This window comes from Tachypleus tridentatus, chromosome 6 (assembly GCF_004210375.1).
Source record: "Tachypleus tridentatus isolate NWPU-2018 chromosome 6, ASM421037v1, whole genome shotgun sequence".
NCBI lineage: Eukaryota > Metazoa > Arthropoda > Merostomata > Xiphosura > Limulidae > Tachypleus > Tachypleus tridentatus.
The window spans coordinates 164213055-164318264 of NC_134830.1; the positions used below are offsets into that span (position 1 = coordinate 164213055).

Below are 105210 nucleotides of genomic sequence, written 5' to 3' on the forward strand. Positions count from 1 at the left end.
CAATTAACCGTTTCCTTGAGGTATGATTTGATAATTTGTTTTGGCTTGTTTAATTGAAATTACCGAATGTAATGAAATTCCATATCTAGGTTACAAACGAAAAAGACATTACATTAGGTAGAAAATCTAAATCATTGTTCATAAATTAAAATAAAAATTATTCAAAGAATGAGGGTAAAATGTAACATTTTATTGCAACATATATAATCACTCCATACAGCATATGCTTCTTAGATTTCCATTTTCATTAGCTTATCAAAGTTTAAAAGAATCACCCTTAATATGAATGCCTTTTAAGAATTTCTACATCAATTCAGCTGATCTCGGAAGCTAACATAGTTATTACAAATAAATTTTTCACTTACCAACTAAACAATATATGACTAATTTTAAAATGTAGGTGGCTACATAATTGTGCTTTATAGCGTTTCTAAAATATTCTAATGATTAAGTATTTAAATTAACTCTTGTTTTCACACAAATTATCTTTATTATTGACAGTTTGTTTAATTAAACCACTTCTAGCTCATAACAACGCCCTCACATGGGTAGCTTTATAAAATCACACTCTAAACAAAATTTCTACAAAACATGAAATATAATAATCCAGTAAAACATACCTTGGAATTAAAATTAACCTATGCCAACCAATGTTTCCAACAACAACCAGCAATAACATGTTTTTCGTTACCACCTTAAATTACACAAGTTTATAAAACAAGCCTAATCACATATACTGTGCATGAACATTCAAGTTCTAGTACTAATTTTACATTTTCAAAAACTTTCAAAATAATTTCTTGGATGAAAATGTAAACTTCAGTACATTATTTTCCATACAACAATCACTACTGTGGAAAGAAATTTAATTATCATCTGGAATATAAGAATCCTTGAATCAATATCAGGAATCACACTTAAGGTCTTGTTTCCATACAAAAGTCACTACTGTGGAAAGAAATTTAATTATCATCTGGAATATAAGAATCCTTGAATCAATATCAGGAATCACACTTAAGGTCTTGTTTCCAAACAACAGTCACTACTGTGGAAAGAAATTTAATTATCATCTGGAATATAAGAATCCTTGAATCAATATCAGGAATCACACTTAAGGTCCTGTTTCCATGAAAACTTGAGTATAGTTCCCATAACCAGAGAAGCTTAAACTTATCAATCAGATATTATAGCTGTGATCAATGTTTTATTGAAAATCTTCATTATAATTTCTAACAACAACAACAAAAATTTTGTTCCACTACTTGTTCCCTGGAGCCAACCAACAGTGAAACATGACTTCCACCTCTAAGAAAAGAAACCATGACAACAAATGACTATAATGTTTTAGGTAAAAAAATTGATGACAAATTAATCTAAAAGTTAAAGGTAAAGAAAACATTTCAATAAACCTTTACATTGTTGTAGGTTAAGAAATAATCCTAACATAATAACTTAACAAAATTTAAATGAAAAAAAAAATACTATACATTTTACCACATGTAGAATCCACAGTAGTTGGTTCTTCTGTAGCATTCAAGGTAACAAATACAAATCAGAAGCTCCTAAACAGTATTCTATATAAAAACTATGGGAACTTTGTATTACGACATACTAGGCAAAGAAATTAAGGTAATTAGTTCGTTTTCACAGTTCATATTAGAGACATAATCAGAACTGTTTATATCGTTATAGCAGAGAAACTATGATAATAAACCCTTTTACAGTGTTCTAGTACATAAAACATGGTTAACACAATGCTTTTGCTATGGTCTAATTGACCTTGGTAGTTTTAGATTTCTCATAAGTCTTTGTTAGATCTTGAAACAGGTATGCTTCTTAGAGCAAAATTCTTAAGTAAAAGAAAAATTACTAAATTAGTTATTCATTAGGTTTTGAAAATATTTTTTTACCTCTTGAAAAAATATTCAAACACAAGTTTCTACTCGCTTTATATCTACAATGAGGACATTTTTATGAATTAACACAAATGGAATGTTTAGTATAAAACATTTGTTCAACTGAAACAAATGTTTTGTTAGAGACAATACTAAAAGTAATTTTTACACTACCTTTTAACTGAAAAGGGTAGAGTGGTAAAGAAAAAATAAAAAGATAAACATTATGATGCATTTTGGAACTTTCCTTTTAAAGAAGTTAATGACGTTTTTGAAAGCTTAGCAAAAACATTTCAAAACTATTCGATTAAAACTGCTTAACTTTAACATTTTCATCACTGTTACTTGCAGTTAAAATTTAACATTATAAAAATCAATCAAAGAACTGAAAGAAACAATAATATGCACTTGGTAATGGTAAGAATGTGCTGGTGCAAACTGAACTTGGTTCGGGTTCTAATCCAAGCACAGTTCGTAACATTCCAATTAACTACAATTTAAAATCTAACTTAAGAGGCATTAATCAGAGGCGTTAAAGATTTTAATCACCCACCACCTTCTGTTGTTGAGAATCCTTTCACGAAAATTACGTCTTTTTTGCTCCAAGCGTTTGCACAGCATTCAACTTCATCCACACACACACATACACACAAACTTACATCCAATACACACAGGAAGAACATTAAGTAAACAGTAAACAGACTGAGACGCACAGAATTACAAAATGAAGAAGTCTTGCCACAAATATTCAATACGCTTCATGAGAGCTTGCTAATCTACACAGTTACGAGTAAATAATATTACAAGAAAGGATATTCTTATGAATTGTAGTGAAACACTAAGATTTTTAAACAGAAAAAAAATATCAACACACAGATTTGGATATGTTATTCAGCTCACCTTGCAAGTTCACAAGTCCCTTACAACATGACTAAGGTACGAGAATGGTCAACCTAGTTGTACATGGTATTGCAATATCACTAAGAGTAGTGGAAGATGTAGAGAATCACTACAGAGTGCTTATCACAATCTACCTATTCGTCGTAACAAAGCAAAGCTCTACAACAGAAGTGAAACCAATGTCTAAAGGTGCCATTAAGTAGCGTACAATAAATATCTTTCTTAAGAAATACATTTATATTTTCTAACAGTTATAAAGATTTGATCAAAAGAGATGATCTAAAACTCATTATGGCACTTTCTATTACATAATTCATTATTTAATTAACAAAAATTATTTTCTCAATCAATTATATATTTGCAGTAATAGAGGAAAATAACGTAGCTTGATGTAAAGCAAGTAATAAAATAGACAAAGTAATGCATTTAGAATATTCTTTTTCTGAATGATATACTTCTAGTTTAAAGGTATCATTATTACGCAGCAATTGTAGGTGGTGTCTCAACAAGAGGGGGAACAGAAGAAGAAACCAGAGTTAGAATGACATATTTGAGTCATCCCACTCAAGCTCTCGCTCCTTAACTTTCTCAGTTTCTTCCTCAGAACTCTCCCCATCATGATAGTTACTACCGTCATCAGAATCGCTGTCATCATCTTCTTGAACGGGTCGAGTTTCTTTCTGCTCTAGAACTTGCTGAAAAAAACAAAAAATTAAAAATTATCCTTCCAAACGAAAGGGAATAGAAGGAAAAACCTTCATATTATGCTATGAATTTCTCTTGAAATGCATTCTTCTCAACTTTAAACCATCAGATAAGGTTATGATAAGGCTTGAGATGATAGGTTTGTAATAAAGTTTATTTAGGCAACTTTATATGATAAACAAATCAGTATCTTAATGATTTATGAAATATCTACTAACAAAACTATTGCAAATAACCACAGAGTCACTGTACTTACATGCATGGAATTAATAGCGAGTACAAATTCACTGTGTTAGTGTATAATATAACATCAAAGAAGAAAAAGAGGTCTTTTGGTCCATCTTATCCTATTCCACAAAAGAACTCATCCAATCCTTACTATTTAAATGTTCCTTATGCTTTCTCTTAAACTCCCTTAAATTAACTTCACCTTCAACACATGAAAACAGCCCTTATCAAAGGCCAACTACCCTTTTAGAGAAATTAAGCTGTCTTAGCTGAAGATGACTCCTACTCAGCAAGGATTTATATTTTTGTCCCCTTGTGTTAGCCATTCTCAAAATCAAATATGTAAAAACTTATGCATCAACACTAACAATTTCCTTAGAAGTCTTAAACGACCTCAATAAAATCCCCTCAGTAACATTAGTTAACTTCCAATCTTCTGGTACTGACTCACTATAACAAGAATTTAGTAAAACAGTAACAAGTGGCTACCATATCCAATCATATCCCCTCAGTAACATTAGCCAACTTCCAATCTTCTAGCACTGACTCACTATAACAAGGCTTTAGTAAAACAGTAACAAGTGGCTACCATATCCAATTATATCCATTCAGTAACATTAGCCAGCTTCCAATCTTATGGCACTTGCTTACTATACAAGAATTTGGTAGAATACTAGCCCGTGGTTCACATATCCAATTCTTTATTTCCCTCAAAAACCCTTTGGTAACACCTGGAGCTTTACCATTTCTTAAACATTCCATTTTTTTTTCTTTACAAACTCAATTAATGTGATCACCTTGTTCAATTTGGCAGCTGTTCAGGATGATGAATACTGCTGAAGTCTTCATTATTAAAAACTGAAGGAAAAGTAAAATTCGCTAACCCAATCATCTCATAACAATCGGATACTACTAGCCTCAAAGATCCTACTTCCATCCTAACATTTTGCTTATCCTTAAGGTATTTGAAGAAGTCCTTACTACAAACGTTTAGTTTTAGCAAACCTATTTAAATATACTTTTTAATTTCTCATTTGGCCAACTATTCTGGTCCCCTACAATCCTTTAAATCTCCAGCCATTGCAGTCAGTTTAAATTTTTTATATTTATAATGTTTTGTTCTTTATCCTTTGTAAGCCAACCTGGTTTTCACTTGCAGTCTTTTTTTCTCTATGTAATATACTGTACAAAATTAACAGCAAGTAGAGAGCCACTTTACACACCCACACTGATGGAATTTAAAATCGTTATCCAATCATTACTACAAAGTCACTGTAACATCTCCCAAAATGCAAGACATATACATATCACTGTTCATATTCATTAGTTAGTTTTATATCCATGTATAATGTTACTGTATTTACACCTAGTGAATTAGTATCCAACTACAAAACTAAAATACCACAACTTACTACTTATAACCAAGCTACTAAACTTCAACTGTTTGAAACAACAAACAAGTACTACTGTACCTCTCCTGTCTGATAAACAAATGTAGAATTATAGCCATTTATGACATCAAAGTACTTATATACAAGTCCAAAGTCATAGTACTTACATCCATGGGATTGACAGTGATTGTGAGGGATGAGTCATCCCAAGCCATCTCTTGTTCATCATCTCGCTGGCCCTGAGACTGATGGTGAGCTGCACGAATACGGATGACTCCTAGTACAATCATGAAGATGAGGAAGCCAACACAAACCACTATAATGATAGTCATGGCATGACCTATTTAAAAAGCAACAAAAATAACTGGTTTATACACAGTTAATAAATTTGTATTAAAATGAGTGACCATAAGAGCAAACAACTGATGAACCAATGTTATATCTCAGTACTTTTTGAATTTTATTAGCATGATAAGTGGTCTTTCAGCCTCCTTAATAATTATTCACTAAAGTGGAACATTTTATCAACCAAATAATCAACTTGTTAATATGTTTTTTCAACCCAAGTACCAAATTAATTCTGACTTACTAGCAGAAGTCTTGGTCACAGTTTCTCCAATGTCCACGTTGTCCGATTTGACCCGAGGAACTTGACTATTTACCACGTGCTTGTTAACTTGAGCATGAGCAAATGAGACAGGATTGAGCTGATTTTCTACCTCATGACTAGGTTCTGCACGCGGGTGAATTACTGTTAGCTGAAAAGAGAAAAATTCAAAGGTTGGCCCAATTTATTAAACTACAACAGAGACTACACTTACTTTCTTCACAAACAGATCAAAGTATGTTCACAATAGATGTTGCTTAAACATTTTCAAAATTAAGTCCTGATGCTCAACTTTGGGTAGAGGTAAAAGAAATTCATGTTGAAATTTCAGGCCTTCAAGCATTTTTTGATGAATTTGTAAATATGAATTACGACTCTAAAAATATAAACCTTTTGTTAAGCTTAGTATACTTTAGAGGAGTTGTGGAAACTCATTTCCATTAAATTTTAAAATTAGAAAGAAAATGTACTGTTTCCAATTTGACATCTCAGTCTCCTAATCTACTGTTATGGACAAAGATACATTAATATCTATTACTGGTTTCATCACATTCCAATACCCAGTGCCAAGTATCAACTGGCTACTTCCTCCTGACTAAAATGTAATACATTTGTATGTATATTCACAAAATTTTCATAAATAGAGAAGTTAATTTTTGCAGTATTATATCACAAGTGAGATTATTTATGTCACAGGTGCAATAAACAGTGCATGCATATCTGAAAGCAAACAATGTTTAACAGAAAATAATGCACAAATTGTTTTTCCAATAAATATTAATTTACTTTTATTATCAAGTATAACATAAAAAGACTAGTTTGGTGTCCTTTTTTGTACAAACATTATGAATTTCATATTCTGGAAAAAGGGTGGAGGTGATTCTTTGTGCATCCAGTGAACCCCACCCCTAACCTCCCATAGTATTCATGTTTTCTTTTGTTATTAAAAAATAAGTTAATACACATAATGTTGGTGATGCACTATGCATTTGTTCAGGAAACATGCTGTCTTAACTACCTACATACTTAATATATTTCTGCGATCATAAAAAAGATGTGACATCTAAGATTAACATCTTGATTATCTCTCCTACTTTGTGTAAATTTTTAATTTCTCTAAAAGTGATTACAAATGCATCAGAAAGTCTTAAGATACTATAATTATTGTGTTGAAGTTACTGCACTTAAAATCCTAATACAATGTGAAAAATATACAAAACACAACAACAACACCTCAAGGAACTGAATGTGGTACAACATCAGTATGCATTTAGTCACAGTGACAGATAGAGTACCAGAAATGCATTAAGATTCTTAAGTATACTTTACAGGGTCAAGGTATATGGCTTACCAGCCATGTAAATAGATGACTTATAAAGTACTGAACACTTAAACTAGTGATCCTAGTAACAGCTATGAAAAGCTATAAATAGTTATTCAGACATGATTAGTGTGAAATGTGTTGTACTTGCATGAATTTTATTACAGTTAATTGAAGCTATTACATTTAAAGCTAAAAAAACATTAAGGATTTTAACAAAGTTATGGCTTTGTTTTCAGAACGTGTCTCAGTTTTACAGATAAGTTAGGCATTTTAAAAACTAATAAAAAAATAATTTTAGAGCCACTTCAAAGCCTGAAATTTTCTGCATGCTGTCACTGCAACTTATAATCTACCAAACAGAACTTTCTAAATAATATTATTTGTAAATAATAATCATGCAATAAGTAACACTATGTTAAAGTAATGCATTATTTTAGACAAATGAAATCTCACCGTTTGCATGTATTCATTGCTGATGAAACGACTGTTCAGTTCAGAACAAACCAGTTTAAAAGCCCGGTTTAGATAATATGCAGGCTTGTGATTAAAGTACAGGATCTGTCGTAGAATCAGTTCGTAATTGTGAATTCTGTCTGCCCCTGAAAACAAGAGGAACCACTTTCTAGTTTAAAAGAAAAACTTTCACTGGGCTAAAAACCCACAAACATGAAATTCTATAAATTAATCTGTAAAAACACTGGAACATAATGTAATCATGTTAAATGTTTAGAGGGACAAAAGAATGCAATTCAAACACACTTAGGACACTTTTTATGCAATTAAATGAATTAAAAGGTGTCTTTCTAATATTTGTAAAGTCAAATTAATCATGTCATCATATTAAAAATGTCTTCTGAGTTTCTATAAAGAGTTTCCTAATTACATTACCACTCCTGTCTCTTTTCTGATTTATTGTTTCACTTTTTTCTAAACAGAATTTTGTTTTCATGGTGTTTTTTATTTCATTTTCTCAATGTTATTATATCGTTATAGATTAAGACAAAACAGAAAAACTAATTTGACTCGTACAGATGGATGGAACTTCTACCTTACTATCTTAGCCTCAAACATTTGATATGAAGGTATTTTGGGGTGTAAGAATTAGTCAGATGTGTTTGTTATTGCTAGGCTTATTATGGTTTTCTTCATGGATGTGTAAAGAAATTCAGAAAAAAAAAATTAGTGAAAGGTGCAATCACATGTACTTTCAATACTTTAATTTCCATGAGTTATTCTTGACCAATCACACAGTTTTTATACAAACTTATAAGAAATTTTCAACCGCTCGAGCAGTGCTGCTTGCATTATGTGCACTGAACAGTATCAATGCTACTGTTAATACATACTGTAGTACCAGACTGTAGTATATGTTTTCTATTCCTTTTAATTAAAAAGTTCACAGTTTTTTGGGTTTTTCTGTCCTTGTTTCTCCCTGGGTTGAAACACTGTATTACTCATGCAAGTTTCTAACCAACTTTTCCTAGGAACTAATTGGGTCAAGTGGAGATCAGGTGCCTTCTTGTCTGATTCACCTGTAGAAATAACAAAGTGCCTTTTAATATGAACACTGAGTTATTCTCTTCAGCAAACTTGGCAGTAGTTGGAGACGGATTTACCCATGATATCCACTATCTATTAGCAAACTGATCTAGAAGACACCAATCATTGTTTCCTTGTATCAGGAACTCAAGAGTTTATTACCACATTTAAAAGTACATTTTATGAGAATCTACTTAAATTTTAGTAGATTTTCCACACAGGTTCTCTAAGGTTATAACATAAATTCATCACCAATGTATTAGTTTAAGATACAGTAAAAACTCCCAAAGACCTCACAAAAGTATATTAGTGCATAACTCCAGATATTGATTTTATTATATTTTAGGGGAACTTTTTTAAATCTTCTTTCATGTGTTATATGCAGTTTAGGTTAAGATGCTATTACCTTCACTTAATTTAGAGCACGCACCATGAGTTCTTGCTAGTATATTACGTTTATTTACATTCATGGTAACAGATGTATTTTAGTATTCTTAATAAAGCACTGCCACTGGTATTGTTAGAATTGTATTTGCTTTGTTTATTAAGATACTTTAACTGCCAAGAGAACCAGCATTAGCAACTTGGATTTCACTACCTGAGTGTATCATTATTTTATTTATGTAGATTAAAGTGAGAGGCAACGTAAAATGTGGGATTGTTTTCCTTTTGCTTTGTGATTAAATTTTATAGTTCAGTAAGGGAAGAAGACAGAACATCCTGACATTTTTTGTTCTACTAAAGTCTTTATCAGCTTCTGCTGATCCAACACTTTCTATCCAGTTTATTAAAAATAGTTTTTTTTAACTAATTTGTTACCTTTTTTTTTTTTATTTCTGACCTTTATATAACTTATTCCAAATCAAAAGTTCTTTTTAATTAATTTTTATCAATGAATGTTTTTTATTTTGTTTGTTAATTTTATTCCATTCATCTTAAACATTAGTTGTTTACACTCACCATAGACAATTAGTCCTCCTTTATTGTCTCTGTGATGGATTCCAAGATGCATCAGGAGATTTTCTGGCAGCTGAAAATATTCATGATCTGGATTTAGAGGAGGATAAACCTGTACAGAACACTTGTCCAATTTATAGTCCGTACTGACCATTGCATCAGAGAACTCTTCCTCGTGGTGCTGATTAACTGCAAGGGATATCGTATTGAAAAGTTCAATACCCTGCTTAAAGGCCTCATACTCTCGAGCAAGGTTAGAAGTGCCATTGATACTGATTCTTGGCTGGTCTGGTTTGAGAACCATCACGTAACCTCTGACTTCTGGAACTTTCTGCCTTTTCCATTAGAACACCTGAATGTTAAAGTTTAATGGACATTTTACAATTTTGACAATTTAAGATACATATTTCTTTTAAACAGTATCAGATTATTACTATTACTCACAATACAACATGTCTGTTCTTTTTGTAGGTTGGAAATTAGATATAAAATCTTAACCCCCCCCCCCTCCACACACACGAAACTTTTGTACTTACGTTACATCAGTGTCAATGTACACATTACGATGACCAGGAGTAGGAAATTCCCTGGTGTTTAAATACATTATTTCAGACATTAGTTTTTCCAAGTTTTCTTGACTCTCTCCTTCAATGGTCACTTGTGTCTTTTTAGAGTTGGTTGTAAGTTCCTTCAAATGGAACAAAAGTAAAGTTTAACATTGCAAATGAAATAAAACTAAAGCTCAATGTATCAAATGAAACAAAAGTAAAATGAAGGTTCATTTATTAAATGGGAAAGGAAATGTACCATAAGGAACAAAAGACCAGTGTCTTATTTAGGACAGAAACAACGATTAACATATTAGAGATAATTACAAACGAATGTGTCAGTGGGGTAAAATTGTTAAGACAGTATAGGAAAAGAAATTCAGATTAATATGTGTGAGATACTATGTATTACCTTGTATAATGTCATACACATAAAGTTTACTCTTTTTTTATGTGTATATGGACTTACATTTACACATAAAGTTTACTCTTTCTTTATGTGTATATGGACTTACATTTACACAGTACCTAAAAGATATGTTCTAATTATCTTACTAAACTTTTTGCCAAGTTACTCAGAAAGTATTACTTCTACCAAATCACTTGGAATATTCTTACCATTCCAGATTCCAAAATATCAGTCAGTGGTTCTTCAAGACTTTCCTTACACTGGTATAAACAAGATAAGACATCTGGGTTTTCGGTCTGGCCTCGTGAGAGCGACAAACCAGCAAGATAACCACGGAAATGGAAGGCAGTCTTATTTGCTTTTCCTAAAAATGCAATGGAAGAAATCATTACACTATTCTTTGATAGATTGTTTAGGCAGAGTATTCACGATGAAACTTTGTGTAATGGACGGCAACTGTTGACGACGAAAGGCGGAAGACTTTCGAAACGTCGTCCTCTACACTTGTGCCTCCACAACAGACAGTTGCCATCCATTCTACAAAGTTTCAACATCATTACACTAAACTTTTTAATATATTATTAAATCATTACTTACTTCATCAGTGTATGAATATTTTCAGTAATGTTTAAAAATATTTACCAAATATAGAATAATGTGTTAAATAATTATAAAACTGTTGTATTATTGTTAAACTACAAAACAACATGTAGGTTCATTTATTACAAGTTATAGAGTTTACAGTAGGAAAGAATATTTGAAAACAAGTCTTACATTTCAATCACTGGTGTGATAATTCTTAAGCATGCAGAATGATCATACCATTGATCAAAAGTTTGTATCTGATTTTAAAATATTCTTCATAACTGTAAAAGCTGTAAATTGTAACAAAATAATACTTATAATCATGTGTAAGTTAGTTTCTACTCGTATTATTATATGTTGTCTAACCATTTTATTATTATGTCCCCCCTTCTAATATTTGGTTTGACCACACTTTGTTGTAAACAATCTACTTCACAAAATGTCAAAAGATATCTTGTTCAAGTGTTGCTTATCTGTTGAGGACTGTGGTTAATAATCAATGTGTAGACATTGGCAAAGAATTATAGTAGTGTATGTGATGTTAAAATTCATCTGAAACTACTGAGAATAAAAAAAAGGCCAAGTGAATACATTCCCTTCATTAGTAGAAAAAAAATAACAAAGACAAGAACCTCATGTTATTTACTTCATGTGTAATTTAGAATCAGAAGAGAGAAAAGTAAAATGTAACTCGCTTACACCATTGTCACATGCTTACAGTGATAGACTGTTCAACGTTTGCAGTGACTTTTTTGTATGCACCTGAGAAAACCAGTTTTCAAACAGTATCACAGTTTATATTAAGTCCTTTTGAAAGTCATGATTGAATATTGACCACTGTTGGAAGTCAGTCACTAATGTCTGATTGCTATAATTTTCACAGTGACAGATGTAATTCCCTATGACTGTCTTTAAACAGTCTGTTAAAAAAAAAAAGACAACAATGCTCCCATAAAACAATGAAAAGGACTTCTTTCTCTAATGGATATAGGGGAAGATGTTTCAGTTTTATTCATTGTCATGCACAGTAACAACAATATGGATAACTTCTGCACTAATAATAGGCTGTTACGTGTATATGAATTCAACTATATGTAAGTTATAACTTTCCTATTCTGAAAATGAATTTCCTTTAGGAACTTACCTCTTTCACAAGATTAGCTACTCTCATTCAGTACTGCTCTCTATATGCAAACTTTTTCTTTACGCATGCTACAAGCCTTATGCTCCCCCTATTGGAATTGCAAGATTCCAAAATGTTTTTCACATAAATCATCATGCATCACACCATCATCAACAGAAACATGACATGCTCATGTGACGTGCGGCTCCCTCTGCACTCCTTTACCAAACTATCACTTCAAAGTTTGGCACAAGATGGCAGCACCAAAGAAAAGTAAGGAAGAAGGATGGGAAGTGTGAACTGAGGTAAGTACCTATCAAAGATACATTTTCAGTATAGGAAAATTATAACTTCCAATACTGTACTTATCCCATCCCATAAGATTAGCTATAATCCTACACCAACAAGGAGGTACCAGTGAGAAGGAAAAACAGAAGTACCACCTGAAATGAGAGATGAGAAATTCAGATCCAAAGATCAGAAGAGGAAAATGAGAGGAACACATTGGAGTAGGAGAATATGTGGCAGGAAAGTGATCTTAACCAAATAAATATATTGTAACTCAATCCCACAATAAAAAAGATGGGTAAATAAGATGCACCCCTGAGTGTAGAGTGGCTAGGATATGGTAAACAATACATCCAAACGTACTTGTGGGGTACCGAAATCTGTGAAAGTGTAGGATGAGAATCATGTCACCTTCATCTCAAACCCAAGAACTGAGAATTAAGGGCCATTCTAATTTCTGGGTATGACAAAAATTAGCTCTTAGCTACCTGTCCATGAATTTGACATCTGGTATTAAAAAGATGTCTATAACATGGAATCAACTTCTCCAAATATTGCACAGGCCAGGACTATATAAATGGCAATAACTTTCCTGTAAGAAGCAAATGAGAGATAGTTAAGGCCAGAACCACAGCAATCCCAAGTACCACTGCTGTGACTTACAACAAAGATGGAGGAAATCGAGAGAGGAAGATAGACAATCCAAACTCCCTTGAGGACTTGTGTTCATTGGTTCACTCTAATCCAGAATCTCCTCATAGGGTACTGACATCCAGATGAGGGTAGGATGAGAGCTCCCAAATGTAGGGGTGAACTGCATTTTGACATCTCACTCTATTGTATTGGTTCTCACAAATAGGATATTACATCATCTACACCCACAGAACACCACTGCCCTACTCTGAAACTGAATTATTATTGTGTGGAAAGAATTCAGCAGGATGTCTTCATGGTAAACCATCCTAGTAACTTGGAACTGGAAATGGCAAGGATTCCAATATTTCATTTCAAGAAAGGAGGGTGACAATGTAGTGGAGGGTCAAGAGGAACAACGTCATCAGAGACAGTGCAATGGGTGACCACAAAACCTTATTTTGGAAATCAAACTATATCAAGTTATTTCTGGAAGAATAAAGAACAGGCCTGATTGCTCATTGCAAGAGCAATTCATGAACCACTTCTTTTAGATGATGGCTGGTTACAGGATCTTAAGAAAAGAAAAGAAAAAACAGAGGTGGGGAAAGAAAGTGGACAATGATTCCTTTTGACAGAATCTGAAGTACCTATTAATTATCAAGAAAGGACGTCAGAAATGAAGAAACTAAAAGAGCCAAGTCACCATCAGACCCAAACCCACTTGGTAGTCACTGATACTGTTAGCAATAATGGATGTGTCTTCAAGGAAGGTGATGAGAAAAAGTACTTCAAGTAGAAGGAAAGGATAAAAACTGGCAAGGTGGAGGATGGAAAACAGGAATTGAAGGCATATGATACTCTGGATGAGACAAACGGGCTACAATATTCATTAAGGTGAATTGATAAGTTTCCATGGCCAGATCTCAGAAATGGGACCATATGTAACTCCCAGAGCTTTGTCAAGGAAAAACGGACCAGAGCCAATATAGCATCACCACCTACAAGGTCCTAAAAACAACCAAAACCATGCATGTAATAGCAGAATTAAAAATAATATGTGGGCTAAAGTAAAGGAAATAAAGGCAAGGGTATCTGTGGACAGCTTCAGGTAGGATTTGTATGGAAGAGACTGTAAGAGGTTAGTAAGTATAAGACACTTGTGAGAATATTGGACATGGGTAAGACTGACATTTATTTGGGAGTCACCTCCAAACAGGTGACAAGGAACTTAACAATTACTAATCTAAAACTGCATAGTCTGCACAGAGATAAGAAAACTGATCAAAGGTCCTCGCATGATGCAACATGTTAATCCCCTCACTTAATTGTGGGGCATATTAATCAGCTCTAACCAAAATAATAGGGGAGGGAGATAATGGGTTGTGAAGCTAATTCATGCAATAAGGAAGAACAAGGTGAAAAGGAAATGAGTTAAAGGAATAAAACATCAGACACCTAAGACACAGAATCCTTAAAGACTGAATTAAGCCTACGAGACTCTTCAGGTTGGGAATGGTAAGAGATGGCTAACTGGAGACCAACTGAGACACAGACCGAAAGGTCTAGGAGACTTCTCAGGTTGGGAATGGGAAGAAATGGCAAACTCTGGGAACCAAAATAAGACTATCAAAGTTCCCATCAGTCTGAATAGGCTCAGCTGGCTCAGGAGAAGCCTGGGAACAAACATTGTACCATGAATCATTTGATCTCTTGATGTATAAAAGCAGATAAATCCATTATCAGATCTCCCCTACCTGAAGCCTGAGAAAAAAAGCCGGTCGCATGATGCAACCTCAAAAGAAAGTGGTAGCATTAACTTCGGAATTCACAGTATAGAAAAGGTTCACCAAAATCAAGTGCAGAAATAAAGTGACTATAATTAACTGATAAATACTAGTATATGAATTGATTAGAATGAAAACAAAGTAAGAAAATAACCATTTTGTGACAAAAACATTGTGAAGCCTGAAGCACACTAAAGAAAACAGCCTGGCATGGCCAGGTGATTATGACACGCGACTTGTAATCTGAGGGTCGTGGGTTCGAATCCCTGTCACACCACACATGCTCATCCTTTCAGCCATGGGGGTGTTATAAAGTGATGGTCAATCTCACTATTTGTTGATAAAAGAGTAACATGAGAGTTGGCAGTGGGTGGTGATGACTAGCTGCCTTCCCTCTAGTCTTACACTGCTAAATTAGGGATGGTTAGTGCAGATAGCCCTCGTGTAGCTTTCTGCAAAATTCAAAACAAACCAAAGAACACAGCAGAACTCAAATGCTGCCATATAACAAGCAATAGTTCAGTAAAGGAATGCACAGGGAGTCGCATGCATCACATGAGCATGCCTATCCTGTTTGTGAGGATGTGATACATGATGATTTGCAGGAGAGACATGTTGAAAGCTTGCAATTCCAATAGAGGTAGAGTGGAATGCTTGTGGGATATTTAAAGAAAATCTCACATATATAGGGCAGCACTGAATAGAAACAGTTAATCTTCTGATAAAAGGTAAGTGTTTGTGTCTTCTTACATCAAAGCCACATCGGGCTTGCTGCTGAATTCCCCGAGAGGAATCAAAACCCAGATTTTAACACTGTAAACCTGCAGACTTTATAGGCCAACAAATGTTCTGCATGACTGCTGTACGAGCAGGAAACTAAAAGGTAAATACTTTATTGTATCGGAATAATTACACATATTTATAGAAAGCTCAGAGTCAGTTATAGGAGTTTCATCTTATACATGCAGGAAAAATAGAAACAAAGATTCAAAATAAGACAATTTCAAAGTAATCTTTTATGATGAAGCAATAATTTATCAAAAATAATTTCAGTTCATGCATAACATTCATGCTTGTGAAATTACAGCTCGTACAATAACATAAGTCAAAATGAAAACACCTTTGTTGTCTTGACGTGTATTAACCTGGGAATGCTGCTATTTCCTACTCTACACTACTTTAATAAAAAAAGTTTCAAGATTTAACTTTCTACTTTGAACTTCTTCTTAGTAGACAGAAATTACCAAAAATGTTATTTAATATTGAAAACCCAGGAAGCCTAAAAAATGGAAAAGTGTGGGATACTTGTTGACCCAAAATAAGTTTGAGTAAGCACTAGCCACATCATGCAGAACTCTTGTTGGCCTGTAATAGGTTCAAGCAAGTACTAGCTAGATTGTGCAGAGAAGTTGTTGGCCTGTAGTAGGTTCTAGCACACACTAACCACATCATGCAGAATGCTTGTTGGTCTGTAATAGGTTCAAGCATACACTAACCACATTATGCAGAATGCTTGTTGGTCTGTAATAAGTTCAAGCACACACTAGCCACATTATGCAGAACTCTTGTTGGTCTGTAATAGGTTCAAGCACACACTAGCCACATCATGCAGAACTCTTGTTGGCCTGTAACACGTTCAAGCACACACTAGCCACATTATGCAGAACTCTTGTTGGCCTGTAACACGTTCAAGCACACACTAGCCACATCATGCAGAACTCTTGTTGGCCTGTAACACGTTCAAGCACACACTAGCCACATCATGCAGAACTCTTGTTGGCCTGTAACAGGTTCAAGCACACACTAACCACATCATGCAGAACTCTTGTTGGCCTGTAAGAGGTTCAAGCACACACTAGCCACATCAGGCAGAACTCTTGTTGGTCTGTAGTAGGTTCAAGCAAGCACCAGCCAAGTCATGAAAAACACTTGTTGACCTGCAATCAGTGGCATATTTAGATAGGAACGGGAAGATGTTCAGTTCCAGAATCCATTGATAATTTTATTCTATGTAAAATTACATGGAATGTAAGGCCCACAAAAAGTATTAGCTCCTTCGCCCACACAACCTTAAATCTGCCACTGTTTGTAATAGGTTCAAGCAAGCACTAGGCACATCACATTACCTATCTTGATATATACAAATAGACGTATTTAAAAAAAAAAAAAAAACCAGTGTGTGGGAATTTCTGATAACATATTCAATCAGTATAGCTCAACTACAGTACTTAGTACAAGCTAAGTAAATAACACACAAAAACCTTGTTGACAGCAACAGCTAGCACTGAAAGTGTGTTGTCAAAATGTTATCAAATGTTGTTAAATGTTATTACCAGTTTTATTTGAGTTCCTGTGAAGTTATATCACACAAACTACTCATCTATATATACGTCATGCTCCATCAGCACAAGTCTCATATACCACATCATTGTGCACGTTACCTTCTTTATAAATAAGGTGATAAAATAAACATTTAAAAATAATTGTCATACGTATTAATTAAATTACCACATTTAATGATAACATTAGTTATGTGCTACTTTATTATTATGTTTTTAGTAAACTTTTGGGCCGATTAATATGGAATATTGTATCTCAGGACTGCTGTAGGTGACTTAAAAAGGTAGAAACGTTGTTCTCTACTTTTATCAGTAAGTGTTAGTACCCATACCAGCTGTCCCAAGATACATTTTTACTTCAAATGGGTTTTTCGTCATCACGAACATGGATATACATTCACTCATCACATTCTTTGACAAACAAAAATAACACAGAGATATAACTCTAGAAATTACCTGTTTCCTTCTTTATGTAGTACCACTCACCTTGCCAACAGGCTCCAACAGTAAAAACACTGTTGACATCCTTGATTGAATGTAAAGGCCAATCGTCAATAATTTCTGGATTATTAACAGAAGCACTAAACGTACGTCCATCCACATAGAGGGCAGCCTTAAGAGCAATAATCATTAAATTATTTTCTAATAAATTACAAGAGTTTATTAAATTCTGTGTTTTTTCTACTTAATATTTTAAGAAATTTAAAAAGGGATGAAATCTACATGATCCACAAAATATTTATCAGCTGAAGACAGTAGATTAATTTTGATTTATAGACTGAGAAAAAAATAAAATATTTCAATGTTAAAAAGTCTAAGTCAGGGTTAATTCATTTATCATCTATACTAGTAGACCAAAAGTCTGAGATAATAACTGCTGGAAGTATGGAAAAAATGCATACCTGAGGAAAGTTCACACTGACAGCATAATGATGCCATTGGTTGTCACAAACTTCAGACATCTTCCACCTCCACTCAGCAGGTCTGAAGACACTAGGTCTCTCCTGATGAAACTCCCGTCGCAGAAGAAGAATTAGTTTACAGTTCCGAATAAAGATGGAGTAGTGGTGGCGATTGTAAACTGACAAAAAAAAATGTGTAAAACATAATACTGAAATAATTTTTAACAGAGTCTATTCACTCCAGTAAAATAACTATCCATTCAATGTTGAGACATCAATAACACTATAAAAATGGAAAGATTGTGTTTGTTTTTAATTTCGAGCAAAGCTACACGATGGTTAGTGCAGATAGCCTCTCTACGAGGTCTGTTCGAAGTTTGACTGTGTGGGTATTTGGGTATTGATGTTGTTAAATACCCAGGAGGGTCAGGTACATTTGACCTCTTCCTCCCTCCCGAACGATTATAGCGTCTGTCTTTAGGGTTTTTTTTTTTTTGGTTTTTTTTTAAAGCTTTGGGCCAGAGTAAAAGTATAACATCATACTCAGGTCCATTTCAGGGCTCAGTCCATGCATGGACGAACAAGGAGTTTTTTTTTTTTCCATTTAATTTTTTTTTTTTTTTTTTGTATTTTCATATATATATATTTTTTTTGTATTTTTTCTCCTTTTTCTCGATTGAGAGAATGCTACTACTACTTGTAGTAACACAAACACTCACACAGAAAAGAAAGTATTAATTATTATTATTCAATACTTGAATAATAATTAAAAAAGAGAAGAAAATAAAAATAATAATAATGATTAAAAAAAAAGAAAATAATAATTATAAAAATAAAAGAAACAAGGACTAAGTGTCTAGTGCATAGTGGCCAGCTTGTGTTACATTTCTTAAATATATGTTAAAAGGGGAGAGGTATTTAGTACCATTTACATCATGTACGTGATATCTGTCGAGATCACACATTAAGTCATTTTGTGCCAATTCTTATTGAAATATTTTAGAGAATTATGCAAGAGTCTTTCAGCTATTGTATCTATGTTTGCATACTTGTGCATGAATGTGGTTGAGGTGCTACGTGGTACTTTGTATGCTGAAGTTAGTACAGAATTTTGTATACGTTGAAGTTTCTGTACATGTGTGGGTGCTATGTTAATCCAGGCAGGTGATGCATATTCTATTGTTGGTCTAATGTACGTTTTGTAGATTTTAAGTATGTTGTCTGGTGATGTTCCTTGGATTTTACCTGAAAGACTTCTTGCATAGTTTGCTCTTTTCCAGATTCGTATCAGTACATTTTTGATATGTGGTAGCCACGTTAATTTTGAGTCATAGGTTAGACCTAGAAATTTAGCAGAAGTAGCAGTCAGTAAAAGTGATCCATTCATATAGAGTTTTGGTGGATCTTTTTTCAGCTTATTCAGTCTGCTGAATACTATGACTTGGGTTTTGGAATATTAACTTTGATTCTGTATTTCTGGCAGTATTCTTCGATGTTATTTAGGACTGGTTGTAGGTTCGTTGCTGCTATTGACGGAGTGGGGCACTTTTCCAGACTGCTACATCGTCAGCGAACTGTGATGCATAACCTAAATTTAGGTCCGACAGAGGCATATTACTCACGTACATGATAAATAATATAGGGCTAACAACCCCTCCTGCGGGACTCCTGCTTCGGGTGAAAAGGACCCTGAGTGGGCCCCATTTACATTTACTTTACACATTCTGTTATCCAGGAAGTTGGACAGCCAGCGAATAGTTTCCTGGGGTAATGCCATTTCAAGCAATCTATGTCTTAAGCCGTTATGCCACACTGTGTCAAATGCTTTCTCAATGTCGAGAAAGCAAGCTACAGTGCATTCTTTTTGTTGAAGCTGTCGGTAATTGATTCTGTAAGTCGAATCAGGTGGTCTGTAGTTTGGCGGTTTTTCGAAATCCGTTTTGAATTTCTGGTAATTTTGAATTTTCTTCTAAGTAAACTGACAGACGATTACTAATTATCCTCTCTAATACTTTGCCAATACAACTGGTTAAGCTAATCGGGCGGTAGTTGTTTGGTTTATTCGCTGACTTTCCTTCTTTCTGGAACATTAATACTATTGCTTCCTTCCAAGAAACGGGGATATATCCAGCTGATAGTGAGAGATTAAATAACGCTGTTAGGTGTTCATATAATCTCTGAGTGCCTTGTTTTAGGAGGATAGCTTGAATACCATCTTCTCCAGGAGCTTTGTTTTTTGTGTTTTAATAGCAGTTACTACTCTGTAACAGTGATATGTTTTACCAGTTGATGAGTGCTCCAGTCTTTTGTTTTTTTCTTGGTGTGTAATATTGTTGACTGGAAATTTAGGTGTAAAAATGCTTCTGTTTTGGTCAATAAAGTTTGTGACTGTATTATAAAAGTATCTGTTCATGTCTGGTTCATGATGTGTTTTGAACGTGTTTTCTAGGTGTTTTTTAAATATCTCGGCTTTTTCTGTGTTAGTGTATGCTGTTTCTCCATCCAGTTCCAGTGGTGGATATACTGTGTTTGTTGTTCCTGTGTTTGTAAATCTTTTCAAATGTGTCCAGAATTGTTTAGGATCAGTTTTATGATTTAGATCGGAACAGAAGGTGTCCCAGTTTTCTTGTTTCTGTTGTCTGATTAAGTTTCGTATTTTATTTCTTATTGTGTTTATCTGAGTTTTAAGTGTGGGGTTGCGATTTTGAATGTACTGTCTGCGGAGTATACGTCTGTTTTTAATTAAGTGTATTATATCTTTATGTGGTTGCCATGAATGAGTTGTTTTGCGCAGAGGCGATGTCGTAGCCAGTGAGGTTAATCCGAGGCGCGACTATTGCTAGTTGAAAACTTTTCCCAATACGAGGTCTGTTCAAAAAATACGCAGGCTGTTTGAATTGCGCGGCTCCAGTTGGTTCCAGGGGAATCCGCTTGGTGTCGCTAGGTTCGCACAGATCAGCTGATTACGACGCCATTTCCCGATTGCAGATATCTTCATTTGTGTATTAGCTACGCGGTTTTAAGTGAAGTGCGATTTTTTCGTTTGGCGGATTTCAGAATGAATGACCTGAAGGAGCAACGACTTGCTGTGAAATTTAGTGTTAAACTTGGAAAATCTGCGACTGAAATTTTTGCTATGCTTAACACGGCTTACGGTGATGTTGCTATGAAGCGTATGGCATGTTTCAAGTGGCATGAACGTTTTAAGGATGTTCGACAGTCCATTGAAGATGATGAGCGTCCTGGACGTCCTTCCACGTCAACTGATGACCCACACGTCGACAATCTCAACACCCTGGTGCGGGCAAATCGACGTCTGACTATCAGGGAGTTTGCTGAAGAGTGTGGGATATCAGTTGGATCTTGTTACGAGATTTGGACCGAAAAATTGAAGATGCACCAAGTTGCTGCGAAATTAGTGCCTCAGAACTCGTGAGTTTTTGGCCAAACACTCGATCACTGTTCTTCCCACCCCACGCCCCTACTCACCTGACCTTGCTCCTTGCAATTTTTTCTTGTTCCCCAAACTCAAAAGACCCTTGAAAGGAAAAAGATTTGAGACGATTCCCGAGATTAAGGCAAATGCGACGAAGGAGCTGGAGGACATTACAAAAGAAGCGTACCAGGACTGATTCAACAAGTGGAAACACCGTTGGGATAAGTATGTGCGTTGGGGAGGAGAGTACTTTGAAGGGGACCCAGACCTGTAACTTCTAAATAAAGTACATTTTGTTTTATGACGTCAGTCCGCGTATTTTTTTAACAGCCCTCGTATTTTTGCAGTGAAAGACTAGAGCAGTGGTTCCCAACCAAGGGTGCAAGATAGTGTTCCAGGGGATGTGAGATAACATTTGTTTTGGCCACCTTCACCTTTATTCTTAAATAAATAATTACTGTGAGGTGTGTGGGGCATAAAAAAGGTTCGGAACCAATGGGTCATTAGAGGGAAGGCAGCTAGTCATCGCTACCCGCCGCCAAATCTTGGGCTACTCTTTTACCAACGACTAGTGGGATTAACCGTCACATTATAACGCCCCCACTGCTGAAAGGGCGAGCATTTTTGGCATGACAGGAATTCGAACCTGTAACCCTGAGATTGCAATTAGAGTGTCCTAACCACCTGGCCATGCTAGGCCTCGTAAAGCTTTTAGAAAGTAGCCAAGCAATTTGTTTTTGTTCTCATGTTTCAAAAACTTCAAACTGCCTGTATTTTTTTTTAATTTAAATTTCTGTATTTTCTTTACAGTTTATTCGTCCATTCAGTCTTACATGAGCTCCTACAAGTCTTAGGTCCTGTGTAAATAGTCATATACTTCTAAACAATATATATACATACACCATTGCAAGTTAATGTCAGTGGTATGATTGAACAAATATTACTTATTTTCCGTCTGCAAATATATCTTTTTAACGACCTTTTTTTTTTTTCTTAAATAGTTTTATTGCTACGTAACTTACAAGCTGTCCTTACTGTAACAACAACAACAATAGTGGTTGTTTTTACAAACTTTATTGGCTATTTCCAAGGGAAGTTTAACTTCACAGAATAATTGTAGCCGTGTACAGGGTTGCCTAAGTCCCTACCCATCCATATATCTTATGTATCCAGTGTATCTGTGTGCTGTCCCTCATTCTCGCTGCATAATATTATGCGACGCCATGTTCTGCGAGACATTTTCCTCAACATAGCAGGGGTTATTGTTCCAAATGCCGCGGTAACAGCTGCCTTCAACTCATCATTAGTATCGTAACGTTGTTTAAACACAATGTGAAAGGGTAGGGACTTACAGACCGCCCTGTACTTTAACAGTTTTCTTGTATTTTCTCTTGTTACGCCTATTCATACACATATGTAATTATTATTCGAAATTTTATTCTTGAGAAGTTGCTTGGTACAGAGCAAAGTCAAGCAGAAAAACAATTTTTATTAAGGCGGTTGACAATCGATGCTATTGGGAACATCTATGCTAACGTAAATAGGTAGGCAGTGTAAGCTACGAGACAACGTCCACATTCTATCTCGTTTAAATACTTAAAAAAAAAAAATTGAAATGCGACAATCTCAAAAAGTTTTTCCCAACTATAATTTATAAAAATATTTTATTTAAAAAAACAACAAAAAACTCAATTTTCAAAAGCACAAATACAAAGTCCGCATTTCATAACGTTACACCTTAATTGCCTAAGATAAAGCCACGAGAACGAACCTCCGAGATTCTCTGTAAACCCTGTCAAATCCATCAAAATTTATGAATCCTTTTGGACTAGGGAAAGAACAAAAGTAAAAGCTGGCTCTTCATGACTATTTACATAATTCATAACTCCAGGGAAAATTCTTTATATATGATGAGAGTGAAATGAGCAAAACAGATGAGAAGCGTTTCTTTGCTTCTTAAAAATAAGATTAAAAGTTTTTCTCCAAAATTACCAGTACATACTTGTATTACCACTAGATGGCACGCAATTTAATCATTATTTTCGATTCCAGTCACCGTATGTTTTTCTTTGTTTTTTTTTAAATATCGCATCCAATCAAATGAAAACCATCGTTGGTGAAAAATGAAATACAAAAATACAGATGTGGGCGAATCTGCAAGCTATATTACTTGCAGTCAACGTGATAGTGGACTATAGAGTTTAGTGTATTAAATCCAGATATCCAGGCTTTCAGTGTGAACTATAGATACTTTCAACTGGATCACACTCGTTACGGAAATGTCATTATATTACTTTTTAAAACTTGTATATATGCTATATAAATTTTGTCATGGTCATAAACACCAAAGTTATTCTTTAAAGAATGTCAAAACACACTAGCAGACGACTTCAGTAAAAAACAGTGAGTCTTAGAGAGTAAAACTCTGCATTGTTCCTGATTAACGCCCCAGGTAACGTGGCAAACTGCAAAATGGGCGCTAATTTTTCTCGTGATTTATTGATTTCAGTGGTAAAGAGTATGTATATGTTTGTCTTTTTTTACTTTTTTTCAAATCAAAATTACGGTAGTAAAAAGGGATTACAACAGAGAATTATATGCTGTAATATAACTGTCACATACGGTAAGCTTTATAAAAATACTGGGGGACAATAAGTAGAGAGATGGTCTTAAATAAATAAATATTCTCAGTAGTATAGGGGTACTTGAGACTTACGTGAAGATGCCCTGTAGTATAGGGGTACCTGAGACATACGTAAGACGCCCAGTAGTATAGGGGTACCTCAAACGTAAGTGAAAACTCCCAGTAGTATAGGGGTACTTGAAACTTAAGTGACGACTTCCAGTAGTATAGGGGTACCTCAAACTTAAGTGAAGACTTCCAGTAGTATAGGGGTACTTGAGACTCATGTGAAGATTCCCAGTAGTATAGGGGTACTTGAAACTTAAGTGAAGATTTCCAGTAGTATAGGGGTACTTGAGACTCATGTGAAGACTCCCAGTAGTATAGGGGTACTTGAGACTCATGTGAAGACTCCAGTAGTATAGGGGTACTTGAGACTCATGTGAAGACTCCAGTAGTATAGGAGGACTTGAGACTCATGTGAAGACTCCAGTAGTATAGGGGTACTTGAGACTCATGTGAAGACTCCCAGTAGTATAGGGGTACTTGAGACTCATGTGAAGACTCCAGTAGTATAGGGGTACTTGAGACTCATGTAAAGACTCCAGTAGTATAGGAGGACTTGAGACTCATGTGAAGACTCCAGTAGTATAGGGGTACTTGAGACTCATGTGAAGACTCCCAGTAGTATAGGAGGACTTGAGACTCATGTGAAGACTCCAGTAGTATAGGGGTACTTGAGACTCATGTGAAGACTCCAGTAGTATAGGGGTACTTGAGACTCATGTAAAGACTCCAGTAGTATAGGAGGACTTGAGACTCATGTAAAGACTCCAGTAGTATAGGGGTACTTGAGACTCATGTGAAGACTCCAGTAGTATAGGGGTACTTGAGACTCATGTAAAGACTCCAGTAGTATAGGGGTACTTGAGACTCATGTGAAGACTCCCAGTAGTATAGGGGTACTTGAGACTCATGTGAAGACTCCCGTAGTATAGGGGTACTTGAGACTCATGTGAAGACTCCAGTAGTATAGGAGGACTTGAGACTCATGTGAAGACTCCAGTAGTATAGGAGGACTTGAGACTCATGTGAAGACTCCCAGTAGTATAGGGGTACTTGAAACTCATGTGAAGACTCCAGTAGTATAGGGGTACTTGAGACTCATGTGAAGACTCCAGTAGTATAGGGGTACTTGAGACTCATGTGAAGACTCCAGTAGTATAGGGGTACTTGAGACTCATGTGAAGATTCCCAGTAGTATAGGGGTACTTGAGACTCATGTGAAGACTCCAGTAGTATAGGGAGGACTTGAGACTCATGTGAAGACTCCAGTAGTATAGGGTACTTGAGACTCATGTGAAGACTCCAGTAGTATAGGGGTACTTGAGACTCATGTAAAGACTCCAGTAGTATAGGGGTACTTGAGACTCATGTGAAGACTCCCAGTAGTATAGGGGTACTTGAGACTCATGTGAAGACTCTAGTAGTATAGGGGTACTTGAGACTCATGTGAAGACTCCAGTAGTATAGGAGGACTTGAGACTCATGTGAAGACTCCAGTAGTATAGGAGGACTTGAGACTCATGTGAAGACTCCAGTAGTATAGGAGGACTTGAAACTCATGTGAAGACTCCAGTAGTATAGGGGTACTTGAGACTCATGTGAAGACTCCAGTAGTATAGGGGTACTTGAGACTCATGTGAAGACTCCAGTAGTATAGGGGTACTTGAGACTCATGTGAAGACTCCAGTAGTATAGGAGGACTTGAGACTCATGTGAAGACTCCCAGTAGTATAGGGGTACTTGAAACTCATGTGAAGACTCCAGTAGTATAGGGGTACTTGAGACTCATGTGAAGACTCCAGTAGTATAGGGGTACTTGAGACTCATGTGAAGATTCCCAGTAGTATAGGGGTACTTGAGACTCATGTGAAGACTCCAGTAGTATAGGGGTACTTGAGACTCATGTGAAGACTCCAGTAGTATAGGAGGACTTGAGACTCATGTGAAGACTCCAGTAGTATAGGGGTACTTGAGACTCATGTGAAGACTCCAGTAGTATAGGGGTACTTGAGACTCATGTAAAGACTCCAGTAGTATAGGGGTACTTGAGACTCATGTGAAGACTCCCAGTAGTATAGGAGGACTTGAGACTCATGTGAAGACTCCAGTAGTATAGGAGGACTTGAGACTCATGTGAAGACTCCAGTAGTATAGGAGGACTTGAAACTCATGTGAAGACTCCAGTAGTATAGGGGTACTTGAGACTCATGTGAAGACTCCAGTAGTATAGGGGTACTTGAGACTCATGTGAAGACTCCCAGTAGTATAGGGGTACTTGAGACTCATGTGAAGATTCCCAGTAGTATAGGGGTACTTGAGACTCATGTGAAGACTCCAGTAGTATAGGGGTACTTGAGACTCATGTGAAGACTCCCAGTAGTATAGGGGTACTTGAGACTCATGTGAAGATTCCCAGTAGTATAGGGGTACTTGAGACTCATGTGAAGACTCCAGTAGTATAGGGGTACTTGAGACTCATGTGAAGACTCCCAGTAGTATAGGAGGACTTGAGACTCATGTGAAGACTCCAGTAGTATAGGGGTACTTGAGACTCATGTGAAGACTCCCAGTAGTATAGGAGGACTTGAGACTCATGTGAAGACTCTCATGCCCAGTCCAAATGTGAGTTATCAAAGTAAATAAAAAAAAAAGCTATCAACAACTTCAGCCCAGATTTAAACACAAAGTAAGCAGTTGCCAAAATTATATATATATATTTGTTTTTTCCTTGGCAGAACATGAAATAAATATGGATTACCAAGTACGCTCATCTAATTTATTAAAAGGGTAACACGTGATAAGGCAGACGCATGGAGAAACGAAAGAAAAGGCTTAGATGAGAGACAAATCAATAGAGATAACTTGATGAAGTAAAAACGAACATACTAAAAACTGGCAAAGACTGACAGATGACAGTGGATAACTAATGACGAAGATCTACAGAAATATGGTGTTCAGTATTTAATTAAAAGGCTCTGACATGAATGGTTACAGCACAAACAGTGTACTGGAATGATGGATGTTTTTATTTATAAGTGAAGCAGAAAATGACGGATAGACAGACCGTTAATCTTAAAAACTCATTTACCCAAGTTTTGACGAGTACAGTAGAGAAATGCGGTACTTGAGAGATTTAATACATATGTAGATAAAATCAAGTGTATAAACAAAATACACATTATACGTGGAGAAATAAGTGGGAAGAAAATATATTTAAAAAAAATTGTTCACTGTTCATTCAAGTTCGTTGCGCCACCACGTGGATTTTTGAATAATAAAGTGATAACATTTCTAGCTCACGTGCAAAGTGAAAATGTTGGATACGTTTTTTTACGTCAACAAACATTTTTTTCACGAGTTATAACGAGGTACACTTGCGATTAAAAAGAAATTATATTACTAGTTTGGTTGAAGAATTGTGTTTAACTTATCGACACAGAACGTGTCACGCTAGAAATCGGGTTTCGATACCTGTAGTGGGAAGTGCGTATCTAAACCTATTGTAACAACACAGTTCGACTTACCAGCTTCTTGCACACGTTTTTTCTCTTATTGCCTTAATATTAAAACACTTATAACTATGTGTTGTTTTCTTTTCTTTGGGTAATTTTTCAGTTTCCACTTTTACTGGATTGTGATTAATGAATGGGTTAACACCAACACGCGACTTACCGTTGGCCAGGTTTGGTTTGTTTTGAATTTCGCGCAAACCTCTATATGCGCTAGCCAGCCGTTCCTAATTTAGCAGTGTAAGACTAGAGGGAAGGCTGCTAGTCATTACCACCCACAGCCAACTCTTGGACTACTCTTATACCAACGAATAGTGGGATTGACGGCAAACATTATAACGCCACCACGCCTCTGTGGTTCTTCAGCAGTAAATCTAAAGACTTACAGTACTAAAGACTGGGCTTAGATACCCATGCTGGGCAGACCGTAGAAAGCCCATAGTGTAGTTTTGTACTTCAAAATATACAAGCGTTTCTTATTCGAGATATTTCATTAGATAATGGTTCCTCCAGTGAAACATATGTCTACAGACTTGCAACGCTTGAAACCGGGTTTCGCTATCCATGCTGGGCAGAGCACAGAAAGCCCATTGTGTAGTTTTGTACTTGAAAACATACAAACGTTTCTTATTCGAATCATTAAATAATGCTCCATCAGTGGCACAGCAGATTGTTTACACACTAAAAACACTAGAAACCGGATTTCGATATACGTGGTTGGCAGAGCAGAGAGAGATCATTGTCCATCTTTGTGCTTAATCATAGACAAAGAGACAATTAAGTAATAATGTCTGTTGACCGAAAACTTGTACCTTGGAAGTGCTTATTTGAACCTACTGTCACAATAAAGTTCGACCTACCAGCACCTTACCTACACATTTTCCTTATTACCTCAACATTATGTATTAACCTATACAAATGTTCCTGTTCATCCAACTTTACTCACCTATCTATGAAACCTTATACCATTTAATCCCCTCATCTTATGACTTTCATCTTATAACAGCCATCTTTTACCTCATTTATCCACTGTTTTGCCCATGAACTTCTAATTTATTTCTTTTCAATCCATTCCATTCTTCTCACTTTTATGGTTTATCCACAACCTCAGCGTCCTCGAAGAGGCCAAGATCAGCAGCATTGAAGCCACCATCAAGAGACGTCTCCGATGGACAGGCCATATGCTCCGAATGGATGACAGCCGACTTCCGAAACAACCCCTGTATGGTCAACTGAAAAACGGGAAACGAATAAGAGGAAGACAGAAGAAGCGGTTCAAGGATGGCCTGAAGACAACACTCAAGAGCTGCAACACTGATGTTGCTCTCCATGAAACTCTCGCTCACGACCGAACCACCTGGAGATCCCTTATCCATCAAGGAGCAAAATTCTTTGAGTCATCAAGAAGACAACACATTGAAGAGAAGCGAGAGAAGAAAAATCAACGTCAGCTACTAATAAAACCTCTCCTTCCCCCTGAACTGACCTACCCTCACTACCAGAAGACCTGTGCTGCAAGGATTGGCTTCATTAGCCATCTCCAGACCATCATCCTCGACCTCGAGGGATCGCCACGACGACAAGTTTATCCACAATACAACTTGCGATCAGATCATTCTTTCTATATCTCCACAGTACTTGAGTATAAACCCATTACTAACATAGTTCCACCCTCAATCCATCAGTTTTATTTTTTATCATTCTACATGTACTTCTAGCTGCGACCCACAAAATAACATATGCAGTAATTTTTACGCCCCTCACTTAAATTTAAGTTCTTTATTTTATCATTTTCACACACACAAAATATATGCTATGCTTTCTTGCAGGCATCATGTGTTAGACTAATAAATCCTGGTCTATTTGAAAAACAAAAACTGAGCAGTCGGACAAAAATAACTCACGTAGGCGTAAATTTATTTGATTAAACAACACATAAAGTAAACAACAAAGTGTTGTAATGGTATTTGTAATAGCGCACAGAGTATGCAACAGTTATGAACATTCAGTGCACGACAGTTTTACAAGGTGAAACAAAGATACTATGGCCCGGCATGGCAAGGTGGTTTAGGCGCTCGACTCGTAATAAGAGGGTCGCAGGTTCGAATCCCTGTGACACCAGACATGATTGTCCTTTCAGCTGTGGGGGCGATATAATGTTACTATCAATCCAATTATTCGTTGGTAAAAGAGTAGCCCAAGAGTTGGCCTTCCCTCTTGTCCTACCCTGCTAAATTAGGGACGGCTAGCGCAGATAGTCCTCATGTGGCGTTGCGCGAAATTTAAAACAAACAGACAAACAATCATTTGCCACCTAATACGTTGTGAACGACAAGACTGCCTCATCGCGACATCTGAAAGGTTATACGATGGAACTCTCTTTACCATGATCGTCAGCATTACAGATGATGTGCTCTTTCATGTGGTGAGATGCGTGGTTGGGCTCAGGGTATCGCTCATGCTTCATCCAGAAGGCCACAGTGAAGTTGTTCGTCAGGTTGTGGTTTAACACCGTCTCGGGAACAACAACGCTGGTGGCACCATCAAATTGATAAATCTGGTCGCTCTCGTGGCCATCATCTGTAGGGATGTTCCTTGTCCACGAAACTCCTAGCTCAGGTGTGGGAAGCAGATCCACACTTTCTGTGCTGGCACCTGAGGACAGCATTATGTAAAAAAAAACAACAAAAAAAAACAAGTTAGTAAAACAATGCATAACAACAGAAATTACATATAAACCTCTTCAGTTTCTACATAAGTATCATACAGTAAACTTAAGCCATTTAAATAATTTTCCTTAATAAAGCAAATTGATTTGGCGGACTGATATACCAAGTGACGTCACAAGTCATGTATGACGTAACACGATGAATCACTACAGTGCTGAAATGAACAAGTACGGTACAATCATCTGACGGTGGGTGGGTGGTGACCAATATTAGTACTGGCTGAGCATGCTGTCAGTGAAAAATTACAGAAGTAAAGTTTACTTTTATCACATCACATCACGTTTTCTTCCACGTGACATAAAGAACATTTTATGTCTGCAAAACCACGTGGTTCTATAAATATTCATTTAGTTATTAAGGATGTTTAAGTATCTTACAAAATTGTTCACAAGATCACTTGTGTAGAGATATTACAAACTCAATAACAATAATAAATAACTTATGAATAAATACATACGCAATCAGTTGACATGTCCTCTCGAACAAAGGGGATTTTTATCTGTTTTATTTATAAAGGCCAGATTAGACTTTGTTTGAATTATATAACTGAGGCATTATACTTAACAAAAGCACTGAAAAGGTTTTTACTTGTTTTTTAACCATTAACAAGCCAGGAAAAAAATTTCAGGTCATTGAAACAAACACGTCAATCTTCATTTAATCTTTCGTTTATACTACTTAAATTATGGTAATTTTTTCGTCCCATCTGTTTCCGATGCTCACTGAGCAGAAGAAACAAGCAGAATCGAGTGAAGTCGCACACAGAAAACTGACTAGTCAAAACGATTTGTGTAATGGGCCTTTTAAATCTGACCAGTTTATTCATAGTTAAAGCTTCTTGGAAAAACTGTACAACCGAAAAAAGTATTTAGGACAATATAACACCAGCTTCAACACGATCCAGTTCAGTAACTATAAAGCACTGTTCTTTGTTTGGTAACCGTAATCTGAGGGTCGCGGGTTCCAATCCCCGTCGCACCAAACAAGCTTGCCCTTTCAGCCGTGGGGGCTTTATAAAGTTATGGTCAGTCCTACTATGCGTTGGTAAAAGAGTAGCCCAAGAGTTGACGGTGGGTAGTGATGACTAGTCTTACACTGCTAAATTAAGGACGACTAGCACAGATAACCCTCGTGTAGCTTTGCGCGAAACTCGAAACAAATTGTTTGGTAACTAAGTAACAGGTGAAAACAGATTACAGAGTACGGGTGTAGTAGTTTTGAGTTATCAAGAAAAGGCCTTACTAACAGTTATCAGTAACTGACACGTTAACTCTTAGCTGATTTTTTTTTTTTTTTTAAATTTCGCGCAAAGCTACACAAGGGTTACCTGCGCTAGCCATCCCTAATTTAGCAGTGTAAGAGAAAGGCAGCTTGTCATCACCACCAACCGCTTGCTCTTGGGATAATCTTTTACAAACAAATAGTGGGATTAACCGTCACATTATATCGCCCCCACGGCTGAAAGGGCGCGCATGTTTGGTGTGACGGAGATTCGAAAACGCGACCCTCGGATTACGAGTCGAGTGCCTCAATCATCTGTTTATGCTGGGCCTCTTTAGTTGGTGATACATTTAGTTTGTTTGTTTGTTTTGAATCTCGCGCAAAGCTACACAAGGGGCTATCTACGCTAGCCGTCCCTGATTTAGCAGTGTAAGACTAGAGGGAAGGCAGTTAGTTATCACCACCCACCGCCAACTCATGGGGTAGTCTTTTACAAACAAATAGTGGGATTAACCGTCACATTCTAAAGCCCCCACGGCTGAAAGGGCGAGCATGACTGGTGTGACGGTGATTCGAACCCGCGAACCTCAGGTTACAAGTCGAGCGCCCTAACCACCTGGCCGTATCAAGTTATTTAGTAAATAACTCGCTTGTTGTAATTAAGTCCAGTATTCCATCCACACCCCACATTAGAAACTTTAAAGCTACATCTCTGCTTGTTTATTATACTAAGAAATATATCTCCCTCTATATGTTCCTCCTTATCCATGTTGACAGATTACTGTAAGGTGTTTTCTCTGCTGTTCACTTACATTTTAATTGAATCGTCGGACTCAGTATTTTAAATGTCATGAAAACGCTTTGCGATACCAGTTGGAAAGCAAATTTTCTGTTAACTCCAATCTGCGACAAACACAAAACCAGTTTTTATCAGAGGTGACACATAAAAGCTAACAGTATACAAGGGCCGGCATGGCCAGGTGGTTAAGGCGCTTGACTTGTAATCTAAGGGTTGCAGGTTCGAATCTCCATTACACCAAACATGCTCGGCCTTTCAGCTGTGGGGGTGTTATAAAGTTACAACCAATCCCGCTATTCATTGGTAAAAGAGTAGCCAATAGTTGAGAGTGGGTGGTGAAAATTAGCTGCCTTCCCTCTAATCTTACACTGCTAAATTAAGGACGGCTAGCGCAGATAGCCCTCGTGTAGCTTTAGCCGAAATTTAAAAAAAAACATAGTAAACAAGACAGTAATCAATAAACCCTATTCAGAGGTATCAAAATGAAGCGTGTTTTTTCATCCAGTGTAATACGAGGCTTAGACGAAGACACTGCTTTTCTCATAGATCAACCAACTGGTAGAAACTCGTCTAAAGTTCGTTCAAAGGCAGAAGTCTCAAGGGAGGTCAAATACAGTGCGAAAGTTATTAACCCTGTTTATCATCAGTTGATGAGAGAACGAAAATTAATTAGTAGAGTTTACGATTCGAAATTTGTTTGTTGATTCATCGAAAATCACAACAAAACCCAACTTAGCAAACAAGACATCTATTATTATCTGTGTATATCTGGAGAGAGAATGTAAGCAAGTTATAAGAAACCGTGAGCAAAAGCAATGGAGAATATTATGCTAATTTGTCAACCCGCACTACCTCTGTAATATCGAATGCCTTTTGTCAATACCACGCCTCATCTGTCTGGCTGGTATACAACAGGTGTAGCAGGGGCCGTGATTAACGTGATAAATACAGTGTTAACAAGCCACCTATAGATTAGTATCATCACTATATTTCTTTCTTCTAAACGTCTGATTGCGCTCAAGATGTACTCGATTTTTAAAGAGTTAGGCTTACCGCACAATTTGCGCTGAGATTCTACAGAATACGTGTCACGGTCACAACCCTTTCCAATATGATCCGTGGTCAAGGAGATCCTGGTGGACAGCTTGGCTGGTTCGCAAGGGAGATCGCATAGATCCAACTTCGCACTTGGAAACAACTTCTGTCGGCCGGACTGTGGAAGATATTCTATTCTCTCGTGGATCCCTGGAATAGAAACGATGCTACTAAGCACGTGCTAGAAAATTCTGTGAAGGCTCTAATTTCATAGATTACTCATTCTTGTTATGTGTTATTAACGAATAGATGCTTTCGCCCAATTTCCCAAATTTTAGGTTTGTGGCATTAATCGATTAAATTATGAACGATACTGTTATTTGAAAAAAACTAATGCATCCACATACGTCAGTACTTTAACGTTCGGCATTACCTTCTTTATTATGATATTATTGCTAAATTGCATAAAAAATATTCGTTCCACCTCTATTTCCACAACAGCGACATCATTATGCACTCACACTTAATTTGTTCTCCCAGTATTGAACACCTGAGGATTACCTAACTTCCAAGATGGAATGTAAGGCTTCTAATTGTAAAACTAGGCCTACCTGCTGATCACGTAAGCGCATAAACCTCTTTACTTATGTTGTCACTGCTGTAATTAAAGTGGAGATCTCAAGCTGGTGAGTAATAGTGATTAACTTATTAGATCATACTTGTTAGAAAACTTTAAATATTCAATTAACCAGTACAATGTTTCATCAAGTACACAATGCGTGTAAGAAAAGAATTTTTATTTATGGTAAAGCTATTGTCGATATTTGATGCCATTCCTAATAATGTCAGAAAATAATTTGTATTTATGGTAAAGCTATTGTCGACATTTGATGCCGTTCCTAATCAAGTATACACAACGTGTAAGAAAATAATTTATATTTATGGTAAAGTTATTGTAGATATCTGATGCCGTTTCTAATCTTGATCTACTGACCAAAGGAAATGGAATTGGTTCTACCACCCACTATATATGTTAAAGGGACTGACTGTCAAACTTTTAATGAAATCACTGTTTAAAATTCGGGGAATGTTTTATGGCACATCACAGTTTAAAGCCCGGATAGGCCTTGAAATCCAGAGTTCTGTCATAGGACCGACCCACGATAATCAGAGACGACTTCACACGACAAGGTAAAAGGTTCGTTATGCTAAGGACTGTTAGGGGCAATTTTAGTCTTATCTGACGAAGACCAGGTATGATCATAATTCCTTCACAAACTATAAGTTATCTGAAAACACTGTTTCAGTCGCCCTTTGTCTTTTGTTCCATATGGATGCCTCTCCTTATCAATTTCCTAAATTGAGGGTGGGGGGCTGGGCCCCCTAAGGACCACTTTCACTTTAAAAATGCATATTATAATAAATTGTCCGTTTACGTTATTTCCTTTACTTAGAGTTCCTAACTTTAGGAAGTATTACTTAAACTTACGTCTGTACAATACGGATCAACAGCGACGTTATCAAATTACTGGGTACTTAAATAATTATCCACTCTTTCTCTAATGATTTATTCAATGTTTATGTCGTCTTACATCAGTGCTAACACTATACGGATCAAATCCTTGTCATATTTAATCCCAACACTCATGTTAAACACGCTGATTCTCAATTTAAAAAATATATGCACAGCCGTGTGATCTCGTTTTCTGTTTAACTGTGTTATATAATTTCTCCCACAATATCTTAGGAAACCACTTCAATGGGTGAATGATGTATAATTGAAAAGAAAACCATGAATTTCTGTTTACCTTCATCCCCCCCCCTAAAAACTAAATAAGAAAAGCTTAATGTCATCCTTGCATGTATAACTGTTTTAACATTCAAATTTACCTCCATAAACAACGTTCCATTTAATTATAGTACTATACGAAGAAAGAATGAGGTTTATATCTGGTGATATTTTGGGTGGAATTGAAACTGTACGAAAAGTTTTTTAAGTTTTATTTTATTCAGGAATAAATATTTTTATATCCACAGATAAACAAATGTTGGGCAATTTTAATACACATAGACTTAACAATAAACGTTTACACACACTCAGAGTTACTTAAAATACACTTCAGGCTTAATAATAATAATAATAACCTTTCACGTGCTTCCTCAGAATTACCAGAAACACACTTTAGTCTTAACAATAAACGTTTACACACACTCAGAGTTACTTTAAATACACTTCAGGCTTAATAATAATAATAACCTTTCACGTGCTTCCTCAGAATTACCAGAAACACACTTTAGTCTTAACAATAAACGTTTACACACACTCAGAGTTACTTTAAATACACTTCAGGCTTAATAATAATAATAACCTTTCACGTGCTTCCTCAGAATTACCAGAAACACACTTTAGTCTTAACAATAAGTTTTCACACACATCAGAGTTAGTTAAAATACACTTCAGGCTTAATAATAATAATAATAACCTTTCACGTGCTTCCTCAGAATTACCAGAAACACACTTTAGTCTTAACAATAAACGTTTACACACACTCAGAGTTACTTTAAATACACTTCAGGCTTAATAATAATAACCTTTCACGTGCTTCCTCAGAATTACCAGAAACACACTTTAGTCTTAACAATAAACGTTTACACACACTCAGAGTTACTTTAAATACACTTCAGGCTTAATAATAATAATAACCTTTCACGTGCTTCCTCAGAATTACCAGAAACACACTTTAGTCTTAACAATAAGTTTTCACACACATCAGAGTTAGATAAATTCAATTCGGTCTCAAGAATAACCTTTCACATGCTTCTTAAAGTTAAGTTCACTTCTGTCTTAACAATATACTTTCACACATCTCAAAGTTACCTTAAATACACTTCAACCTTAATAATATATTTTCACACATCTCAGTGTTACGTTAAATACACTTAAGTCGTAACAATAAACTTTCACACACCTCAGAGTTACTTTTAATCTTCTTTCGTCTCTTCGACAAAGTTTCACACACCTCAAGAAACAAAACTACCAAAATTTTTATTACGAAAACTTGTTTCTTCTGCTTTAGTAATACAAAATGATGTCACGTATCAATAACTAAATGGATTATTTTAATTTTAACTTCGCTTTCATGCACTTAACATTCACACTACAATAAATATAATTATTCTTTATTGTAAACTTCTATTATCTAACTATTTTCTCCTCAACAAAATGAAGCTGCATTACCTTTCCAACCAATACGACAAACTTTGTTCACTTTGATGTTCACATTTGTAGCTTTTGACCTTTTCATACCGCAGTCAAAAGCTACAACTCTCAGGATGTGATTGTGGCTTTGTTCCCATGACAAAGGTTCCGTATTTTTGATCCGTCCTAAATAATGATGAAAAACACCAATCAAATAAAGCTTACAACATTTGAACACTTTTATTTAATCAATTATGGGCTGTCAGTGAGAAATAAGATATGTATAACAAGAATAATTTCAGCAACACTTAATCAGTAAGACATCGTGGATGAATATGTCATCACAACCACCTCATAAACTGACCTCATAAATGTCATTTATATCAGTTTGTCAACGCATAAATTAAAAAAAAACGTTTATACATATAAACACACATACATATTCAGATTTATGTTACACAGACAGCAACAAATTGTAATGATACATACTCTAAACCTGAGGGTCGCGGGTTCGAATCCCCGTCACACCAAACATGCTCGCCCTTTCAGCCGTGGGGGCGTTATAATTTAACGGTCAATTCCACCATTCGTTGGTGAAAAAGTAGCCCAAGAGTTGGCGGTGGATGGTGATGACTAGCTGTCTTCGCTCTAGTCTTACACTGCTAAATTAGGGGCGGCTAGCGCAGATAGCCCTCGTGTAACTTTGCGCGAAATTCCAAAACAAACAATACATACCCTACACATTTTACTGAGCGGCAATGGTATGCTAGCTCATAGCAAAGATACTGCTTAAAATGTATGCTCGTAGGTATTTTTAGAACAAAAAACACATCGAACCCGGATTTCAACAACTTAAGCAAGTAAACTTACATTTGTTTCACCGAGGAAAGGTGGCCAGAATGTACGTATAATACATTTCCTGTGTAATCGCATCAAACATCTTCACCATTTTCATCTTTGCCATCATGTATCTCATAGAATTAAAATTACCGCCAGGCATCGCAATCGAATACCGGACAGACGGAAAGCTCTTCAGGTCTAGCCGTCTCAATGCCAAGAACCGAACATCACTGACCTCTGTGATCGACTTGCAGTATGCTGACGACAATCAGGTGCCATCTCTCAGCGAACAGGGCTTCAGGACATCCTTAACGCTTTTGACTTTGCTTACCAAAAAAATGTGAGTCTCTATCAACTTGACCAAGACCCAGATTCTCCATCAACCAGCATCTTTATCGCCTGCTGTCCAGCTGTAAGACTAGCTCCCAGAAAACGCCAGCAGTTTTTGCTATCTGGGAAGCCATCTCTCATCCTCTGCGAAATCTAGTATCGTCTGAAATGTACAGGAGCTGCCTTTGGACGTCTCCGAACACGAATTTTCCAAGATCGAGAGATTAAGACAGTCACCAAAATGGTCGTATACAACGCAGTTGTTATTTCCACCCTCCAGTACGAATCTGAAACATGGGTCACATATTGTCGACACCTGAACAAACTAGAACGCTTCCACCAAAGGTACCTCCAGAGTATCTTGAAGATAAAACGGGAGGAATACAGAACCAACCTCAGCGTCCTCGAAGAAGCTGAGATCAGCAGCATTGAAGCCACCATCAAGAGCCGTTTCCCGAAACAACTCCTGTATGGTCAATTGAAAAATGGAAAACGAATGAGAGGAGGACAGAAGAAGCGGTTCGAGCATGGCCTGAAGACAACACTCAAGAGCTGCAACATTGATGTTACCAATTGGGAAACTCTCGCTCACGACCGAACCACCTGGAGATCCCTCATCCATCAAGGAGCAGAATTCTTTGAGTCATCAAGAAGACAACACATTGAAGAGAAGAGAGAGAAAAAAAAACAACGCCAGCTACTAATAAAACTTGTCCTTCCCCTGAAATGATCTGCCATTACTGCCAGAAGACCTGTTCAGCAAGGATTGGCTTCATTAGCCATCTCCGGACCCATGTATGAACTTGGAGGACCATCATTTTCGACCTCGAGGGATCGTCACGACGATAATACAATTCGAAACATTTTTTATATAGGATTTTCTATTTTTGATCTTTTAAGCTACATGCTTTACCTTTGTGAATAATATTTACATCTAGCTAGCTTATGTTTGTTTTCATTGTAATTAAAAATGTTGCAGTTAATTTGAAATGTATATTAGCTAGAAGTTGATCGATGCTATAATAATACATGCTGTAAAATAGCCACATTATTAATATATATTAAAATAAGTTATTTTAAAATTCTCATTAATTCAAAGACCTTCTCTTACGATGCTCAATTTGATTTAGTAAATAAATTAGCACAACATTTTTTCCCCTCCATTATGACGTAACCAATTAATGCCTTTAAAAGTCATAATATAATAGTGGCAATGTATTAGAAACCAATAGGCCTAACATTTGTGATAAAATTCACCTTACCAGAAGTGTTAACTTTACACGCCTCTAATTTTCAATCCGCAATGGACAAATTAAGAGGAATGTAAGAAAATAACAAAAACTCTGTAGATAACGTAATTTTATCATATATTTTAGGCCTATCAATTGGTCTGTTTCTGCTGTGAGGCTGTTATTACAGCTTTCTTGAAACAGTTTCAGTCCTTTACACTTTTCATCATTTTTGTCAAGATATATTTCACGTGCACTTATCCTCTTTCTTTAATATTCGATATTTAATAAACTCGTTATGACATAGTAAGGAGTTACCCGCTGCTATTTTGCAAAATCGATATTTGAATATTATTATTTGAAATATACAAACAATTCATTCAAACTCGGTGTTTCGCTTTTTACCCCAACAGGGTTCAATTAAACCTGGCGTTTTGCTAATAGAATTTTTTTTGTCTCTCAAAGGGTAAAACATTTAGGCTACTGAGTTTAAATACGTTATATCAAAATAATTTTGGAGCCTTATCATGTCGTTGTAGTTCATGTCACAATGTCCGGTCGTATTCTCTCTGATGGTCGTGTATCTTGACTGTAGCCATGCAGCGTATTTTTAACTACTGATTTGTCCGCCCTAAGACTACCATGTCTAAAGCACGCCCCTTCTTCCTTCTGGCTTTCCATAAATCATCTAGTACATGGAAACAACGGTTTTTCGCGCCCGTTCCAACAGTACAGATACGTTGTGTTCGGTAACTTGACCAACAAATCTTCGTATAGAATAATCACACGTTTCATTCTCCAAATGTTTGAGGTATGTCGTGGAAACAACTTGCTTGCATGTAACTGGTATCACTTGTCCTTCTTGATAATGATATTTTTCTGTTGCCAGGGGAACGTAGAGAACCTTTTTCTCTGATTGTTATCTGCTAAGATTCTCACCTATTACACCATGTTACATTTTTCTCATCACGGCTAGGGTATTGTTTGTTGCAGATTTCATTTTGGATGGTCACAGTGTCCAAAGTTGATCCATATTCTTTTGTTTTCTAATGCCATTAAGTACATCGTGTCGTAAATTTTAAATTCCTTATCTAAATAAACCTTTAGGATCTGCGTGTATGAATATCTATAGTTAGAAAAGGCTGTTAACATACCCTTTCCAAAAGCAATCAAGTTTCGGTTGCAGTTCACTGCTTACATGTCATATTAAAACGTTCTGATACATGCTGTCTCACCGCGACATTTATCAAAGATGGCTGTCATATGGCTCGCTCATTTGCATATTCAAAACCGTTTCGACATTAAGTGTTCAATCGTTGAAAACTGCTGCATTTCTACTAAGGCACACTGTGATTTTTATTTATTGTTAAGTCTGTTGTTCAGCGCTCATTCTCAACGAAATACAAATTACAGTAAAACATACCGTCAACAACGCTCTCATGGAAGAAATGGTAGCTTTTTAACGTTCATAATATGTAGTGATCGATTTACATTAAAAACACTCCGCGTAAAAAGTCGGTTGCTAGACGTCAACTTCTTGTCAATATTTCAACTCTTAAATAAAATATTTTAATACATTTATTTAAACATAAAACAAAATATTAACTGTGTGAAACAATATAATATAAAAGAACGAGAAAGATTTATTGTAAATGTAGATATGATGATCTTGGTTTTTCAATTTTTAGAAATACCTAAATTTGTATTTTATCTATTTTACCTTTAATTTAAACAACAAAAAACTACTCTGTACCACCTTTGAAGACAATACAGATTATTATGTTAACATCTGTGCCTTAAATTTTTAGTACTGGTATCGTAGGATTTTACAATGATTTCATTAACAATAAGTACGTACCTCACATTTAGCAAATGTATAGCACAAAATGAATACAAAAACCGAAAACATGTCTTTCTGGTGATAATCTCCAAAGAAAACAGAATAAGGATAAGTTAATGGTAAAGCAATCTCTAACTGATGATCCGTTCCTCACTGTAATTTCTCACAGGACAAATCGTATTGGGGGGAGGCATCTTTTTCACGCTCTGTTTGCTTTCATAGTATTTAAGTCCACACTTTAATGCTTGAGTAACTCTGATTGAGCAGCTTACGTCGCGCTTAAACTTCATGTTTGCTTAAAGGCGTGTCATCATCTTAATGACCTTTCAGAATCCTGATACAAATCTGGCATCTGAGATGAAAAGTTTAATTTCTTACCTAAACGATTCTCCTGACTGTGTAGTAATCTCCCCCCATTGTATTTATTTTTTTCTATTATTCAACGTATGCTTATCTGTTGGTTGGTTGGTTGGTTTCGAATTTCACGCAAAGCTACACGAAGGCTATCTGCGCTAGCCGTCCGTAATTTAGCAGTGTAAGACTAGAGGGAAGGCAGCTAGTCATCACCACCCACCGCCAACTCTTGGGCTACTCTTTTACCAACGAATAGTGGGACTGGCTGTCACATTATAACACCCCCCACGGATGAAAGAGCGAGCATGTGTGGTGCGATGGGGATTCGAACCCGCGACCCTCAGATTACGAGTCGAACGCCTTAACTCACCTGGCCATGCCAGGCCTCGTGCTTATCTGTATTTCAATGCGTGCATGTATTTGTTTCATTTTCTCTCAATGCACGTGCTCGTTTCTCCTTGTTTTAAAGATTCGAATGTTTTTACTTAAACTTTCACTTTAAGTAATTTCAAAGCTTGTTCGTTTTCATTGTGCAAAAACAGTTTTTTTGTAATATTAAGATAAACTTATTATAGAACACATTGCATGTAGCCGTACAAGTTCTCGTATCAGCCACGCGTACTCATGTGTAAAAACACAAAATCTTCTTACAAATAGAAAAGACAGCATCTACCCTTTTACGTTTCATAAAGTTCAAGAGAAAAGTACGAAGTTATGAAAACGGTCTCACTGCAAAACAGCGAGTTTCTCTTCCAAACAGTTTCTAGGGAAAACCAACAGCATGTTCTTTCGTGGAAACTGTTCGCGTGGATCGATGTCATGGATTGGTTCCCCTGTTCTGTCCATCGTCTTTTGAAAAGCTTATGAATAAAAAATTTATTTCTGTGAGGTGAAATAATGTTCCAGCATGCCTTTAGGGCCAGGGTTCTCAAAAAATAAAAGTTCCATTACCAAACCAGAAAACGCAAAGCAAAAAAAAAAAAAAAAAAAAAACCAACAAAAACTGTTAAGTATTCTCCAACCGTGAAGGCCCGGCATGGCCAGATGGGTTAAGGCGTTTTACTCGTAATGTGAGGGTCGTGGGTTCGAATCCCCAAACATGTTCGCCATTTCAGCCGTGGGGGCTTTATAACTTGACGGTCAATCCCTCTATTCGTTCGTAAAATAGTAGAGTTGGCGATGGGTGGTGATGACTAGCTGCCTTCCCTCTGGTCTTACACTGCTAAATTAGGGTCGGCTAGCGCAGATAGCCTTCGTGTAGCTTTACGTGAAATTCAAAACAAACCACCCAACCGTGAAAGGACAGAAGCGGCTTCTTGTGATGTTGGATCAAAACGAAAGTCAAATACCGCTGGTAACATGGAAGAAATGGTTTGGTTTGATCCAACATCACAAGAAGCCGCTTCTGCTCTTTCACGGTTGGGTGGTTTGTTTTGAATTTCACGCAAAGCTACACGAGGGCTATCTGCGCTAGCCGACCCTAATTTATCAGCGTAAGACTAGAGGAAAGGCAGCGAGTCATCACCACTCACCGCGTACTCTTGGGCTACTTTTTTACCAATTATTAGTGGGGTTGACCGTTACATTATAACGCCCTCACGGATGAAAGGGAGAGCATATTTGGAGTAACGGGATTCAAACTCACGACCTTCAGATTACGAGGTGAACTCCATAATCACCTGGCCATGGTGGGCTCCGGATACAAAAATTGAATTTTTATGAGCAATAGCTCATAACTTGCACAATTTTAAATAATTTGATATACTCTAACAAATGTCACATCTAATGTTCTTTTTTTATTTTGTTTTTTGACATCAGAAGTGAAATCACTGGGAATCAAATTACCGGGTGTGAAATTCCTGGGAATCAAATTATCTGGAGTAAAATTCCTGGGAATCAAATTATCTGGTGTGAAATTCCTGGGAATCAAATTACCTGGTGTGAAATTCCTGGGAATCAAATTACCTGGAGTGAAATTCCTGGGAATCAAATTATCTGGAGTAAAATTCCTGGGAATCAAATTACCTGGAGTAAAATTCCTGGGAATCAAATTATCTGGAGTAAAATTCCTGGGAATCAAATTACCGGGTGTGAAATTCCTGGGAATCAAATTACCTGGAGTGAAATTACTGGGAATCAAATTATCTGGAGTGAAATTACTGGGAATCAAATTATCTGGAGTGAAATTACTGGGAATCAAATTATCTGGAGTAAAATTCCTGGGAATCAAATTATCTGGAGTAAAATTCCTGGGAATCAAATTATCTGGAGTAAAATTCCTGGGAATCAAATTACCGGGTGTGAAATTCCTGGGAATCAAATTACCTGGAGTGAAATTCCTGGGAATCAAATTACCGGGTGTAAAATTCCTGGGAATCAAATTACCTGGAGTGAAATTACTGAGAATCAAATTATCTGGAGTGAAATTCCTGGGAATCAAATTATCTGGAGTAAAATTCCTGGGAATCAAATTACCTGGTGTGAAATTCCTGGGAATCAAATTACCTGGAGTGAAATTACTGGGAATCAAATTACCTGGAGTGAAATTACCTGAAACAGAACACACTTTGGTGTTATATCTGTAAAGAAAGCCGACCACTGTTGTTACATCCTTCAGATCAATAAGATCTCAATAGCGATTGTAAGTTCCTGTAAATACAGTTCTATACATCCATCTAGTATAATGGCCTTGTGTCATGATACCTGATAGTATCTAGCGAAACCCTTAAAATAGAAGAAAAAACAACAACAAAGACGAGGCTGAAGACAATGGAAGATGCCAACTGTTTTTGTTTTTCGAATGAACTTTCCACGGTGATATATCGCTACAGGAAATCAACAGCGATAGAACAAATGAAGAGTGGAAAGTGTTACTTCCATAAACAGGCCACATTTCATTATTTACCCTTCGGTAAGTCAGCAAATACGTGAACTAAAGCTGCTTGTCTGAGAGTATGAGACAGGATTTGATAAAATCAGTAGTTATATAAAACGAGCGGCTGGTTGTTACATAATTTTATCTACGAATGGAATAAGTTTGTTTGTTTTTTGAATTTCGCGCAAAGTTATTAGAGGGCTATCTGCGATAGCCGTCCCTAATTTAGCAGTGTAAAACTAGAGGGAAGGCAGCTAGTCATCACCACTCACCGCCAATTCTTGGGCTACTCTTTTACCAACGAATAGCGGGATTGACCGCCGCATTAATAAGAAATCAATTTAAAAATCTAGTGTCTCCCGATATGGTGTCACCCACACCCAATCTGAGTTTTTTTATTTAACAAGCAGGACAGACAGAAAGGGGAATATTCTCACTCGTTGTTAACTGGTTCCATTACTGCAAGACATGTACAACACGTCCCGGCATGGACAGGTGGTTAAGGCACTCGACCCGTAATCTGTGGGTCGAGAGTTTGAATCCTCGTCACACCAAACGTGCTCGCCCTTTCAGCCGTGGGGGCGTTATAATGTGCAGTCAATCCCATTATTCATTGGTGAAAGAGTAGCCCAAGAGGTCGCGGTGGGTGGTGATGACTAGCTGCCCTCCCTCTAGTCTTACACTGCTAAATTAGGGATACTAATTTAGGGACGGCTAGCGCAGATAGCCCTCGTGTAGCTTTGCGCGAAATTCAAAAACGAACAAACAAACATGTACAACACTTGATGTAATAACGAACAACACCGTAGCAAAATAAAGCATGTAAATACCTTGCTGTAGTGAAAGATAACAACACACCGATAGAATACAGGCTAACATCCTGATAGAATAAAGAATAATAACTTGATATAGTAAAGGATTTGAACATCCCAATACAATAAAAGATTACATCAACCTGCTACACTATAGGATTATGACGTCATAATAGAATAACTGATGAAAACTCCTGATAAAATATATGGTAACAGCACGATAGAATAAAGAATTACAGCACTCTGATAGAATACAGGAATAACAGGTGATATAATAAAAACTAATACTGTGATAGAATCAACTATTACAACACTGACAGATTAAGCGATCACAACACACGAAAGAATAAAGGGTGACAACACCATGACATAACAAAATATTACAATACCGCGATAGAATCAATAATTATAACACATTCATAGGATAAAGGATAACAACAACCTCATAGAATAAATTATAACAATTCATCAAGGGGCGTAACACACTCCACAAACATCCTGTTGTATCTAAAGAAATGTACAATCTTAAAACGGGAAAATATTAACTGTGTTCGCCGCCACCCAATAATCTGCTCTCTAGAATGGCACTTATATGTTTGTTACGAATTAATACAAAATCAGTACAGAAGTTAAAGTAGTGCTACATCTACAAGTGTATTAGCTTATGAAAATGAGTACGAACGTTGAAAGGAAGGGAGCTGAGATTTCATATTTAGTATTATCTGATTAGATAAAGTCACGTCCGTAACAGGATATCCGGCTGAAGATTAATTATTAACCTGTTTGATCAACAGATGGGGTGGAGTAACGGAAGCTGATAAGGTAAAGTTCGGGTTTCGTGTTGGCTAAGGTTAAAAACTGTAATACGAAACACTTTGCGGGTCTGGTAAACAATATAAGATTAGATAACGAAGAGAACTCATAGTTCAAACTTAACGAAGTGCTGAGTATTTACGGCGATTTTTTTTTTTTTTTATAAATTACCATTTACAATATATTTATTTCACATAGATTTTGAAAGATTGTTTATCGTGAAACAAGTTACTATGTCTGGTGTGTCAAACTATGCATTTACCTTACAATGCTGGAAATCCATTTCATGACAACCGAGACTGATTAAGACGTACCACTTAATAACTAACAGATTTGAACAGAAAATATGCGTTTTCGTCAGTTTGCAAAATCTAAGCCTCTGCTTAGTGTTACAAAATTAATTAAAAATTCTAACGTTATTCCAAATGAATGTTATTTTCATGTGAACTCATTTGCGCCAAACCTAAACCATCAGTGCTTACTGAATGACTTCACACAAGAGGCACGTATCCCGCAAGGAAGTATTGTTAGCTTGATATCCTTTATTGTAAATGTGTGTAAATACGTCAGCAGTACGCGCCCTGTTAATGAAAATCAACGTATTTCCTTTATATACGAAGATATCGTGGCTACCTGGAAGAAATATACAATTTTTTTTTTGCTTTAAATGAACTTCAACTTATCTTAACACTCCTACGAAAAGTGGGGCCTAATAGGCCCCAGAGCAACTTGAAAGGTTATTAATATTAGGCTAATAATTTTGTATTTAAATGAAATGAAATCAATTTCATTAAAAGATTTCACTCCACTTTTCGTAGGAGTGTTAAACCAAACAGAAAATGCTGTAATAAATAACTTGGTAAAATACCCCACAAAAAAAAAAAATAATAATTTAGTGGACTCTCTACAAAATCCCATTAAAAATTACACTTTTAGGAAACTGAGCTTCATGAACTGACATCAATTAATTTCTAGTCTGAAATTGAATGTGGATCTAACATGTAACCGAAATTAAAATATGATGTAGAAAATAAACAACTGTGAAAACGTTTAACAGTCAACAGCAGTTGTATATCAGCTGGAAACACTAACCTCTAAAACGTGCATTAAGTCAGTCTTTAGGACACTAGGCTTACGAGAATGGTATTTTAAACAACTGGCTTACGACAATATTAGTTAGAACACTGACTCAAGACAATATTAGTCAGAACATTTGACTCAAGACAATATTAGTCAGAACATTTGACTCAGGACAATATCAGTCAGAACACTTAGCTTAGAACAATATCAGTCAAAACACTTAGCTTAGGACAATATCAGTCAAAACACTTAGCTTAGGACAATATCAGTCAAAACACTTAGCTTAGAACAATATAAGTCAGAACACTTGGCTTAGGACAATATTGGTTAGAACATTTGGCTTAGAACAATATCAGTTAGAACACTAGCTTAAAACAATATCAGTTAGAACACTTGGCTTAAGACAATATCAGATAGAACACTAGCTTAAAACAATATCAGTTAGAACACTTGGCTTAGGACAATATCAGTCAGAACACTTGGCTAAGGACAATGTGAGTCAGGATACCTGGCTTATGACAATGTGAGTTTTAGTACCTGGCATTAAAGAATTTTAACATCATAAACCATAGTGTAATATATTCTTCCATAAGAAATCAGTGTGACATCATTCACTGGATTAGCCTGTCCATATTTTGTTTGATTCACAAAATCTAACATCTATGAATTAAATACAATCCATAGTTCCATAAAATTTATACATAACTACCTTATTAAATACCTCAATATTGTCAGAATCCTTTCACCACTTTTAGGTATCTATTTTAGAAGTCTTAACAGAAATGAATTGGTGTTATTCGATTTTTACAAGTATATGATACATAATAATGATATGTCTCTCCTCTATTAATACCAGTTCTTTCTTTATAAAGTCACTGAAGAGGAAATTACAATATCTGCATTTATTATATTTGGATAAAATCCTGAGGGCACTATCTTACATGTACAAAACAGTAAAACTCATGAAAATAATTTTAAATAGGCATAAAGATGCAATAGTTTGAAAGTTTATTTCTTTGAACTGTAACAGATACCGTGTTTCTCCGATAATAAGACCTACCCATAAAATAAGACCTAGTGTGATTTTTGGGGATAGTTTTAATATAAGCCCTACCCTTAAAATAAGCCCTAGTTAAGAGTGGCAGGAAGAGGAAAGAAATAAAAATAAATTAATTTATTAATTAGTTAGTTAATTAGTTTGTTTAAGTATTAATCAGTTAGTTTAATAGTTTTACTTTGTAACTTCATTTTTTTAATATATCAAAATAAGACATCCCCCGAAAATAAGCCCTAGTGTCATATTTTGGAGTAAAAATTAATATAAGCCCTGTCTTATTTTCGGAGAAACACGGTATATAATGCATTTTAATATGCAACATTATTTTAAAATTATTTACAAATAAGATTTCACCCAAAGTCGGATTTGAATCCCAGCTGTCAATAAAAGCATAGCAGCAGTTTATTAAGACTACTACACCATATCCTCTTTTCAGATTTTTTATACCTCTGTGACTCTTATATCAAAAATATTAGCCTAATGGTGGTGAAAAACAATTTTCCATTAAAATTAGCAAAATAATTTTCATAAAAAAAAATAAAATGTGTGCTAGGTTGTAAAAATGTTCTTCAGAAGGGCAAGATTTTTACCCTTTTATATTGTTAATTTGATAAATAACCTAAAACATGTATGGTTTGTTCTGAATTCTGCAAAACAAAAATCTATACAAGGACTATCTGCACTAGCCTTCCCTCATTTTGCAGTTACAGACTACAGGGTGGCAGCTAGTCAATACCACAAACAATTAACTCTTCTTTTACTAAAGAATAGTGGGATTGACAATCATCTATTATAACACCTACACAGCTGATAGGGCAAGCATATTCAAATTAACGACCCTCAGGTTGCAAGTCGTGTGCCTTAACTACCTGGCTAAAAAAAACATGAAGATGCCATATTTAATGTGCTGTAAAGAATATAAATCTGTTCTGAAAATCTAAGGATAGTAACATTTTAGTATTTGGCAACTGTGAGTACTGTTCTCAACTACAAGGTTGGGGGACCATCCATGAAAAATATCGCATAATATCATTAATTACAAAAAAAAAATAAATCACAGTGGCCAGCACAAGGTGACGTTTCAAACGATTAGATAACAAACCCTAAAAGATATATTTATCAAAGTATATAATGTATGTGCAAATACATAAGAGTCTGACAAGTCTTGAAAAGATCTGTTTGTTAAACAAAACTTTGGATTTTTGAGTCGATAAATTATTTTGGAGGGAAGAAAAGTGTGAATGATATTAAATATAGTTTTATAAATTTGCAGTTCTGATAAAACAGTAAAAATTAAGCTGTTAGTTAAGCAGTACCTTTTCCTAAAACAAACAATTTCCTGCATCTCATCTACTTCAAACTTTTACATTTAAATTATTTTTGAGATTGGTTGGGGCAAAATTAAGGATTACTTTCTTTAAGCTCTAACAGTGTGATTTTTTCTTTTCATGTTAGTATTTCAACAAATAAGAAACATTGGTGTTTTCTATATCTTTATGTAATGACATCTAATGTTATAGAAGAAGGAAGTGGTAATTACACTTATTTGAATTTCCAAAATAACCTTTGACCTCACCATGGTTTTCACTGACTTGTAAGTTTATGAAAACAGCATAGGAAAAATACATAACAAGAGATTACTGTAATTAAAACCATACCCTCAGAATCTATTGTGAAGGGTTGGTCAGGGGTAAGGATTTCATATTTGCAGATGTCACTGTACTTAGGAGTGCAGTCTCGATCTTCTGCTTTCACTTGGATGATGGTGTCATACAATCGCTTCTCATCAACATCCACAATGTAAGGACCATGAGGGAAGACTGGGGAATACTCATTCACATCTTCCACTGTGAGGTGCACTGTCACACTGAAATATATCACACCAAGAGGCACCTGTCATTTTCACTTTAACTACTTCACATCCTCCATAGCAAGATGCATTATTAACCTAAGCTAACACACCATTAAATCTTAGTCACCCTTGCACTTCATTCTGCATAACACATGTGCCATCATAATGAATACATTATACCAGAATGTTTTATTTATATTCAATATTCTAATCCGTACTGTAAATTACACTCTCACACAAGATTATTACATCTAGAGAGCTGGTATTATAAACATGATGCCTAGAGGTTAAAGTTAACAGAAAAGTAAAATATGTCACAATAATAACCTGGGTTATAGTCACTCTGTTGTCATACTGAGACCTGTTACCAGGATTTACAAGATCTTATAATTAAAACTATTATTCAAAAATTTATTTAATTTATTTCAGTAGCAAATTGTCAGTTTGTGAAACTGCAGCTATTACCAGATTTCATATTTTATTTTCATTTGTATAAATTATTACTTACTTAAAAAAGATTTAAAGTAACTTTGTTAGAACGTTTTATTTTATATAGAAGTGGGGAAACACTGCATATATTATATTTTAATCATGTGCATTTGTATTTCATCTAATCATTCAGTAGTCTTGTCAGATTTAATCCAAATAAACATCTTGGATAAAATAATATGAATGTTATATATAATAACAATGAAGTTTGTAATTTTATATTTAGGGTAAAACTGTTAATACTATCTGCCATGATCCCTAATTTTGAACTAATTATCCGAGGTAAAGCAGCCAGTAAGATGAACCCTTCCACCAACCATTAACACTAAAGCATTGAGTGTCAACTGTGACACTGTCTGGATTTGAACCCAACCTGCCAACTCCAGAATACACAACTCTACTACGAGGTAAACCTGCTTCACAATGACTATGAAGTTAGTTTTCTAATTAACCTTCTGTGAAATATCCTTTTTGTTTAAACACTTCACAGCAGGAAATGATATATTACTCTTCTCAGTGACCACATAAATAAAGAATATATATGAAAGCAATAAAATACAAATGAAAAATACTGACTTCTCAGAGACTTCGCCATTGCGCCCGACAGCAGCTATTTCAAACTTATAGGACTTCCTTTTTTCACAGTTCAGACTTTTCTCTGCTATAAGAATGGCATCTCCTTGCTTAGGGTCAGTTATCTGAACTCTGAAAGGAACATCTCCATGATGTTTACTGGTTACCAGAAATCGAACAGGTTCAACTGCAAAAACAAAATAGTAGATTACATGTAAGAGATGGAAAGTTGAAATTAAAAAGAAAAAATAAATAACTTTCAGACCTAGGATTTAAAATAAGTAAATTTTAAATCTAATGTTGAACTTTCAGACCTAGAATTTAAAACAAGTAAATTTTAAATCTAATGTTAAACTTTCAGACCTAGGACTTAAAACAAGTAAATTTTAAATCTAATGTTAAACTTTCAGACCTAGAATTTAAAACAAGTAAATTTTAAATCTAATATTAAACTTTCAGTCCTAGGACTTAAAACAAGTAAATTTTAAATCTAATGTTAAACTTTCAGACCTAGAATTTAAAACAAGTAAATTTTAAATCTAATGTTAAACTTTCAGACCTAGGACTTAAAACATGTAAATTTTAAGTCTAATGTTAAACATTTTGTCAATCAAGATATAAAAGAGGAAAAAAAATCAACTAATTCTAGAAAAATGAATTATTAAGTTAAACCTAGAAAAAAAAACAGACTTGAAATACTTAAAGAGTATTTATTATAATAATGATCAGTTTTTGTACGTTTTGAAAATGTGTGCACCTTACTATCTAACTGCTCACATTTGCACACTTTATTTTAGAGGATGTAAACACAAAAAAAAAGATGCATATATACTTTAGTAGACGTTTTGTGCAACAACATATTAATAGCTTATCAAAGTTTTTAAAAAAGCCTCACATTAGATTGTAGAGTAACATTATAAGTGTATTTACTGATGATATTAATTTATATGGTAAAATTTAGTCCTAATTAAACTTAAATCAAAAAATGTAAATAAGTTTAGTGTTAATTTATTTCCTTGTCAAATATTGGCTTAACTGTATTAGACCTAAGACAAATGGATTAATATATTTTAGTGTCTACCATTAGAATTCTTTTGCATTATTGTAAAAGTCCTGTTTTTAAAGTACTGTTGCAATAAAAATACTTATTTAACTGCAAATGTTTTGCAGGTCTCTGCTGGTACATATTTAAAACACACAGGCAATTACAACAACAAAACTTCAAACAACATTGTTCAAAATGTCTATCTTGAAATTAATTTGTTAGGCAAGTAACAAGTGGTAACCATAATATTTACTACTACTGCAATAGTAAAGGCAAGATTTGAAAATTTTAAAAAAAACTGGCAGTGGAGAACAGAATTATTTACAATAGCAGGACCAGAGTCAATAACTGATAGAAACAAATAGCTTCTGTGACTGTAATGTTTACAAAACTAGCACCAGAGTCTATAACTGATAAAAACAAACAGCATCTGTGATAATTAGAAAAGACCAGCATTGTTAGCCATAATTGTTCACAACAACAGAGACTATAATAGTTAAACTGACTAGTAATGGAGACCAGAATTGCTTACCAAAGTAGTTAAAAATACCAGCAGCAAACACCAAAATTGTTTATCAGACCAACACTAGAAACTATTATAGTAAAAAATACCAGCAGTGGACACCAGAATTGTTGTACTGCAAAATCACACCTCATACTCATAGTATCAGCTTTACATGGTATAATAAATATATTTTGACATTCAAATATTTTACCTATATTTTTCCATACAAACTTATATATGCTGAACTACTTTTTGTGTTTCTTCAGATAACGTGGAACACATGCACTATGAGATAGTCCATATATATCACATCCAGAAACAACTATACTTCTCAGACAAACATCAGAATGTTCTGAAAGTAGTATGTGGAGTGATATTCAGTCATCCTGCAAAATATCATCACACGTAGCAAGTCACCCCATTTTGAGTGTAAAAACTTTGTAAGCACCTGTTTAACATTTCTTATCACCTCCTCAACCAGACCATCAAACCAAAGATGATATGACAGCAAACACTTTTTAACCAAACCTAACACATTGCACAATGTAGTAACTACAAAACTGAGGAAGGTTCATCCAAGATGTGTCAGAAATTTTTCCATCCAGTGCTGTAATTAATTGTTTTTACAAATTATCAAACCCAGGAATATCTAGGCTTAGCAAGAGTGGCTGCACAAGTTGATATAGTGGTTGAACCTTTAACCTGTTCAGTGCCGTAGATGAAATAATTTATCCGAGCTGATTGGTAACACAGTGCCACGGACGAATTAATTAGTTCTCAATAATACCTAACTTAAATACTAGATGTCAGCACCATACAGGCATTTGACCTACTTACAAATTGTTTCACTTTCGATCCAAAATGGCATCATGAAAAAGTTACAAAATGAAGAAGCATTAGAGTTGTATTGTAGCAGCTGAAATACTTGGCAGTCAACAGGTTAATAGCAGTACTTGCAAGAATAATTGAAAGAAGCACTCTTTGTTCACCTTCAGTTTTTCCTTCTGAACCATTACAGATTTGTTTGCTAAATCTCAGTCGCTAAGACCTGACTCAGAGATGGCACTCTTAACTCTTGGACTACTGTACCTTCCAACAAGACAGTCATTATTAAAAAAATTAGACTTTTGGTTGTGATTCATAATATTATTATTTTGATAATGTAGGGACTTAAATAATACAGACCATCTATTTGAGAAATTAAAGTAATCACTTGGATGGATGTTTAAGTTCAATTAACATTTGGGGGAACTTTGAAGATGAGTAAATTTTTAAGCAGCTGTTTGTTTTGTCCAACCTTTTACAGTAGGTTTGAATTTACTGTAACGAGCTGACTACAGCACAGTAGTCAGTAAAATACAGCTAAATTAATCAGAAATGAATTGGGTAAAACTGAAATAAACTATTTGATGTAGGACCATAAAAATATTAAAAACAAAAGTTGTAAGAAATAATGCTGGTATATCAGGAAGTATAGAATAACAAATAGGAGTTCTGGTGCTCAATGTCAACAAATAAATCAAGGAACTCTTAGGTAAGAAAAAATAATCTTATTTAGAGTAAACAATCACAATTAAGGGAACTTACTGGAAAGGGGTTTTTCTTGCCACACATCTGTGATAACTGTACGGGTAATCTAGCACAAAGAAAATTCTGACTAATATACTGCTATCTGACATAACAGCTACAACAATTGTGGCCAATCCTTGCTTTGGAAATTGACTGTTTGTTTTGTTACTCATGGGCTATCTGCACTAGTCATCCCTAACTGTACCGAAGAAGGTCGAAAAGTTGTTCGCTCCTCTAGTGCTTTCTCTACCCATACCAGCCATTTATAAATATATAATCATCCCTAACTGTAAAGTAACAGTCTAAAGGGAAAGCAGCTAGTCAACATCAGCTACCACGGACTCTTTATCAACAAATAGTAGGATTGACCATCACATGATAATGCTCTCATAGCTGAAAAGGTGAGCATGTTCAGAAGAAGACTTTGAACCCACAACCTGCAATATGAGTGCTATAACCACCAGGCCATGCCAGGTCCTGTATTATAGATTACCTTCCTAAGGTTATTGCAATTTCCTATACTCAAGCCAAGTGCAAGAACTAAATTTCAGAAATTTTAGACATTATAAAAACTACTAGTAATAGGAAGAAAGATGATATTACAAAAATCATAGCCATTAAAAGAATAATGATCATGCATTACAAATCATGTACAGTCATGTAAGTTTACAACATGGATCTACATATCTGAAATGAGCAACAGACAGCTTAATGTAGCTACAGTGTTTTTAGGTAATCCGAAAGATATTTAAATAACCTTTTTTATTATCATTGACCATCTACAGAAGATCATTCAGCAGCTATTTTCTAACTTAGAAACCACATAAGTGAGTATTGGAAGGATGTCATTCTAGAAACCACATTAGTAAGTGTTGGAAGGACTTAAAACTAACAACCACATTATTAAGTGTTCCTGTAAAACTGTTGAAAGGATGTAATCCTGTTACCATATTAGTAAGTGCTCTTTTAAGTACTCTCAGAATAATATAAACTTAACAAAGACATTAGTAGGTGTTTCTGGAAACTGCAGGAAAAAGTAAACCCATTAATAAATTTCCTTAGAAAATTATTAGAAGGACTTAATCCTGTCATCTGACATTAGTAAGCATTTCTAAGAAACTGCCTGAATGACTTGTGTTTGAATAGGTCACTTTTTCTTCTATGCTTTAATACATCTTACCACTTGTATTAGTAAAACTTTTAAATGTATGATGTTCTGCACCAGCGAACACCTTAGCGACTCCATTCTTGTGTGATGCAGTGTGTTTGGAAAAAAATTCGGAAAATTTGAATCAACTTTAGTATAAGTTTAGATAAAAAACCAGCAAAGTCAATCTAAAATATCTGTACCTCTTGTGATAGGAGTTTAAAATACATATGGCAAAAACTAGTTGTTGGTTATAATGTTTTTGAATATGTTCTCAAGTCATCTGATAGGATGTGAAAGGCAACTGAGTATGTTTTAAATGTGAGTGAACATACCATACATACGTGTGCATGATTTGTATTGTTAGTAAACGTTGATGAATTTTTTTAGTGAAAGCTAAATGTTCGAGGTTTAGTCCTTACTTTAATTACTATTTTAAAATAACAACTGTAGATCAAGAAAGGAGGATTCATATAACCAGTCATTAGTAAATACTATTATTAAATTTAAACAGAAATTACTTTTATCAATATTCAGTGTAAACATTCATTAATACTAAACCCATGAACGACGAACAGTGAAAGAACTGTAAACATTCAATAATAATAAAACTATGAAAAGTCAAGGAATGAGATGATGATTAGCGAACTACATCTGTTCTTTACTTACAACTGGTAGTTTTAAACTAAGTGTAACGTGCTCTTCGTTTTTCACACAGTTCTTACCATTTACCACACGGATCTTGGGTGTCACTTCAACAGTTTTCTCATTTTCCTTTACAATGGCATGGTAACCAACCTCAGGGTTTACGTTGTCAAAACGAGGCACTGTAAGAAAATATAACATGAAGTTATAACTCAACAAACTCTGATATTTCACCCTATCACAGACTTTGACTTCCCCATCATGCTCTCCCTACACATATATTCTGACATAAAGTGTTTTATTTTACTCAAAATATTTACAATACATTAATCGGGGAACCAATAAATAAATGATTTTTTTTTTCACAAATTTGTAAAATTATAGCAATACAACCACGCTGTCGTGAAAATAATAACTCACCCTTCTTATGAAATTTTATGCACAAAAGAGGGATCCGATAACCATTTACGCGATCTCAAATGTACAAGTTTTATCATAATCGATGCTAGTAAATGAACTTTCGTTAGTTAGCTTTACAAGTTGACAGTTTATGGTTTTTCCACTAAAGTATACAACGGTCATTAGACAAAATTAGCCAAGCAACGATGTAGCATGCTCGAGATTCTGAGGTACCCCCACCAATCTCCTGAAATAGCTGTTTCCAGAATATATTTAATGTATGAAGTCACATGACGCGTCTGCAAAACAAAAAAAAAAAAGCATATCACACACGTTCGCGAAGAACAAAAGTCTAGGGGCGTGAATATAAGTCTAATCGATCAGTCCTCTGTTATTCGCGGAACTTGTCAACCAGTTAAGCAGAATGTGGCATGGTTATAATCCATTAGGCTGAAGTTAAGGCCAATTTCATTAGCATATGGCAGAAAAAATGGTCGTAGGGTGTGGTTCTTATAACGTGTGGCACTAATGGCCTTATTCTGCTGGTCGATGTGTTGATCAATGATTATTCCTGAGCACACAGTATTGTCACCATTGCCATAAGAGATCTGGTTTCATACAGGCTGACTGGCTACAAAGTTCAGAGTGATGCGCCCGTAAAAAGAACACTGAATCCACATACTGGAGGCGAGATATTTTGTTTCTTTCTGTCAGCAGAATAGACTTCACTAAGTGTCTGGCATCTAAAATGGCCATGTAAAGACTATCTATAACCATCTGCAGACCGACATGGAGAACAGTTGTGGCTAAGAGCATCTGATTCAGTACCAACGAAGGTCTTCTGTGGCGAGCAGAAGCTATAGACAGAGATAACTTACTTGTGTTATGGGTTATGAATTATTTCTCCAGATAGCAGAACAACCACATCATTATTTTAAAAGTGGTTCCACATTCTGTTTTACGACACATTCAGATACTTGTAACCGATTTGCAACAACCAACTGTAATTGGCTAGCTTCGATTTATCCAACGGATCACCACATCAGTGAAACATCCAAATGTCTTCTTTGAAGTGTAGCTACAGTTCATCAATAGTTTGGTGCACTTTGAATATTATGGTTCATTCAAATTCATAAATGACACAAGTCGTTAACTATGACAGTCTGAATCAATTGTAATTCAGGTCTTATGACTGAACAGAAGACGTTTGATTTACATAACAAGGAAACGAAAAAGGTTAATTTGATTTTTTTTCGGAAATTCGTTCAAAACTATAGAATAGCGATCTACGCATGCCACCTCTAATTTTGAACTCACTGACTAGAAGAAAAGCAGCTAGTCAACAACACCCACCGCCACCTGATGGGCAACTTTTAATCGTCTAATACGGGTTTGACCGTTAGTCTTATATGCCTCCAAAATGCAGAATGCAATTTTCTGGTAATGGGCCACGATGCATGGACCCTCAGACTTACAGTCAGCCATGCTAACCAATGTCCCGCTAGTGGTTCGTGAAAAGAATGAATAACATTAAGCGCAGATAGCCCTCGTGGATCTTTGCGCAAAATTTAAAACAAACCGAATAACATTAATTGTGAAAAAGGGTTTGGGCCTTATCGTAACTAAAACATTAGAATTTCTGGATATTCAGTGTTTTGTGCAATGTACTATCTTAAACCTTTGGTACACTACAATCTAAAATAGATTAATTATTTCAAGCTATGTCAGGGGCCTAAAGCTAGTTGTAATATATTCAGAGTTATGACTAAACGTCAATGTAAAAAACACTAAGAAATAAATTAAAAGATGTTGATGAAATATGAAAAGATATTTGGTGAAGATTCATCAAAAGGAGGTGACGTAATGGTAAAAAAATGCGAAAATGCCCTGAAAACCCGCAAAACCAGAACCGAAAATGTGTATTTACAGGCTCGCGCATGTCATAAGCCTCCACACACAGTTTGATAAGACCTATCCACACTCTATGAAGTACTTACATGGATATATAATACACAGTTCTACTATATTTGTATAGATACAACAGACAGCACTAGTATATTTATATAAATAAAATAGATAGCACTAGTACATTTATATAGACACAACAGACAGCACTAGTATATTTATACAGACACAATAGACGGTACTAGCATATTTATATAGATGTAACAGACGGTACTGGTATACTTATATAGATTCAACAGATGGTACTAGTATATTTATACAGATACACCAGACGGTACTAGTATACTTATATAGATTCAACAGATGGTACTAGTATATCTATATAGATATAAAAGACGGTACTAGTATATTTATATAGATACATAAATAAACGCGTTTGAGTGTAGTTCATTTTCAGTTCTTTTTATTTTAAGTTCATACATTATTCAATACCTTAAGACACAATCACTAAAGATATCTGGTGTCAAGACAAACCCACACGATAGTGCGTCTATCCTCTGTTTACCGCAAGGAATCTAACCTTGGATTTTAGCGGTTCTAAGAACGTAAATTTACTAAAGACCCACCGTGGAACTGGGTATATTGATACCCAGGTAGCTTACGCAAGATAAACACACACGCACTTGCTCAGCATTATACTGATACTATTCCTACGATACGATTTTACGATTCCATATGTTTTATATAAAATAATGTATGCACTATACTGATCGACAAAAATACGAAAAACTTCACGTAGAGCAAGAGCAGTAAATAAGCCCTTTTTATATACCATTGGTGTTATTTTTAGGCCGGGCGTAATGGTTCAAAGAATGTCACCGAGTCAGATTCCTTTTAAATGGAAACGTTTAATTCGCAGCTCCATCTCTTGACCAATGTGAGATCTAATTACAGTCGCAGCTATTGAGGATTCCCTCGTTTTCCCTGTGTCTATGAACCCATAAAACAAGTGAATGACGTAACGAAATCAATGCTTACGTTCTATTGAATCGATATCAGCATAAGTTATTGTGTCCGAAAGTCTGTTGGTCACAAAATGTCAAATACTAATTGATAAAGCGTCAGATGTTTTGAGTTTTTGTTGCATATAGGGCTGTCTATGTTACGGCCATCACGAGTATCAAACCTCAACTTTAAGAGTCACAACCCGCTGAAGCTCAATTGTGTTGAATCATTTTGACCCCCCCCCTTCCATCCTTCAGTCTAAACAACGTCTTAGTCATCAAACATTTCTTCTGGTTAACACTACACAGTGAAATAAATATAGCTTAATGTATACGCACAAACTTTGTAAATTACGGTAACAAAGAAAAATGTCGGGTCTTGGATGGGGAAGCTTGGACTGTGGTTGGGTGAGATGGCGTGACTTAACCACTCCTCATAGTTTCAGTCTCTCACCGTAAAGTCTTCACATGTAGCCTTGACAATTCTTCCTACAACACTGTTATATAATATACCATTCCTGCAAGACGGGTAGTGTTTATATCTCAGAGCTGACGCTGTTTTCTTTCTTGTGGACTAATTATGGCTCATACAAAAGTAAAAGGTGATTAAGGTGTTCGACTCGTAATTGGAGGGTCGCAGGTTCGAATTCCCGTTACACCAAACATGCCTCGTCCTTTCAACCGTGGGGTCGTTATAAAGTTACGGTCAATCCCGCTTTTCGTTGGCAAAAGAGTAGCCCAAGAGTTGACGGTGGGTGGTGATGACTAGCTGCATTCCCTCTAATCTTACACTGCTAAATTAGGGACGGCTAGCACAGATAGCCCTCGTGTAGCTTTGCGCGAAATTCAAAAACAAACTAACAAGCAACAATAAAAATAGTTATCTCATATACTAAACACACATATAAAATCTGCCGGAATTCTTTCCGTTGGGTGGTGTTTAAACGTCATAGCCAGAGCAGTACAATCTCTTTAAACTGTTTGTAACTAGATCAAACATAATAGTTACGTTAAGATTAAACTTTAAGACAAGTCAAAGTAATTAGGACACTTATAAGTGGGAAAAGTACGAAGCACTCCACCTGGCCTAAAAAAAAACAAAAAATTTATACGTGTGTATAAAGTAGACAAGGGAATTCCACCGTGAATCTTAAGATAACCAAATGGCCATGATTAGTCCGTTCTTTTTTCTGTTCTATTTAGGAACGGTAGTTTCAAGACAGCACCTAACGACGTGTTTTAACACTTAATACACCCCATTCTATATTATAATAATACTGACGCTAGGCCTAACAAAAGCTATAAATTAGCAACTTAGCACAAGATGCCTTGCCTCTGTGTTAACATCGTTCTTATTCGATGTTCAAACGTAAATATAAACTCAGCCATTTTTCACTCAGGCACGAAATTAAAAACCAAATTGTTTACAGTGACAATGGAGATAATCAGTAGGTTACAAGTGAAAAATAATACCATTCACGCTTCGCGAGCTGTTCACGTGCATTTCAAAAATGTAGCCAACAATTACGTCATCTCGAACAACATATACAGGGGAATATATATACGCATAAATTACGAATAAAACGGGATTCTATTTCCCCGTTTCACTAAAAGATTACAGTATTAACATAAACATAAAATACCAACAGTTACTCCTTGATTTTTGTGCTTGTTACCAAACACGTTTCGAACCGTAATATGCTTTAGAGCGTGCTTCACTCTTACACTGTTACAAAGGCTAAAGTCAATCCCGCTACTGAGTCAGAAGCATCCTTATAGGCGGCATGTGTTGCCTTTCATCTTAAATTAGGGATGGTTATGCCTGAGCGCTCAGAAGACTTTGATCCGACTCGTTCTCCAGAGGAACAGCGGTATATTTACGGCGTTACAACGTTAAAATTCGATTCCTCGTGACAGACATAGCAAGCTGCCTAATGTGGCTTTGCTCTAAAACCCAAACTTGTACCGACTTAACTACGTAATGTGTTGTACGAAGTGATGTTCGGGTTGCGAAGACTTTTTTTTTAGTGTTTTTCTTAAAAAAAAATATATATATATATATAGATGTCGCTATCGTTAGTTATCAATAAACTTGCCTTCTGACCAATGGGAAGTATTTTCACAGAAATGTACAACCTGAACGACATTGTCTGCGCATGCGCATTAAACAGCTGGGTTATTAAATTCATTTATGGTTCTGGTATAGCTGCCCCCGATTTTAATCTACTAGACGACAAGAAGGAGCCAGTCAGCCAAACCCATCCCCACAAGGGATTCGCTCGGTTCTTTAAAGCGAACAACGGAACTAACTGTTACTCTCCCACAGCTGAAAGCTCGAATCGCTGTTTTCAGCAATATTACGTCTTAAACCCTCTACCCATAGATCAACAGATTAACAAAATAATAAAACGGCCACGCCCGGCCCATATTATTTTTTATTGTTTTCAGAAGGACAGTAGTGTAATGACAGTATATACTCGATCATATGGACTGCATGAGATTCGTGATTTGAATTTCTCAATATTTTGTTGTGTAACGGTTTTGATCAATACCACGTGACGTTGATGTCGAGATATTTTAAAGTGTGATCTCATGAAGTGCAGTAATTCCTCGCTTCTTTTAGTTGTTCTGAATTTCGTACATAACTACACGAGAAATAGCCGCACTATTCGTCCCTAATTTAGCAGTGTAAGACTGGAGGGAAGGCAGTTAATCATCACCACCCACCGCCAACTGTTAGGCTACTCATTTGCTAACGAATAGCGGGAACATTATAACGCCCCCACGGCTGAAAGAGTGAGCATGTTTGGTGTGACGGGGATTGGAACCCGTGTAACTACAGATTGCTAGTTGAGCGCCTTAACCACCTGGCCAGAGTATATTAATATTGATACGACGAACGGCACTAAAAGCATTCTTTGTTAAACGTTAAGATATACAGATCTGCTAAGATAATATGTTTTTGCTCAATGTGATAAAAATAAAATACAGTGCAAACAGAAAAACATCAAATAAATACGACCCTTGTCCGTCTAGAATTCTGCACACGGTCTGGCCTGATAAAATAAAAACACGTACTTGTGTACAAAAATAAATTGTGATTTTCAAAGACTTATGCACACACACACGGCTTATTACAAACGTACAGTATCGAGGTTGTGAACTTATTTTACAAGTGTTATACAACCTGTCTTGATGATTATTATTAAATAACAATAGCCCCTTTATCTTATGCATTTTACTGCGTGACGAATCGTTCCAAACTTTATATATTATTTACATAAATGAATAATAAATAACGACATCTCTAAGGAGGGGAAAACTCGTTTCATTAACATGTGATCGGGGCAAGCTATTAACCTGAATCAGAACATGTACTGAGTATATAGCTAATTAAACTATGTAACCGCAGAGAGCACTTCTTTATCATATTCGTAAAATAAGACACACAGAATATGCGAAATGATACTGCATAACTAAGTTCTTGTGAGCTACACAGGGACACAAGAAATGCATTTCTATTCAAATGACTCACTGATACACACGTTTAGTCCTGAAACTGGTTCGGCAACTTGAAAATCTCGTGTCATCGTTCTTCACAAAGAAGTAAGTTCGCAGGAGATTTCAAGCCGCTTTGGACCACATGGGTGTTCTCGTACAAAGAAGTTACTATGGCAACCAGTGTTCCTAGAACGTTCGCGGCACTTTTTTTTGCCTTAGGTAACTTTCTACTTCGGTTAAACAAATGACCCCAAACGCCATGCTGGACCACAAAGTGCTTGTCACTTGCACAAGTCTCTTGTTAAGAACTGAAGGAAGGAAGAGCAGCTTTTAGGTGAGTTTTTCCAAGGTTCTTCATTGTAGTCAATAGAGGGCGATCTTGCAATTCTAGAGGAAGGTTTGACTACAACAGAAACCTACTTTTCTTTCATAGCGCCATCTATTCTTTCCTCATTTTTTTCTTCCGCTAATTCCCACAAATTTAAGTAACACGACAGGGAACTTACCTTTCTGGGGCACAGCATAATGTTAACCAACGGGGTCGTTTAATCACTAGTACACGAAGCAAGGGCTATGAAATTTCATAGAATTAACAGAAAATGTGTTGACATCCAGTGGCAGATTTAAGGTTGTGTGGGCCTTACATCCCATATAATTTCACATAGAATAAAATTATCAATGAGCCCCCATTAAGACCATGGGCCATGAGGCTGAACTCCCTCTAGTCTCTACCTAAATACGCCACTGTTGACATCCGCCTAAGAGGAAAAAAAAAAAAAATGAAGAGAATTGAAACAAATCAGTGTATATAACAGACCAAAGTATGATGTATCTTTAGGTTTGGAAATCTAAAAATAAGTAATAATTCCAGAACAAGACACACAGTAACGTGTCGTGCACCCAAAACAACCTGCAGAGCTTGTTTGTTTGTTTCTGAATTTCGCGCAAAGCTACTCGAGGGCTATCTGCGCTAGCTGTCCCTAATTTAGCAGTGTAAGACTAGAGTGAAGGCAGCTAGTCATCACCACCCACCGCCAACTCTTGGGCTACTCTTTTACCAACGAATAGTGGGATTGACCGTAATATTATAACGCCCCAACGACTGAAAGAGCGAGCATGTTTGGTGCGACCGAGATTCGAACCCACCTGGCCATGCCGGGCTACCTGCAGAGCACAATGTGTTAAGTTTTGCGATTTTCCACCTTCTACATCTCAAACTGCAGTAATTCAAACTATTATATATATTTTTAACATATTTTCTCTACTAGACTCTTACATCACAAACAAAGTTTCAAAGCAATCCATTAATAAGTACCTGAAATATAACATACTGATTGAATTTCCTTTTCTTTTTTTGTTCGCAACAAAAGTACGGAAACTTTATTTGATGTAAAAACATATTTAACTTTCTAAGGATTTTTTTTTTTTTAAGTGTGGAACATTGATAGATCTTTCCGAACTGCAATTAGGAGTCTCATTTGGTATAATATAAGCCACACGAGCAAAGTTATTCGACAAAGATCGCTCAAATTCGACGAAAATTTTTGCGCACGCCTACGCAAGAATTCACGTAAACTATTGGTCTAACAGTTTTACTACAGGTTCACCTAAAAGTAAAAGTGGACCGTTTATAGTTGTTTGTTTTTTTTTGTCATTCTGATTAATGTGATTTAAAGCAACAAAACTATAAGGTGAAAGGATATGCAGATACACAGTTACCGGTTATGCCAATCAAATTAGATTAGCAGTTACTATTAATCATATGAGTTGATAGTTATTATTCATTATTCATTGCCGCCTTTTAAGCGCAAATTTGATAAACTTTACGAAATTCTCCTAATTAAAAACCATTTAGAGTTATCTGATATTAAATTAAGCAATTAACGTAAATAATAATGCTTGGTAGACTGTACTGTATGCACCCCGTGATGACAAGAAGCTGTTAATCTAGATTCCATGGCATCACTATAAGGAAGCTATTAACACTGCTTTAGAGAGGAAAACTATCACCATATATTTCTTAACTGCTGTGGTTTGTTGGTGTTTATTGATAAAAACTCATGATATCTGATCAAAAACACCTCAGTTGTTAACAAAAAAAAAAAGATTCAGTGCGTGGCTTAAAGTAAAGAAATCAAAAATGGCGGCCAAACTAGTAGCTACACTTATAGCATTGGTAAGAATTTTAGAACAAATATCCATTAGTTAGCTAGGCCGCATGTTTTGTTTTACCTATTATCATGCCCCAAGTTGAACCAAGCACACGGCCTGGTTAACTGGTAAATGTACATTTGCTGTAAACTTATAAATACTGTAAGTTTACCTACCAGTTTTGATTTAACCCCTTTAAGTCGCTCACCGAATTTTTTTTGTAGGCACACACCTTTTCTTTCCTTTTTTCACACCTAAGATATATTTGATTAGACAGTTTATGTTCACAATACTCCCTAAACCAAATAATAAAATACTCCTGTTTCTATGTAATTAAAGTTTGTGACGTTTTACTTGCGAACAAAAATTATCAAATATTATTTTATCACTCAGTAAATAACATTTTAAATATGGTGTGGCAGTATTTGAAAAACTACACTTATAATGATATGTTTAGCCATCGGCCCTGTATAGCAGGTGGTTGAGGCACTCGACTCGTAATCCAAGGGTCGCGGGTTCGAATCCCCGTCACACCAAATATGCTTGCCCTCTCAGCCGTGAGGGTTTTATAATGTAACAGTCAATACCGCTATTCCTTGGCAAAAAAGTATCCCAAGAGTTGGGGTGGGTGGTGATAACTAGCTGCCTTCTAATCTTACACTGGAAAATTAGGGACGTCTAGCGCAGATAGCCCTCGCGTAGCTTTGCGCGAAATTCAACAAAGCGTCAGCTATATCGATACTGCAACTTCCGTTGTTGTTTTTTTTGTTGTTGTTGCTAAGTTTAAATTTTCGGCTTTATCACTCGGGTATGCAAGTTTCGACATTATCACTGAGTGTCATGTATTCCAGGTTTGACACTGAGGAATCAAAGATTCGCCTCTATCGATAAGTTGCCAAAGTTTCAGTTTTATTACCGAATGACGTACGTTTGAGATTTATTACCGAGTGCAGCAGCTTTCGGCTCTATCGCTAAGTGAGATAGAATTTAGGCTTAACACTATCTGCGTGATATAATGTCTTTGATCTTACTGATTAGAGGTGCGTGCTGTCTTTGAGTAATTCGAGTGTCGTATAACTTTATATACTTGCATTAGTGAACTGTTGCAAGTATTACAAGATTCGAATTCTTAAAATATTAAACATTTTAACACCACTTTCAAATACGTTTGGTTTGGTTTGTTTTGAAGTTCACACAAAGCTGCTCTAGGGCTATCTGCGCTAGCCGTCCCTAATTTATCAGTGTAAGACTAGAGGGTGTGTTTTTCTTACAGTAAAGCCACATCTGGCTATCTGCTAAGCCCACCGAGGGGAATCGAACCCCTGATTTTAGCGTTGTAAAACCGTAGAATTACCGCTGTACTAGCGGTCAAGACTAGAGGGAAGGAAGCTAGTCATCACCACCCACCGCCAACTCTTAGGCTACTCTTTTACCAATGAATAGTGGGACTGACCGTAACACTATAACGCCCCCACAGCTGAAAGGGTGAGCATGTTTGGTGTGGCGGGGATTCGAACCCGCGACCCTCTTTCAAATAGACCACAAATAAGAAGTAAATAGAAGTAGCTCATTCAACCATACATCTTAATGGTGTCAAGGGGTGTAGATGCTCTCATCTTATCATTATTTGATAATGAAAGTTAAATAGCGGAATAATAAAATATTTTGTACACTTCATGATAAGTATCATACTGCTAAATATGGGAGGGTAATAGGTCTTATCCGAAACGTGCGATAGAAATCCAATCAGCTTAAACGTTCACAACGAGGCTTCAAAAAAACAACAATCAGCAACAAGAAACATTGTGCATTACCAATCCTTGTCTTTACATTAACTTATAACGGAAACATGTCTGTGGTTACAGCTCCCAAAAACGGCCTATCAGTCACGATCCAAACGCAGATGTCAGCTGCCACGGAGAATCAATTATGAACAAGGAACTGAGTGCTCAAACCCACAACGATTCAAATCTTACTGCTTTTCGCTGCCTCCAGCCATATAGAAGTTCTGCTGTGAGAGCAGTAATATATAATAATGACAAATAGAGATTTTCTGCACTTCACTCTCTGAAACCTGCACAAGACAGTAACAAAAGATATACGAACACAAGATACAAACCGTACATGGAACATCTAGAAATGTAAATAGACAGAAGATGAAAAAAAAAAAAATGGAACAGCAAACAACGAAACCTTGTAACCCTATATAATTAATCAAATATGCTGGATATGTTCACGTGTTTTCCTTTAAGTGGTATTAACAAAAGTCTATTCCAGTAGAGCGGATAGTCTGTCTACACAGTGACTGCGCAATCTCATCGTGTTACAAAGTTGGTCAGTACGTAACGTCATACAGACATAAAAAAGTAGGTTTTTGTTCGTTTTCGGCCATTCGCTCAAAACTATTCAACATCTGTCTGTTCTAGTTGACCCTACTTTATTTTTATGTAGTTAAGTACGATGGTGCCTCCACCACGAGTTTCAAAAACCTGGTTTCTAGCATTATTAACCAGCAGACGTATCACTGAGGTACCGGTATGTGCGTGGGGGTGGGGGGTGGGGGTTCTAATCTGGGAATAATAAGCTAGCTAGTCAATAACACGAATCGCCAAATCTTGGGCTACCCTTGTCTTTAAAAAAACAAACTGTGTGTGATATAGCACAAACGTTTCAAAAACGAATTTCAAACACTGCTACATTTCGAGTAAAAAGAAAAAACTTTAGCTGCTTGGTGATAAAATTTCCGTAGTTTTTTTTTTTAACATAAACCCGGGCTCCCCTCTCTCTTTACATATATATATAAACAAATCTAACAACCACAGAAATCGAACGGCTTATTGAGAAACAATTTTTACTGGGGAAGAAGATAACCAATAGAAGCAAGAATAGCACTGCTACGAAGAAATGAGTTCCAGGTAGAGTTAGGAAATTCATCTTACAGTTGCCATGACAACATATAAACTTAGATCCGGGTATATGTAAGAATCAATAAATGTCGTCGAGATTTTCTTGTATATCTTACAGCCTTATATAAGAAGTTTGAAATATAATAGACAGATAGATTAGATTGACAGATTGATACGTAAACGTCTTAGTAGTTTGTTTTTTTTTAAATATACTGTCTATCCCTATTGAGATTCAAACTCAAGGTGTGCATATATATATATTAAAACTATACTTTACAACAAAAGGTAGTCGTTCAACACTGTTTTATCATTTTTTGTTCATTTAACACCGAGAGGACACGCGATGGTTTAGTTCGCTACACTTAAGTGTTGATATATGACAACTCATTCGCACTGTATCACATGCATAGCACATTACGACCTGAAATCCCGTACAGTTTGTTATTTGCTGGCTTTTTACCAGAGTTCCACAAAAACTAATAATGATAAAATAAATAAATATATTAAAAACCGCCACAAAATTAGCAATAATTCAGGGACTTCCAGTGAAATTACCACCGTGATGTTAAGTTTGAAATATAATTCACGCATGAAACTTACACACACAGAATTGAAAGAAAGCAAAAACCTCCCTTACCTTAAGAAAAGTATTTTAATTGGTGGAAAGTGGGAGAGGTGAAAACTCCCACAATTAAGAACTAATATTTTCCTTACTTGTATTGCCCCCCCCCACCCGCAAGTATAGCGGTAAGCCTACGGATTTACAACGCTAAAACCAGGGGTTCGATTCCCCTCTGTAGGCTCAGAAGATGGCCCGATGTGGCTTTGCTATAAAAAAAACACACACACACACTCTAATTGTTTTAAGTTATACCTGCAAATATTTGTCTACCATACTTGGTTTCATTTTAATTCAAGTCTCTGCTTTATACCAGGAAATTTATTTTAAATTATGTGACATTAACTGTACACAAACAAATTACTGTAAACGTATACTTGTAATTTTTATTGTTAAATATTAAGCAGAAAACCGTAATTTGAAAAGTTGGTTACTACTAATTATTATTGTTACAACTACTATATCAAAAACTAATTATTGTTACAACCACTACACCAAAGCACTGATTATTGTTACAACCACTACACCAAAGAACTGATTATTGTTACAACCACTACACCAAAGCACTGATTATTGTTACAACCACTACACCAAAGCACTGATTATTCTTACAACCACTACACCAAAGAACTGATTATTGTTACAACCACTACACCAAAGAACTGATTATTGTTACAACCACTACACCAAAGAACTGATTATTGTTACAACCACTACACCAAAGAACTGATTATTGTTACAACCACTACACCAAAGAACTGATTATTGTTACAACCACTACACCAAAAAACTGATTATTGTTACAACCACTACACCAAAGCACTGATTATTCTTACAACCACTACACCAAAGAACTGATTATTGTTACAACCACTACACCAAAGAACTGATTATTGTTACAACCACTACACCAAAGCACTGATTATTGTTACAACCACTACACCAAAGCACTGATTATTCTTACAACCACTACACCAAAGCACTGATTATTATTACAACCACTACACCAAAGAACTGATTATTGTTACAACCACTACACCAAAGAACTGATTATTGTTACAACCACTACACCAAAGAACTGATTATTGTTACAACCACTACACCAAAGCACTGATTATTGTTACAACCACTACACCAAAGAACTGATTATTGTTACAACCACTACACCAAAGAACTGATTATTGTTACAACCACTACACCAAAGAACTGATTATTGTTACAACCACTACACCAAAGCACTGATTATTCTTACAACCACTACACCAAAGCACTGATTATTATTACAACCACTACACCAAAGAACTGATTATTGTTACAACCACTACACCAAAGAACTGATTATTGTTACCACTACACCAAAGCACTGATTATTGTTACAATTACAACACCAAAGAACTGATTATTATTCTTAGAATTATTACTACCACCACAACCCTAACGAACTGATTACTGTTACAGACACTAAACCAAATTAAAACTTAATCAATTACAACAAATTTTAGGACTTGGAAAATCTCTAAGTCCAATGCACAAATGCAATACAAGCTAAGCAAAGTTACACCTATTAACCAAAGTACAAGTGAAAGCAAGGTAATATTTTTAAATGATTTCTATAGCTGCTAATCAGTAATTCATAACAATCGGTTTTTCACTCCATAAATTAAACTTCAAGTAATAATCTGTAACAGTCCATCCATTCCTACACACTACATATGCACGTGGAAGTTAGGGTATTAAATGGTATATATTCTTTGTTCGAGATTTATGACCAATTTTGCATAAATTTGTAATATTTGAATTGCTAATTAATAATCCGAAAGTAGGGAGAAAATGGGATTTGATGAGAAAATAGAATATGGATAAAAAAAACAAGTAAAAACGTGAGAAACTGAAGACAGTAGAATGCCTGTGTTTGGCATATCTTAAATAAGTTAATTTGAAGCTCATGGCTTCAAAATTAATTTCTGGTATTTTGCGATATTTTTGAAAATGATCAAAGTCCAATCATTTGTTTAGAAACTGCTTTATTTTTCACAGAATGTGGTTTGTTGTTCAGAAACGTGATTCGAATACTACACAACATACATATACAATGTCCAAGACCAGCCCTCGAAAAACACTCGAGTATATTCCTTCGTATTGTTACAGACACAAACGTAAGTGATCGAGTTAAGGTATTATTACTTCTCTAAATGTCAGCTACGCAGGTCTTGCGTTTCTGAAATCACAGAGAGTATCGCAAGAAATGATTTTAAAATACATATATGGGTTTCGCGTTTATGAAGTCAGAGTAAAAATTGTTTCGGTAACTGATTGGAATAACTTTAGCCACAACATGCTCTTATTATAAAGTAACATATCAGCTAAACATAAAAATAGATTTATGCTTGCAGTTAACTTCTTACCTCGCTTTATCTAAAGCGATCGAGAAACTGGATATATTACTTTAAAATATATAAGCGTGTTTCTTACAAAGACATAAATACTAAAGCTTTCTATACTGGATTATTTGATCAAAAACAAATCCATTAAAAAAAACGGAACTGTAAATAATCTAGTTTTATGGAAACTATAGGTGTGTAAATTACCTTTTGATAAACAGCATACAACCAAGCTGTAGCAAAAATTTTTAACACAAAATGTATTGTCACACTAGTGCTTAGATAGTGCCATCTATAAAATATTAAAGTTCTACTGATTTAAGTAATACTTTCAAGAAATTTTTATCACGAACTTTGAGAATATTCAAGATTCAGTATCACAGACACCTCGATAGCGTAAAAGAATGTTCACTGATGACAAATGAGAGACTATTCTGATGTCACAAAAACTTTATTGGTTGAACTGTATTTTTTTTATGTATGATAACGCTACTAAGACTATTTACTGCTGTTCCTAACTTTGAACAAACCACTGACCAGACGAAAGGCAGCCAATCAGCAGCATCCTACTATCCACCATTCACGCTAAGGAACTGGCTGCCACTTTCATAACGTACCCACAACATCTCGTAGAGGGAACATTCTGGGGTATCGTGCGGTTTCGCACCCGCATCTCTAACACCGAAACAAAGGGATCTACCGCAAACACACCCCACCCCTTTCCCTTAAGTTAACTGGCTAGAGAGATGATTTGGCTTAGTCTGAATTCGCGCAAAGCTACACGAGGGGTATGTGCCCCAGCCGTCCCTAATTTAGCAGACAGAGTAAGACTAGAGGGAAGGCAGCTTATCATCACAGCCAACTCGTGAGCTATTCTTTTACCAACGAATAGTGGGATTGAACGTAACATTATAACACCACAACGGCTGAAAGGGCTAGCACGTTTGATAAGACGAGGATTCGACCCAAGAACCTCAAATTGCGAGTAGATCGCCCTAACCACCTTGCCATGCCGGGCCTATTTGGAAGCAAGTGAAAACAAAATTAATTTATGTTACGTTACTACATAATTATGAAAAGATCTGTGTTGCACAATCTAAAAAGTTATTACCTTCACTTCTGAATTATCTTCATAGTTTTACCAATGTACATCCCATGTCCACAAATGCCCCCTCGCTAGTACAGTGGTAAGTCTACGGACTTACAACGCCAAAATCAGGGGGTTCGATTCCCCTCCGTGGGCTCAGCAAGTAACCTAATGCGACTTTGCTATAAGAAAACACACAAACGCACATATGTCCACACACACAAAAAACGGAGTGAAAAAAGTTTCTAATATTACATTAAAATCATGTATGACGACTTTCATCAGAAATGACTGATACACGGCACGCACGCGACACAAAAACTTTGATCACGCCTGTCACTCAGAGAATATCACACGATGCGGCACACAGCAGAGATTGTGTTTGAAAATTCTGTTCACGCACGAAATGTTATTAAAATGCATGTTATATTGTTAAATATATGTTGTTTTCTGTTGAGTTGTCAAAAATTCTGACAAAATCCTAACACTCCACCGCTACATGAAGAGTAATCTTTATGTTTCGATTTACTCTCGTCCAAAGTAACTCACGAGGAGTGGGATTCCCCCAAGTCGATATACCTCACTGACCAGCTGTGGATCATGTGGTAGGTTTGGCTTTATAGTTTATATTAGTCTATCATGGCATTCATCACATCACTTACTTTGTAATACTTCTAAAGTTAAGTTGTTGACTATTCATACTCTCGTGTACGTTAATTTGGTATGACTTTTCGGGTTAGTACATCTCACTCAAGATTTAGAACCTACAGGGTGGCCCGTAAGTCCCTACCCATCCATATGTTATCATGTTATATTCAATTACGCATGTATTATAAATCTGTTTCTTCTTTTTTTTTCAGAGACATATAGCCGATTTAAGCCCATTTACACTTGAAAATGTCTCACAGAACATGGCGCCGCATAATATTATGCAGCGAGAATGAGGGACAGCACACAGATACACTGGATACATAAGATATATGGATGGGTAGGGACTTACGGACCACCCTGTACAACCGACACAACTACTAACCCATTTGGTCACCTTTGGCATACATCTAAAAACTTCTAACACTGACATAAGAACAGCAGTGTCCGTTTCACAGATCACGCAACTATAATTGGAACATTCAGAGAAAGATCATCAGAAGACAGGTCTTTCAAAGAAGTTATCTGAAACAACTTAACATGTTAATCATAGACTCTCGATCGAAACTTAAAAAAACGAGATAAATAAATTTCCATCGAAAACATGAAGTCAAATACTGAGCCTCATGCAACGAGGATCTTGTTGTCGTTACTATAAGAGTACCAGTTCTTTTAACCTCTTGGCCCGGCATGGCCAAGCGTGTTAAGGCGTGCGACTCGTAATCTGAGGGTCGCGGGTTCGCATCCCCGTCGCGCCAAACATGTTCACCCTAAATTAATCGGGGAGAGATGCTTAGGACTCTCTTCATCAAATATGCAGTACCTGTCCAGTTCGCATAACATCTCATTTTTTCTCCAATTTTTATCAAAATGTCGTTGTTGTTTTGAATTAAGCACAAAGTTACTCAATGGGCTATCTGTGCTCTACACACCACGAGTATCATCGAAACCCGGTTTTTAGCGTTGTAAGTCCGCAAACATACCGCTGAGCCACTAAGGGGCTTTTATCGAAATATTCTATTGTACTATGTAGAAGTCTATCTGGTATTGTTTGTGTATTAGAGTATTTGTACATGAACTTTGAGGAAGTGGTTTTGGGTACTCTTTATGCTGTTGTAATTAATGTATTTTGTAATGTTTGTAGTTTGGTTTGCAGTTGTTCTTTACTTACGTTAATCCATACAGAAGCTGCATAGTCTATTACAAGTCTAATGTATGTTTTGTATATTTTAAGAATGTTTTCAGGTGTTGTTCCATAATTTTTACCAGTTAGACTCCTAGCATAGTTTATTCTTCCCAAAATTTTAGTTTTTATATTATTTACATGGTTTGTCCAGGTAAGTTTAGAATTGTATGTTAACCCTAAAAATTTTTCAGATGTAGCAGTATGGAGAAATGCTCCGTTCATGTAGATCTGGGGTTGTACTTTTTGATGTTTTGATTTTGAAAATATCACTAATTGTGTCTTTGCTGTGTTTATTTTAATTCTAAATTTTTGACAATATTCACTTATTCTGTTTAGTTGTGGTTGTATGTTAGTGGCTGCTATTTCTGGTATTGGGGCACTTTTCCAAATTGCTACATCATCGGCGAACTGTGACGAGTATCCATGGTTGGGTCTTTAAGTGGCATATTATTCACATACATGATGAAGAGAATAGATTAAAGTGTAGTTTTGTTTGTTTGTTTTGAATTTCGTGCAAAGCTACTCAAGGGCTATCTGCGCTAGCCGTTCCTAATTTAGGTATTAGTCTAGAAATCAAGACTAGAAAAAGGCAGCTTGTCATCACCACCCACTGCCAACTCTTGGGCTACTCTTTTACCAACGAAGAGTGGAATTGATTGTCACATTATAACGTTTCCGCGGCTGAAAATGCGAACATGTTTGGTGTCACAACTTAGGGGTACGGGGTTACAGTTACAGTGTAGCTATCTCAGTGTTACATGAAGTATCGTTCATGTTATGTTGTAACATTGCTCTTCTAAGACAGAATTGGTTGGTTTGGCGTTTTATGGCACAAAGGAACTAGGCTATCTGCGCCGCTCTAAGAGAGAAAAAGAAATCTAGAATTTAAAACAAAATACAAGAGCCTCTGTTTCACAATGATTGGTAATAAAAAATAAAATAAAATAATTAAGTTACTAATAAATTAATAGATTTTTTTAGTATAACGCGCATTCTAATGGACAAGTAATCATTTTTAAAGCAACCATAACACGTAAAGCCCCTTCCCCACGCTTACAACACACAACACGTAACGCCCCCCTCACGCTACAACACATACAATTGCCCGGTAACTGTAAGCCACTTATATTATCCATACTTCAGACATCAAAACTAAGAAATATTCTAAACAGAACTTAAAACTCCGCAGTGTTGTTATAGACACGTTGATAACTCTATAGGTCATGTTTGTTATTCAGAAGGTTTTTGTTTCGCAATCGTCCTTGTATGCGGTATTATTAATGAATTAAAAAAAAAAGTGTTAATTTTTATATGATTATTGAACACAGACCATTTGATGAACCTTATGTTAAAGTCTGTAGCTGAGTGGTCTAACAAGCCGTTGTAAAAAAACACAAACGTGATACATCCGGTCTCTCTGGTAAGGAAAACACACTGCTGCAAATCACAATGGTTCGCACAAACACCCTACCTAAAAATGTTTGTACATACAAATGTGTCAACGGTCATCCGGATTGGGGTTGAATTCCCACCCCAAACCTACCTAAGGTATCATTATAATTATTATCAGGATATTATAAATATTACTTGTATATATAAACTTCCAGCCAACTACACCTGTTTACTCAAAAAGGTTTCAAGCAACACCTCTAACATTCCTGGCAGAGTGGACTGCCTTAAAAACAGTATATCACTCAATTATCGCAACACCTGGAAGAAATCAACTGTTTCACAACGAGATATAAGGTGTGTTTTTTTTTAAACTTTGAAACAAGTTTTTGGTCGGCTTTGAGTTACAGACTACGATTTTTGTTTTTGGCAATGGTGTCTTTCTTGTCAATCTACAAAATATAGGAGGACCTTAAGAGTCCACTTTTTTTTTAAGTTTTAGTGTGTTTTTTTTCCGTATCAGAGCCAAAACCAAAACAAGTTGTCGATTTGTTCGCAGATGCATAATTGGTAAGATATCATATCATTACAAAAACTTTGATCACCATTTTCAGTATTTGTTTTTTAATTTAATGTGAATGAAATAGGGAAAAATTGTCAAAAGCGAAGCAAGACAGTCAATAATATACATATTTGTATATAACCACCCCTCTCCTGTAAGGGTATTTTGTAAACGGTGAGGGGATTGGCTCTCCTGCCAGCAGGATTTTTATAGCAGCATCTGGTAACCCTGATAACGATTCATTTTCTTACATTCTAAACAAGTTTACAAACTAAACCAAGAGCTATTAGCAACCCGTAGAGTAAAAAGAAACTCGGCCACGAGTAACTGGGTTGGCGAGGTCGAAGTTTGGGGTTAGTGATACAAAATGAGTCATCAAGCAACGACAAATTTACGAGTGTTAGTTTTCATGTTTAAAAACAAACAAACATGAGTCAACAAATAAATGTTCTTGAAGAAAGAAGGGATAAAATGCATTGACAAAATAATACAAGATTTTCATACAATAACTGTATCGTTTAATAACATATAATAAAGTAATCAAAAGAACGAACTGTCTAATATTTTGTTACTGACTAAATGTATTACCGAAAACATACCTTACAGACAGTCTATACACTATACACCATTCAAATCTACAAGTAAACACTATATTTCTGTTGATCATAAATATTACAATCTACAGCCAATCGAATGCTCCATAGTCTTTACAACGTGTATGTGTAGTCAATCCAATGTTCCGTAACCTTTACAACGTGTATGTGTAGCCAATCCAATGTTCCGTAACCTTTACAACGTGTATGTGTAGCCAATCCAATGCTCCGTAGTCTTTACAACGTGTATTTGTAGCTAATTCAGGGTTCTGTAATAGTTATGTGTATCTGAAGCCAATCAAACCTACAATAGCCGTTATAACAAAGATTAGAAGACTATTTACATTCAGTTCGACAGTAAACGTCGTATCTTACGTATCTGTAGGCTATCCGGGTATCAGTGAAATAAACAACAACCAACTGTCCTAGCAAAATACGTCTGTATATATTTTAAAATATATTATTATACTCGATTTCACAAATTTATAGCCATTATATGCATTCTTATAGAATCACTCTAAAATACCTCATGAATATTTATAGTTCGCTAAGCGTTAATAAAGCTCCGGACTGGGCATGATCTAGTTAGAGCGTCAAGCTGCGAATCTCCGAAGGCCAAAGGTTCGAACTACAACACTCGGCAGATCATATTCCTCACTTTTAAGCTGTAGAGTTATTATTACTGCTACAGTTGGTTCTGTTTAAACGGTAGGTGATATTGAATAGTTAGTTTCCTTTATATCAACTTGAAACTTCTACACCTGAATCTAACGGGTTTCTGGTCTGTCCTTTTAGGCGTAGCCCGGCATGATCCGGTAGTTATGTTTCTTGAATCACAATCTGAGGGTCGCGGGCTCAAATCCCCGTCACACCAAACATGCTCGCTCTTTCCGCTGTGGAGGCGTTAAAATGTGACGGTCAATCCCACTATTCGTTTGCAAAAGAGTAGCCCAACAGCTGACGGTGAGTGGTTATGACTAGCTGCTTTTCCTCTAGTATTTCACTGCTAAATAAAGGACGGTTAGCGCAGATAGCACTCGTGTAGCTTTCCGCGAAATTCAAACCAAACCTTTTCGACAATATCTGTTCAGATTGAAAACACCAAACACCAGGAAATGTCTCACCAGATCTCTTAAAGATCTTAAAAACTTGGCGCGTATTTAGTAATCTTACTCTGTGTTGAAACACATTACAAATTTATTGTTTAAACAACAAACCTGACTATAAACTTTATATGACGAGCTAACTTTAAACTGTTCCGTGATAAGTTGCAGATCCTAACTAACATACACGATGAACATAAATAAATGTATCGTTTACCAACAAATGCTGAGGACTTTCGCGTTTCTCTTAAACGCATTGAATTTTTCTACCCAAAATCAGCAGATGTACGAGCGAATTAACTTCCGATTAAAACAAAACGATTTCACTGCATGTAAATTTATAACAAATATTTCACAATTTGTTTGGCGAGTTCTTTGATTTATGGAGTACAAGAGGAAAGCTAGACGACGCCACATTACAGAGGTAAATTCGTGGCCCACGAGGAGAATGAACGTGTTGTGGCATAAGCGAATTTGTGACACACCAAGATGGATGGAGTTTTCTCATGGCCCGAATATCCTTTTTTTTTTAGCTGCAAACTTATATATATATATATATATGTGTGTGTGTGTGTGTGTGTGTAGAACGGCATATGTTTGGTATAGTTAAGAACAGATACACTGCATAATTTATTGACTTACATTTATCGTGGTGTATACATTAACACATAAAATACATACATGCAATATTGATCACCCTGTCGATAACGTGCTGAGGTACACTACCTACCTATCTGGCGCATGCGTGTTATGCATACGAGCCAACCAAGCCTGATCATCAGATGACAAAGTGTTGGTTCACTAGATTTGGAAGTTCACGCTGCCATTGCCTTACATAGCACAACACGGCTGGCCGATCGACCAAGGTGGCTTTGCTCTCAGCAACGTATCCCATAATAAGAACGACTGTCCTGTCTGAAAAGTAATGACCACTGTTTTGTTCTAGTCCTACACCTGTTTAAAGTTCACAGGATAAAATATAAACAGGTCTTCGTACATTAGTTTCCATTCCATAATTTTAATGGAACGTGGCACTTGTATTAAGTAACGAAATCAGTTTTGTTTTTCCAGTTACGAGGTGGCCTGTTCTTCATTCTCGCTGTATTATTTCTAACACGTGGTTAAAGTTTGATAAATATTCTAATACACTGTTGCTCAGGAAAATTCTGCCCGTACTCTTTATGAGTTAACCTGAAGATGACCTAGGAAGGTCAAAACGTTCTTCTCTCTCTCTTGTATAGGTATTTGGGTTTTGATGTTTATCTACCCAGGAGGGTCAGGTTTCAATAACCTGTTGCTTCTTCCTTGAAATTTTGGTTTGACAACTGTCAAGTGGAGTTATATATGGTACACGAGGGCCAGAGTAACCCTCACTTACTCAGGCCCCTTTCAGGGCAATGTCCATGCACAATCTATACACACAGTTGGTGCAAATAAAACATTTATTTCTTAAAGTTCCGTGGATTATTTGCGCTTTCATTAGTTAGGTATTAACTATAAAACGTTTACACAAAAAACCCTTTCAATGTTTAGTAATTAATCCCTAAACTAATGTGGAGTCTAGTTTACAGGTGACCTTTTATTTATTTATTTAGAAAGTATATATTCACTGGGGAAAGGTGCTTAGGTCTATCATCATCATGTTAACAGTACCTGACAAGTTCGCTTAGTAGTTCATTTTTTCTCCAATTTTTGTCAAAATAATTTATTGTACAATGTAGGAATCTATCTGCCTATGTTTCCGTTGTTCTCTGATTTACTAGTTTGTTTTTCTGAATTTCGCGCAAAGCTACACGAAGGATATTTGCGCTAGCCGTTCCTAATTTAGCAGCGTAAGACTAGAGGGAAGGCAGCTAGTCATCATCACCCACCGCCGACTCTTGGGCTACTCTTTTACCAATGAATAGTGGGATTGACCGTCACATTATAACGTATCCATGGCTGAAAGGACTAGCATGTTTTCGTTGGACTGGGATTCGAACCCGCGACCCTCAGATTACGAGTCGAGTGCGTTATCCATCTGGACATGCCGGGCCTACTTTATTAGTTAAAGTGTTAATACCTATACCAGCCGTCCTGAGATACATTTCTTCCTGCACTCATATTACTGAGTGGTGGAAGTTGTTTGTTTGTTTTTTAAGGTGGTACAAATATCGGGACATATTTGAACTGCTTTGTCGTTTGTTTTATTGGTATCTTTTTATTGTTTACAAGTAGAGTTTTTGTTTTCTTTTTCAAAAACATGTCGCGGGTTCAAATCCCCGTCAGTCCAAAAACACTCGCCCATTCAGCCGTGGGGCGTTATAATGTTACAATCAATCCCACTATTCGTTGGTAAAAGAACAGCACAAGATATGGCGGTGAGTGGTGATGAATAGCTGCCTTCCCTCTAGTCTTAGACTGCTAAATTAGGGACGGCTAGCGCAGATCGCCCTCGTATAACTTTGCGCGAAATTCAAAACGAACAAACATTCACCTAGCCAAGTATCTCTACTTTTGTTATTGAAAATTTCATACCTGCTGTTGCTAATACTAGAAATAACTGTAAGACACAGTCTGTTATAGGATTTACCACTGGTCACTGGGTTATACCTGGCTGGACAGGGGTAAAATTCAAAGATCAACAGTAGATTTTCATATATTGATGGAGGGTAACATCATGTGTGTGTGATGAGAAACATAATTCAACAACTTATTCATAAACCTGTTTACGTTAGTTACCCGAAAACTGTATTTTAATAACAATTATTAAAAAAATCTTCGAATAATTAAATTTGGGCGGGAAATTCCGTAATTGAAGGGCTCACGTGCGAAAGAGGTTCTATGTTATTGCCGTAACCTAAACTCGACTAGCCGTGACAAGTAGATCAGCTTTATATGTTCTTGGTTTTGTTTTTTTAAACTGTTATGCTTACTAAATCGGGAGTGTCAGATGAAATAATGTCATAATGTTTTGACTTGTGAAACTCCCAAGACAATTAAACACAAATGAAAACTAACGCCAATGTTACAGTGAATGATAAACATATAAAAGAACAGATAAGTTCGTGGTAATCACTATCCGAACTCATTACGTCAGTCGAGAACAAAAGCCAAGTTCTTCCAAATAATCTTCCATCGAGGAGCTCCCTTGGGGATGAAGCCCCAGAACTGAGAGTTTGTCTTGTGATTTGACGTACAATGCCGCAGGCCTATATCACTCTCACGCCTCTCTGGCTTACAAAAGCGACTGAACAAAACAAGGAACAGTTTACACAAGGGCGTAATCGGTGAATTTAAGCCCTGACTCACTTTCCATTAGCGTATAATACATTGCTCTGCTAGAACAGCCTGACTGTCCAATACAGGGCTTCTGTCTGAGACAAAGCAATTTATTTAATTTTCGGTGGCTGTTCAAGTGGTCTAAACTCAAAACATTTACAGAGCGAAACGGAGACCGGGTTCGCCTGTTACAAGGACTCTGCTTCACTCTCTAGCGTTGGAACAGGGTTTCAGTGTTACTGTTTAGGGTAAGAGCTCCCTCTACTTAACATCCATCGAGATTAGATTTCAACTACTACAGGGATGTTCCTCCTGTTTAACATCGTTATTAAAGACGGAAATTCTCTATTGTACAACTCTATAATGTGAGTTCTTATTCTAATGATAAGCGTTTTACTTCATGTACCACAACAACATTCCAGATTTAGTGTGTTACAATAAAATAGCTAAGACAAAACACGAATTATAAGTAATCCTTACAGAAACTTCGTATAGAAGTCAGTGATGTCAAGAAAACCCACTTGTAGATAAATATTTATGTAAAAACGGCTCGTTTGGGTTGAGAAAATATTTTACATGGAAGAGCGAACTACGTTTCGACCTTCTTCGGTCATCTTCAGGTTCACAAAGAATGAGGTAACTGACCGGAAGCTGACCACATGTTTGGAAGGGGTTGTGTAACTGAGTGTCGGAATGTAGAGGGCGGTATTAGATGTTTGAATATATAATTTTATTTATTTTATTATATTAATATAGGTATAAAGGCGTTCCTTTATATTGGTTTATTTTGGGTTTAAGTTGTTGTATAAGTAAGGCTTCTTTAATTTTGCGTTTGTTTATGTTTGTTTCTTAATTTAGTATTTGAGTGTTTTCTATGGTTATGCTGTGTTTATTTGACTTGCAGTGTTCGAAAACGTGTGAAGGTGATTTTTTATGTTCTTTGAATCTGGTTTCCATTTTCTACTTGTTTCTCAATATAGAAGTCGTGGCAGTTATCACATTGTATTTTATAAATAATGTTGGTGTGGTGTTTGTCAGTGTAGTTTTACATAGTATAGACCTCAGTTTTGTGCCTGGTTTTTGAATAAATTTGGTATTAACTGGAATGTCATATTGGTTACTAGTTTTTGCCAAATGTTCGTTATTTGTCTGCTGATTTCGGGAATATATTCCTGAATAGTCGTAAAGTTACGTAGTCGTATCTTTTGTCAAAGGCGAAATTCATTATTATTGGCAGTATGTAAACATTATCGATTCTTGAACTGATAGGCATTGCTGTCGATTGCTACAGGGGAACGTTTAATGTTCGGTATGGTGTCGTTGAATAAAACAAGTTGTGTGACGTCACGTGCAAGACCTATGTTCTACTTCTCTTGCATTTTTCTATAAAAGAAATAATGTAATCGGTTTTTAAAAATCCCTTCACTAAATATAATATTTCCAAAATAAAAATATGAACTCCGTGAACTAGCGTATCTTCGTATATTGTTGCCAACTAAACTTTCGATAGCTTAAAAAATTATAAATCGACGTACCAAGAGACAGTACAATAGTGTTAGTTTACTGTAGTCAGTATACTATAACCCTCGGAAGTTATAACTGTGATAAACGGTTATATGTCAGAAAACTACAAACATTTGGCCAGGAACGTTTATAGATTTCGAACAATACAAATCGTTTAACTTCAGTGAATTAAGTTCGAACATTACTATTTCAACGAAGACATTGGGCATTTTCATTGAGAGATGGGGGGATTATGTGTGGAGAAGCTGGCTGACTTCCTGTTAAATGAAGTGTGCCTGTGTATCAACACAGAATTGATTCGCTCACCGTGTACCGTCGATAAAATATTCAGTTCCAGAACAAATGGAAAAACTCAGTATTGCTTGTAAGTCTGTTAAACTTTTGCAAATAAATCGTTACCAGTAATAAATATTTGTAATAACTGTTATTTTAACTTTTCATTATTGTTTGTATGGTATATTAAATACACATGTGTGAAGAAAGAAAAGAGTGTGTTCCAATGTTGTTGCCAAATATCATAAATTTGATACATATCAAAGCTCTACTAACCTCTAAATTAAAATATCCGGATAATTCAAATCGAAATACGTAGCATAATAAATAGTAGACTCCCCCGAAATACATTATAATATAAAACAAAATACATTAAAGACATTTCACAAAACCTACAAAGAGTGCTAGTTTTATAGGCTTTCTTAATGTGATTTACGACACACTATGCGGCAAAACTACTCCTTAATCATGTGTCGAATCAGCTGTATTAAATACCATATACGTTCACCGTTTGTTCATGTCGAAGCATAAAATATTAGAATATCAGCTGTATTAAAATATATAACCAGTCATTGTTCATGTTGAAGTACACAATGTTAAAATGATATGTACAATACTTTAACTCGGAACTCTAGATGGATAAAGAGAATCGTTTTGTATACTAAACTGGTAATGTGTATGATGTTCCAATACAAAACACTAACTATACAGAGTGAATAACATTCCAGTAATATAAAGTATACTAGACTGGTAATGTGTATAGTGTTCTCATACTGAACACTAACTATACAGAGTGAATAACATTCCAGTAATATAAAGTATACTAGACTGGTAATGTGTATAATGTTCTCATACAGAACACTAACTAAACAGAGTGAATAACATTCCAGTAATATAAAGTATACTAGACTGGTAATGTGTATAATGTTCTCATACTGAACACTAACTATACAGAGTGAATAACATTCCAGTAATATAAAGTATACTAGACTGGTAATGTGTATAATGTTCTCATACTGAACACTAACTATACAGAGTGAATAACATTCCAGTAATATAAAGTATACTAGACTGGTAATGTGTATAATGTTCTCATACTGAACACTAACTATACAGAGTGAATAACATTCCAGTAATATAAAGTATACTAGACTGGTAATGTGTATAATGTTCTCATACAGAACACTAACTAAACAGAGTGAATAACATTCCAGTAATATAAAGTATACTAGACTGGTAATGTGTATAATGTTCTCATACTGAACACTAACTATACAGAGTGAATAACATTCCAGTAATATAAAGTATACTAGACTGGTAATGTGTATAATGTTCTCATACTGAACACTAACTATACAGAGTGAATAACATTCCAGTAATATAAAGTATACTAGACTGGTAATGTGTATAATGTTCTCATACTGAACACTAACTATACAGAGTGAATAACATTCCAGTAATATAAAGTATACTAGACTGATAATGTGTATAATGTTCTCATACTGAACACTAACTATACAGAGTGAATAACATTCCAGTAATATAAAGTATACTAGACTGGTAATGTGTATAATGTTCTCATAAAGAACACTAACTATACAGAGTGAATAACATTCCAGTAATATAAAGTATACTAGACTGGTAATGTGTATAATGTTCTCATAAGAACACTAACAATACAGAGTGAATAACATTCCAGTAATATAAAGTATACTAGACTGGTAATGTGTATAATGTTCTCATACTGAACACTAACTATACAGAGTGAATAACATTCCAGTAATATAAAGTATACTAGACTGGTAATGTGTATAATGTTCTCATACTGAACACTAACTATACAGAGTGAATAACATTCCAGTAATATAAAGTATACTAGACTGGTAATGTGTATAATGTTCTCATAAGAACACTAACAATACAGAGTGAATAACATTCCAGTAATATAAAGTATACTAGACTGGTAATGTGTATAATGTTCTCATAAAGAACACTAACTATACAGAGTGAATAACATTCCAGTAATATAAAGTATACTAGACTGGTAATGTGTATAATGTTCTCATAAAGAACACTAACTAAACAGAGTGAATAACATTCCAGTAATATAAAGTATACTAGACTGGTAATGTGTATAATGTTCTCATACTGAACACTAACTAAACAGAGTGAATACCATTCCAGTAATATAAAGTATACTAGACTGGTAATGTGTATAATGTTCTCATAAGAACACTAACTATACAGAGTGAATAACATTCCAGTAATATAAAGTATACTAGACTGGTAATGTGTATAATGTTCTCATACTGAACATTAACTATACAGAGTGAATAACATTCCAGTAATATAAAGTATACTAGACTAGTAATGTGTATAATGTTCTCATACTGAACATTAACTATACAGAGTGAATAACATTCCAGTACTATAAAGTATACTAGACTGGTAATGTGTATAATGTTCTCATAAAGAACACTAACTGAACAGAGTGAATAACATTCCAGTAATATAAAGTATACTAGACTGGTAATGTGTATAATGTTCTCATAAAGAACAGTAACTGAACAGAGTGAATAACATTCCAGTAATATAAAGTATACTAGACTAGTAATGTGTATAATGTTCTCATACTGAACACTAACTATACAGAGTGAATGACATTCCAATACTATAAAGTATATTATACTGGTAATGTTTGTGATGGTCAAAGAGATAACTGTTGAATTAGGGTATGAATCATGCACACCGACACCTTTACATAACCTTATCACAGACGAAGCCTGGGTAGAGAGAAAGCCCCCGAGCTTTAATGTTACCCGAGATCCTGAAGTTACAGACTTAATCCAATATTCAGTGCAATGAGAAAATGGTGGTGAACTTCCTAGTGTAGGAGTATTTTGTAAGGTAAATATATGTTACTATCATTAAACGTGGAATATTTAACTGTATCATGACGTTTTGGAACAATATGGGACCTATTGTTCCATCCCGACTGTTCCACAATATAATCTAACTTGTATACTTTTCAAGTTTTCTCTTAAACTCATTTAAATGTGTTGCCTCTAAAACATCTGGAGACAACCCATTCCAAAGGCTAACCACCCTGTTAGAAGCATAAAACTGTCTTAGAACTTTTTTTATAACACAAACCATTAAGTCGTTTGCAAACCTTTCCTCGACGCTGGGTAAAAGAAATGCGGAATGTGTTCTCATATTATAAAATATTATTTGTAGAACATTTGAATCATCATAACTGGTTTAAAAAGATAAAGCTTTTGGAGTTATGTGCAAAAACAGATTCCATAACTTTCTTACTGTTATTTGTTGTCTGTTGAATACATCTCACGAAGCTGAGCTGCACGAGGGCTTATCAACGTGCGTCAGTCGGCCATAATCTTTTGGAGCGATAGGTTAGACCGTTAGAGGGAAGGCAGCATTGTTTTACATCACTAGACGTAACATTTCGGAGATAAACTATTGATACAACTTAATGGAAAGAAAAGCTGCTCAATTAGTAAAGAGACGTCTCATTTTGTTAAAGTGAAATTGTGATATGCACATATATTTACCTGTCTATATATATTCCCACAAACAACAGCAATACTGCACTTAGTATGCTTATATATCACATAGCAAATCAAAGTAACTATGGAATATGGCGCTTTTATGCGACTTTCTTAATTTATTGTAGATAACCCGTGGCTACGTTGAAAGGAAGACAGAAGTTTAATAGTCTCTAACGCTCTAGCGGTAGCATGATCCCGGGAGCGAGTAATTGAATGTGATAGAAATTGTTCAAATTGAGGATAAGAAAATGTAGTACACAACCACCAACCACCGCGCCGTAGGCAGGTTGGGTCGCACTGTGAACGAGCCGTTCGGCAGCTGTTTCCCACAGGTTAAACCAGTACCCAGGACGACATAGAAACACAGTTTAACTGTGGAAAGCAGATGGTTCCTAGCGGAAACTCCAAAGGACAAACGCTGTACCTTATTTATTATTTTCTATATTTTTATATTCAAACACGTTGCTTCCTGAGATGACGAAATATAAAGTCTATCACATCTGGGAAATAGCCATGTGTTAATAAATAAAACGTTTAAATAATTACAAAAAAGACTAAAATTAAAAACAACTAAATCCGTTGTAACCAAGGGGTCCCCCCCCTTAATGTAACAACGATTCCAAAACACTTCAGTGGGGGGAATGTGTCTGTACTTCCAACTACACAGCTCCCAAGGTTATATCATAAAATTCTCGTGGCATATTTTAACGTTTGCTTTGGGCTATCTGCAGGATTGATTGGGGATCGAGCCCAGGATTTTAGCGTTGTGAATCCGTCTACTTGCCGCTCTCTCACCGCGGACCAATTTTTTAAATGTGTGAAATGTATTGCAATTTCTCAATGCGTTACACTAAATAGCAAGCTGCTCTTATACAGGGCGTTCGGAAAGTCACTGTGCAATTTTGTAATCATATACATATATAAGTTTATGTTTAAAGGTTTTGTTTTTAAACGAAATATTCTATTAGAACAAACACTTAACATACAAAAGACACCTGGATTATGCATTTCATTGGTAGTTACATAAAACCATCTTTGTTTTCTAATTATTGCACTCCGTAATATGTTAAAGTTCATATGGAATTATAAAAAAATAATAATAATTTCGATCTCTTGTGAGACTTGACCACAGCCAGGTTGGTTAAGGCGCTAGATTCTCAATCCGTGGGTTGCAGGTTCGGATCCCCGTCATCAAAAATGCTCGTCTTTTTAAGCCGTGAGAACGTTATATTGTGACGGTTTATCCCACTACTCGTTGGTAACAGAGTAGCTCAAGATTTGGGGATGGGTGGTGATGACTAGCTGCCTTACCGCTACTCTTTCACTGCTACATTAAGAATGGCTAACGCGGTTAACCCTCGTATGACATCACGCGAAATTCAAAACAGTTTGTCTTTGTTTGTTTTTTGGAATTTCGCACAAAGCTACTCGAGGGCTATCTGTGCTAGCCGTCCCTAATTTAGCAGTGTAAGACTAGAGGGAAGGCAGCTAGTCATCACCACCCACCGCCAACTCTTGGGCTACTCTTTTACCAACGAATAGTGGGATTGACCGTCACATTATAACGCCCCCACGGCTGGGAGGGCGAGCATGTTTAGCGCGACGCGGGCGCGAACCCGCGACCCTCGGATTACGAGTCGCACGCCTTACGCGCTAGGACATGCCGGGCCATTCAAAACAGACCAATCTGTGAGACTGCCAGATGTTTAATGCTTACTTTATGTAAAAGTAAAAATAGTTCAAGACAAAACTTTGACATCTAACTGTCACAAGCTAATGTAAACCAAATACATTTTATAAGTATGTCTACTTATTTTAAAAAGTACATAGAACCTAGACGGTGTCAGCAGTATTTTAATGACAACAAAAAGTCACTACATATATTCTGGCAAAAAAAACAAAAAACAATCCTATGACTCGGGATGCCTCGTGACAGTTTAAGTAAAGATCCTTGATATATAAAGTAAGTTAATTTTTTACCAAAGTCGTGTCAGTTGAAAACACGTACCTAATGCCTTACTGGTAGTTTAACTCTTATGTGATGAAGTCGCATGCTCGAAGTGACCTAAAAATGTATCTCAGAACGACTGGTATGGGTATTAACACTTTTACTAATAAAGCAGAGAACAATGTTTCGACCTTCCTAGAACTGTGACCTAAAATTGTCCACTCAGCGTATGTGAGGGTGGGGTGGAAGAAACAAAATAAAATACTTTTTTTTTTTTTTTTTAAAGTCGGCACCTGTTGTTTTCTTAGTGCAAAACTACACAATGGGCTATCCGCACTTTGTCCATTGTGGTGTGTCAGGTAAACTTAGCGCTGACCTATTAGGAAGAGAGGGGGATTAGTGAGTAGTAGTGAACCCAACATTAATGTAAGTGTGCGTATACTAAAATATCCGATAATGTCAGAAATAGTAGCCTGGACCACACCCTTCTGTCATTTCGAGCTGTAAGACACGATCCATTTGTCCGATTCAAAGGTGCCCGTGCAGCGCGCGCCATAAAACGTCATTTTTTCGTGTGGCGTCAGTTGCACGTATTTTTCTGTCGCCCTCCTCGCAAAATTGAAACGACTGTCAAACTTGAATTTTGGCGAGTCCAGTGAGTTGATAAACCAACTTTAAAGAAACTCAGCCAATTATTCAAAATAGCTTGTTACTCCAGACAGACAAAAAATCTGGTAAATATACGGATCAAAACCTGTTTTGTTTTTTTTTTGTTTTTTTCAGCATACAGTAAGTAATGCGATAACAGGACTGGCATAAAAAGCTCTCTGCTAATCTCCCCTACACTTTTCCGTGATACAAAGTAACAGTTGAACACGTGTACTCACCACTGTTTCGAAAAATGTTTAAAATGTATTTCTCTCGAAAGGTGTACGATCCCAATATAACGCAGAGGTTGCTACTGTTAAAACTTTCAGCATAGAGTATTAAGGGTAAAACAAAGGATGAAACACGATTGTTTGTTCTTGGTGTGGGGAATAAAAATATTTTATTGGTGTGATAACTGTTGCAAGTATTAACACTCTATAATAGGAGATACAGTCATACTTAAATAAATATACGAGCCAGGCTCGTAGTTCCTCTATGTAGTTCGAATACTAATAGATTTGTTTTGTTTTGTTTTTAAATTTCGTGCAAATCTACACGAGGGCTATGGGCGCTAGCAGTCGCTAATTTAGCAGTGTAAGACTAGAGAGAAGGCAGTTAGTCATCACCACTCGCCGCCAACTCTTGGGCTATTCTTTTACCAACGAATAGTGGGAATGACTGTCACATTATAACGTCCCCACGGCTGAAGGGGCGAGTATATTTAGTGAGACAAGGATTCGAAACCGTGACCACCTAGCCATGCCAGGCCTGAATACAAACAGCAAAATCGTTTTGTATAAATAATTTTCAGGTTAAACATATAATTCTTCTGAAGTTCATCGGCCTGAATGAGTCAATAATCTGTATTTACCGATATTATCCGACTACTGCTACTCAGTTTTCCTATTTAATCTGCACACAGAACGGCTACCGCTATACATTCTGTGTCCATAGCTAACGTTTACCTACTAAACATTATCTTACTGTTTAATAAAGAGACGAAATCGCAACATCAGACGTTTCGTTCTAGATAACATACCACTTCACTCCCATCGGGAAGTTAAACCGATCGAGGGTTTTTATTTTCCTCTAACCTGCTTTTTTATATATAGAAAAAAACTCTGATTAACTTTTAAAATTATTTTTATCCCATTACTCAGAAGACTAATTTGATACATTATACATGTATAAAAAACAAACAAATTTCAAAATGAATTCGTTCACCACCCGAAATATTTGCTGTTGTTTTCTTATCGCTTTTTCTATGTTATATGATCAGTAGGTGGCACCACGGGTTTGACTTGACAATGAATTATACAGCGTATAATAAAATAAAAACTGTAAAGTATGTTTGTTTTTTAGTTGTTTTCGATTTTTTTGTCCTATAGTGTTGTCGCTTTTAGCCTGTAGGTTGCTGTAACGAAATGTCTAAAAACTGAACCTTCCAGTGAAGAGAGGTAGGCGTCTAGGTATAAAGAGCTTCATACTCTAGAACCAGGAGCTTACAAAACTCCACCCAGCACAATAGTGACTTATCGATCGGTTCAGAAATGGGAAAACAAGATTTTAAAGCAAAAAACATATGTATTGTCAAGGAATGAGGTAAATTTTAACCAAGGGAGATAGTTACGTTTCAAAACATTGCGATGCGCACGCATTATATAGGAAGCGCCACCTGGCGCCCCAAGCTTCCTCTACACTTTACCGTCGAGATATAAGACAGTAAAAGACTTGTGCACATAAATCTTCTTCTGAAGTTGATTGACCCCCATATAAGGCGTTAGAAGACCTATGTACATATCTCTTCTTTCATAGTTTCCCTAAACATAAGATAGCAGAAGGCCTGTGCACATAAGTACGTTGGCTACATATGTAAATCTTTGTGCAAAAATACTAGAATACATCTATTTTTGAAGTTTCATTGCATACTACGAAACTGTTATATTCAGCAAATACAAAACTAAGCTACGATAAACAATGCGACTCGGTGCATTCTAAGTATCATATGTTGTTGTTTTTTTTATTTTCTCGTGTAGGCCTATGAATTTATAAAATATATATATCTTTAGTCTCAATTAATTTACAAGGTATATTTTAAACTACAATGACTATAGACAGCTTACTTTTCTGCAAATATTCTTAATAATTTGTGTCACGGTGATACCAGTCGTATTCTTATATGATTTTATAGGTCAGTCAGTATACGTTGCTATCTCGTCAATCTTTACCATTGTCACCCATTCAAACCTAATAGTTTGAGCAAATAGCTGGGCTGTAAGAAACAGCCTCGACCAATAATCATCAGCCACCGGTTACCTTCTCAATGAAGGCACTTCAATTTTTCTAATATAAGAACCTTAAAAACTGATTGCATTTTCTCAAAACAAACGACATAAAAAATATTCAATAAATACATATTAATCGTTTGTAATGTTACCTCATCGCTGAAGGTTTTTTTGTTATTTTTACGTTTATTGTGTATGTTTGTCGCTAAAATAATTATCAACACTTGAAATTAATATAAATGCAAGATCAGAACAGCTGCGTACGCTTTTTGTGTGGTTTAATAAATGATTGCATTTATTTGATTATAGATTTTTCTTTACCATTTTAAAATGAATAAGACACACAAAAAACAAATGTTTCGAAGTAATTTTACACTATTTACCAAACTCTACATTCACCACCTCATCGTGTCATCATTTCAACAAATTAATAACAAATATTAAACTATTCAGCCAGTAAAAACATAATATTAAGTGGCGGCGCCGGGGGGGGGCCCTTGGGGACTTGAGCCCCCAAATAAGCCAAGCCCCCCTCAGCCTCCCCCAATATTGTTACCTACATATATTCATAAAATATGGAAAACACAATCGTCGTTGTTGCTTAACAATTAACATCAAAGAGACATAGATCTGTAGAACTCAACGTCTTCATTAAGATGAAAGATAGTTAGCCTGATAGTGACTTTACTTTTCCTCAGAGTGTATTAACTTCACATGGGATAATTCGTTTCTGCTATGTAGACTATGTCTTTATGTTACATTTCTTTTGATTTGTAGCCTTACTCTTAATGGTATATTAAATGTTCAATATAAGCTAATCTTGATTTTCTTTATTATTATGTATTACCTTGGATGGAATTTAGGTGAGCTTCCTCTTTTACATATACGCATATTTTCATAAACAGATTATTTCTAATTTGTAATAATGAATTATTAATCAGAGTATGAGTTTCCAATGAAAACTGCATTGAAAACGCAGTTCAAAATAGCACACCTTTCTGAAATGTACCTTGGTATTTACATTATTTTAATTTACAATCTATGCTTTATATTGATGGCATTTTGGGAAGCCCCTCCACAGTTTACCTCAGCCCTCCCCCAACGAAAATATCCTGACGCCGCCACTGGTAATATTTTTCTGGAAAAGTGCTTTAACAGTTTTCAAACTAACAATAACAACATGAAATTCTAATAAATAATTACCTGGGCAGCAAACTGAATACTCGCTGGAGTTATCACAACAAAACATCATTGTTGTATCATAAAATGTAAACACATTCCAGCACGAAAAAATAACAAAGCATCCCTAATTATCAGAATACGCAGAGTGAAGTTCAACGTACATTTATAAATCCATATCTTCATATAAATCTAATTACGCTGATACAGGTTTTCACTTGCATCATACAAAATTAACTAAATAGGACGATTGATCTCCAGGGCCTAACGAACCATTGTATATCTAACCATAACGCCCGACAAAAGTAAATTATCTTATAGGATATTTCTAAATGGTGTATATTTTTAAATTATGATTTTCCCTTACTATTTTGAAAAAAAAAAAAAAATGGCACCGACATATCTCTGAGAAGTATGAGGAAGTTGATACTGTTAGGTTATAGACATATAGATATATATTATTATATATACTTTCGGCTACTCTCTAAGTAACAAAATCAATCAATCGACGAATAAGCTTATATAATAAATCTCATAAGGAAGCTTCTTTACCGCCCACTTTTACGTAATAGAATATCCGGTTTAAACCAGCAATGTAACAGCACTTGAAGTGAAATGTTATGAAATATTATATCGTTTGGTTATTTAAATGTCTTTGTATTATTCGCTAAATGTTTTAATATATACGTCACTTACTTCATGACGTCAAATATTCAGCAAAAACTTTGTATCGAGAAGCACACACCTACGCCAAACGCTCTCGCTGTAGGAAATATGACTAAGACAAAAGTAAGTAAAAACATTCAATCAAATTAAACGTAATAAAATTACTTACACGCTTAAAATCAATAACTGCAGTGTAGTTTAACGTTTCACAGCTTTACGAAAACAATTTTTCGTGAAACAAATAGTGACAGTTGTTCTAGTAAAATTATTTCAAACTATTAAGCACTTAAAAAAGACAAAAAAGATAGTTTTACGTAAGGGTTACCGCAACTGTATTATTAAACGAAGCGGGAATACGCTGATACGAGACAGACGACAGTTTTACAGGCTACAGATGTAACATGGTAAAGGTAAACACACTTACCCAGCTTTTGAGTCGCAAGAACACAACTTATAAGTAGAAGTATAATTCCTGAGGAATATTTCATAGCTGTAATTATATCGGGTATAAAATGTTGTCGAGAAATGACATAAAAATTACATAAAAAAGCCCACTCGAAATACACGTTCTTCTCGTATCGTTCCAATAGACGAATTGAAACACATACTCAACGCTTCCTGAAGCTTCATCTACGTCATTGGCCACGTGACAGTCTTCCGCAAATTGGATTTGAGCCTGTGTGATGTTTCGTATTTGTTGATATCTATCAAATACGCACGCAAATTTTCCTTGTTTATAAGAACAAATATTTATGGCTGGAGTATGTTGGACATCATATGCTTTAAGATATTGGAGAAAAATATCACTATGTTGCGCAAAACATTTATTTACCGATGATTCACATCATTACAACTTCATTAGGGAACTGGAAGATATAAACATTTTTGAAATTATATGTAACTAGAACAGGATGCAGTAATGTAATTGGTAATAACAGTCAAGTATCAGTTGGTAACAATCAGTCTTAAAAAACAGTTGTGGTGTTTCAAGATTTAAGTGTTTTTTTAAACAAAAAAAGCCCAAAATATGTCCTGAATCAGCATATCTGGCAGAAGTAAAACGCTGTTAGGATATGAAAGTAAATTACAGACAGTTGTTATGTTTTTATTAAACCCAAGGGAACATGGACCGTTACAAATTGTACTTGCTGTAGACAAATAGTTAGACGCCATCTAGCCAGTGTGTTAATTATATACCAAGGTCTCGTCTTTGGTAATAAAATTATTATTGGTAAATGTAGATGGATAGCAATGATTTGTGTGTGTGGGGGGTTTAAAGAAACGAACTTTAATATTGTGGATAAAGTTATTTTTCGTCTAGTTTTCAAGACATTAAATTATCTCAGTCTTACTTTATCATGTAAGATAGCAAATTAGTTTTTTTATATATATAATTGTGTTTATCGTTCATTTATTATTTCATTCTATCATTTAGTTTATATGTGAATTTTTAGTTGGATTAAAACGCTAACTTGCCTTCAACATAATAATGTATATATCGAGTAAATATATGGGTTTGTGTATGATGAAACTGACACCAGCTTTCCAAACGTTGACGTACAGATACTATTAATATAGTAGAAGAATACGTAAATTAATTATCACATGAGATACACTCTCGTGACTTAATCTGTGAATAAATACCCTGCCAGAAGCTTCACTAAGAGAGGGAGAGAATGAACGAATCAATCAACCAACCAACCAACGAGAGAAGGTCATAATTATTGTTGTTTGCTAATCGATATTGAAAGTCATTGATTGAATATTGTTATTGCATATTTTGTTTCATAATTGGTTTTTTTCTGGTTCATTTTCCTTATTCCATTGTTACTGATTTATTAATATTTATATTAAAGCATTTATTAATATTGGTGTTGAAGTTTCGGTCAGGTATCTGTTTATTAACTGTGTTGAATTTATTTCTAAGTGTTGTTGTTATTGTGAAAAAAAAAAAAACTACGTTTTTGTTGTGTTGAACCCTGATGGTAGTGGTGTTTTCATTTTAGACTGTTATAACTTTAGACCATGAGGGCTTATGTTTTGTGATAGTTGAGACACAAATCCTTTGCTTGATTTTTTGAAAAAAAAAACTCTTTTCATTTAAATATGCTTTCTTTTTCTTTGATTTTGAAGCACGTTTATTGATTTTGACAGGTTTCGTATTAAGATTCAGTCTTATTTACTGTTTGTTTTATTTCTTTCGTTTTTAAGGTTATTTTTCAATTGGCTCTCGCATAAATGGTTTAAGTTGTAGTTTTATTTTTGACAAAATTATCGACTGCTGAATTTGTTGTTTCAACTTGCATCAACACGGGTCGTGATAAAGTTTTAAGAAAAAATACCACAGTAGTTATTATTTTGCCTATAGCGACGTCTATGGGTCGTTAGGAGAGTTTTTTCTTTTAAAAGAAAATACTTATTTTTAAGAACAATATTAACATAAGCGAACTCGTGGGCTAAGGTAAAATAAAACTGAATAGTAACTCTGTCTTCAGAGAATAGCGTAGCGAAGACTCGTGGGAATCGCTATTGGTAACAGCGCTGTGGTATTTTTCAAAACACCGTCACGACCGGTGTTGGTTGGTTGGTTGTTGTTAAGCGTAACACTATCTGTGCTCCACCCACCACGATTATCGAAACATTCTCAGTGCCACGATTGGTGAGCACTTTTTTTTTTTTTTTTTTAAGTCCAACGTACACCTGTATATCGACTTTCAAAATCAAAGTACAAATGGTAATTTGAGTCTATTGCAACAGTTATCGACTCCAACCTATTTAAATGGGGAGTTACGTACAAGTAAGTAACAACTACGATAGATACAGGAATGATAAGACCGAGATGAAATGAACCCAATTGAAACTGAAGAATAAGTTTATTCGTTGCATAAATCGAAACGTGTAGCAGCGATAACGTTGTGAAAAACCTAACTGGTTGTAGCAAGACAAGGAAGAAAAGAACTTTAGAAACTATCGCAATCGCATTTAAAATTCGCTTGAGGCGACCTTAAGGTTAGGGCACTGGATTCGCAATTTATGGGTAGCGGGATCAAAACATGACGCAGAACACGCTCGCTCTTTCGCCGTGAATGTGTGAGTGAGGGGACATAATCTTATGGTTATTATCACTATTCGTTTGGTAAAGATAGATCACGAGCAAATAATGGTCAGCAGTTCCAAATTAGAAATGGCCTTGATAACCATAAACCAATCTAAAGGGTCCGGCATGGCCAAGCGTGTTAAGGCGTGCGACTCGTAATCCGAGGGTTGCGGGTTCGCATCCCCGTCGCGCCAAACATGCTCGCTCTTTCAGCCGTGGGGGCGTTATAATGTTACGGTCAATCCCACTATTCGTTGGATAGCCAGCCCATCGTGCAGCTTTGTGCTTACCAAACAAACGAACACCAAACGTAACACAATGAAAACTGGTTCTATGTGAGTGAAATACAACAGTAGCCAAGGTCATATATAATAATCAGAAGTAAGGAAAATTGAATGTTTGAAACCCATGACCACTGTAGTATTCTCAGGTAAACACTGGAGCCAACAGGTAATGATGACATATAACTTAATGTCAAAGACACGGATGTCTCACTAAGTCGTTGACGTTAAGCTAAGTCGTGACTCACAGATTTGTCCAACTTTTGAAAGATTTTGCAGTGACAGTTTGGGAAAGTACAAAATTCCTGGGAACAAGAATACCTCATGCATTTACTTAACCATTTCTTCAATGTGTTCTGGAAATTTCTTTTTTTCCTTATTCCATTCTTATTGATGGTGGTTATGGGGGGGGAGCGGATTTGATGCTTTCTTCATAGGTCTGAAACGAGATAAATCACCCTAAACTATTGAAACTGGAGCTACTATGGTTGTATCACTGGCTTAACCCATCTTATTTTATATGCCTCAGCTAATTAATGTACGTCATGACTGAAATCTATTAGTGACACTTTGTTGTAGCCGTACGTTTAGACTAACATCACAAACTTTTCAAAATTCTCATTAATACTTGGCAAAATCAATCTAATTTAAATATGCAACACGATATCAGAAGTTTACCCAAAACATCTCATCGATACATAGTTAAGGTTTTCTTTCCATCTAACACTGGAATAACACACGCAGAGCTAGTACTTAGTACTAAATACATTAATATTCCTGATCAGTTTGGCCTGGCATAGTCAGGTGGTTAAGGCACTCGACTCGTAATCGGAGGGTCGCAGGTTTGAATCCTCGTCACACCAAACACGCTCGCCCGTTCACCCGTGGGGGCGTTATAAGGTAACAGTCAATACCATTGTTCGTTGGTAAAAGAATAGCTCAAGAGTTGGCGGTGGGTGGAAATAACTAGTTGCCTTCCCTCTAATCTTACTAAATTAGGGACAGCTGTCACAGCTAATCCTCGTGTAGCTTTGCGCGAAATTCAGAAACCAGACCAATCCTAATCAGTATAATGTTAAAAAATATCAAATACAAAGCTTACGCACCGTAACATTAATTATTCAAATAATTCAAGGCAGTATAACACTTTTCACAGTTATTATACCCTTATCTTGATACAAAATGTCAACGTCTTTGTCCTCCTTATGGAACTTCATCAAAGATGAGAAATCTAATTAATTAAATAACATCTGTTCTCTGTCTACTGTTTCACTGAGGTTATCACACGACACCCTAAATCTCATCACAAACTGAATTCCAGGTACCGTGGCGAAACACGTTCTCACATAATAAATATGATGACCTAGTTATCACTGTTGCTCTTTAACTTTAGTAGCTGTTTAGGTTGTTTTGTTTTTTTCCCCAATATGTCACTCGTTAATCTTATTAAATTGATCGAAAGCTCCGTTAGTTCACTATCTTTTACTGATTTCCCACTTGAAGACCGTCACTGTCGCACATATATAACATATTTTATTGAATTGTTCTTCATTTTATGGTGTTTCTTTCACATTCTGTTAGATACACATGTCTGTTTCATTTCATTTTTAGGCCCGACATGGCCATGTGGTTAAGGCACTCGACTCGTAATCCGAGGGTCGCGGGTTCGAATTTTCGTCACACCAAACATGCTCGCCCTTTCAGCCGTAGGAGCGTTATAATGTTACGATCAATCCCAATTATTTGTTGGTAAAAGAGTAGCCCAGGAGTTAGCGGTGGGTGATGATGACTAGCTGCCTTCCCTCTAGTCTTACGCTGCTAAATTAGGGACGGCTAGCACAGATAGCCCTCGAGCAGCTTTGCGCGAAATTTAAAAAACAAACAAACTGTCACATTATAATGCCCCCACGACCGAAAGGGCTGGCATATTTGGTGCGATAGGGATTCGATCCCGCGACCCTAAAATTACGAGTCGAGTTTTTATTAATTGAGCTGAATGTAATAATTTGTGATCTGTGTAGAAGCGAGCAAGAAAAGGAGCTATTTAGTTGTATTAACTCTTAATTCAATACAGTGTTTTTTTTCATGTTTATACCTCAAGTTTGTTAAATAGCAACACTGCTCTGATGTAACTCTTTAGGCCTTAAATATTTGTCTTGGATAAAAGGTTTAACAATAATAAAATGGTTTGTTTTGAATTCAGGCTAGACCTGAAGAGCTTTCCGTCTGTCCGGTATTCGATTGCGATGCCTGGTGGTAATTTTAGCTCTACGAGATACATGATGGCAAAGATGAAAATGGTGAAGATGTTTGATGCGATTACACAGGAAATGTATTATACGTACATTCTGGCCACCTTTTCCTCGGTGGAACAAATGTAAGTTTACTTGCTTAAGTTGTTGAAATCCGGGTTCGATGTGTTTTTTGTTCTAAAAATACCTACGAGCATACATTTTAAGCAGTATCTTTGCTATGAACTAGCATACCATTGCCGCTTAGTAAAATGTGTTGGGTATGTATTGTTTGTTTTGGAATTTCGCGCAAAGTTACACAAGGGCTATCTGCGCTGGCCGTCCCTAATTTAACAATGGAAGACAGCTAGTCATAACCACCCACCGCCAACTCTTGGGCTGCTCTTTTACAACGAATAGTGGGAATGACCGTCACATTACAATGCCCCCACAGCTGAAAGGGCGAGCATGTTTGGTGTGATGGGGATTCGATCCTGCGACCCTCAGATTACGGTCTGAGTGCCTTAACCACTTGGCCATGCCGGGCCTGATAATAAAATGAAACCTCTACCATGGCATCGGTTTTGTTTTTTTGTTTTTTTAGTAATAGCGACTTTTACTGGCATGATTTTGATTCTGCTAACAAATGAAAGTAAAAACGTTATCCAATGACAAGAAGTGAAATAAATAAAAACAACAATTTGATTTCAATTTCATTTCCAGACACATAACGTTTTCCGCCTTAAATTAAATTCACACAACAGTTCAGGTAAAATATATATAACTATTTATTCATCTCTATTTGTGGAGTCGTCTTGCACGTGCTTGTCAGTTCCCTGTACACGTAGAGCTGTACACCGTTTCTAATTCCGATGCACCGACCAGAAGGAAGCCATTTGTTTATAAATCTAAAACGTCACAAAATGTTACAGTGCTCTGCCCACTGCGAGTATCGAATCCCTATTTATTGAGTTATAAGTCCCCAGTCTTACGGAGTGGAGAGGAAGTTTGGCAGGGAAAGTTATGTAAACAAAGCATTATGTAAGCACTGATGGAACATTTTAACCATTTAAATGATTGTTTGATCCAACAAAATAAACAAATGTGCTATTTATTATTCACCTCACATATTACTTGAACTTACTCTGAAGAGTTTTATTAAAGTAAGTTTAATTTAACAAAACGCTTATCTACTTTACAATTTTAATATTGCTGAGCCACGTTTCTAAATAATAAGAACGAATAGATTCTCGTGAGAAGGAAACAGATGTTGGAAGTTATGCTATAGGTCAACTGATGAACCAATCTTTTAAAACATTTTTTATTCACCAAACACACAATAGTGTAAGGTAAGTTGTTCTCGTTTTGTTTTTTTAAGTAAGTTATTTTAATTTAGAATTTTTTTTAAAATTCTTAATTGTTAATCTATTTTATATTTTATTTTGTATCTTGTATCAACTTCCCAGTCACTTTAACTCCAGATAATTTGTTTGATATTAATACACAAAGCGCTATCTGTGCTCTGTCCACAACGGGTATCGAAACCCGATTTCTAGAGAATAAATTCGTAGATGTTCCGCTGTGCCACTAGAGGACGCTCTCTACATAAACCTAAGACTCGTTTTCATTTCAAGTCTAAAGTAAAGGAAGTGTTCTCCAGCGGCTTAGCGGTAAATATAAGTACTTATAATTCTAAAAATCGGGTTTCGATAACCATTGGTGGGTACAACGCAGATAGCCAATGGTGTAGCTCTGCGCTTGGCAATGGACAAAGTAAACGGAGTATCATGAAATTACAAATATTTGGTAATCAGTAGTTTACACGCACGAACACTAAAATAATTCACTTTTGATATACTCATTAACCAGGCAATAACATTCCACTTCACTGTTTTTTTATCAGCTCTCGCATACAGTTTATATTAACGGAAATTACAAAACACACACAAACAGTTATTTACAGTCAAATTTATTGTTAATTAGGTTCATTCGCTTCAATCGGGGCGAGTTTGTGGTTACGAGATCGAGGAATCCGGCACCACTACAAGATGTTCGAATAGTATGGAATCAGGAACGATTTGTAACTTTTCTTAATTTCAGATACGTGACCGATTATGGTGCTGTCAAAACACGGGAAGGTTGAATTAAGCCTGTTGTTGGTAGAAAACACTGGTTGTTTCCAGTAGAAGGTTGCTGCCAACGTTAATGGACGTTTGCACAAAGAGAAGATCAGAGACACCGAACGTTTGAAACAACGGATTCGCAACGTGCGTCGGACCACTGACAAATCACAAGAAAGTTCTTCGCAATGTTCAAAGAGAACGGAAATACCGACCCCAAACTTGTTTCGAATTACAAGGACGGCACGTGGAACACATTCTGTAAACTTCGTTGAAATGTCTACAGTTCCAGACTTTTCGGACACCCTGTAGTGTTGGGTTAAACCATCTGTGACATCACGGCTTGTACGACAATCTTGTTCGTGGATTTAGTGCTCTTCCTACTTAGCACTGTTCGTAGCCTCGTTCTCTATAGTTTCAATATAATTTTGTAATTCTGAAAACTGTCCTACACTAAGAATACCAGTGCACATCTGGGTGGCATCTTGTTCGAGACGACAGCTGAGGGTGAATGAATAGATTGTGGTATTTGGGAAACTGAAAGATATGTAACAGTTTTCATTTAAAACTACAAGGTGCTAAATTTGGTACGTTAATGAGGCAGTTTTTGTCTTTAGATATACAAAGACCTACAAAACTGGCTGTAAGTTACCTAGTGTAAGAACTAATCTGTAGATTAGTTTGTTTTGAATTTTGCGCGAAACTTCACGAGGGCTATCTGCGCTAGCCGTTAGACTAGATTCAGTCCTAGAGGGAAGGCAGCTAGTCATCACTACTCACTGCCAACTCTTGGCCTACTCTTTTACCAACGAATTGTTGGATTGCCCCTCACATTATACCGCCACCACGGTTGAAAGGGCGAGCATGTTTGGTGCGATGGGGATTCGAACCCTCGACCCTCAGATTACGTGTCGAGTGCCTTAAACACCTGGCCATTATTCTTTGGAAAAATCAGAAGTATATCTGTTCACTTCTTATTAAAACAATAAAAGTTTAACCCGAAATATCTGAATTAATTATTAAAACAAGCAAATGTTTACGTGTAATTAATATATAATTATCAAGCAGATTCCTATACAGTGTATATGAAAATAAAACTTTTATTAAAATTATTTTTGCTCGATTCTCTTGTGACTCCATACAAGTGAAATATGGGAATACATGTTATACGCCTTTAACTAAAATTTCAAATCGTGTTGTTCTTCATAATTACCCTTCGTCCAAGCGAATTACTAATTTTTCACTTATGGGTTTTCAGAATCGAATAGAATTTGTTTCTATTTACAATTATTTTATTTATGTTCGTTGGCCTTACGTAAGCAAACAATAGCAGAGTAGCGTTCGGTCGGTGGGTCGTTATAATGTTACGGCCAATCCCACTATTCGTTGGTAAAAGAGTAACCCAAGAGTTGGCGGTGGGTGGTGATGACTAGCTGCCTTCCCTCTAGTCTTACACTGCTAAATTAGGAACGGCTAGCAGAGATAGCCCTCGTGAAGCTTCGCGCGAAATTCAAAAACAAACTCGCTTAAATTTACTACTTTAAAGCCATCAAGGTATCCCCTCCCAAAAAACCAACTACCCTATTTGAAAAATAAAACTGTGTTAGCTAAAGATGACTTTTATCCTGCTAAACTTTATATTTGTGCTCCCTAGTCCTAGCATTCTCGCCATTAAGTATTACAAAAGATGATGCATCTACATCTATCGATTCCCTTAATAATCTTAAACTCTTCAAACAGATTCCTTCTTACTTTTCTTTTGTATTTTTATCAAGAGAAAACAATTTCAGAAATCGTAACCTCGTAGGACAACTCCTGCATCCCAAGCACCATTCTAATAGCCTACCTCTGAAGCTTTTCCAACTGTTCAATATTCTTCCTAAGGTAAAGAACCCAAGACTAAACACAATGTTTAAACTGTTGCTTAATCAATTACCTGTACTATGAAGTTATAACCTCTTCAGACTTGTATTCATTATTTTTGAAGATACAACCTCAATTCCTACTTGCCTTAACAAAAGTGACAGCACACTGATTGGATGGCTTAAGACACTGATCGCCCACTATTATAAAATATCTTTCTTTCATAACATTATTAAAATTATTCCTATACAAATTATACATATAACTCAAATTATGGCGACTCGCATTATCTTGCGTTTATCAAAACTAAAACTCATTTGCCATTTTATTGTCCATCACAATAAACGATCTAAATCCTTTTGTAAAGCAGTAGCATTCTTTTCACAGCTAGAAACATCCAAGACCTTAATATCATATCCAAATTTAAATAATTTATTGACCATTCCTTCATCTATATAACTGACGTAAATGAAAAAGATCAGTGGTCCTAAGACTGACCCTAGAAGAATCCCACTTGTGACATTAATCCAGTTTGATTAATCTCCATTTATAACGACCCTCTGCTGTTTTCCATCAAACCACTTTTCTATACAATTATCCCCACACTTACAAAGATAATTTCTTTACGAGCCTTTTATGTGGCACAAAGTCAAATGCTTTCTGAAAATCCAGACACACCAAATCTAAATCCTTATCTTCGTCTAAATAAGCAGTAACATTTTCAAAGAATGTCAAATGATTTGTAAAGCAAGGTTTTTCTCTTAGTGAAACCATGTTGACTGTCCAATAAAATTCGAAACTTTGTCAAATGACTTTGCTAAACATCTTTTCATTGGGCTTTCCAAAACGACTGATGTAAGACTAATGTGTCTACAATTAATGGGACATTTTTATCACTTCCTTTGAAAAGATGATATACATTAGCCAACTTCCAGTCCTTTGGCACCTGCTCACTAACAAAGGACGGACAAAAAAAAAATAGCAAGTAGCTTACATATCCCGTCATTGACCACCTTAAAAACTCTTGGGAAGATATTATCTGGCTCAGGAGTCCTATCTTTTATAAACTTCCCAATTGTTTTTTTTTTTAAACAAATACAGAGTTAATCTAATAATCTTGTTGAATTCTGTTTCCATCTATCAACTGTTCAAGCTGAAGAATTTTCACTAAAAATATTTTTCTGTAAAAAAAAGATCAAGAAATTGTCTTATATTTCCGCAACCTTTTCCAGTTGTTACTCCATCTTACTCCAATTAAAAAAAAAAAAGTCTCTCTTATGATTGGTTTGATTTGAATTTCGTGCAAAGCTACTAGGGGGCTATCTGCGCTAGCTGTCCCTAATTTAGCAGTGTAAGACTAGAGGGAAAGTAGCTAGTCATCATCATCCACCGCCAACTCTTGGGCTACTCTTATACCAACAAATAGTGGGATTGAACGTCGAATTATAACGCCCCCACGACCGAAAGGACGAGCATGTTTGGTGTGACGGGGATTACGAGTCACGTGCCTTAAACATCTGGCCATCAGACGAGCATGTTTGGTGTGATGGGGATTACGAGTGCCTTAAACATCTGGCCATCATATGAAGGAGAATTTAAGAATTTCTTGTAGTATTCACTACACGGAGCCACCTGGTGTGAACATTATGTATAAGAACAAATCACTGATAAATTTGTAAACAAGTACTTGATGTTTTGACTGTCTTTTTTTTCAAACCTACAAAATGTACTTTTAATACTTTTTAACCCCATGAAATAAAATAATAAACGTTTGAGTGCATCGAGTTTCCTGTACTTAAATGCAATTTGTGAATATTAATACCAAAAATTAATGCCACATAATTACGCGTGTATACAATTAAAACATAACATATTTCACTCTATAATTTCAAAGTAATTACCTAAACTATCAATATTAATGATAAGCTAATCCTGAATATGTCATATACCAAAGAGTAGCATAAGTAATTACCCATTAACATCGATGACTTAGGTAGCTTTTAAGTTAGAAGTTACTTAACCACGATGTCAGTTTTTGAAGTGAAAAAGGAACTTGCGGATCAGATCTGGAAAGTAGGAACCTTCAACTCAGTGAGATTTTGTATCGAGAACATAAAACTCAAAAAATATTGGAAATCACTATATTAAAAAACAACAACCTTGTGATGAAAAAAAAAAACAATTTACAATTTTATGTACGTACATTATATTTAATTAATTACGTTACATATTTTCATATTTAATTGCCCCTCACTTCCCCCTCTCCCCTAGTGGCTCAATCATAAGCCTGAGGGTTCACACCTCTAAAAACCTGATTTTCATGCTTGTGGTAGACACAGCACAGAGGCCCGGCATGGCCAAGTGTGTTAAGGCTTTCGACTTATAATCTGAGGATCGCGGGTTCGAATCCCGGTCGCACCAAACATGCTCGCCCTCTCAGGCGTGGGGGCGTTATAAAGTTACGATCAATCCCACTATTCGTTGGTGAAAGAGTAGCCCAAGAGTTGGCGGTGGGTGGTTATGACTAGCTGTCTTCCCTCTAGTTTTACACTGCTAAGTTAGGGACGGCTAGCACAGTTAGCCATCGAGTAGTTTTGCGCGAAATTCAAAAACAAATACAGCACAAGATAGATAGCTCACTGTGGAGGAAGAGGTCAAATGTACCTGACCCTCCTGGGTATTTAACAACATCAATACCCAAATACCCACACAGTCAAACACAGATAGCTCACTGTGTGGCTTTGCGCTTAACAGCAAAGAAATAGATTTAATAATTAGAATAAAAAGAAACTTTATAGTTATCACTTGAAGAAGTATTTATAGCCAATTAATACAGTCATTTCTATACATTATCACCTTATCAACGTAAGCCTCAAATTGTAACTATAGAACTGTGGGAACTCCATAACAATGAAGGAAACGTACGTCATACTAATGCTCTCACATTTCGAAATAAACATAATTTTAATTACCTCATTAATCAGTTATCAATTAAGTCC

At 35.9% G+C, this 105210-nt stretch overlaps 1 protein-coding gene and 1 pseudogene across 1 annotated transcript; one reads left to right on the forward strand and one right to left on the reverse strand.

The window, feature by feature from the left end:
* Nucleotides 1–3159: 3159 nt before the first annotated feature.
* LOC143254341 (calsyntenin-1-like) lies at nucleotides 3160–93248 on the reverse strand. Its single transcript, XM_076509374.1, is given in 17 exon segments — nucleotides 3160–3490; nucleotides 5287–5459; nucleotides 5709–5877; nucleotides 7504–7649; nucleotides 9550–9882; nucleotides 9885–9898; nucleotides 10083–10234; nucleotides 10713–10867; nucleotides 17745–17871; nucleotides 18161–18339; nucleotides 30180–30449; nucleotides 33597–33788; nucleotides 36817–36963; nucleotides 49666–49874; nucleotides 50925–51108; nucleotides 55913–56014; nucleotides 93044–93248. Coding segments are annotated over 17 exon segments (2775 nt in total). The 5' UTR covers nucleotides 93108–93248; the 3' UTR covers nucleotides 3160–3331.
* LOC143254669 (U4 spliceosomal RNA) lies at nucleotides 20943–21025 on the forward strand (annotated as a pseudogene).
* Nucleotides 93249–105210: the final 11962 nt, after the last annotated feature.